The sequence below is a fragment of the Grampus griseus genome (assembly GCF_964374135.1).
Source record: "Grampus griseus genome assembly, chromosome: 5".
Classification (NCBI taxonomy): Eukaryota; Metazoa; Chordata; class Mammalia; order Artiodactyla; family Delphinidae; genus Grampus; species Grampus griseus.
The window spans coordinates 6,453,835-6,588,774 of NC_138998.1; the positions used below are offsets into that span (position 1 = coordinate 6,453,835).

The 134,940-nt window shown below is 43.2% G+C and overlaps 1 protein-coding gene and 1 pseudogene across 3 annotated transcripts; both read right to left on the reverse strand.

Annotated features, from left to right (window-relative positions):
- Window positions 1–17,882: 17,882 nt before the first annotated feature.
- On the reverse strand, window positions 17,883–120,506 carry KAT2B (lysine acetyltransferase 2B). Of its 2 annotated transcripts, XM_082654324.1 has the most exons (18): window positions 120,095–120,505; window positions 86,470–86,596; window positions 71,333–71,478; window positions 66,219–66,311; window positions 64,529–64,710; window positions 57,128–57,319; window positions 51,279–51,385; window positions 46,320–46,445; window positions 43,711–43,847; window positions 41,061–41,269; window positions 39,550–39,676; window positions 33,259–33,369; window positions 30,490–30,633; window positions 25,891–26,005; window positions 24,310–24,346; window positions 24,009–24,072; window positions 23,826–23,910; window positions 17,883–19,952 (listed from the first exon to the last, which is right to left on the reverse strand). In XM_082654324.1, exons 1-18 carry the CDS (start codon window positions 120,398–120,400, stop codon window positions 19,759–19,761), a joined length of 2,502 nt encoding a protein of 833 aa, XP_082510450.1. In that variant the 5' UTR covers window positions 120,401–120,505; the 3' UTR covers window positions 17,883–19,758. The 2 variants fall into 2 exon arrangements, with proteins under 2 accessions (XP_082510450.1, XP_082510451.1); XM_082654325.1 differs by lacking the exon at window positions 23,826–23,910 and having other exon boundaries at window positions 19,811–19,952; window positions 120,095–120,506.
- On the reverse strand, window positions 91,399–91,667 carry LOC309822480 (small nuclear ribonucleoprotein E-like; annotated as a pseudogene). Its single transcript has one exon. The product of its transcript is annotated as a small nuclear ribonucleoprotein E-like (transcript).
- Window positions 120,507–134,940: the final 14,434 nt, after the last annotated feature.

Below are 134,940 nucleotides of genomic sequence, written 5' to 3' on the forward strand. Positions count from 1 at the left end.
TTCCATCTGTTTGTGTCATCTTTGATTTCTTTCATCAGCATATTATAGTTTTCAGAATACCAGTTTTTGCCTCCTTAGGTAGGTTTATCCCTAGGTGTTTTGTTCTTTTTCATGCGATGGTAAATGAGATTGTTTCCTTAATTTCTCTTTCTGATAACTCATTGTTAGTTTACAGGAATGCAATACATTTCTGTATATTTTGTATCCTGTGACTCTACCGAGTTCACTGAAGAGCTCTAATAGTTTTCTGGTCACGTCTTTAGAATTTTCTATATACAGTATCTTGACATCTGCAAACAGTGACAGTTTTATTTCTTCCTTTCCAATTTGGATTCCTTTTATTTCCTTTTCTTCTTTGATTGATTTCTTCAGTAATCCATTGGTTGTTTAGTAAAATATCATTTAGCCTCCACACGTCTGTCCCAACTGGTCTCGCAGTAGGTTCTGATCTGTGTTGCGGACTCAGTTCTGCAGGCAACTGGAATGTAGTTTTCTTGCTTATGGTGTCTGGCCCATGGTGGGTGAGGCTGGTCTAGAGGCTTGTGCAAGGTTTACAGATGGAAGGGCTTGGTGCCTGTCCACTGGTGTAGCTGGTTCTTGGCCCTGTGGTGGCCAGGGCCATGCCTAGAATTGGCCGTGGGCTCAGGAAGTCTTTAGGCAGCCTGTCTACCGATGGATTGTGCTGTGTTCCCACCCTGTTCATTGTTTGGCCTGAGGCATGCCAGCACTTGAGCCTACAGGCTATTGGATGGGGCCAGGCCTTAGTGCCAAAATGGTGGCATCCAGGAGATCTGACACTGATGAATATTGCAAATTACCTCTGCCACTAACTGCACTGTCACCACAGGTCGTCACAGCTACCCCCACCTCCCCAGGAGACCCTCCAATACCAGCAGGTAAGTCTGGCCCAGGCTTCCATGAAATCACTGCTTTTGCCTTGGGTCCTGGTGCATACGAAACCTTCTGTGTGCCCTCCAAAAGTGGTGTTTCTGTTTCCCCCAGTCCTGTGGAGCTCCTGCACTCAATCCCCACTGGCCTTCAAAGCTAAATGCTCTAGGGCTCCTCCTCCTGTTGCTGGACCCCCAGGCTTGGGAGCCTGGCGTGTGGCTCAGAACTCTCACTCCTGTGCGAGACCTTCTGTGATATAATTGTTCTCCAGTTTGTGGGTTGCCCATCTGGGGGTGTATGGGATTTGATTATATCGTGAGTGTGCCCCTACTAGTCTCATAGGTTTCTTCTTTATGTCTTGGATGTAGAATATCTTTTTTGGTAGGTTCCAGTCTTTCTTTTGATGGTTGTTCAGAAGTCAGATGTAAGTTTGGTGTTTCTTGTGTGAGGAGGTGAGCTCAAGATCCTTCTACTCAACCATCTTGTCTGTGTAAGAGCAAGGGTTTTAAGTTATTCTTTGCTCTCTCGCAATCAGAAGTCTCTGATCCACTGTGAAGATTTTTTTTTTAATCACAAAATTTGATTTGTTAAAAATTTGATTTGTTAAAAAAAATTGATTTGTTAAAAACAGCCATTTCCTATTTCCTGTGAAATTAAATCCCATCTTCTTCCCATGGCCTATCATGGCCCTATACCATCCCACACCACTCCTCTTTGCTTCTCACATTCCTGTCCTGTTGGATTTTCTCAGTTGATTTTTGACTCCCTCGAGGATTTCTCACCCTGTATTGTTTCCACCTGCCTTCCTCCAGATTGTGCCTCATTCACTCCCCATTCACCTCACTAAACAACTTAAAAGACATATCCTCTGGGAAGCTCTCCCTTAATCCCCACTTAGCAGACTGTGCCTTCCTTTCCATAGCCTCATAGCACTATACTAGTGGAATCTCCAGAATTTCTCTGTATATGGGGCCCAGAGGAGATGGTTTTGTGAGGTTGGGGGTGAAGTCACATTTGCTTTACAGGTATCTTTTTAAATTGTATGTGTTTTTTTTTTTTTTTATTGTTGTGTTAGTTTTAGGTGTACAGCAAAGTGATTCCATTTTACGAATATGTATATATTCTCTTTCAGATTCTTTTCCATTAAGGTTTATCAAAAGATATTGAATATAGTTCCCTGTGCTATACAGTAGGTCCTTGTTGTTTATCTATTTTTTTGAATTATTTATTTTTTTTATACAGCAGGTTCTTATTAGTTATCCATTTAATACATATTAATGTATATATGAAAACCCCAATCTTCCAATTCATCCCACCACCAACCCCCACCACTTTCCCCCCTTGGTGTCCATACGTTTCTTCTCTACATCTGTGTCTCAATTTCTGCCCTGCAAACTGGTTCATCTGTATAATTTTTCTAACTTCCACATATATGCATTAATATACGATATTTGTTTTTCTCTTTCTGACTTACTTCACTATGTAATCTAGACAGTCTCTAGATCCATCCACGTCTCTACAAATGACCAATTTCGTCCCTTTTTATGGCTGAGTAATATTCCATTGTATATATGCACATCTTCTTTATCCATTCGTCTGTCAATGCGCATTTAGGTTGCTTCCATGTCCTGGATATTATAAATAGTGCTGCAGTGAACATTGGGGTGCATGTGTCTTTTTGAATTATGGTTTTCTCTGGGTATATGTCCAGTAGTGGGATTGCTGGGTCATATGGTAATTCTATTTTTACATTTTTAAGGAACCTCCATAATGTTCTCCATAGTGGCTGTATCAATTTACATTCCCACCAACAACAATGCAAGACAGTTCCCTTTTCTCCACATCCTTTCCAGCATTTGTTGTTTGTAGATTTTCTGATGATGCCCATTCTAACTGGTGTGAGGTGATACCTCATTGTAGTTTTGATTTGCATTTTTCTAATAATTAGCAATGTTCAGCAGTTTCTCACATGCTTCTTGGCCATCTGTATCTCTTCTTTGGAGAAATGTCTATTTAGGACTTCTGCCCATTTTTGGATTGGGTTGTTTGTTTTTTTAATATTGAGCTGCATGAGCTGTTTATATATTTTGGAGTTTAATCCTTTGTCCACTGATTCGTTTGCAAATATTTTCTCCCATTCTGAGGGTTGTCTTTTCATCTTCTTTACGGCTTCCTTTATTGTACAAAAGCTTTTAAGTTTCATTAGGTCCCATTTGTTTATTTTTGTTTTTACTTCCATTACTCTAGGAGGTGGATCAAAAAAGATATTGCTGTAATTTATGTCAAAGAGTGTTCTTCCTATGTTTTCCTCTAAAAGGTTTGTAGTGTCTGGTCTTACATTTAGGTCTCTAATCCATTTTGAGTTTGTTTTTGTGTATGATGTTAGGGAGTGTTCTAATTTCATTCTTTCACATGTAGCTGTCCAGTTTTCCCAGCATCACTGATTGAAGAGACTGTCTTTTCTCCATTGTATATCCTTGCCTCCTCTGTCATAGATTAGTTGACCATAGGTGCATGGGTTTATCTCTGGGCTTTCTATCCTGTTCCACTGATCTATATTTCTGTTTTGGGGCCAGTACCATATTGTCTTGATTACTGTAGCTTTGTAGTATAGCCTGAAGTCAGGGAGTCTGATTCCTCCAGCTCCGTTTTTTTTCCCTCAAGACCACTTTGGTGACTTCCCTGGTGGTGCAGTGGTTAAGAATCCGCCTGCCAATGCAGGGGACACAGGTTTGAGCCCTGCTCGGGGAAGATCCCACATGCCGCAGAGCAACTAAGCCCAAGCGCCACAACTTCTGAGCCTGCGGTCTACAGCCCGCAAGCCACAACTACTGAGCCCACATGCCACAACTACTGAAGCCCATGTGCCTAGGGCCCATGCTCTGCAACAAGAGAAGCCACCACAATGAGAAACCCGTGCACAACAAAGCAGCCCCCACTCGCCGCAACTAGAGAAAGCCTGCATGCAGCAAGGAAGACCCAATGCAGCCAAAAATAAATAAGATAAAATAAAATTTTAAAAAAAAAGACCACTTTGGCTATTTGGGGTCTTTTTTGTCTCCATACAAATTTTAAGATTTTTTGTTCTAGTTCTGTAAAAAATGCCAGTGGTAATTTGATAGGGATTGCATTGAATCTGTAGATTGCTTTGGGTAGTATAGTCATTTTCACAATGTTGATTCTTCCAATCCAAGAACATGGTATATATCGCTCCATCTGTTGGTATCATCTTTAATTTCTTTCATCAGTGTCTTATAGCTTTCTGCATACAGGTCTTTTGTCTCCCTAGGTAGGTTTATTCCTAGGTATTTTATTCTTTTTGTTGCAATGGTAATGGGAGTGTTTCCTTAATTTCCACATTAATCTCACCTCTGAATTCACAGATGGTATATCCTGTCACATGGCTAACATTTCTTGTGCAGTAATAGATTTTAGTCTTAAAAATCTGGCAACTCACCTTTGTATCCTTGTCATTTTATACACCGGAGATGTTTAATAAATGTGGAATATAGTAAGAATTCATAGTATAAAAGGAATTGGAACTACAGTTACTATCCATGCAACAAACTAGGATAATTACTCTTCAGCTGTAGATGTGGTTGGTGTTGCACAGAGTTTAAGAATACTGACTCGATCAAGAATCCCAGCATGCTACTTCTTAGCAAAATTGCTTCTCTGTATCTGTTTTTATTAAATTTTTGCCAGGATTTAGTGACTGAATATGCTTAAGTAAAATGCTAAGAAGAGTGCCTGACACCTAGTCAGTGCTTCATAAGTGGTACATGGTAAGGAAATTACTTGATTATATGAAGCCAAGTAGTAGTCACAGACTGACAATCTGCTAGTTCAAACCTACTTTGTACCAATGCAGATTTTTTTTTAAATTCGCATTATATTAACAATATTTTAAAACTGTTTTAGGTAAAAGGTCTTCCTAATTTGTAAATTTGTAGTATTAGTTTAAACATTATATGTTTGTGTCACATTTATTTCAAAACATCTTCACATACATTATTTAAACACATCCTCACTACAGCTTTGAACAAAAAGGTGTGTGTCTAGTAAGGCAATAGACACAGGAAGGTGAATTGGCTTCCCCAGAGCTATACATTGTGCTGCATATAGGAAGTGTGCTGAAAAGAAGTCCATTTATGTGACTCAAAGAACAGACAAAAGTGACCTATGGTAACTGGAGATGGGGTTGAGAATTGACTGGAAAGGGGCACAAGGAAACTTTCCTTCAGTGAATTGAAATGTTGTGTCTTCTTTAGAGTAGTGATTACAGTAGTGTATACAGCTGTTAAAAGTCATCAGACTGGGGCTTCCCTGGTGGCGCAGTGGTTGAGAGTCCGCCTGCCGATGCAGGGGACACGGGTTCGTGCCCCGGTCCGGGAAGATCCCACATGCCACGGAGCGGCTGGGTCCGTGAGCCATGGCCGCTGAGCCTGCGCGTCCGGAGCCTGTGCTCCGCAATGGGAAAGGCCACAACAGTGAGAGGCCCACGTATCGCAAAAAAAAAAAAAAAAAAAGTCATCAGACTGAACACCTAAAATCTATGTATAATATTGTATTGTTAATTATGCTTTGATTTTTTTTTAATGTTAAAAAGATATAGATGGGGGGATGATCAAGATGGCAGAGTAGAAGGATGTGGAGCTCACCTACTTCCACAAATACATCAGAAACACATCTACACATGGAACAATTCTCATAGAATACCTACTGAAAGCTGGCAGAGGACTTCAGAATTCTGAAAGGGCAAGAAAGATCTCCAGGGGCTTCCCTGGTGGTGCAGTGGTTGAGAGTCCGCCTGCTGATGCAGGGGACACAGGTTCCTGCTCTAGTCCGGGGGCATCCCACATGCCACGGAGTGGCTGGACCCGTGGGCCATGGCCGCTGAGCCTGCGCATCCGGAGCCTGTGCTCCGCAACGGGAGAGGCCACAACAGTGAGGGGCCCGCGTACCGCAAAAAAAAAAAAAAAGATCTCCACATAACTGGGTAGGAAAAAAGAAAACAACAAGAGAGAGAGAGGAATCAGGAGAGTACCTGCATCCCTGGGTGGGAGCTATGAAAGATTAAAAGTTCGTGTACCCTGGGAAGCCCCCTCACTGGCGGAGAGATCAGCCAGGACAGAGGGGGAGTTTCAAAGCCTCATAGGAGAGTGCAGCAACCAGTTTGTGGCAGGCAGAATGGAGAGAGACCTGCACAGAGGGTCTGTGCTGCTGCCTGGCACTCCCCAGCCTGAGACGTACATCTGCAAGGATGGGCAGGGTCTGGGTGCTGAAGCTCAGGCTTCAGAGGACAGACCTGGGGACAGGACTGGGGTTGGCTGTGTGGAGACAGCCTGAAGGGGCTGGAGTGTGATGCAACTGCAAACAGGAGGGTACACAGAGGGAGCTGGGACCCACCACAGAGGCAAGGCACCATCGTTGGGTGCACAAAGGGAGGGCCGGGGCCCACCACAGCAGCCTCTCTCTCCACACACACGCAGCCAACAGGGCACCACCCCCACGAGCTCAAGGAGGGCCCACCAGCTGTTGCCTCCTTGAACTCCAGGACCTGATGCCAGCCGCCACCACTGCCATGGGCTCCAAGAGCAGGCACCAACTGCTGCCACCACCACTGCTGTGGGCTCCAGGAGAGGGCACCAGCTCCCACCTCTGCACATCCCCATCAAGGGGATAACGGCCAGCACAGGCTGAGGAAACAGTGGCAGGTATCCACTGAACAGTCCTCACACCAAAAATATTAAACCCACACAAGCTACACAGGGACACTGCCACATAAAAATAGCCCTCCAAGACCACAGTAGGTAATTTTTTCTCCAACAGTCACAGAATAAGGGAAATAAAAGTAAAATTGAGAGGGACTTCCCTGGTGGTCCAGTGGTTAAGAATTCACCTTCCAATGAAGGGGACACAATTTCGATCCCTGGTTGGGGAACTAAGATCCCACATGCCATGGGGCAACTAAGCCTGTGTGCTCTATAGCCCGTGCACCACAACTAGAGAGCTCGTGTGCCACAACTACTGAGCCCATGCGCTCTGGAGCCCATGCACCACAACTAGAGAGCCCACACACTGCAACTACTGAGCCTGCACGCTCTAGAGCCCACACGCCACAACTAGAGAGAAGCCCGTGCACTGCAGCGAAAGATCCTGCATGCCGCAACAGAGATCCCACGTATCGCAACTAAGACCCAACACAGCAAAATAAATATTTAAAAAAAAAACAGCTTTTGCACAGCAAAGGAAACCATAAACAAAACGAAAAGACAACCCTCCCAATGGGAGAAAAATATAAAAACAAAATAAAATAAAACTGAGGAGCAGAGGAACACTCCCAGTTAAAAGACCAAGAGAATTCCCCTGAAAGAACAACAATGAAACAGACCTCTTCAGTCTAATAGACACAGATTTCAAAAGGAGATAATAAAAATAATGAAGGGATTAAGAAAGGCTATTGACAGAAATGCAGATTGTTGTAAAAAGGCGCTAGAAACTATAAAGAGGAGCCAAGAAAGATTAGAAAACTCATTCACCAAGACAAAAGCTGAGTTAAAGGCAATGAATAGCAAAAAAAAAAAAAAAAAAGCAAAATGAAAGCAATACAAGAGATCTATGGGATAATATAAAGCATGCCAACCTACAAATCATAGGGATTCCAGAAGGAGAAGAAAAAGAAAAGGTGATCAAAAATGTATTGAAAGAAATTATGGCTAAAAACTTCCCAAACCTAAAGAAGGAAACAGATATCCAGGTACAGGAATCACCAAAGTTCCAAAACAAGATGAACCCAAACAGACCTAAACTAAAACATATTCAAATGGCAAAAGTTAAAAAGAGGATTCTAAAGGCAGCAAGAGAAAAGCAAAGAATTAATTATAAGTGAACCCCCACAAGGCTATCAGCTGATTTCTCTACAGAAACTTTGCAGGCCAGAAGGAAGTGACAAGATATATTCAAAATCCTGAAAGGGGAAAAATCTGCAACCTTGGATTCTCCACCCAGCAAGACTATCATTTAGAATAAAAGCAGAGATAAATAATTTCTCAGACAAGAGAAAACTAAAAGAGTACAGCAATACTAAACCTATCCTAAAAGAAATATTGAAAGGTCTTCTCTAAATAGAAAAGAAATATTGAAAGGTCTTCTCTAAATAGAAAATAGAAAAGAAATATTGAAAGGTCTTCTCTAAATAGAAAATAGAAAAGAAATATTGAAAGGTCTTCTCTAAATAGAAAAGGTCTTCTTCTAAATAGATATAGGAAAGAGAAAAATCCCAACTGAAAAGCAAATCACTTAAATAAGCCAGTATACAGATTAAAAAGGAAAAAGAATTTTTTTTACTTTTTAAAAAGTGATAACCGTAATGAACAGCAAAAGGATGAACATGAAGATGTAAAAGAGGACATAAAAATCATAAAATGTAGAGGAGGAGAGTAAGAAAATGCTGATTTTTTTTTTTTTTAGAATGTGTTTGAGCCTATATGACCATCAGTCTAAAGCAAGTAGATATAGGAAGGGGTTAACATGCTTGAAAAACAGGGTAACCACAAATCAGAAACATACAGCAGATTCACAAAACCAAAAAGAAGAGAACAAAAGCATAAAATAAGAGGAAATCAAACCACAAAAGGCAAAAAAAAAAAAAAAAAAAAGAAACAAAATCAACTGGAAAACAAGGTTTAAAATGGCAATAAATACATATCTATCACTAATTACCTTAAATTTCAGTGGACTAGGGACTTCCCTGGTGGCGCAGTGGTTAAAAATCCACCTGTCAATGCAGGGGACACAGGTTCAATCCCTGGTCTGGGAAGATCCCACATGCCGCAGAGCAACTAAGCCCTTGCAACACAACTACTGAGCCTGCACTCTAGAGCCCGCAAGCCACAACTACTGAGCCTGTGTGCTACAACTACTGAATCCTGCGTGCCTAGAGCCCATGCTCCACAACAAGAGAAGCCACTGCAATAAGAAGCCCGCGCACCACAACGAAGAGTAGCCCCTACCCACCGCAACTAGAGAAAGCCCGTGCACAGCAACGAAGACCCAACGCAGCCAAAAAATAAAAAGTAAAATAAAAAGAATATTAAAAAAAAATGTCAATAGACTAAATGCTCCAATCAAAAGACACAGAGTGGCAGGTTGGATTAAAGAAATAAGAACCTACAATATGCTGCCTACAAGAGACCCACTTTAGGGCAAAGGACACACATAAATTGAAACTGAGGGGATGGAAAAAGATATTTCATGCAAAACAGAAATGACATGAAAGAGGGGGTCACAATACTCATATGAGACAAAATAGACTTAAAGGCCATAAAGACAAAGAAGAACACTATATAATGATAAAAGGATCAATACAAGAAGAGGATATTACACTCGTCAATGTATATGCACCTAATATAGGATCACCCAAATACATAAAACAAATACTACAGAAATAAAGGGAGAAACTGATGGGTATACAATAATGGTAGGAGATTTTAACACCCCACTCACATCAATGGACAGATCGTCGAGACAGAAAATCAATAAGGCAACAGAGATCCTAAAGGATGCAACAGAACGGTTAGACTAAATTGATATTTTCAGGACATTACACCCCAAAAAAACAGAATACACATTCTTTTCAAATGCACATGGAACACTCTCTAGGACTGATCACATACTAGGGCACAAAACAAGCCTCAACAAATCTAAGAGTATAGAAATTATTTCAAGCATCTTTTCTGACCACAACAGCATGAAACTAGAAATCAACCACAGAAAATGAAATGAGAAAGAAACAACATGCTAATAAAAAAACGAATGGGTCAGTGTTGAAATCAAGAGGAAATTATCAATTAAAAAATACCTTGAGACAAATGACAATGAAAAGACAACCATACAAAAGCTGTGGGATGCAGCAAAAGCAGTTTTTAGAGGGAAGTTCATAGTGACACAGGCCTTCTACACAAAACAAGAAAAATCTCAAATAAACAACCTAACCTACCATCTAAAAGAATTAGAAAAAGAAGAACAACAAAAACCTAAAGTCAGCAGAAGGAAGGAAATAATAAAGATTAGAGAGGAAATAAACAGAAATTAAAGTCAAGAGGTGATTTTTTTGAAAGGGTAAACAATATTGACAAATGTCTGGCCAGGCTCACCAAGAAGAAAAGAGAGAGAACCCAAATAAACAAAATAAGAAATGAAAAAGGTGAAATAACAAACAATACTCCAGAAATACAAAAAAACATAAAAGAATACTATGAACAGTTACATGCCAACGTATTTACCAACCTAGAAGAAATGGACAAGTTTCTAGAAACATACAGCCCACCAAAATTCAATCAAGAAAAAATAATTTGAACAGACCAGTCACTAGAAGTGAAATAGAATCTGTAATTTAAAAATGCTCCCTACAAACAAAAGTCCAGGACCAGATAGCCTCACAGGCGAATTCTTCCAAACATAAAAAGAAGAACTTATACCGATCCTTCTCAAACTCTTCCAAAAGACTGAAGAGGAGGGAACACTCCCAAAGACATTCTATGAAGCCACAACCACCCTGATACAAAACCAGACAAAGATACCACCAAAAAAGAAAATTACAGTCCAATATCTTTGATGAACATAGATGCAAAAATTCTAAACAAAATATTAGCAAACCGAATCCAACAAACACATAAAAAAGACCATACACTACAACCAAGTTGGATTCATCCCAAGTTCACAAGGATGGTTCAACATATGCAAAATCAATGTGATACACCACATTAACAAGAGAAAAAAACAAACAAACAAGTGATCATCTCAACAGATGCAGAAAAAGCATTTGATAAAATTCATCAACGATTCATGATAAAAACTATTACCAAAGGGGGTATAGAGGGAACATATCTCAACATAATAAAAGCTATTTATGACAAACCCACAGCCAATATAATACTCAACAGTGAAAAGCTGAAAGCCTTCCCACTAAAATCTGGAACAAGACAAGAATGCCCACTCTCACCACTTCTGTTCAACATAGGGTTGGAAGTCCTAGCCCCAGCAATCAGGCAAGAAAAAGACATAAAATTTATCCAGATTGGAAAGGAAGAGGTAAAACTGTCATTATATGCAGATAACATGATACTATATATAGACAACCCTATAAACTCCACACAAAAACTACTAGAACTGATAAATTAAGCAAGGTAGCAGGGTACACGATTAACATACAGAAATCAATTGCATTTCTTTACATTAACAATGAATTATCAGAAAGGGAATGTAAGAAAAAAATACCTTTTAAAATTGTACCCCAAAAAATAAAATACTAAGGAATAAACCTGACCGAGGAGGTGAAAGGCTTATATACTGAGAACTATAAGACATTAATAAAGAAAATTTAAAATGATTCAAAGAAATGGAAAGATATCTCATGCTCTTGGATTCGAAGAATTGTTATTGTTAAAACAGCCATACTACCCAAAGCAATCTGCAGATTTAACATGATCCCTATCAAATTACCCATGACATTTTTCACAGAACTGGAACAAAAAATCCTAAAATTTATATGGAACCATAAAAGATCCAGAATTGCCAAAGCAATCCTGAGGGAAAAGAACAAAGCAGGAGGCATAACCATCTCCGTCTTCAGACAATACTACAAATCTACAGTAATCAAACAGCATGGTATTGGCACAAAAACAGACATATGGATCAATGGAACAGAATACAGAGCCCAGAAATAAACCCACACACCTATGGTCAATTAATCTTTGACAAAGAAAGCAAGAATATATAATGGGAAAATGTCTCTTCAGCAAGTGGTGTTGGGAAAGTTGAAGAGCCACATATAATTCCATGAACTTAGAACACACCCTCACACCATACACAAAAATAAACTCAAAATGGCTTAAAGACTTAAAAGGAAGGCATGAAACCATAAAACTCCTAGAAGAGAACATAGACAAAACATTCTCTGACATAAATCGTACCAATGTTTTCTTAGGTCAGTCTCCCAAGTCGATAGAAATAATAGCAAAAATAAACAAATGGGACCTAATCAAACCTGCAAGCTTTTGCACAGCAAAGGAAACCATAAACAAAAGGAAAAGACAACCTATGGAACAGGAGAAAATATTTGCAAACAATTAGACCTACAAAGGCTTGATTTCCAAAACATACAAAGAGCTCATACAACACAACAAAAAAAACAACCCAATTGAAAAAATGGGCCAAAAACCTAAATAGACATTTCTCCAAAGAAGATGTACAGATGGCCAACAGGCACATGAAAAGATGCTCAACATTGCTAATTATTAGAGAAATGCAAATCAAAATAATAATGAAGTACCACTTCATACCAGTCAGAATGGCCATCATTAAAAAGTTGACAAATAACAAATGCTGGAGAGGGTGTGGAGAAAAGGGAACCCTCCTACACTGTTGGTGGGAATGCAAGTTGCTGCAGCCACTATGGAAAATGGCATGGAGGTCCCTCAAAAAACTAAAAATAGAGCTACCATATGATCCTGCAATCCCACTCCTGTGCATATATCCAGACAAAACTATTAATTCAAAAAGATACATGCATCCCTATGTTCATAGCAGCACTATTTCCAATAGCCAAGACATGGAAGCAACACAAAAGTCCATCGACAGATGAATGGATAAAGAAGATGTAGTTTATATATTGGGTTGGCCAAAATGTGCCTTCGGTTTTTAAGTAAAATAAAAGACACATTTTTCATTTTCGCCAAGAACTTTATTGAACAACATATTCACCCTTTTGTTCCACTACCTTCTGCCATTTCTCAGGCCACTTCATAATTCCATCTTTCCAAAACTTTTTACTTTTGAGCAAAGAACTGTTCAATGTGCCTTTTACAGTCTTCCAGAGAATTGAAATTTTTTTCATTAAGACAATTTTGTAAAGACCTAAATAAATGGAAATGCAAAGGTGCAATGTCCAGTGAATACGGCAGATGAATCAGAACTTCCCAGCCAGGCTGTAACAGTTTTTGCGTGGTCATCAAAGAAACATGCAGTCTTGTGTTATCCTGATGGAAGATTATACATTTTCTGTTGACTAATTCTGGATGCTTTTCATCAAGTGCTGCTTTCTGTTGGTCTAACTGGGAGCAGTAATTGGAATTAATCATTTGGTTTTCTGGAAGGAGCTAATCATAGAGGACTCCCTTCCAATATATACACATCACCTTCTTTGGATGAAGACTGGCCTTTGGTGTGGTTGGTGGTGGTTCATTTCACTTGCTCCACAATTTCTTCCATTCCACATTATTGTACAGTATCCACTTTTCATTGCCTGTCACAACTTGTTTTAAAAATGGAACATTTTCATTACGTTTACGTAGAGAATTGCATGTGGAAATAGTCAAAAAGGTTTTTTTCTCTTAACCTACGTGGAAACCAAACATCAAAGCGATGAATATAACCAAGCTGGTGCAAATGATTTTCAACACTTGATTTGGATATTTTGAGTATGTCGGCTATCTCCCGCATGGTATGACGTTGACTGTTCTCAATTAATGTCTTTATTTGATTGCTATCAACTTCAACTGATTTACCTGATGGTTGAGCATCGTCCAGCGAGAAATCTCCAGCACGAAACTTTGCAAACCACTTTTGACACATTCAGTCAGTCACAGCACCTTCTGCACAAATCTTTTTTTGTGTTTCGGTGTGTTTTTACCTTTCTTGAAATAATAAAGCATAATATGTGAAAAATGTTGTGTCTTTTCTTTGATCTTCAATATTAAAATGGCTACACAAAAATTCACCAATTTTGATTTTTTTTTTTAATTTTTTAATTTTTTTAAAAATTTATTTATTTATTTGGCTGTGTTGGGTCTTTTGTTGCTGTGTGTGGGTTTTTCTCTAGTTGCAGCAAGCAGGGCTTCTGTTGTTGCAGAGCATGGTCTCTAGGTGCGCAGGCTTCAGTAGTTGTGGCTCACAGGCTCTAGAGCACAGGCTCAGTAGTGGTGGCGCACGGGCTTAGTTGCTCTGTGGCATGTGGGATCTTCCTGGACCAGGGCTTGAACCCATGTCCCCTGCATTGGCAGGGGGATTCTTAACCACTATACCACCAGGGAAGTCCTGATGACTTTTTTTAATGCACACTGATATGATAGCTGTCACATACAATCTAACAAAACCATTTCAAATGAAGTTAAAGACAACTAAATGGGGCTTCCCTGGTGGCGCAGTGGTTAAGGATGCGCTTGCCAATGCAGGGGACACGGGTTCAAGCCCTGGTCCAGGAAGATCCCACATGCCACAGAGCAACTAAGCCCGTGCGCCACCACTACTGAGCCTGTGCTCTAGAGCCTGTGAGCCACAACTACTGAAGCCTGCGCACCTAGAGACCATGCTCTGCAACAAGAGAAGCCACCGCAATGAGAAGCCCATGCACCACAATGAAGAGTGGCCCCCGCTCGCCGCAACTAGAGAAAGTCCCTGCGCAGCAACAAAGATCCAACTCAGCCAAAAATTAATTAATTATTTTTTTAAAAAAGACAACTAAGTGCTACTACAGCCATCTTACAGAAAAAACTGAACGAACCTTTTGGCCAACCCAATACAATGAAATAATGCCATTTTTAGCAACATGGATGGAACCAGAGATTATCATACTAAGTGAAGTAAGTCAAAATGAGAGGACAAATGCCATATGATATCACTCATGTGGGGAATCTAAAATATGACACAAATGAACTTATCTGTGAAACAGAAAGACTCACAGATATAGAGAACAGACTTGTGGTTGCCAAGGGCAAGGGGGTGTGGGGGAGGGATGATGTGGGAGTTTGGAGTTAGCAGATGCAAACTATCATATACAGGATGGATAAACAACAAGGTCCTACTCTATAGCACAGGGAACTACATTCAATATCCTGTGATAACCATAATGGAAAAGAGTATGACAATGCAGGGGACATGAGTTCCATCCGTGGTCCAGGAAGATCCCACATGCCGCGGAGCAACTAAGCCCATGTGCCACAACTACTGAAGCCTGTGCACCCTAGAGCCCGTGCACTGCAACTATTGAGCCTGTGTGCTGCAACTACTGAAGCCCACGTGCCTAGAGCCTTGCTCCGCATCAAGAGAAGCCGCCGCAATGAGATGCCCACGCACTGCAACAATGAGTAGTCCCAGCTCGCTGCAATTAGAGAAAGCCCGTGCACAGCAACGAAGACCCAATGCAGCCAAAAAAAAAGCATCTATCTATATGTAGATATAACTGAATCACTTTGCTGTACAGCAGAAATTAACACAACATTGTAAATCAACTATACTTCAATTTAAAATATATATATATATATATATATATATATATATATATATATATATATGATGTTAAGTTGTGCACAGAGCTACAACCATACAAGTGTGTTTGGGTATGTTGAGAAGCAGTGCTGATGCACTGACTTACAGTATGAACCAAGAGTGTGTTCTACTCAACTCTAAAACAGCCAACATCAACCCAACCTAAGGACTTTATCACCTTTGCCTGTGTTTGTTGCTGGACTGCCCTATCGAACAAAAAGGCAGATTCTCTGTTCCTAGATATTTTTAGCATAAGTTAGATATCCACCCAATAACTGTCAAAAATGGGAAGTTAACAGAGCAAAGAACAGCGACCAGTGAATTTCAGGACAGGTCCAAGAACCAAGCGAGCCAGTATGCAGAAAGCTTATTTTGAGAAGGTCCTTTGGTGCAACAAATTTTCTAAGGGATTTCTTTAAAAGAACTTCAAACCTAGATAAACAAAAACTGATAAACCTTCGTTTCAGCTCAGAAAATTACACACACACAAATAACATTTTTTAAGCTCACTCTGCCAAGGTGGTGGTACTGGGCTTCCCAGTAACAAGAGGGAGGCAGGAAGATGGACTTGGGCTTTCCTGGCTTTTCTCTGCTTTGTTGAAATTATTGCTTTTAATAAACCCAAAGAAAATCTCCGCTTGTAATAAATCCAAAGAAAATCTCCAGCTTTGAAATTGTTAGCTTCCTTTTTCCCCCAAAATGCAAAGATGCCCACACACAGAAACCAAGGCATAAATATACATGAATTACATTTGAAAACTTTTCGTGATACCTACGGGTGTTGTCTCACCTCTGAAGTCCTCTGCTTACTTTGTCGAGAGTCTTCCTCCAAAATGCACCTGAAAACCTTCTTCCACTTGTTTTTGTTTTTCTAACTTCATGTTCATCTCTTTACCTAACGGGGACGTTACTGACACTACTTTCCCCTGTCAATCTCCATCCAATACTAATATTAATAGCACCGATGCACCCAAAGGAGAAAGTCCTACCAAGAGCCTGAAGACTCGAGTAAGAGCACCGATCTCCTTCCCTGCTGCCACCGTCCCCACCCACAGCCACCACCTCTACCTTCTTTTCTGCCAGGAAAAAAATGTTTGAATAGTCAATAAATCTAAACCTATGTTTCAAGACGATTTAAGAAAAAAAAATAAGTCATCTTAATTACTGCATCTTAAATAAGAACATGCAGCCGATATGACCTTTGATATTCCAGAGTAGTTGCCCTCTTCTCTTGGGGTTTTCTACTTTGCTAAGTAAAGGTAAGGGCCAGAGAAGAACTGCTCAGAACAATAGGGAAAAGGCCAAGGGCTGCCACCAATAACCCTTCCTTTGACATTGTTAGCTTCCTTTTTCCACAAAAAAAGCAAAGATGCCCCGCCCCCTGCTACAGAAACCAAGGCATAAATATACATGAATTACACTTGAAAATTTTTCGTGATACCTACGGGTGTTGTCTCACCTCTGAAGTCCTCTGCTTACTTTGTCGAGAGTCTTCCTCCAAAGCTCTTAGAAGCTTTTAAATAAACACCAAGGAGCTGGTCTGAAGAATGTCAGCTTAAAGGGGTGGTACATTATTAACCTGTCCACAGTACCTCAGTCTGATCCTGTTTCTACTCCTTAGGTTGCAAAATTATAAATTTTACTTCCAGGTAACATGAAAACCACAAAGTCGTCTTTTCCCTCTTTTCTTCTGATGAATACAACCAGAGTTGAGATTTTTGACCATGGATAGATGGGCTGGGATGGGAGGGCAACCTAGTCTTCGCTCTGGATGTTTACTTTTCCGTAGAAGGACATCCCTCAGCCCCGGCTTCCCTCTGCCCCTCATGCCTCCCTCCCCCGGGAGGAACCTGCCTCATTGATGAGTTAAGGGAAGGAAGTGGCCTAGCTCTGCTCCTTCCTCACCTGTACCTCTTTGGAGTTGACCTGCCTTCAGACAGCATCACTGTCCTGGGCCGTGCACTAAGCTTAAGGGTAAAAGGCCCTGCCTTGGTAGGGGGACGTCCGCAGTGGTGCAGAGCTGCTGGCAACTGGTGAGTCAACCACATCCTGGGGTTCCGTATCAGAAAGCCCATTTTCCATAGATACACAAGTCACAACCTCCAAAATGCATTTTATTATTTATAAAGATGTTTTGGCCATCATGTGCCTTAATCAGTTGACTGCTTAGCTGGTTCAAAATTCAGAAAGGAAGTGGTGTGCTCTTTGGTGGGTACTCATACCCCAACAGGATAAAGTTTACTTTCCTACACTCAGCACTTTGAGTAACAGTAGAAGCTCATATGGGAGATGTCTAAAAATCTGCTGTATTTTTTTCTGTCCCTCTCCTCATTCATCTATCTCACAGATGCAAAGTAGAAAAACTGGGGGCGAGTGCGGGACTGTTTCTAAAACCATAACACTCTTCTTTAGCTGGATGTTTTTCCTGAGTGTCAATGGGCAAGATGCAGTGGATCATTCCAGAGACACAGTAAGTGTCTCTCCTCTTGAAAATCTCTCACTGATGGGCTGTGAATTTTTTTGAAACTTCACACAAATGCAACAATTCTGAACACCTTCCTCGACATGCTTACGACCTAAGAACTAAGGATGTAATCAGTCATCAAACAGATCGTACATTCGCCCTGTAAACTCAATCTGCCAGAAGAAGAAAACACACCACCAGATTAAGAGCTTTTTAAAATATAATTTAAAACTATTTTGTACCAGTACAATATATTAATTTTACAAATGTAAAGTTTTATCCGCTGTTAAAGCATTTGCAAAAACCACACATCCTACTTCAGCTTTATTGCACAATATCTATAAGAAAATATTAATTTTTAAATTAGAAAACATAAAAATGCTTTCAATATAGAAGAGACAATCTGATTTTAAAGACAATACTCTATAAGAATGTCTACCCAGAAAATAACAAACCTTCACAGGATACCAAGCTGGCCAGATGCTTTGGCAGATCCAGTACAAAGCACTGTGGAAAACCAGTCCAAGTTACTTAATCCAAACTGTATCATCCTTCTTCATTAGAAATCCAGATGCCACACAAGGTGGTTTCTTATACTTTAAAAAGTTGAGGCATTTCTCAGTTGTGAGCATTCTGAATATATCTTACACATTAAAAACAATCCTTCCAACTTCACAGCCATCTGCAGGGTTTTTTCCTTCATGCAGATCATCTCTGGCAACTGTGTTTAATGTCTATCAAATAATCATTTCAATTCTTTTATGCTGATAGAAAACATCAAGTTAAATATACCTTTAAACCTAGTCCTTTACAAAAATCAGTTTATAAATTTGTATCATAAAAATTAGTGTCGAGACCATCAAGGTGGCCTTCGTTTGTTTTACATGAGTTGGTTCTCCCAGAGTTGGGAAGGCGGACGTCCCACTTTTCAATGTAGTGTTAATGAGGAAATAAATCCAAGCACTAAGCTGGAATCCCAAGACGGGTTAATAAGGTTGTATGATGGATTTTAGTGGGATAGTATTACCCTGGGTATATATATACCAACGTAGGTATTAAAATACTGACAGCAAATCTTGGTGGTAATTTAATTCATCTCCGACAATGAATATAATCTGGAGATGCAAAAGGAAAAATGTTCATAAATACAGTATCAGTGGGGTTGTGTGTATTGTAGAAAGGGCAAAAAATCCTTATTTAAGAGAACAAGGATTCACTAAATTTGATACATTAAATAGATTATACATCTTTTTTTGTTAAAGTATGTTGATTCCATCTCAAGTGTTTTCAAATGGATGCCTTTGTGGCCCATGAAATTGCCTTTTGGAACTTACGGCCTGCATAAGCAAAGTCAAATATAGTATTACACACTCGTGTAGAGAAAGAAATCATTAAAATAGTGGTTATGCACTCACAAGTTTGTTGTAGGTAGATAGAATTATCAAAAACCCAGATGCTTATAAAAGTTTGCACTATTTAGAATTTCTTCCTTAGGAATCAAAGCAGTCGCTTTCTGGAACTGCATTTTTTTCAGAACTGCTCAAAGCACCTCACCTAGATGAGTGTTTTTTAAAAATATATATAAAAAGTCTACCATGAGACTTCAAACCACATATTTCACCTTTTACGGGCTTTTTATCATGCATCCCTTCCTTTAAAGTCCTTCAGAATAAAATAAAAATAAACTCTCACATTCCATTAGAAAAAAAGGGAAACATTCATGGTCTGAAAATTTTCTGCATTCCCCCAAATCTTGGTACTATGTGCAATTTCCTCATATACAAATTTTGAGGAAACCCCTGATCATCTATTATTGAATAGTCAGCTAATGGACATGCCATAGAAAGTTGACATTAATTGTAGTGAATAGATTAAAATCTATTCCATAAAATAAAAATGTTCTATGACTTCAATTTAAATACATATCTGAAAAGCTAAGAGGAGGTTTTCTGTTTGTTTTTTAAAAGTGCTAATTATTATAAGTATCTTCAATACATTATGTCCAATTCTTTGTAAAACTAAACCATGCTTTAGGCACACTGCTTGATGAGTTTCTAAGAAGCAGAGGAAAAAAAATATCACTTGTCAATTAATCCAGCTTCCTTAATTTTACTGAAGAAGAATTTCTCCAGGATATTGGCACATTTGTAGTATTCACTCTCAGGGGGGTTGTACTCTTTGCAATTGGTAAAGACGCGCTGTAAGTCTGCCATGAATAATTTCTTAGACACGTAGTACCTATTCTTGAGGCGTTCGCTCATGGTTTTCAGATCTGCACAGGAAAAAAAAATATTAGCCATCTTTGACTCCTTTTAAACCAACCAGCTGACAAAAGTGAGACGGGGAAAGAAATCTATATCATCAGTTTGATCACATTTTCACCATCCCAATGTCTTTCTTTAAGAGAAATTCATATGATCAAGGAAAACAGTTCTTGAGTCTTATGTTCTTCCTTTTGTGAGAGTATCCTGTGCAAAATCACAGTGTTTTAACATTGAAGGGACCATTCTTAGTCATCTGGCCCAATCCCCTCTTCAGCACGAGGAAGCTAAGTAGATTAGCAGCAATAAGTACGATGAACTAAGTACTGTTAGCTCTTCATTCAGAATTATACAGAAGAGGCTTTGTCTATACATGGAGCACAGCAGGTGGAACATTTGTATCGAATCATTTCATTACTTAAATCAGAACAATCAGACTGAGTTTGTTTCTCTAAATTCACAGTTGTTCTTGTGCTGTAGAGATAGAACTAAAATGGAGAAACAGATCATAAATACATCTGCAAATATACCGGTGACCTTGCATGTAAAATGGTTCCAGTGAATTTAGTTTCATGCTCCATCAATGAAATAAGAATGACAAACTTTACTTAATAATCTATTTTCCAAAGCAAGTAAGCCTTGCGAGACAATTGTCAAAAAGAATATTTTCCCAATATATCTACTTGCTTTAAATTATTTTACAAAGGAAAATAATGCTTCATCTAAACTTGTAAGAATATAATGAGGCTTCTTTAATCTTCACTCTCAGAACCAATTTAAAGAATTCCACGAAGAATAGAAGATGCTAACATTTGTCTACTTATAGGTCCCTAGTTGTCTCTAAGTCTGGTTCTATCATTAAAAATTATATCAACTAGGGCCTCCCTGGTGGCGCAGTGGTTGAGAGTCCGCCTGCCGATGCAGGGGACACGGGTTCGTGCCCCGGTCTGGGAAGATCCCACGTGCCGCGGAGTGGCTGGGCCCATGAGCCATGGCCGCTGAGCCTGCGCGTCCTCCGCAATGCGAGAGGCCACAACAGTGAGAGGCCCTCATACCGCAAAAAAAAAATATATCAACTGTTAAATTGGATTAGCAGATACACACTACTATATATAAAATAAACAACAAGGTCCTATTGTATAGCACAGGGAACTGTAATAAACCAAAATGGAAAAGAATATGAAAAAAATTATATAAACTCTGCATGAAAAAATAAGTCAAAATCACTAAAGAAATACTTCTGACTACCAACAACCCAAATTCCCACTATATTATCAAATTTTCCAGAGGGAGAGAAACTGACAACCAAATACACTGGGATTATCATTTAATAAGATAAATAAACTTATGTGCAACATCCCAAAATGGGGAGAAATTCATTTGCAGCAAAATCCTAAATCTACCACAAAACTCCAAAGGAAAAATAGGAAATATCTGCTTTCACCTGTTTCCTTTGACTAAAGCCTTTTTTTAAAAAAAAAAAAAATAAAGCCTATCTTGGTTAGAAGTATGTCATCACATCTGTGAATTCAACTTTCCATTTTCTTTCTTCTCTAACTGAAATAGTTCGGAGGGAGAGAAAAACTGAAAAGTATTAAGCTACACAAAGGCTTGACAAATAGCCCAGTAAACGTGTCACCTGAGTGTAACTGAACAGCTGAAGAGGTGCTCTCGTTGAATAAAGAAAGAGCAGTGGAACCGGCCTCTCTGGGTAAAACTGGATGCTTACCCTCCTCCCACCTAAATGCCCACCACTTAGGATATGCTGCCTGATACCATGTTTACGATGTTTAGAAGGAAGAGACGTGTGACCAAAAGAGAAAAAAAAAAAAGTAAAGGGGGAAAAAATGAAACTTGACACAAAGAAGTTTATGCAAAAGCTCTCCCCACTAGTTTTTGGAAGGCGGGAGGAAAGGAGCGATGGGGAGAGCCTCAAATACAGCAGAAACAAATCATGAAAGTGTTTGGAGCTTTCTGAATAATTACAACCAACTCTGCATGTTTCCTTTCTCTATTTCCTTTCCATTCTAAAGTTATAGATAACAGCTTCCTTCCTCTGGCCTTCTTAGAAGCTTTTGGTTGACCAAATGACCTGGGTTACAAAAGAAGGTGACTGAACACTAGTGAAAACAAACATGGAGACACCACTAAATTACTCATTAAATCCCCAAAAGTTGGGAATTCTGGGTAAATAGGAAAGCCCTGCCTACCTGCCTAGCTACCCATGTGTGGGAAGCTTGGGCCACACCTCAGACGCTGTACTGAATGCCATTTCCTTAACGAAACAGGTTGGATCTCATCCATATGGAAGAAAAGAGGTTTTTTTAGGGCATGGGGGTGGGGGGGAAGAGAAGAAATGTTCTTTGAAAAAGCCATGAAGGCAATGGCAGAAAAAGTGAAATTACCGATTGTCAGTCTTGTCCTCAAAGACATGACCATCTTAGGGGCAAGGGCATCCCAAGAAAACAAAGCATGGCTCCAACCAAAGAGCACCATCTACTGTTTTCATTAACGCTGCTTACGCACACCTCAGCCCACCACTGGCCTTGCTCAGTGGGGTCAATTGTCCCCTCACGAGCGTTCAGCTGTGCGCACAAGTGGTGTCCGGCTGGCGAGGTTCCCACCCTCCTCTGGCTGGACCAAGCAGAAAGCTTCCAGAGGGCAGGCTGGGAGTCGGCTATGACAGACAGGACCCACTGGACCTGCCACTGCAGGGCTTCAGAGTGCACACGGACAGGGCCGAAAACTGTTCTCCCCAGGCTCACGCAACCTCCCGTGAGCATTTCACAAAAGAACTCGAGGCAGCCCAGGTGACGAGGATGCCAAGGTCAGGTAAGTTTGGAAATGGACTTAAAGGGTTTTAGCATATTTTTCACATCCTGGGAAATACTGATTCCCAAGTCAGCCTTCCATTCAGAATTCTACACTCCTTCAACCCTTACTCTGATTTTCATGTACTGAAATACACAGAGGCGAGGCAGATAGAAAAGGGAAAGAAGAGCGTACAGGTGTGCGTCCACTTTAAGGGCCAGAGACTACTGAAATCATTACCACCACTGTGTAGAACATTCGTGTGATGATGCCACAGAAAAATCTACAAATAACTCTGTTATCGGGGAGCTAATGGATCCCTTTCACTCTTCCTTTCACATCTTAATACCTTCTTAGCACCAGGTAGAAGAGGGACAGAAGATACAGGCCCTCTCCAGAAAAATGGCCACACAGCTGATTGGAAAAAAAAAAAAAAAAATTCAGCTCGTGGTCTGTCATCTGCACAAGGCCAAATTAGTTTAATTTGGGGATTCTCAATTGACTCAATTAATCATTCCTTTTAGCCGGGTGCAGACACAGCAGCAAATTCCACAATTCTACATTTCTAAAGGCATTTCTTTGGTTTGTTTGGGGATGTGGGACCAAGCTTAAAATAGGAGTATAATTAGTGACACTCAGTCTCCTTCAAGAGCGTGGAAAATCAAGAGCTGCATTAATGATTATTTCTCCATCTAAGAGTACAGCAGTCAAGCGGCTTGATCTAACTTCGTCTGTTTACCTTCAAAAATTCTCAGACTCTCCAAGCATATCAAGAGGACAAGCTGATGTTTTTCCATTTGCAACCAAACTGAATATAATCAAGGTTATGTCCACACAGCTGACTCTCATCTCCAGTGCTGTCTGCAGCTCGCATCGATGGTGTGGGCGCTACAGGGCAGCAGCGGGAGCCTAATGAACATGGCCATCCCCTCCCCTTTACCCCTCCTGCTCTGATTCCACCAGCCCTCCACCCTACAACAGAAGAGTGCACATCAACCTCGGCACCCCTTTGTCCCCCACACCGCCATCCAGAGAGTTTTAAATCTATACTTAGAAAATGTTAATGGCATTACCCATGGGGAACCTTATAACTTCATAATATCCCGGAGCTTCTGTTCTCTTCACGGGTTCCATGAAGGGCCAAGCGCTTTGATGGCTCTTGGGTAAAGAAAAAAGTAAGGTATCTAATATGGAAATGCCATGTGGGAAATCATTTCAAAATATTTGCATGAGGTGAAGGAAAACAAAACACCCACCTTCACCTGCTGGAGGATGCTCTTGAGGGTGCTATAAAGCTGGTCGGGGTCTTTGGGCTCTTTACTTGAAAGGAAAAGAATAAACAAGAAGGACCAATGATTAGTTTTCTCTTCTCTTGCCAAGTGATTCCAGCTCATTTTTACAGAAACTTAAAATTAGAACCATTCCAGAATTTTTTATCAAAACTGAAACCTAACAAGTGTTGTGATGGTGACTACAATCAGTTTGCCTGTTTTCTCTAAGTTTCTGGGAGGGGAAAAAGAACACTTGCATTAATATCCTCTGGCCCATCATACTTACCTCTTCTCTTTTCCGCTCGGTTTCCAGCCTGTCTCTCCTATATATCAACAAAATTAAACACTGAATGAGAACTGCTTTTGGTCAAGAGAATAACATTTAATAGTTATCAAAAATACAATAAATTATAGCCACGACTCAATAAATGTCTATATCTGAAGAGTCTGAACTTAACTACAGTTAATTCTTTACTTCCTCATACACCTAACAATACAAAACATTTCCAAGACTGACATTGCTCTGTCTGTTAGTACTTTTTAAAGCAGGAACTTCAACCTTTCAGAGGAAAGCATAAAAAACAAACATGTCTGGTATTGTGGGTGTGTATTTTTTTTAAAACCCTAAGTCACGGTTTTTGCTAATCACCCTGTGAAAGAGTTAAGCTGTTGTTTTAGGTTGGAACAAACTCTGTCCTGGTCTCTAGTTTATTTGGGGCAGACCCTGCTTGTAATGCAAGATGGTTTACTGTAGCAGAAAGAAGACACAGCCTGGAGTCCAATTGACCAGGACTGATTTCTTGTTCTCTCCTTAAAAGCTAGTGTACCCAAGATAAGTTAGTCAACCTTTGCCTCTGTTTATCAACCTATAAAACAGAACTCCAAAACTGAGCTGATGTGATTCCTTTTGAGATTAGTTGATATATGTAAAAACACACAAAACAAACAAATAAACAAACAGAAGAATGCCTGGCACATGTAGGCATCCAGTGACAGGGGAGCTATTAATAATACACGGAAGCAAAATTTCCAGGTCTGACAAGGAAAGTAAGATCTGCTGTAGGGTATACTCTGTAATGAAGAAATATATCTTGCCCATATAATGTCTTATTTTCTCTGGAGAATTTTAGTTTGTTTGCTTTGGTTTTGTTTATACTAAATCTTCAATATACTGGATGATCCTGGATTTGAACCGAATGAAAGTACCAATATTCATAGCTTTTGATCTACAAAAACAGCTGTTTTAACCCAATACAACTCACCTCTAATATACTCACAGAGAAGAACCCTTGGGAAAACTACTCTAAAATAGGGAACTTGAAACAAAGCATATGCTCTGCAATTATCTTGTTTAGAGGTTTGTGGAAACTAATTCATCCCAAGCACAGTTCTATGCAGGCTGCACCCAGGAGGGCAGTGAGGCAGGGTACCAACAGCAAGATGTCTCGGGGAGGCCAGGATGGGGCTGCTACTATTCCTGACATTCACTGGCCATGCGTTGTTTAAGGTTAAAGGGCTTAACCATCCTGAGACTCAACCTTCCCCTCTGAGTAGAATTCCCTGCCACCAAGGTCACATATGGGGAAGTGTCCAGCGCGGTGCCACAAATAACAGGCTCTCATAACCGATGGACATTAACAGCTACAACAAGAGGTCAACTAAGTTCTCTTCCAGTTTGTTTGCACTGGGAAACAGAGAAAAGATGTAAAAGGAAAGCATTTGCTCCCTTCTTAAAGACTACAATAACACAAATGGAGACAGACAGGGGAAGCAGCTTTCCAAATCACTGCATTCTGGTATAATTGTTTCCAACACTGTCATGGCATTACCAAAAGGTTTTGCTTTTTAGAAGAAGATCTATACATACGAATTCCAGGAATGCTTTCTATCGGGATCTGCCGGACTCCATCTTTAAAACAGGAAAGTCCCGGGTAGACTTTCCGAATCTGGGCTTGTTTTCTTTCTATCAGCTTTTTAATGATCTGCAAAGCACAAGAAGAAAATATGTTTAGTGAAAGAAGTCTGTGGCCACAGTTTAAGTCAGTCTATGGAGTCATTTTCCTAACAAAATTAAGTCTTCAGGAAACAAAAGGGTGAATGCTATTAAACAGTAAGACATGAAAGCATTCTATTATACCGTGCCTTTAATGTCATTCACCCAGCCGCCTTTGAATACTTGTTCCCTTCCATTGAAAAGAAGCCAATACTGAGAGAACACACTGCCCCAAGGGCCCACTGTCCTCTTTAGTATAAGCGCCAAATGTTTTGCCCCTTCCCCGGGAGCCTCAGCCGCAGCAGCCCAGGCAACGTCAGAACCTCTTCACATCCCATGACCAGGAACTGTTCCCTTCTACTCGAGGGGCAGACAAACTCACGAAGTCCCCAAAGCCTGGGAGGACGGCTTTCCTATTATTCACATTTTTCAAGCCTTGAGCCCCAACCTATGCTGTCTGCATCCAAACCGCAGCTCTAATGAGCAAAGGCAGCACAACCAGGATGGGGGCCACCAGAACTGATCAGGGAATTTTGAGAGGTGTCCGTTTGTTTTATAAAATAATTCCTAATGCCCTGAGGTAACTATTTCCAGAGCAGTTTCCCTTTTAAAAAGGAAAGGAAAAAATAAAATAAAATAGCCCTCAAAACTCACCATCTTGAGATTAACCATATCATAACTGAATTTTGGAAAACACAAAACAGTAGCAGTCATTAATCGAATTCACAAAGGAAAACAAAAAAATTCTAGTTCCTAACTGCTTGATCTCAGACATAAGGCTGGTAAATGCCATAGCATGAATGCATAACCTTAACAATTAAACATAGGACTTCATAAAATGAATGGGACTGGCAACATATATTCCTGGTAAATCTACTCAGGGCTGTCCAACAGAAATATCATGTAAACCACTCATGTAATTGAAAATCTTCCAGTAACTACTTAAAAAAAAAGAAAAAAAAAAAGTAACGTGTAATTTTAACAATATATTTTTATTTAATCCAATATATCTAAAATATTATCATTGCAGCATATGCTCAAGAGAAAAAAATTATGAGATATTTTACATGTTTTTATTCACACTAGGTCTTCAAAATCAGAGTGTATTTTACACTTACGGTACATCTCAGCTTTGACTGGCCATGCGGCAAGCACCCAATAGCCACGTGTGGCCAGTGGCTACCACCTGGGACAGAGCATATCTAAAACGATGCTCTGCATTTATTTGTAAGTCCAAGTCTTTTTTAAAAAGAATCCTTGGAAACAACCTAAATGTCTATTGACAGATGAATGGATAAAGAAAATGTGGTACATACATACAATGGAATATTACTCAGCCATAAAAAAGCATAAAATAATGCCATGTGCAGCAACATGGATGGCCCTAGAGATTATCATACTAAGTGAAGTAAATCAGACAAAGAAAGACAAATATCATATGATAGCACTTATATGTGGAATCTAAATAAAAAATGATACAAATGAACTTATTTGCAAAACAGAAACAGACTCAGAGGCACAGAAAACAAACTTATGGTTATCAAAGGGGATGGGGGGGAGGGATAAACTAGGAGTTTGGGGTTAACATATACACACTACTATATATAAAATAGATAAACACCAAGGTCCTACTGCATAGCACAGGGAACTATACTTAATATTCTGCAATAACCTATAATGGAAAAGAATCTAAAAAAGAATAGATATGTATAACTCACTTTGCTGTACACCTGAAACCAACACAACATTGTAAACCAACTACATTTCAGTAAAAAAGTTTTTTAAAGAAAAAATTCCAATGACAATTTCTTATATGAAGGCCTTCAGAAAATATAATTTTGAAAGTTTTTTCTCTTCACCAAGGATGCCCTCAAATGTGACAGCCTAGCAGGTGGCTTCCATACCCTCAGGTAGCACCTTGAGGTGACTGGTAATAGAGGTGGGGTGCGGGGGGCTTCGCAACCTCTCTGCACCTCTGAGGATCACTTTGGAGAAAAAGACATTTCACTTCCGTTCCAGTCTCTTATTTTCACCTCCCTAGAAAATATCTTCACTTCATCACCATGTTGTCATCTTTCTCTACTCAAATCCGTCTCTCATTCCACCGCTGTTAGTGTTAGTCTTCCCAAACAGAAAATTGGGGGCAACTCCCCCATCTTTAATATTTCACCAAGTTTTAGCATGTCTTCCTACAAAGATCCCATTGCTTTTCCTCACTCTTACTTTGGCCCCTCCAAGCCCAGTCTCACGTAGCCTCACATGTGAACGGAGATTTAAGAATTACCCCCACTTCCCAGCCCCCCAGACACACCCACACTCAGTCCTGCCTGCTCACGGCCTGTTCACACTTCCTCAAGTAGTGGCCTTCATCACCCACACGCCTATGGTCCCAGGTGTGCAGATACCCATGAATCCACTTATGTTGGGCTCTGAATCTCTGCTCATGCTTGATTCCCTTCCAGGCCACCCTGTCTAGACACGTGTCCCATGACGCCACCTCCGAAGATGTGAGATGATGCTAGGGCTGCTGCATCCCACCCTGCCTTGGAGTCCTCACTCCCCACAGCACTCGGCTCCCACCCACTGCTCCACCTGTGCAACTGCACTGGTTCTCTCTCCACCCCTGCTAACCGCAACCACAAGTGACTGCTCTGTACGCTTCCACGGCGGGGAAGACCCTCCATCTCCCTACAATTTGTTCCTTCCCACTATTCGTCCCTACCTTCCCCAAGGGGGTTTCCAGAGCTGGAATAAATGACACTTGTAAAAATCACTTGAATTCTGTGGAAGAAGATATTACGTGAATCCAAACACCTTCTTAGGGCGACCTCCGATCTCTCGTGCATTCAGTGGTGCGCCTATTAGGGAAGGCTGGAGGCTGAGAGGGAGGTGGCGGGGGAGGAATCCAAGGGGAGAGAAAGGGGAAGGGGATGGGGCGCTGTCTTCTCAAAAGCTGAGGCTTTGCTGCCATCTAAAATAGCTCTGCGCAACGGGCTGCGAATTCAGACCTGCTCATTAAGCCCAGCGGAGAACAGGGAGAGGAGCCTGCTGTGCTTGTATTAACTCTCCAAGCACCCTATGTGGAATTCTGTCTTAGGCTGACGTCTCTGACCAAGAAACAACAGAGGTTGTTTTTATTTTCTAATTTAATAAAAGCCTTTTGCTCACTTCCACGGGAAGCATAAGAACAACTCTGAGCTACTTCAAGTAAAAGGAAAATACTTACTGAGCACCTACTATACACCAGACACTGCGTAAGGAGCTTTACATCTGTTATGTCAGTGACATCTGACAAGTAACTAAGAACTGGGATCAGGGAAATGAGCAGAAACCAGAAAACAAAGACAGGTTTAAGGCAGAGGTCTTTTTTGTTACTCGCTAGAGAAAAGTACACTCGAATGAATAACTGAAGTATCAAGTGGGACTGATGTGGGGTGACCCAGGTGCAAATTCCCAGTTTTTGAACTCCAAGAACTAGGGGGACCAAGGGGATGATCCTGGGCTTAACACATAAAGTTCATTCATTTAATAAATGGCTTCTGTTACACTCCCCTAATTATGATCTCCGTATGTTTCTTTTCCCTGACTTAGAGAAATGTAAAAATTACTATGTAGTCAAATCTATCAACATTTCCCTTTACTGCTTCACTTTTAGTTCATATGCATAAAAGACTTCACCCCAGCATCAGATACCAAATCACTTGGTACTTCCCTTGGCAGTCCAGTAGTTAAGATTCTGCGCTTCTACTGCAGGGGGCGTGGGTTCGATCCCTAGTCGGGGAACTAAGATCGCGCATGTCATGCAGTGCAGCCAAAAAAAAAAAAAAGAGTCCTCTCCAGATAACAAATCACTTACTATTTGGAAGTATAAGCCTTCAGAACGTGCAATGCAGAAGGAGAGGTGAATACAAACTAAGATAAATATGGAAGGTAATGACTAACTGAAATTCAAATGAGTGGATCAAACTAGTGCTCAAGAAGTTCGAAGAGGAATGGAAAACAGGCGGAAGTGGTCCCATCTGTGTGTGTGTGTGTGTGTGTGTGTGTGTGTGTGTGTGTGTACATGCACTGGGAGAGGAAGTGGGTAAAAGATGAAGATACCAAGCAAGAGGGTTAAAGCATCAGTAACAGCCTTTGGAGATTAGTTTACAAAGGGAAATGAAGAGGTGGGTTTGAGAAAGATGCATGAGGTCAGCATGTAAGAGGCCTTGAAGGTGAAATTAAGATTTACTATCATATTTTACAAGTTTTGTATTTTACACCAATTTAACAGGTACTGACCCCCTTAGAAGTGGTGATTTAGAGAGAAGATAAAGGATACCTTCAAAGAAGAAACCTAGACAAAACAGAGCAAACCGAGGTTATGGTACCCAGCAGACCCACACCCACAGAGCCCAGTGATGCACACTTCACCCCAAAAGAGACTGGTCTGCGCAGACCAGTCGGGTTCCCCCGAGTCAGTCACGTACTTACCTCCTTCTGCTTCTTAATGATGACAGAAAATTCCGTGTATGGGATCTGTGGATTTAGCTCACATCCCATTAAAGTGGCTCCCTCATAATCCTTGATGTAGCCAACATATTTGGTTTTAGGGATTTTAATTTCTTTGGAGAAACCCTGCAAAGTCAATAATTTCATTTATACAGAGGCCTGTGCATCAAACATCCTCTCTGAGTGCAAACTATGTGCTAGGCCTGTCTTGGTGCCCAGCACAGGTCCAAGCTCTCATCCTATTATCCTGGGGAGAATTAGCATGAAACCCTTCCAAGAAGTTCAGAAACATCAAAAATCAACTGTGCAAATAGAAAGCAATTCAACATAAAAAATAAACCTAGTAAAACACAAATAATATTAAAAAGTCTTTAACAAAAATGGCTATTAAGTAAAAATAAGGTTTAATTTTGCATTAAACTGCACAATTTCTCCCAAAGTAGACAGGGGGCCTCTAGGATGCTCCACAAATCAATAACTAACATTGATCTAAATTCTGAAAGCAAAATTTGTCCAAAAATATAGCAATAAGAACCTTGATGTTGAGGAAATGAAACACCTACTTGACAGGCAAAAAAATTCCAGACGGGCTTCCCTGGTGGCGCAGTGGTTAAGAATCTGCCTGCCGATGCAAGGGACACGGGTTCGAGCCCTGGTCCAGGAAGATCCCACATGCCACGGAACAACTAAGCCCGTGCGCCACAACTACTGAGCCTGCGTTCTAGAGCTCGCGAGCCACAACTACTGAGCCCACGTGACTAGAGCCTGTGCTCTGCAACAAGAAAAGCCACCGCAATGAGAAGCCCGCGTACCGCAACGAAGAGTAGCCCCGCTCCCCCCAGCTAGAAAAAGCCCACGCGCAGCAACGAAGACCCAACGTAGCCAAAAATAAAATAAAATAAATAAATTTATTAAAAAACAGAAAAACTTCCAGACCATCACGACAGTGGTTGTTTCAGTGATATTAACGCTTTGCAGTATATTAATTTACATAGTTTAAGCTGTAATAATATAGTTAGACAGGGCATATAGTCATATATCTATAACGACTTTCTTTATGGTGCCTATTTCAAATTTTTGCAGAAAATTACTTGGACTTTAAATTTCCTGCCTCCTCTTTTAGCAAAAACTTATTTTCCAAGCAATTATTGACATCAGCCTCAAAGAGGACCACAGACAAGTCATTTAAGAAGCATGCCTGAGATTTCTTCTCTACAACGTTGTTACTGCCTAGGAAAGCTGACACTCAAGCCCCCAGTAAAACAAACCCATTGAGTTCTCTCTAGTGAGTTTTATTACAAAAGTCACAAAGGCATCCTAAAGAATGAGGAGAAAATAAATAGGAGGTTACTTATCTGCCATCAGAGGAGTGAAAGCTTTCTAATCATATTAGGACTTGTATTTTAAAAAGAGGTTAATAGATTGTATGTAATAAAATCTTTTAAATTCTGTACATTAAAAAAAATCCATAAGCAATGTGGAAAAACAAATGACAAACGGGAGAAAAATCATAAAATAAAAGGTTACTATCTTTATATATCTGAGTTCTCATAGATTAATATGAAAATAAATATTTTAATAGAAGAAGAGGCAAAATGCAATGAATTGGCAATTCAAAATAAGAAGAAATACAAAGGGTCAATGAACAAGGAAAAACAAGTCAAACTTCACAATAATCAAATAAATGCAAACATGCACAATTTGTCACCTAGGAAAGCGGTAAAAAAATATATATTTTTTTCAATTATGAACTTGTTTCCTGAGCTCCCTTATACATTGCTGACAAGATGAGAAATTATTTGGCAGTGCATAACAAAACCTTAAATACTTCTGGAAGCGCACATTCACACATGGACACTTACTTAAAAAAATACCTAAATGTCCCCCAAATGTGGTATTGGTTTAATAAATTATTCTCCATTTATACAACAAAATTTCAGAGAAGCATCAAAAATCATATTTGAAAAGTCAGACTATATTAAGTTAAACACGTAAGTGATTACATTACATGCAATAATGAGCCAATTTTTGTATTTATATACAGACAAACACACACAGAGAAAAAATACTAGAAGAGTATCTGTCAAAATGTTAACAGTAAATTTCTCTGGGTGGTAGAATTACAAGCAGTTTTTCTTCTTTTCTTTGTGCTTCATTTCATTTTCCAAAATTTCTACAGTAACTATACATTACTTTTGTCATCAGAAAAGTAAATGGAAAATGTTTAGGAATTTAGAATTACAGAGCACTATTAAAAAATATGTAGCGAAGTATAATCCTCAGAGTGCTGAGATGGAAACTTCTGACAGAAAGAACTAAGAAGCAGCCAAGCTCCCAGCTGCCTGTGTGCTGTTGGACCAGGATGGTCTGGAACCCCTTGTAAACATCATAATTTCCTCTCTGCTGTCATAAATGAAGGTCTGCCAGAGACTGAATCTGTTTCTCTCATTCATGGAGAACTCTAGTCCCCCAGCAATGGGAATTTCTCCTCAGCCTGGGGATAGCACATTATAGATGACGTTCATTCATTCACTCAACAAACATTTATTTAGTACTTACAATGTGTTGGTCATACCCTCTAGTCCAGACTGAAGCTCACCTCTGGTTTAAGGCTTGCAAAATAAATGGATGCTCCTCTTATAAGCAGAAAACAGTGCGGGGCGGAGGGTGGGTGCTTATTTGCATGAAAGCTACCTGAGTGCATATTAAGAAAAGGAACGACAGAACAGGGTTGCACGTGAAAAAACCCACCTGCTTCTTGAAATATCCAATTGCATATTCATCTGCATAGGTGAGAAAGTTCAGGATGTCATGTTTTATGTGATATTCCTTCAAATGGTTCATCAGGTGTGTTCCATAGCCCTGTGGGCAAGTCAGTATGCAGACAAATATATTAGGTTCTGGAGAAAAGAAAGTCCCATATTTTCACTGGGAAATGTTGGCAAATTTAGGAGTATGTATTGCCAGTATAACACCAACACCCTTCTTGCATTTCTGAACTTTGAAAATGAGCTGTAAAACCAAACAAATTCAAAATCCCTGAATGGAGATACAATCATCTTTTGAAAATACAAGTTTCTGGCTCTTCAAAAAGAACACACCAAGGCTACAAGCTTCTCATTCAGTCCTAGAGATTACACATTGAATATTAATAAAGAGGTTTTTGGAATAAATACTGATTATGAATTTCTGCTTATGTTTAAAGTATTTGAGAACCTGAGATGAAAAGAGCAATGCAAATGAGAAAGGCTAATCTCTACTAGAATATTAACTAATCCAGGTGTTTCCTGCATACAACAAATCAGCAGCCCTTCCAAAGAACTGTATCATCAGGTACATAGGGTTTTCAACTTGGTCTTATCAGACCTTTCCAAGCAGTCTGAGAAGCCCCGAACCTCTGAGTGAGTCAGAAGACATTAGGAAGTAACTAAATATGTGAACAATGTTAAATAAATTAATGATTGAAATATGAAAAAAAAAGTAAGTACCAGATTTCCTGGTGATGTACAATGCTTGAAGAAAAATCTATAAATTTAAAGGGATGGTTTTAGAATCTCATAAAAAGAAGATGAAGGTAAACCCAAGCATCCACATACAAATATCTTCACATCAATATTTTAGAATTTGGTGACACACTTTTCTAAAGAACTCAAACACGCTCATAGGTATGTTATCATGGACCTAACTACAGGCCCACAGGGGAGAAGGATCTTTGGAAGTCATCTGGTCTAATTCTATCCCATGTGACACCAGAAGTCTCCTGCCATCTACCTTGGAAACGTGAGCTGCTAGAACACCTCCAGTTTAGGGTGCTCGCTCAGTCCTTAGACCAATTAATTTTCAGCCACTGTTATGGTTGGGAAGTTCTTCCTATGTTCACCTGAGAATCTGACCCCTTGTTCCTTCTACCTATTGACCTTAGTTCTACTCCTAGAATAACAAAGACTGGTCCCTGCTTTTAACAACTCTCCAAACCCTTGAAAATTATCCTCCCTCACCCATGCCCATTCCTACCTCCCAGGTACGAAGCCAAGCTTCAGTTGTTCTTCATATGGCATGATAGGAAGACCCTTTCTCAATCTAGTCACACTTTTCAGGGCCGCACAGCAGGAGGTGAGCGGCGGGCAAGAAAGCTAAGCTTCATCTGCCGCGCCCCATCACTCCCCATCACTCGCATTACCGCCTGAACATTCCCCCCACCCCTCCCACGGTCCATGGAAAACTTGTGTTCCACGAAACTGGCCCCGGTGCCAAAAAGGTTGGGGACCGCAGCTGTATAACAATACCCTTCTAAAGCATGGATCCCAAGACCAAGCATAATAATATTCAGGGGACAGTCTGCCCAGTACATAGGAGAAGTGTATTACCATCTCCCTATTCTGGAAATTATTCTTCCATTGATATTACCCATGGACATGTTAGCTTTTCCCAAACATATCACAACACTGACACATTGTGAGTTTGAATAAAACTCGGATAAAAAGACGAATGAAATCTCTCTCTTCTTGAGAAGATAGTAAAATGGGGAAGATAGACATATAGAACTCATAATTACATATACAACTGGCTGTTTAATATGGTAGCCACTAGCCATGTGTAGCTTTTGAGTGATGAAAATGTGACAAGTCCAAATGAGACATACAAGCGTAAAATACACACCAGTCTCATTAATGACTTTTAAACTTATTACATGTTGAAATGGCAGTATTTTGGACACACTAGGTTAAATAGAAAATATCAAAATGAATTTCACCTGTTTCGTTTTACTTTTTTTTAATACGACTATTGGAGATTTTTAAATTACACATGTGGCTTGCAATTGAGGCTCACAGATGTATTTTTATTGCACAGCCCTGGTACAGAGTGATGTATTTGTACCTATAACAGAGAAAAAGGCTATAAGATATTTAAGAGGGAGAAGGAAAAGAAGATGTGTAAGCTAAGCCTTAAAGAAGTTTTGTCAAGTGGTAAGAAGACGGACTGGAAATCTAAATGTAAGGAAAAATAAGCCTATACAAAAGTATTATAAAAAGATACAGGAAAGTGGGTTTATAACCTAGGGATATAGAAAGGCTTCCTAAAGAAAATATAAAATGCGAAAGCACAAAAGACTGATTATTAAGTAGACTACTTCAAAGTTTACAACTTCTTTTACAGATTTCATAAGCAATTTAAGATACCATAAACAAAATGACAAAATGGGACGGTATAGATATACAAGATATTATAAAAAATTAACATCAAGAATGCATAAATAATACCTTCGATAGGATCAATACAAAAAAAGATAAATCATCAAAGGAACAAGCAATAAATATAACCAAGAAATTAAAAAAAAAAGATGTTTGATCCCAATAGTAATCAGAGCACTCCATCACGAGATGCAATATTTCACTCAGCAATGTGCAAATTTCTTTAAGGTTGACAATACCCAGGGAAATGGCACTCTCCAGCACCACTGGTGAAAGTGTAAATTGGTAAGCCCACTGAGAAGGGTGATCTGGAAGTAAGTTTTTAAATTGAGACTCTGGCCATAGCCATTCCTACAGCGATGCCGCTTTTCAGTGTCCAGAAATCATTTCCAAACAGAGCACTGTTAGTGATAGAAAATAACTGGAAATAAATATGAATGTCTTCTATAGGGAACAGTTACATAAATTATGGTCTGTCTACATTGGGCAAATCTATATAAAAAGAATAAAGTAGTTCCATATTAGCATTGTCCAGTAGGGATTTCTGCAACGATGGAGATATTCTTCATCTATGCTATCCAATATGGTAGCCATTAGTCACATGCAGCTACCGAGGACTTGAGTGACTAAGGAACTGAATTTTAAATTTTATTTAATTTTAATTGATCTAAATATACATTTAAATAACCACGTTTATGTACTAAAGTTGAAAGATCCCTAAGATATATTGGAAAGGTTTTTTTTCAATTATGTACAGTATGAATTCTAGTTACGTAAACAACACCACACCACACAGACAGGTACATGTCCATGTACATAATACAGAGAAGCAACTAGAAGGATGCACACCAGGCTGACAATGACTGGACAGCAGGGGGAAGGGGGCATGGGATTTTTGCTTTCTCTGAAAATGTATCTGTGCACGACCTAGGTAATTAAATATAATTTTTAAAGAAAAGTGGGGGGGAAAAAAACTGGAGAAAAGGGAAGGGTTGGCTACTGCATGTGCACAAGAATAGTAATATCTAGGATTCAGTAAGAAATGTGTCCTCTGATGAAACTCACTTTAACCTAGAAGTGAGGTTAACCTAGATGTGGTTGATGGAAGAGAGTTAGGCTTTCACTGTATACATCATCTTGTAAGCAGCTAATAGAACTATACATTTTCTCCCCTTCACCCACAATCCAAGGATTTTACTCAAGCAGAAAAATAATGGTTCTTTTGTAAATAGCTTCTCAAAACCTGCATAAGGTATTCTTCATCAACAGCCACTAATCTGTCATTTCTCCAAAGAAATTTTCCAGATTCCAACTGCTTGTGAGTAGGGACTGTGCCTTTTAACTTGAATCCTCTCTGTGTATTTCCTTGGTTAAAGAGGCACTAACAGTGTTAAGCTATTATATGCAAATGTTTAGATTTTTCACCCCAGAACTATTTCCCTCCTTTGTATGCCTTTATTTTCAACTATCACCAAAAGGATTCCTTTCCAAATCCACCTGGTAACTTCAGTGTTTATTTAAATACTTACTATGGTAAATTAAGTATTAGCCATGTAACTTTAAAGTTGCATATAATGTCAAACCCAAATAGTTCTTAGATAAGCTATTCCAAAACCAGGTGAGGAGCTTTAAGTAAATTCTCAAATGTTATCTTGCATGTGTTTTGAGCAAGATAAATTCACATACAAATCTTATTTAAAGCATTCACAGGAATTTGTATATAAGCTTAGTCTCCAAAATGAGTACGTGCGAATTTTAACGTATCATTTAGCCAAGATTTTTAATATCTCAAATCAAAATTGTAAACCTCCACTTACGAACTTTCTGTTTTCACAAATAAGTGCTACCAGAATTGACTTCCATCACATGCATCCATTCTATCCAGTTTTGAAAGATTAATCTTCATTTTCTAAAACCAGTTAAGTCACTTACAAAAGGTGGCTTTTCTTGTAGTTTTCCCTACTCAGTTTGTAATGTTTGGCCACCTTCCTTCAAGTCTTTAGAAAATTACATGGTTTGGGGGAAAAAATATACACTGCCCTTCTGGGAAGTAATAAGACAAAGCATCCAATTCATATTAAACAGCTTTAGTTTCCCTCTGGTATCCTAAAAGTGTCCAAGGCAACCTTAACCAACCTTTCCAAACAAGCTGCTTGGTGTAGCTTTCTTTGCAAACAAAAATTAGGCAATCTTCTGAAATTATAAACCAAGGACATATTTTCCAGCTCCTCTCCCTATGAAAAGCCAAACCAAATTTTTCTTTTAAGTAAGTTCCTAAATTCCGGACACTTACTGTTTCTCACTTTGGCTAGGGGGAAATAAACCTGTGATAAGCACAGCAACAGTACCATCTAAAGATATAGAGTCAGAGTTCCTTGAAAAAGAGCCAGAGATCGGTTTCAGGTAGATGTGGGCCCTCACCTTCTCTGGTCAGAATGATGAATTTGATACTGATGAATTTTGTCTGTCCTTGGATGCTGAGTGCTGTGAGTCAAAGACAAAAAGCCCCATTTGTGCTTTGTGAGAGGAAACCACAGCAGCTGTTAATTGGCACCGTGACCATTACACAGAGGAGAGCTGTTAATGAAGCCAAAAGCACCCATGGCCCTGGTTTCAGCCGGCAGGCAGCTCATGATTCCTTCCAGAGATCCATTTTTGGTTTCTGTAACTGGCATTGCTGCACTGTAGCTGAAGAAGGCAACAATGCCCTTAGGCCCACACTGTCCAAGCCCAGTGAGCACCTGAAACGTGGCTAGTCCAAACTGACACAGGCGTGAGTACGGAATACACTCTTGATTCTGAGACTTAGTACCAATCAAAGATGTAAAATGTCTCAATACTTCTTGGATGCTGAGTACCTGTCACAATGACAACACTTTGGATATACTGAGTAAAATGAAGTACAATTTTTTAGAATTATTTTTGCCTATTTTCTTTTTTTCTTTTAATGTAGCTACTAGAAAATTCAAAATCACATACATGGTTCACATTTGCCCATTGCATTATATATCGCTGGACAACGTTGCCTTAGACCTGCCGATAATTTTTCTCAGCAGCCATCGAATCCTGAGCTACTTATCTTTCCACCAATTGCCGTATTTCTGCGTGATTTTAGGGCTCCCAAAGTACCAAATGAATTATAGCCTGAAGACACATTTCTGGTTCCACTTTCACAAAAGCAGCAGAGGACGACACAACACAATCTAAATCTTTCTGACAATTGAGAATCTGATTTATTCCAGTCAGACTGCAATGCCAAGCACACTATCAATAAGACAGTCTGGCTCCTGGGGAGGAAGGGACCCATGCCAAGTACAATCGGGAAGGCAAATCAGCCACACACACATACACACACACACACACACACACACACACACTCCAGAAAGACCCACATTCCAAACCTGCATGAATATTTCTGAAACTCGGTAATAAATTTATTCAAATGTCATGACTTCCCCGACAGAATTTCTTTAGTCCTTGTCCCCCATTAGGCATAAGGTCATAGGAAATCTTTCTGAGGTGTGAGTCACCTAAATCATCTCCCTAATCCACATCGCACCACACCCCTTCTGGTGGTGCACTGTCCCCAGGTGTGTGTAGACATGTCTGCACGTGGAAATGATCAGTAACACTGAGACGTGTTTTCAAACATCTCTTCACTTGCTGTAAACTTTGCCTGAGTTGCACCAGGGGCTGTGTGGTGTCCCCAGACCCTGCGCCCAGGTCCAACAAAACCCGGTAGAGCCTGACTGTGGATACAAGGAAGCGTGTATGCTACACACACACACACACACACACACACACACACACACACACACGCAGTGAGAGGATGCTCCTGGGTCACGCTTACCTTGACTTGCTCATTGGAGGTTACAGCGCAGAAAACAATCTCTGTGAATCCTTGGGATGGGAACATTCGGAAACAGATACCACCAATAACGCGGCCATCTTTAATTAAAGCAAGGGTTTTGTGTTTCCTGAAAGAATAAGATTATGTCAAAGTTTTACTTCTCTTGGTTATACAAATATACTGTTTGGGGTGTTCCTCATGAACCAGCCAGGAAAAGCAGGGGGTTGTTTCTTCTTGATTTCCACGGAAACCTCCTCCATCTCGCCAGACCATTCTTTACTGTGGACTTTTAGAGCGAGCTTCCCTGCCGGAGATGGCACCAGAGCTTCCGTGGGGACAAAGGCCAGCCACCTAAGGAGGCTCTGAGGTTACAAATAAAGAACACAGCGGGGCTTCCCTGGTGGCGCAGTGGTTGGGAATCCACCTGCAGATGCAGGGGACGCGGGTTCGTGCCCCGGTCCGGGAAGATCCCACGTGCCGCGGAGCGGCTGGGCCCGTGAGCCACGGCCGCTGAGGCTGCGTGTCCGGAGCCTGTGCTCCGCAACGGGAGAGGCCACAGCAGTGAGAGGCCCGCGTACCGCAAAAAAAAAAAAGAACAGAGCGTGTGGGGAGGTGCTGACTGGTGCTGCAACAGGGCCACCCCTGATGCCCACGGACCCACAGTGGGAGTCCAGAGGGAGAACACAAAGGCAGGGACAAACATGGTATGTGTTTCTGAAGAGTTTAGTCTCACTCAAAAACAGCACGGAAACGTGGAAAAGAAAACCAAATCCACAGGTACAATTTGCTAAAACCTGCATTCCAGAATCCTATCAGGGCTTCTGTCTAAAACGTCACTCTGAATAGTCCCACGCATGGATCACAATGCACATAGGCTACTGGGTTCCATGTGTTAAAATACATTCAAGTAGGGAAGTTTACTTTTTTGTTTTTTGCTTTTTTTTTTTTTTTAATGTAATGGATTGTCAAAGTTAACCTAATACCCCAGTAATCTTCTCAGGGCTTACAGACCCTGGCAACAATGGTATCTAGTTAAGATACCAAAATCAAGAATATTTTGACTGTGAAAAAAATGGGACGCCTTCTTAGCATTTATATATTCCTTCATTGCTATAATGAATGACGCACAGGATGGTCACCAGCAACTTAAAATATAAAGCCTCATTAACAAAAAATTGACAAACTGTTGAAAAATTAATCTTAATGCCTTTAGCCATGGCAATTATCGTGATGCCACTCTGTATCCACAGTGTGACGAGAGGCAACAGGACTCAGTGGGTGACTACGGCTATCTGAGTAGTTCCTCTTTCATTTAAAAGGGAAAAAAGGGGACAGGTGATCCCTGGTGATCCAGTGGTTCAGACTCGGCGCTTCCACTGCAAGGGGCACAGGTTCAATCCCTGGTCGGGGAACGAAGATCGCATGTGCCATGTGGCGTGGCCAAAAAATTTAAAAAAAAAGAAAGAAAGAAGAGGGAAAAAAGGGAGAAGAAAGAGCAGAGCACAACTTACGGGTCAAAGACAAGCCGTGTGATGTACTCCTTTGGCATCCGGGGCAGCTGATGGGAAAACACATTCTGCAGCCCCACCAGCCAAATCAGTATCTTCTTGTTGGGCTTCTGGTTCAGGGAATTGCCCACTACGTGAAATTCAATCACGCCCCTGCGCTCCTCCAGCCTTGCCGCTTCGTCTCTGGCTGAGTGTGCTGACAGAAAATTGGTCTGGGATGCAGGAGACAGGAAAACATTACACAGACAGCTCTTCTCTTAAGACAGGAGGGATAGGACATAGCAATGCCTCTCTTCCGTGTTCTCATAAGACGCACATTTGTGGATTTTCAGGGTCCCAACCAACACACACACGTTATGAAAACAAAATAGGTAGGTAGAGCATCTGGAGGGACCAGAGTATTCTACGTGTACACGGAGGTTTGGTGCAGATCAGGAGTCCCCAAACTGTCTGTAAAGGGCCAGGGAGCTCGTATTTTAGATCTGCAAGTCATAAGGCCTCTGTGGCAACTGGCCGACACTGTTGTAGGGCGACAGCTGCCGCAGACAACACATAAACGACTGGGTGAAGCAGAATTCCAATAAAACTTTACTTAAAAGTGGGGAAGGCAGACTGGATCTGGCCTGAGGGCTATAGTTTACTGGCCCCTGGTTTTTAGGAACTCCATCTGGCTGAGCGTTATAGCACCCTCGGGATGACAGATCCCAGTACAGGCCCAATAGCGGCAGTCTTATTTATACTGTCAGCACCTCTTCTTGGAAGATGGTTTTCTTTGCACAGGAGTCTCCGTTGACCACGCTCAACCACAGCTCACAGCACAACCTTGTGCCAGCACTCAGTGGGGTGCAGGTCAGCGTTCAAACAACAGCTCCCCAAGGGAGAAAAGCCCATTGGCGGCACATGCTCATTTCACTGGTCTATGGCGTTGCCCAGGGGCCCAGATGCCACTGTGGTCAGTTTCAAGCTACCAACGTATTTAACAACCAGCACACAAAATTCCTGAAAATGTAACAGTTGCCTTGCGCACACCAGTACAAGTCAACTCCAGGACACTACTAAAGCCACCCAACACATCCTGAAATGTGTGACTACATCCACATTTTATAGTTGGAAAAACTGAGCTAAACTAATCCGTGAAGTTACTAAATCCCCAGGAGACAAGTACACAAAAGGTACTACAGTCATAAGTCCCCAGGTCTGGATATCTAGAAGGAAATGGAGAGAACAATTTTATAGGAAGATCTCTCTCTTAACAACATTCTGGTTCTCTGAATTATCTCACTACCATGAAATAAACCTCTAAGGAAACATGACACATTAAAAATGGATATTTTGATCTAGCAGAGCCATAGTAAAAAAATTTTTAAAGAGGTTTTGCAAAATAATCTCCGAGCCATTTCTTCATTTTCTGGAAGCTGTCAGAAACGTCTTAAACTGCTTTGCCCCTGGAGAGGACACAATGAGACTGACAGCAGTACTTTTACCAGAATTGCTTTACTTGAATCTAATCATGGGTAAACAGACAAATCCAGGTAGAGGGACATTATGCAAAACCAGTGACCAGGACTCTGCAACAACAGTGCTGCCACAAAAGACCAAAAGAGGGCTGGGGAACTGTTCTAGAATAAAGGAGACTAAAGAGGTGAAGAGGGGAAGTCCCTGGTGGTCCGGTGGTTAAGACTCCATGCTTCCACTGCCGGGGGCACAGGTTCAATCCCTGGTCAGGGAACTAAGATCCCGGAAGCCACACAGCGTGACCAAAAAAAAAAAAAAAAAGAGGTGAAGAGATAAGAACTAAATGTAGTGCGTGATCCCTGACTGATCTTCCAACAACAGCAGCAAGTGTTATAATGGACAGAATTTGGATATACGGGAAATTTGGATATGGGCTGTACATTAGGCCAACGGTCTAATATAACTTTGTCTAAGCAAACTTTTCTATAAAGGGCCAGGGGACAACTATCTTAGGCTTTGCAGTCAGTCTTCCCCTATCTTAATAATTCAGATCTGCTTTTGTAGTGCAAGGCAGACACAGACAATACACTTCAATTAAACTTTATTTACAAACCAGCAAGTGGGTTGGATTTGGCCCGCAGGCTGTAGACTGCCAACCCATACATTAGATAATACTGTAACCTGGCTAAATTTGCTGGAGGTGATAACTGCATTGAGGTAATGTGAATGAACAGTCTCAGTCTTAGGAGATACATGCAAATATAGTTAGGGGTGAAGTTTATGACATCTGTATTGAATTCTGAAATGGTTCCTAATGCTTCACAGGAGAGAGAGCGCGACAGAGGGAAAGTAAATGAGGCATGTTAACAATTGGTGAATCTAAATAAAGAGTCTCTGGATCTTTACCATGGAGTTTTTTGCAACATTTATGAGGGTTTAAATTTTTCAAGATAAAAAGTTGAAGGAGAAATGCCTTCAGCTGCGTGAGATTGTGTTTCCCCGTGATCTGACAGTCATCAAGGGGAATCAGCTCTCCATTAGCTTTTCTTGCCTTTCCAACCCGGACCACCAGGCAAAATGCAAACCAGGGTAGCGTGACATGGTCTCTCTTGGCAATACCATCCCCATTCCCAACAGCTGAGTGGCCCGGAGAGTAGAAGGGGTCCACCAGCTGGCTGCCTAGGTTCACCCTGCTGACCTCTGGCCCGAGCATCGCTGCAGGGTCCGTGATGGTGGACATGACCTCGTGGATTAATTCCAGTGGAATATCGCCCATCACTCGGGGTTTCTTGGCCTCCTCCAAAACATGAGAGTCGTTCATTTTCCTCTTTTCTCCTTGAAGATCAAAATAAAAGGGTAAACGATGGGTTATTTTGACCACAAAGCACATGCCAACCAATCCAACTAATTTTCTAATAACGCTGACAGGTGTGGACGTCAACCCTCCACGTACCAGGGGAGGGGCACAGTGGAAGGCAGGAGAGAGAAGGGAGGAGGTCTCACAGTAACTGCCAACCGTAGATCTATTCTAAATAGTTTCTATTTTCCATGGTCATTTTTTAACTTGATATATGAGTTACTAAAGCATGTGTCTCTTCATTTGCATATTAAGGGGTGAGTCTAGTTATCACTTTGTGGTCAGAGAACATGGTCCATATGATACCAAAGGTCAGAATTTTTCAAAACTTGCTTTATGGACTAAGACTTGACCAATTATTTGTAAATTAAGTGTCTCTTGGAAAGAATGTGCCTTTTTCCGATTTTGAGTGCTCTCTACACATATGTTAGATTAATCTTGTTGATCGTGTTTGCAGGGCTTCTGTCCTTACTGACAGTTTTGTCTGCTTGATCTATGAATGAATCAGAGATGTTTCTTCCAGACTTCAACTGCTGGTTGGTTTGAAGTGATTATTTCTCTTTGCAGTTCTGTTAATTCTCCCTCTTCATATATGTTTGCATGTATGTATGTATAGATATACGTGGTCATATGCATGTCATGTATATATGTCTATATATTTGAAATATACTCATGAACTGTTTTGTTTCTTTTTGTTGTTGTAGTTGTTGTTTTATTTTTGCGGTACGCGGGCATCTCACTGTTGTGGCCTCTCCCGTTGCGGAGCACAGGCTCCGGATGCGCAGGCTCAACGGCCATGGCTCACGGGCCCAGCCGCTCCGTGGCATGTGGGATCTTCCCGGACCGGGGCACGAACCCGTGTCCCCTGCATCGGCAGGCGGACTCTCAACCACTGTGCCACCAGGGAAGCCTATGAACTGTTTTATTTTCCCAGTGAATTTAATTTTTTTAATCACAAAATGACCCTCACTATCTCTCACAATGCTTTTTTGCCTTAAAATGATGCCTCACAAAGTGAGTAGGGCCACTGGCCTTTGAAGTAGGTATACTCTCAACATGTTACATGCTGGGAAAGGCCAGGCGAAGGCAAGGAGAACTCTCTCCCACCTTCCTCCTCAGATTACATGGTGGCTTTCTGTCCCTTCCACTATCATGTTTGGTTTTTCTTTCTTTCTTTTTTTTCCTTCTGTAACAATGCATTTATTTTTACAATTAAAATTTTTTCAATTTTTAGATGTTCAAATCTAATTTATTCCTCAGGTATGAATCCCACTAAGCATGTTCCATATAGCATTCCCATCAACTTTAGCTAAAAAGAAGCACAGCAATGTCAAGTATCTCGTCTATAAAAGATGCTTCTCCAAATATTATATGTTACTTACTAAACAGTTTTGGTTGAGTTCTTGTTTTCATAACTTTTTACTTGTTGTGATTGGAGGTGAGTGAGAATATTTTCAGTCATTTGACCAAGAAGCCTTCAAATTCCAAGATTCCCCAAGATTAACACTGTGAACTATTTATTTTGGGGTTGAGGCTTATACCCAATATGCCCCAAACTTGATAGACTGCTAATAGTGATGTGATAAGAAAGCATCTTAGGCTGCATCCAAGTTCACTGGCAAAGAGTTTCCAGATTAATTAGTGATGTCTCCCTTGGACGTGGGAGAGACAGTGGTGGCACCAATGCTAAATGCTTAGTACTTCATTCAAAATCCTCTTCTCTCCCCCTTTTATGTCATTTCTTGAATGTCAAACTTTGGTCATGCCCAAGATTTGTCTGAGGTCAAGCCTGTGGACAGAAATGCAACCTTCAAAACATCCTGTAACTGTGAAATGCCTTTAGGATTAAGAGATGTTTTTGCCCACACGGCAGATTACATTCAAGGCCAAATTCTTTCCCCTCCTGTATCCATGCTCTGCCATGTGATTTTGCAGTTCTTCCTATAAAAGGAGTAGGGTACATTTCCCCACCCCTTTACTCTTGAGTTTGACCATGTGATTAGCTTTAGAGGACAAAATGAGGCAGGTGTGATGGGGTACCAGTTCCGAGCTTAGGCTTCAAGAAAGTGTATTTCTTCTTGCTTTCTGCTGCTTCTGCCGCCATAATAGGGACATATTCTGCCCCAAGGGAAGGTGAAGAAACCCAATGGTCCTAGAAGGAGGATGAGAAATATGCAAGCCCAGCCTGAAGGAGACTAGCTGGGATTAGCCACCTCCCAGGCAACACACAAGATGAGTGAGCTATGATAATAAAAGATTACAGTTTTAAGACTCTGAATTTTGAGTGGGTTTGTTACACAGCAATAACTAACCAATACAGCTCAAATTGAGTTCCAACCACTGAGATCCTGGACATGTACAATCTGTTCGAAGTCTACCTTTGGCACTCCTCAGATAATAAAGCTTCTAGGGCAAATCACAGTCCTCTATGATGCCCTCAAAGAGCTTACCTGGGTTTGCCTCAAGCCCCGAAGCACCTTTACAGGAAGGACTGTTGCTCCCTCCATTCTGTTGCTCAAGGGAAGCTGAGTTTGAATTGAAGGTAACTGTCCCGGCCACAGGAGGTGGATTGATAACTGCCCCCAGGAAAAGGAAAAGAAGGTATTAAATGACTTCTTTCTTAGGCAATAAGGAACCAAGTGCACATGACACCATCCCATTCCTGCCCATCACCCCAAAGAAGTCATCTTTAAAATAAAAACTATGGGACCAATGTGAGCATGATAAGAAAGACAGGGTTGGATTATAACCCATTGGATAGAATAAAGATATCCGAGTCCAAATTGATAAAATCATAAATAAATAAGTGGGGAGAAGGTGAAACTCTTCGTACAGGAGAATGCCAACAAATAAGAAGGGAATGATGGAAGTTGGCAGGGGCTGGGGGAAGCAGCCAGTATATAATAATTGATTCAGGGAAGAATCATCTGTACAGTCTAAACCCTGTGAATATAATTTTTTTAATATTTATTTTTGGCTGCACTGGGTCTTCGTTGCTGCACTCGGACTTTCTCTAGTTGTCGCAAGTGGGCGCTACTCTTTGTTGCAGTGCATGGGCTTCTCATTGCGGTGGCTTCTCTTGTTGTGCAGCACGGGCTCTAGGTGCGCGGGCTTCAGTAGTTGTGGCACGTGGGCTCAGTAGTTGTGGCGCACGGGCTTAGTTGCTCCACGGCATGTGGGATCTTCCCCGACCAGGGCTCAAACCCGCGTCCCCTGCATTGGCAGGCGGATTCTTAACCACTGCACCAGCAGGGAAGTCCCAATGAATAGAATTTTGATAAAGACAGGATAGTCTCAAAGTATCTCCCCACAAAAGTACTTTTGTTCTTTTTATTACAAAAGGAGAAATGGTAACACTGCAGTGGAGAAACCTCCTAGAGCCCACCCTAAGCCAGTGATCAAACTGCACACCAGCAATAATGGGAGAGGCCAACGTTACGTGCCTCCCGATGTGACACAGAAATTGCCATACACCACATCACTGAGATGAGGGGCGAAATGGAAAATAGCACATAGATTAGATAATAATATTGCATCAAGGTTAAAATCCCTTACTCTGATAACTATACTGCGGTTAAATAAGAAAACGTCCTTGCTCTTAAGAGATACCCACTGAAGTCAGTAAAGGGGCATGACGTCTGTAACTTTCAAATAGTTTAGAAGACAAAAAACATACATATATGCACACATATTTATGGAGCGAGGCAGAGACAGAGAAATAGGAGAAATGATGAAGCAAGTATGGCAAATGTTAACAATTAAACAAAGAACATACAGCACACAGGACTGCTTTGTCCTAGTTTCGTAACTTTTCTGCAAGTTCGAGAGTATTTCCAAACAAAACCTTTTTGTTTTGCCTTTTTTCAAAAAGGCCTTCGTAGGAAGTAGGACGTTGTGTGCTAGTGTGATTGCTGATCCGTAGCTGATGAGGTGAGACTGATGAGGGACACGGACATTCTCAGTGCAGACAGATGCCCAGAGAGCACATTCATCTTGGTGTCAAGGCAGCCACAGTGTGGTCTACGGGGGACTTTCCCCGTAGCCAAGAGAGTGATGGAGTAAGTAAACCAAGCCACGGAGAGACATGGACCCATAGCGATCCTAACTGAACAGCAGTTGGTATGTAAAGAATCAGAATATACTGATTCCCAATGTTGTGTTGGTTTCAGGCGTACAGCAAAGTGAATCAGTTATACATCTACATATACCCACTCTTTTTTAGATCCTTTTCCCATATAGGTCATTACAATAAAAAAATTTTTTAAATAAAAATAAATAAAACATAGGTGAGGAAACCATCACCCCCAGAAGAAAAAGAAAAAAACGGGGGATCAGAATATACTAAAGCACCAGGCTGTACGGCTTTCCTCCCAGCACACAAGGCTTCTGAATTGCTAAGTACCCTGGAGCGATTCTACACAAAGGGGAAGCTCTGGTGATTCAGAAGACATCTGAGTACCTTGCAAAAGTTCAGAGCCATCATTATGAATGTCATTTATCACAGTTGCATAGATGTGCAGACATGCCAATTAAGTAGGTGATTACACTTTCCTCTTCCCCCAGAGAACACACTGCAATTACAGCTGAACAGGAGAAGACAGCCTGCTTCCGACGGCGGCAGGTAATACTGACAAACCAGCTGAACTGGGTGACAATCTGAGACACAGAGATGAATCTGAAATCCCCAGAGGGTCAGAGACGTCCCGCCTTCTCCATCTTGTGTGATGACAGACAACACAATGGAAGTGGGACAGACTGGGAGGCATCTTGAGCAGGTGAGGGTCAAGGGAAGTCTTCACCCAGAGAGGAATCCTCTCCAGAAGTCCCTCCAGAAAAGAACTAAGATGACCCTGACAAATAGCTCTGGTGTCCCCGGCCCAGGTTCTTCACTCATTCCTTCCACATGCGCTCGCCTGCACATTTGCAAAGCACACTGGGGCCGTGCAGAGCAGCAGTTAGAGCTCTGGCTCTTGACACAGGGCAAGAGACAGGAATTAGACTCAGTGTGAAGCCCAGTCCCGTCACTCACGAGCTCTGCCTTTGGGCAACTGGTTGCTCCTCTCTGAGCTCTCACTTCTCATCCACATAAAGGGGATAATCACACCAACTTCTCATGGTCTGTGCTAAGGCTCAAAGACAGGAAGCAAACCTCAGGGCGAGCACTTACTGGAAGTATCAGCTATTCTCGTGGCAAAACTGGGTCTCTGACCATGCAGCAGTCACACTCATAGGAGACAGAGAGGTACAGAGAAAAGGGGGCGAGGGTAGCATGAGGTGAGTGCTGTGTGACTCAGACTGCTGCACATCAGGTCACCTGAGGAGTTTTTAAAGTCTCGATGTCCAGGCCACGTCCTTGGCCACGTCCAGGCCATGCCCTTGGCCAGTTACATCACACCCTCTTGGGACGGGCCTCAGAGATCAGTAGTATTTTTTTTTTCCTTAAAATAAATCATTTTGTTTTATTTATAGCTATTCTCAGTATCTAAACCAGTGCCATAAATACTGTAGAAAATCAGGAGATAATTGTGGGAAAGAAGGAAATTATTTTCAAACATACAGAAGCATCCACTGGCAAAAACGGATAGAAGCAATTCTTAACTATTTATTGAAACAAGAACCTCTATATGGCATATTTTACTGAGTCACCAGGAGTCAGGCTATAAATTTAGGTGGTTTCTAAACTTTTTTTTTAATTCTTCTAAATTTTTAATATATTTTCTTCCCTTCCTTGACAGCATCCCAAATAAATAAAGTTCTATAATTAATCATACCACAAATAAATAACACTATTCGAAACCAGTAGTATTTTACATCACATGGGTGATGCCACGGTGCTGCCAAGTTAAACAACTGGCGATAGGATGTTATCAAGCTTCCACGAACATTCAGAAGAAAGGAGATCCAGCCCTTACTGGAAGGCATGGGGAGAATCAGGAAAGAGTTTGTGGGAGAGATGCCATTTGAAAGTTAGGTAAGATAAAGACAGAGACAAAGTGAACAACATGGGGACAGAGAGAGAAATACAGAACACATGCCCAGGTGCTACACAGAGCACGTCCAGGAAATGCTGACACTCAGGTCTGGAGTTCTGTCCATGCACAGAAAAGCCCCAGAGCGCTACAGGTTTTGAACCAGAGAAACATGAAATTATATTCTATGACCTAAGGTGAAAAAACAGCACAATAGATGTTTCTGGTAACAAGAAGCCAAGCAAAGATGGTTTGATCCAAACCAAAATACCTCATTCCCTAAGTACTCTGCTTGGAAGGATTTAATTATATGCATCCAAACTTGGGGTCTAGATGAAAAAAAAGTTTTAATCACCTTCTCAAATGCAGTATGCTGAGTGAAAGAAGCCAGTCAGAACGCTAGGATTCCACTCATACGGCATTCTAGAAAAGGCAAAACTACAGGGACAAAAAACAAATCAGTGGTTGCCGAAGCTGGGGGTTAGAGCACTGAATGGACTACAGAAGGGGTACAAGGGAATTTTCTGGGGTGACGCAGTTGTCCTATATATTTTTTTTTCTATATTCTGATGGTAGTGGTAGTTACACAACTAACTACGTGTGTTTGTCAACATTCACAGAACCACATACTAAAAAGGTTGCCTTTCACTGTATGTATTCAATTTAAAAAATTGGGGGGTGGGGGAAAGGCGAGAATAAAATTACCCTTTGCTGGAGGCAATACTTAAGAGCCCCCGTGTGACGCATTGAACTAGATCTACTAAAAACTCGACATCAAAATTCTGCATTCTATCTTTCCCCAAGGCCACATACAAATTACTGCTTTGGCATCTCTTGCCAAACTTCTCCAAATTTTCCGAGCATCCAAGGCAGGAATTCAGACCCTCTTTCTAGGGACAGTGTGACTCCAGAAGTTACACATCTTCCTTCCTCACAAAATGCTCGCTGAGGCCACTGGCTGACCCGAGGCAATGCCAGCTGACGCCCTGACCCCACTTCACGTCCTGAGACTCACTATCCTACCATTATCCATGAGAGCAACTTGATGCCCAAACCAGACCCCACAGATTCAGAAACCAGATGGAGACATGATTCCTGGGCATATGTGGCCATTGACCGAGACTGTAAGCGTCTTCAAAAAGATCCAGCATGACTGCAGACCTGAGCCGCCTGGGCTTAAACCTCCCGTACAGCTGTGGGGCGCGGGCTGAGCAAACTCCCACAGCAGGCGCAGCAGCTGTTGTTATTTTAACTGTTTGGTTTGCACCTGCTCTCCTCACCAACAGAGATGTAGATGCAAGGTTTGCCAGAGCTTTTACTTTTTTTTTGCTGGTGCTAGTCTTCAATTCTTGATGAAAAACACAAATAAATGCAGAGTGAACTGTAACGAACACTTCCTGGTTGTTTTTTGATTTATGCAAAAAAAAATTTTTTTTTTACCTGTTTGGATTCCTAGCTGGCTGGTTCTGGAAGAAGCTGAGAGAAAATCCTGATCCCAGATGGGAGAGTTTTGACTATAAACTTCTTCTTCTAACATGGACAGAAACCTAGGCACAAGAGTAAAGGCAAGCATGAGGTCAAAACTAATGCATTACTAGAGGGACAAAAGCCCTGACCACCCACGGCAATCACATGAACACCAGCATCCCATCTTCAATTTACAAATATGCTAGTCAAGGGGCTTCTCTGGTGGCGCAGTGGTTGAGAGTCCGCCTGCCAATGCAGGGGACACGGGTTCGTGCCCCGGTCCGGGAGGATCCCACATGCCGCGGAGCGGCTGGGCCCGTGAGCCATGGCCACTGAGCCTGCGCGTCCGGAGCCTGTGCTCCGCAACAGGAGAGGCCACAACAGTGAAAGGCCTGTGTACCGCAAAAAAAAAAAAAAAAAAAGAAATATGCTAGTCAATTATGACTCAAGTGATGATTTAGTTGGGCAGCCCTGGTATATTCTAATAACAGAATGCATTTCTACAGATGTATTCTCTTTGGGCTCTGCATAGATAGATACGAGCTAGACTACACAGAGTATTACATCAGTAGAAATGGATTCCACCCAGACCCCCTCAGGGAATCTCGGAACCAGATTCCAGTCCTCCACAGAGCGGTCACTGTCACCGTCATTTCCATCACAAAAGCCGCTATAGTATTTATGGAATCCTTGCCATGTGCCTGCACTGTCCTAAGAACTTCTTTTTTTTTTTTTAATTAATCTTTATCAGAGTATAGTTGCTTTACAATGTTATGTTAGTTTCTACTGTACAGCAAAATGAATCAGCTATACATATACATATATCCCCTCTTTTTTGGATTTCCTTCCCATTTAGGTCACCACAGTGCATTAAGTAGAGTTCCCTGTGCTACACAGTATGTTCTCATTAGTTACCTATTTTATACATAATATCAATAGTGTATATGTGTCAATCCCAATCTCCCAATTCCTCCCACCAGCCCCCTTTTTCCCCCTTGGTATCCATACATTTGTTCTCTACTTCTGTGTCTCTATTTCTACTTTGCAAATAAGATCATCTATACCATTTTTCTAGATTCCATATATATGCGTTAATATACAGTATTTTGTTTTTCTCTTTCTGACTTACTTCACTCAGTATGACACTCTGTAGGTCCATCCATGACTCTACAAATGACCCAATTTCATTCCTTTTTATGGCTGAGTAATATTCCATTGGATATATGTACCACATCTCCTTTATCCATTCCTCTGTTGATGGACATTTAGGTTGCTTCCATGTCCTGGCTATTGTAAACAGCACTGCTATGAACATTGGGGTGCATGTGTCTTTTTGAATTATGGTTTTCCCTGGGTAAGAACTTCTTATTGAATCTTCACATCAACCCAGTGAGCTACGTATTTTATTTTTATTTATCACACACATACATAGCTCTTACTATAGGATAGACACTGCTCTAAGTAGTTGGTGTATATTAACTCATTTGATCTTCCTAACAACCTATGAGATAGGATCCATTATTGTACCCATTTTACAGATGGAAAAACTTAGGGCACAGAGAGGCTCAATAACTGGTACAAAGTCCCACAACCAGTAAATTGCAGGGCCAAGATCAGAACGTGTGATTAATTACTACGTTATATTTCCTGTCGTGTTATAAACAAACAGATCTCAAGTTTTGGGGGCCCACAGAAATCACCCGAATACCTTGGTAAGAGTATAGATACCCAAACCCCACCTAAGCTTACTGAATCGGAGTCTGGGAGAATGGTCTGAGCAACTGATTTTTGATAAGTACCTTGGACAGTTCTTATGTGCCCCAAAATAGAAGAACTATGATTAAAATACCAACACAAATCTATACTTCTAGTCCTGGAATGTCTTCCTGAAAGCCTCTTTTTAAGGTACATTAATTCTCATGGAGGGGTACAGAATAATGGCTAAGAGCTTGGGTTCTAAAATCCAATTACCAAACTCACCACTTATTATTTGTGTGAGCTTGGAACAAGTTCTTAACTTTCCTCTTCCTTGGTTCCACTTTTATAAAATGGAAATATCAACAGTAACTCCTGCAGAAGATGGTAGTGAGGAGTACACTAATGTCATGCTTCAAATGGTGATGACCCCTTAGGAAGTGCTCATTCATTCACTCAACAAACACTGAATGCCCACCACATGCCAGGTGCTGTGCCAGGTGCTGGAGGGTAGAGGGAACACAACCTCGTCTTGCCCTCAAGAAGTTTACACTGCAATGATGTAATAAAGTTTAGCTAGTATATACGTCTACTATCCTGTCTCTGAAATTCTGAAATCCATTTTCCCTAATCCATTTGGCAACAAAACATACGTAAGACTACTTACAGTCTTTATAAATGGATTTGCTTTGGGGGACCTGCCCCCACCCCTAAAGCTATGATAATGTATAGCCCATGTGTTATGTTACCTTTATAAAGGTGTCAAGTTACCTTAAAACTTGAACTGAGAAACAGACCAAGTATGGACAACTGATCAAGGACCTACATTAACATCATCATCATCATCATCATCACAATTACTGAAAGTGCCACTAGTCTTCTCATTAATCAAATCCGGCAAGACTTCAGAAGGTCTCGGGGTGGGAGAGGTTGCGTTTTTGGAAGTGAAGACAGGTGGGGAAAGGTCCTGAGGGTCTTCTGACTTGCTGTTCATACTCAGAAGATTTAAGAATAAGGTACCATTTGCGTGAACATCTACCTGCACTCAGTTGTGTAATTCATGGTTTACAGAAACGACATGAGTCGCCTTTTGCCAAGCAAGCCACCATTAACTTATTCTTTAAAACACTTTAGTATGTTTCTTATCTAACACAGAAAGACTGACAGCAACAGGAGGTAAAATCCTTACTAAGGTCACGTTCTGATCTTGCTGACAAGACGGAAGGTTCTCGATGCATTTCCCCCTTGTGCTAAGCAGACCCTGCCTTCATCTCACACAGCCCTCAAGATTTCCCCAACTGCCCTTTATCACAGAAGTAAATTTCCTTTCCTTTTCCAGGCTCCTTCTTTATCAGTAATTATATAATGGGAACACTTCACAAAGCCCTAAAGAGACTCACCAAAGAAGAATGTCATTAATAATTTAGGAAAATAATCATGTGTGTGTTATATTCTATATATATATATATATATATATTACACACACACACACACACACACATATATTTAGTTATTTCAATAAAATAAAGAACAGGCTCATCTAATGCTATGAGAAAATGCTTGTTTTATATACAGAGGATACAAAATTATATGTAGAATAAAAGAACGCAGTACATGGAGGAAAAAACTGAAATATCTAAAAGCACAAAAAGCATATCACAGTGGTAGGGTTATAGTGGTCTTTTGCTTCTTTGTTCCCTGTGCACCAAATTTTCATCAACATGTCCATTTATCACTTTTAGAATGAAATGCAGATACTAAAGTTTTTAAAAACAACCGTGTAAATAGGTGGATGGGGGTGGCATCGGGGAAAGGCACACGTTAAAGCCAAGCAGAAGAAGCGGCAACATACGAAGAGCAGGAAGATAAGGATGTAAGCTCTGAAGATGCATCTGAGAAGCACGGCGATCTCACCAGGTGTGAGAAGCAGTCTGCAGCCCTCCCCTTGAGCTGGTGCCCAAGATGCAAATGGCACCTCCGGCTTCAGTATGAGATTCTGCCGCCAAATCTGCAGGTATAAATCCCTAACAGCCTCAAATGTTGTCAGATTCAATGAAAAGGGATTTAAAAGGAGAAGTGGGTGGTAGTTTTACCCTACCATTAGTAACAGAGATAAAAAGAAAGCAACACTGATTTTTCAGCTGAACAGCATAAGCATGCCAGAACTATGGGCTGAATGAACATAACACTATAATTAGCAAATACCTGCAAGAAGCAAACTGAGTTTGCTATGGGGGAAAAAAATTGCTACTATGCAAGGTAATTAAAATTTCTCTTTAAGCACCACAAAAGGTGTGAGGGGGGAGGGGAGAGGGGTCCTCTTTGTCCCTTGGCTTAGAGACAGAACGACTACTATAATCTGAACACATGAAATGCTACTTATGTGGCAAATGTAATAGAGCAATAAGAAAACTGCTTTAATCTCTATGGAAAGAAGCTTAGAACAGTTAAAAGGCAGCCACTGAAATACATGAGCTTGTCCAGAGTTCATTACCCATTGAGGGGCAACATTCAAACTGCAGTTTAAGTGCTTCTGAACCTTCCTCCCTGGAGGATACCAAAGGGTCCATGTCCTGCCTCAGTCTCGTGTGCTGGTTGCCTTCAGGAAATACTGAAAATCACGTGGCTAGGACTTATGTTCAAATATTGGACGTTCAGCTAAAGCTCATTAGAATTATCCTCAAAAAGATTGTTCAGTCCATTTTCATCAGAAAACCATTTTTGTTATTGTTTGTTTTGGGCCTCACTTATTTTTTTTTTTTTTGGCCGTACACAGGCCTCTCACTGTTGTGTCCTCTCCCGTTGCGGAGCACAGGCTCCGGACGCGCAGGCTCAGCGGCCATGGCTCACGGGCCCCACCGCTCCGCGACATGTGGGATCTTCCCGGACTGGGGCACGAACCCGTGGCCCCTGCATCGGCAGGCGGACTCTCAACCACTGCGCCACCAGGGAAGCCCTGGGCCTCACTTATTTTTAAAACTTAAAACTATCATCTTTCCTGAGATACAAATTGGGTAAACCAGAAATAGTAATAATAAAAAAAATCCAGTTTCTCAGATAAAACAGGATTTCATCAATCTTTGCTCAAAGACTATAATGGCTCCTCTCTGAAACTCTGCTGTCTCGCAGTTCTCCATGGCAGAACTCTATCAGACCTAGAATGCCTTTTCAAATGATACCTTCTACCCCTGCAGACCGGTGCTTCCAGGCAGAATGAACTGCCTCCTTCCTGTCTTGCTGTCACTGCTCCATGACAAGCCATCACCTGCACCCCCAGCCTCTCACCAGCACCCAGCCTCTTAGCTTAAATTCTGGGTTCTTCGCACTGAAAATTCATTTCCAAGGCCAATGGTGTGGCACTGCAACTTCCTATCCCTTTGACACGTTGCGTGTATTTGAAAAACATTTAAATGATTATTCACATGTTGGAGTTCTGGCAGGTGTAAGAAGCAAAGGTGCACAAGAGCATGCACATTCCACAAGAAACTGAGTACACAGGAACAAGGATCATTCTGAAGGAGGCCTCTCTATTCCCGGCCGGCCCCGCTCTGGGGGTCTAGTTCACTCTAGCTGAGATGGGACTGATCCGCCAATCTTAGCAAGGGCTGGATGGGACTTCCCTGGAGGTCTAGTGGTTAAGACTCCGTGCTTCCAACGCAAGGGGCGCGGGTTCAATCCCTGGTCGGGGAACTAAGATCCCACATGCCGCATGGTGGGCCAAAAAATTAAAAAAAGGAAATGGCTGGAGACGTGGGACGGAAGAAACAGCCACCTGACTTCTCCTGCACCACTTCTGGGAAGATGGAAATGGCTTCTGCACCACCTTTCCCACCCCCCACTAGCATCCTGGCAGCTGAATATACAAAACAAAGCATTCCCCCCCCAACCACCCCCACCCCCCAGCCCCATGAGACTCAGGTGGAATGAGGCGAGGCTAAGGGACCAGTCGTACAGAGTCAAGCTCATCTCAGATGGGCTGGAAAGTACCCATGGAGGCTCCCAGAGGGAGCTGAGAAAGATGGGGTCCCTCTTTCCTACCCCTCCTGATTTGTCACTGAGGCAGGCTTTGCTGTGTATCCATCAGTCTTAAGCCCTTGCATCAAAGACCCACAAGAGCACTCCCTTACTTTGGGAAATGCGTGAGGATTAGAGTCCGTTTCTCCAGTGGCAGTTTGTCTTTTTCCTGCCTCGCCTGTTCCAGGAGCTGTCGTCTCATCACGGTGAAGACAGAGCGGAGCAAGGTTCTCCCGAACACCTGGGCAGTCTCGTACCGAGGCAGACTGTCACAGAACTGGGGCACGTTGCAGTAACACAGCCACCTGCAACCAGAGGAGAGCACACCATCAGTATCCCTTAAGCCCCAGACCATGTGGAACACCCAAGGACGGCTACTCTGTATCATCAACCTCAGCAGGAGAAGCCAGGTCTGCAGTGACGAGCAGAAGTATCACCACCAGCTAGTAAAACGTGGGAATTCGGTGAGCTCACCCTGCCATAGCCACGTGGGTCCAATTCTACTAGAATCATTCCATTCTGCAGCGTCCTTTAAATAGGAGGAGGAATGAAAGGGGAAACCGAGGAAGTCCCTTTTGCAGAAGAATCAGAAGTCCCCCATCTAATCCTCTAAGTAAAATTTAAGGCTTCTTTAAAATGCCTACGCAGCATTCACATACCTCCACAGCTTTGGTGGGAAGATAAAGATCTTCAAGACTGTTCAAAACTCAGTCAAAACGCAGGAAGTAATGAGCTTCCACCATCTGTTGCTTAGGTACGTTTTCAATGACTCAGACTCAAAGTCAAAAATGCATTTCAGCGTTGCACAGGGCTGGAGGAGTTCCCAGAGGGAAACCAGGGCTTTCCTGACACCTGATCACAGTTCTGGGGCGCACGGGCTATGCAGAGCATATGATTTAGAAAGCTCGTTGAGCCAAGAGAAGCTAAAACATGAGCGTCCACCCACAATGGACCCACCTTCTCCAGGGTCACCCGGAGATGCAAGCCCTGAAATTCCCAGCAACATGGGGCGCAGAGGGCAGCAGAGACCAGGGTCAAGGGTCGAGGCTTCACTGCCCAGCTCCCGCTCCTTGGTAGCAGACCCAAACATCCTCTTCCAGGACAGGACTGCTTTCCCCAAATAAAACCCTCTCCTCCCTGTGTGCCTTCCTGATCTTGTTTAAGACGGGGGGCCGTGCTCCAATGCACCCAAACTGCTGAAGGACACCCCAGTGAACTGTCAGCCCCTCCATAAAGAGTGGAACAATATTCACTTACTCATGCTTCTTGACTTATTTTTTATCTTATTCTGTATTACTTCTTAGTTCTGTGTATGGGGTGGGACTGTTTCACATTTGGGGAAGAAACCTTTCATTAGTGTTAGTTCATCTACCTAGATTCAAAATTAACCTTAAAACCCTGCTGCTATTTCTGTCCTCCTCTCAACCTTTCTGTCCTAATAATTCACACCCAAATGTCATTTTATGACACAATACCCAGATGGGCATCTTAAGGGCTGCACTGGATCTTGTCAAGTCGGGAACAGCGACCTTGGGAGCAGAAGGAGCTAGGAGGTTAATTGATTTTTTAATCCATAAGGCACTTCACATAGAAATGCATCACCTTCGAAGCCAATCTTTGCTGGAAGTTAGCCTGTGGCCACTAAATGAAGTTAAAATATTTGGAGTTGAAGGGAGGCCAGCTCCCAGGGAACTAATTATGAAACTACAAATGTAATCACAAACCATAATCATCAGTTCAATTTCATGAGACTTAGGCTATCGTAAGATTGTTTGTAAATGTTAATAATATTAGAAGTATGTCCAATCTGCTGCAATGGAAGATATATAAGGATTTAAGGATTTAGACCAGTACTGTCCAGTAAAGCCTCTATGATGATGAGACTGTTGTATACCTGTGCTGATACAGTAGCCACCAGCCACGTGTAACTACTCAGCACTTGTACAAATGAAGAGCTTAATGTTTTTTCTTTCTTCTTCTTTTTTTATTGAAGTACAGTTAGGTTACAATATTATATTAGTTTCAGATGCACAGCAAAGTGATTCAGTTTTATATATACACATATGTGTATATACATACATGTGAATATATAATTCTTTTTCAGATTCTTTTCCCTTATAGGTTATTACAAAATACTGAATATAGTTCCCCGTGCTACAGAGTAGGACTTTGTTATTTATCTGTTTTATATATAGTAGTGTGTATATGTTAATCCCAAACTCCTAATTTATCCCTCCCACTCCTTTCGCCTTTGGTAACCATAAGTTTGTTTTCTTGAAGAGCTTAATTTTTTTTTCATAAATTTATTTATTTATTTAAGTTTTGGCTGTGTTGGGTCTTCGTTGCTGTGTGCGGGCTTTCTCTAGTTGTGGCGAGAGGGGGCTACTCTTTGTTGTGGTGCGCAGGCTTCTCATTGCAGTGGCTTCTCTTGTTGCGGAGCATGGGCTCTAGGCACGCAGGCTTTAATAGTTGTGGCACACAGGCTCAGTAGTTGTGGTTTGCGGGCTCTAGAGCGCAGGCTCAGTAGTTGTGGCGCATGGGCTTAGTTGCTCCACGGCATGTGGGATCTTCCCAGACCAGGGCTCAAACCCTGTGTTCCCTGAATTGGTAGGAGGATTATTAACCACTGCGCCACCAGGGAAGTCCCAAAGAGCTTCATTTTTAATGTTACTTAATTTTAATCAACTTAACATTTACTTTCAACCAACAAGGGCCTACTGTAGAGCACAGGGAACTAGCCTATGATAAACCATAATGGAAAAGAATCTGAAAAAGAATAAATTTATATATATCAATATATCTGAATCACTCTGCTGTACACCTGAAACTAACACACCATTGTAAATCAACTATACTGAAATTTAAAAATACATAAAGGAAAAAATAAAATAAATAAAATTTCCTTTCAAATGGAAATGCTGTGAAATATTTTTCCATTAAACAAAACTTTACTGTTTTGGTAGAACCCCATTTATCTTTAACCACTTAAAATTTAGTGAATGAATTAAAATGTGCTTTAAGTATAAAACACACACTGGATTTGGAAGACTCAGTACCAAAAATACAAAAGTAAAATACATCATTAATAATTGTTCATATTGATTCCATGGTGAAGTGATAATATTTTTATATACTGGGTGAATAAAACACTATTAAAATTAATGTCCTGTGTTTATTTTTTTAATGTAGCTACAAGGAAATGTTAAATCACATATGCGGCTCACTTTTGTGGATCATATTATATCCTATTTGGCAGTGCTGATTTTGTGTCTAAAGGAGCATATCCATCTATAGGGGTCACAGATGTCAGAGACCCTACTTAAAGACAGATGCTCTTTCTGCTATGGCAATGATAGGTTATAAATACTATCATAAATTCATAAATTCATGTCCCAAAGTGCTTAATAGGTCATTCACTCTCCCCAGAGTAGAGGAAGGCAGCATAGATTATTATCTAGTAAAAATTTTCAAATAATAGGTTGCCATTCATTTCCTCTGAGAATCATTTTTATAGACCTCAGTTTACACTTTGTAGTTTAGTTTTGTTTTTACTTGCAAGACTAATCTTATTTTATAAATCTGTAAGGGCACAGTATGAAAAGACAGAAGATGAGCCAGCGTGTGGTGTTTCGGGGACTGCTCTAGTAAATGACACAGTCCAGGCGTGTGGTGAGACAGAAAGAAGGAAACGGGAATGAATGTGTGCCTTGTCACTGCTCACACGCTCCCCCAAAGACTAACCTGGAGGAGAAGATTATACCTAAACGACTGGTTTCAGGTCTTCTCCAAAGAAGTGAAAGGACAGCTCAGGGATCTTTGTATGCCTAACGGTGACGGCATGGGCGTGCAATTGACTGATGGTTCAAACAACTGTCTCTGACTTCTTAACGGCATCGTGGTGATTTGCAACCACTTTGCTTTCTTTAAAACGTGAACAGAATTGGAGAACTTGACTGCAGAAGACCATGTCATCCTACCTACTTGCTGGACTGAAAATCCTAAGGTTTTCAGCAATTAAGTGACCTCTCCCAGTTCTCCCAAACTAAAGGCTAGTTACTTTTAGAAACCACACTAGAAGCTAGGCCTCCCGAGCGCCACTCCACTGTTCTTGCCACGCTCTGTGATAAATACTGCCCTAGATTTACACACCTAATTATGAATGCCCAGGGAGCATGGTGACAGGCTATAACCTCATACAGCAGTAGTTATATACAACTGTTTCACCAAAATCAATTTAGTTATATCTAACTTGCTCAGTATTCTTACAATGCATCTCCCCAGTATAGGCATGACCTCTAATTTTGAGGTCTGCACAACTGAAAATCTAAGGCTAATTATTTGCCACTTTCCTTTAGCATATTCTGTTGGTCAGATGTAAGAAGTCGTATTCCTTTGACACTTTATTTTCCAGTTATTTCCTCGTGAAATTATATTAGCACACCATCATGGAATTCAAGGAATTTCAAAATATGTGTCCAGATTTTTTTCCAACACCAGTGATTTCTGGGGGACATATAAAGGTATATTAAATATATACTTAGATAAATTATTATGGTTAAGTATATTAACATTAATATACCAGATATTTTTAACATATAAAATATTTACGTTTTTCCTTAAGTCAGAACAGAGAGGATAAGTAATTTAAGCAGTTCTACTGTTCAGTCTGCATTTAATTTTTTATTGGCTAGATCCTCACAGGTTAGCTTTGTGAGGAACATAATCGTTTTCTGAGTCTATTCTCTTCCACAGAGAATCCTGTTTCTCCCCATCTTCATGCTGATGTGCACTCCACGAGTTTTCCGCCCCTCGGTCCTAATGGCTACAACTGCTGTAAATTACATGCTGAACCAACAGTCCAGCTCCTGAGGTTCACTGACACGCCACGTGGTGCCTGCAGCTGTAACAGGACCTATTTTGGAGAAGATGGTATCAGTGAGACACCATGCCGCAGCGGCGTGTGGTTTTTTAAATTCCCACGTGGTCGAAACAAGTCTCGCTTGTGATAATGTTCACAGGTTGTTCCTCTCTGCTTCCCTTTCTTCCTCAACACGGCGGTGGTGGGGAAGCCCGGGGGTGGGGGGGGGGGAGGAGGGGTAGACGGGAGGTATATCTACCTTCATTCCCTTATTTATTATTTACAGAGGCTCCTGATCTCCGTCCAGCCTAGAAATCGGCAGGTTGCAGGACAGGCTCACTCAAGCCCCTCGCCGCTTCCCTTCCCCACATCGGACTCCACCCTTCCGCCCTCGGCTGGGGCGAGGAGGCGGGGCCAGCCAGGACCCTGCGGCTGTCTCTCGGAGCCCTTTCTAAAGTGACCCTCAAATCGCTACCCTCTCATCCCACTGCACACACTCCAGCTGAAGAGTCGCGCGCTGGCAGTGACTTGAGTTTTGGAGGGCGTGGGTTGGGGGGAAAGCATGAGTAGCATCTTCCCAGCGCCTGTGCTGTGCGCCAGACGCCAGGCACGGGCCACCTGAGGGGACACACAGCAGCCGTGGGACCGGGCAGAGGAAGAAACAGAAGGTCCAGGAGACGAGGTGAGAGCTCTAACACACACACAGAACTGGGGAGGGATGGAGCCATGGTTCAAGCCCATCGCTCATTCCAGAACTCGACTTCTATTTTTTACGACTCCTTGAGTCTTCATAAGTGCCGCCCATTTCTTGGTAATTCCCAAGTGCTACACAGTATTTTTATTCTGTTTTCTAAAATACAGCATTAACTCCCGTGCTGCTTCACAATTAATTCTCCTTCTTGATGAAACAATTTTTCCTCTCTTAAGGGCGGCAAATATTGGGAATTCCCTGGCGGTCCAGTGGTTAGAAATCCGTGCTGCCACTGCAGGGGTCACGGGTTCAATCCCTGTTCAGGGAACTAAGATCCCACAAGTTGGCACGACCAAAGGAAAAAAACACAAAGACAGACAAAAAATGACAAAAACAAACAAAAAGAGAGGCAAATATTTTCAGGGGTTTGGCTTTGACAGATATCCAGCTTTGTCAGTCGTTCACAGATGGAGTTAAAAGACACATATTTTTGAGAGTTCTATTATCTCAACTCATAAACAGGAGTAACGATGCTATAGGAACTACTGTTAATATAAAACTCTGAAATGAAGGTGTGAAAATGAAGACATAATTTAAAAAGTTGATTTTGAAGAAATCTGTAAATTTTACAATTATTAAGATAAAATACTTTATAACTCAAATTGTATATATTGTAAAAGGGGAGAAAAGAGGGAAAGGGGGTTTTACTCATGAAATCAGGTCAGTGATCAGAGAGAAAAGCTTATCTTCAACTACACCCATTCCTCTTTGTCATCCGCTGTTACAGAAAATAACCTGGGTACAAGTGGTCTTTACAAGCTGTCGAAAAACACTGCCTATTTTAAATCGGGGTTGGGGTGGGGGGGGACCCTGAAGCAAGCTTGATGTGCCTATAAAATATAAATGGGAAAAGTTATAAAAAGGGTGAACAGAATGGATAATACAAGTCACTGTCTTACTTAAATAAAAATAAATGTAAGTCATTCTGTTTTGTAGGGCCCATGTTTATGACTCTTAAGTCAATTCTATTATTCTGCAAGTCATAAGTAATAAAAATAAATTCCCACTTTAGAAAAATGTGTAATTCTTGGATGTGTAATCCAGGAATATGTTTGATGTCCACCAATAGGGACATGATTAGGTAAATTACAGTACATCGATTCAACAGACTATAATACAACCAGTAAAACGTCTGAATGGGGGACAAAAAGGATGCAAATTTTGTATTTTCTTTCATTCTGACAAACGTAAAATATCTATTTAAAGGGACAGTGACTGTAAGACAATATGTATAACGATACTATTTATACCATGCCGCTGGGACTACAGTGATCTTTCCTTCTTTAAAAAAAAATTTTAACACTATTATATTCACGGTCATTGCTTATTTTTTTTAATGATGTCTCTATATAATAATTACAGAGTCAGTATAATTATGTAGATCAACAGTGCTCGATAGAAATACCATGCAAGCCACACATGTAAATGTAAGCCACCCGTTTAAATTTCCCAGTAAGTCACATTAAAAAAGTAAAAAGAAACGGGTGAAATTAACTTTAATATATTCTATTTAATTCAATATTTCCAAAATATTACCATTTCAACCCGTAATCAATATAAAAATCTATTAAACTATTAATGAAATAGTTGACATTCTTTTTTTCTTTTTTTGTACCGTCTTAGAAATCTCCATTCATGCCAGCCACACTTCAAGGGCTCAGTGACCACATGTGGCTGGCAACTATCTTATTAAAGAGTTCAGGTCTAGATGATTTGGATCCCTCACCCTCCAAAACATCACGCTATGAATGAAGAGTAGGAATCTGGGGAGTTAAATTCGACGTTCTCTCTAACTGATGGAGTCCCGTGATAACTGGGCAACCCTCTGCTTGCAGAGGCAAGTAGCAATGTTACGTCTGCAACGTACTTTATGGGCCAAAGAAGAAGAACTGCCCGTCTGCTTACCTTGTATAGTTCTCCTTGTATCCAGAAATATCATCGTTGGGGGATCGCAGTCTTCGTTGAGATGGAGCCTCCAGATGCCAATAGTTGATGCGGTTCAGGAACATTTTTGCCAACTCAACTATTGTTTGCCTTTCTTTGGATGGCAGGTGACTAAATTTGTACTGTACAAAGTTATTCACACCCTTAAAAGGAGGAAAGGCAATTTATTCACGCAGCTGTGCAATCCTGAACACTCACATAGTCAGCCCCGTTGGTGGTCATTAGCAAAAGAAAAGACATTTCTCTATTCACAAAAACCTCTTCCTTTTCCCTCTTAGAAAACAGGAATGCCCAGAAGGAATCATGCCCCAGATCACAGTCTATGAAAAGTGACAAGACACAGAGGCTGTGAGTTGCAATTCTATGCCTGCTGCAATCGTGACGTGCTAAAGAAAAATTCAAAATCACGGACCGAAAAAGTCAAAACCCCATAAACAATAAAATATGGCTCTTTTGCAGCATAACTCTTGCTGTACTGTCAACACAGTAGCTCACATATAATGAGATTCTTGGATAAATATAATGTTTTTACATTCATAAAATTTTAATTTTTGAACTAAACCACTAGAATTTGAACTTTTACTATCCTCTTTCGGTTTTAGTAAACCTACCAAAAGAAAATTCTTATTCAAAATTATGACCTTTTAAAATAATAATCTGTGGATTTGTGGATTAAATTTAATCTTTCTTCAGAACACTCCCATCTAATTTAATTTCAAATAAAGGAACAATGAATTCTTATTTCGTAGGGATTGGAGACAACGTTTTTTCTATGAAAAACTAACTGATAAAATACATTTATTTGTTTCTGATATCATGTCTTCTGTAATTATTCTCATCAAGAAATTCAGTCCAGAGTATCTGAGATTTACTTAGGCGAACAATGATGGGCCAAAAAATTGATACTGATGAGAAATCCTGACAACACCTAATAGAAAAGGTCTATACATATCAACAGATTCCCCAAGTAAATCTCGGCTTCTTTACAGGAATCTTAATGTACCAGGAAGCCAATTTCTGCAAACAAAATCTCATTTCTTTTCTGTGCTTGCTTTTTAGTTGACTTACAATGTTTTTCACATTGCTCCTGAATTCCCTCGCCTCAATAGACTTTTCAACAGTGCAAACAGAGGGACAAAGACTTAATTTTAAAACATCAACACTGGGGCTTCCCTGGAGGCACAGTGGTTGAGAGTCCGCCTGCCGATGCAAGGGACACGGGTTCGTGCCCCGGTCCGGGAAGATCCCACATGCCGCGGAGCGGCTGGGCCCGTGAGCCATGGCCGCTGAGCCTGCGCGTCCGGAGCCTGTGCTCCGCAACGGGAGAGGCCACAACAGTGAGAGGCCCGTGAACCGCAAAAACAAACAAACAAAAATCAACACCAAGAAACAGCCCATTTCATGTGTTCTGACGAACTACATGCTCTATTAATTTTTTTCTTTCCCAAACACACAGTGAATTCTGAGCGTTCAGCAACCCTAAGAGACACAAGCTAGATCATTTATTACATTAAGTATTCACTTCCGATCCAAAGGGCCCAAGACAATTCCTACCGACTTGAACATCTCTAAGCCATCAATGAGGATGAAAATGAGAACGTTTGTTCAGCCTTAAAGCACTAAAAAAGGGGCTTCTCTTGTATCTCTTTACCTGTTCAATGCTAGGTTTCTCAAATGGGGGTTTCTTCTCCAAAGAGCCTTCAACCACAGGTTTTCCTCTTTGTAAAATAGACTTTCTCAAGAGCTGTAAGGAAATCATTTAAAAAAAATCAGTCAGTGTCACACACGCACACACACACACATACACACACACACACACACACACACACACACACACACACAGACACTATGGACTCTCCAAGCTTACAATCTTGCTGGGGAAAAAGGCCACATTAATCTAGAAAAATGGTACAGATAAACTGGTTTGCAAGGCAGAAATAGAGACACAGATGTAGAGAACAAACTTATGGACACCAAGGGGGGAAAAGGGGGATGGAATGAATTGGGAGATTGGGATTAACATATATACACTAATATGTATAAAACAGATTACTAATGAGAACTACTAATGAGAACTTGCTATATAGCCCAGGGAACTCTACTTCACTTCACTGTACGGTGGAAATTAACACAACATTGTAAAACAACTACACCTCAATTGAAAAAGAAAAAAGATTACAAATATTTTCTCCCATTCTGTTGTTTGCCTTTTAGCTTTATTTATGGTCTCTATAATTTTTTTTTATTTTAATTTACTTAATGTGTCAACTCTTCCTGTTTTTGTTTATCAGAATTTAGGTCTTAACGATACTTCTAAATAATATTAATAATGTTGTCTTGCTTAATACTAATAATATCATAAAAGTATTACAAAACCTTAAAAAAAAAAAGAGGCCACATAATGGAGCTGGGCCAGGCCATACCATGCTGTCTTCCCACATACAAAAGGAAAAAAAAAAAAAAAAAAGGTTGGCAGAAGAGAAATTCCAAATAAGTTGCAAAGGCAGTAAGTGCAGTATAAAGCCCAGAGGATGAGAGCTCAGAAGTCTGCCTTACCGAGGGAAGATGTCACACAAGAGGAAGGGTATAAACTGAGTCTGGAAGGGAGGACAAACATGAAACACAAGAGGACGGAAAAGCATTTGCAGGAAGGTGAGGTAGGAGGTCAGCCTTGGAGGGAATTTAAGGGCTCAGTACAGTTGAGGCTGCATCAGTTGGAGGTTAGAAGCCCCATTTAAACTTTGATGTTATTTTTTTCCTAAGATATTTAATCAGCCAAGATGTGGATTAAAGGTAATACGTACGAGTAACAAATTTAGCATTCTTTTTTGTTTGTTTGTTTTTGTCTTTTTGTTTTTGGCGGTGCCTTCGGCATGCACATGCAGGCTGCAATCGTGACGTGCTAAAGAAAAATCTTAGTTCCCTGACCAGGGATTAAATCCACGCCCCCTGCAGTGGAATGAATTCCACTGGACCACCAGGGAATTCATTTTAACATCTTATTTTGAGACATTTTAAGCTTAGGCTTTTCTCTGAAATACACAGTACCTCACACCCCACACACACACACACACACACACACACACACACACACACACACACACACACACACACACACACACACACACACACACACACACACACACACACACACAGCCTTCAAAGGGAAGCTACCATATTCTATTTATCTTAATTACATGTTAGTAAATCCTTAGATCAACAACATGGGTGACTACCAGGTAACGCAATTTGCCTTCACGCCCATGGCCAGAGCTGGGAGAAGCTAAACACTTCGTGTTCTGGGCAGCCGGGAGCACACAGCCGCGCCACACCTTTCCTGCTCACTCGCCCTTCCCCACTCTGTTCGTGCCTTCTGCTGACCCAGAGGCTGGTGGACACTGCACCCTCTGCACACGCCCACCCAGGCCGCTGCAGATGTGCTCATGCTCTGGATGGCCTGATTTAAACCCCTGAAAGGCCGAGGTCCACTGTGTGCGCAAGGGCTGTGTGTGACGGCTGTGTGTCGCACGCATAATCCAGGGCCCAGGCTCTTCCGGAAGGAATTCCGTAGGGCTCTCAATTGGCAACTTTCACTGTTGAGGTCTTTTTTCATTTCCTCTCCATCCACAGAATGCGGGCCAAGTGTTCTGGCATCTCAACGCCCATAAAACAAAAAACGTCGCTCTTAATCCCTGCCATTGGAATTTAAAGCCCTCAAAGAGCAAATATCAGAGAGTAAAAAGAACGCGGAACCACTCGTTAAGACCTAGTTTGAAAATAAATTTGATCTTGAAATTCTTTACCTTCAACCTTTGCTTGAACCTTCAGTAACCTTTACACATGGGCCAGTTATGATATACGACCATGCATTCATTCATTCACTCATTTATTTATTACATATTTATTTATTTATTACACATTTATTTACATCTTTCTCTCCTTTCTCCACTGATTGCCTTTTCAATAGAAACAAAACATGGCAAACTTTCTCCCAGGAGTTAGTGGAAATAGACGAACCCCCAAGGTTGAAGAACACCCTGTGTGCCCCCTGAGCCGGGTCTTACAAGGGCCTCACTTCCTTCTAGAGGTGCCAAATAAATTACTCACATGTAGTATTTGCTGATCTTATCAATGTATCATGCCCATCTTTACAAAAATAAAGGTGCCATGATGATAAGTTGTTGTATGTGTTTCTAAGGATATAAAAAGACTGATTATCAGATTTAGATACAAATAATTCTGGCTGCCTACATTTTTGTCCAGTTAAAGTAAGACCATTTGGGAACTTGACCCACTGAGGGTTTCAGTTTGGAGGTAGACGGATGAACTGGGGAGGTGTCGAATCTCCGCTTCTTCATCTACAAAAGGATGAAGCTGGGGTAAAATAGGCGTATGTACGAAGACTTCAATAATAGCAGCAAGGATTTGCTTCCGGACTTTTGCCAGGCACTCTCTGTGGCTCTGTATCTGTATTACCTCATTAATCCTCCTAACAACCTCTTGAAGTAGGTGCTATCATTGTCTATAGATAAGGAAACGCGACTTGCCTGAGGTCACATTCACTAAGTGATGAAGCCAGGATTGGGACCCAGCTATAGCTGAGCTCCAGAACCACGCTGACAAACACTGGGATAAAATGAGCTTCAGGAAGCAGCTTTTCACCGAGTTCATTTTCAACCTCTAAGGCAGAAGCTTCCAAAATGCTACTAAAATGCACAATAACATTTTAATTTAATTTAATTATGGAGACATAAGAGACACAGGAACTCCTCTTCCGAAACTAAGAAACGGATGATTTATAACTTATTTGCCCCAAGAATGACTTTGGGGGAGGAGAGGGGAGAATGCTGAATATTTTGGATTTTGTTCTCAAGAGCAAAGATATTTGCATGGCTAAAGATGAGAGAGGTAAGAAGGGGAGAGAGAAAACATACTTCAAAGCGGAGCAGTGTTTTCTGGCCTGTTGGTTGGTTATAAACAGAACCTAGAGGAGGCCGACAGGATGGAAACCTTCCCTTCCAGCAGGGCGGTGAGGAACCGCCCGCCAGGGAGCTGAGTTCCAAGACAAATAATAGCTGCAGTCATGCAGACGTTGTTTTCCTTCAACTAAGGCCTTTTTCCAAAGAAGCTCTAAACAGTATGAACCTGCCAGGGTTCAGTCCAGATGACTCAGGCCTCACGGTCATGTCAACAAGTTGTCACCTGGAGCAGCCTGGCGCCTGCTAATGGCTGTGGTCTCTCTCCCTTGCCTTCTCCTCCCTCCCCCTACACCCCGCCCCAACATTTACCGTTTTAGTGTTAACAGCCCCACGTGACTCCACAAGTTGAAAATAGAATTCCCTCTCCCACTCCTGTTCCCCATCGACCCCCCAAACCCCAGTAGTACAATAAAAAACAAAAGTTAATAAAAGGGGAAAAGGGAAAATCACATATTTCAAGTAAATTCAGACCCCTCTGCTCTCACCAACGTTCTAAGAATTGGGTATAAAATTTGCCCTGAGATTCCTAGCAGCCAAAGCAAAAGAGGAAACTCAAAGGAAAATGGATCTCTCCTTGTCATACAAAATGAAGCCCAGCCCTCATTAGGAGAGGCAAACTTTTCCTGGCTGTAAGCCCCGAGGGGAAGGGGAGTGTTTGGGGTTTTGTTTTTGTTTTTAGAGATCCTTATAAGGGTTACACAATACAACATAATCAACAGTGCCCTCAGTAGCAGGTTCTGGGTCTTTTTAAATTATTCCTTCTGTCGGCCTCCTTTGTGCATCTATTTTTGGCAACCTGAATTTCCCCTCTCCATTTTCCCACCCCCGGTTTCCCTCCCCCATCTGTCAGTCTTGATCGCCAGCACCAGCGTGGGGAGACCCATATCAGTGGGAAAGGAGAGGCTGGGACCCAATGGAGCTGAGGCAGAGCCATGAAGAGGCAGAGGCGGGGAGTGGCAGCAGTGCTAGGTGACTGGTGTCAACAGGCACAGAGAACAGCAGTAAGACGCCAAAACAAATCTGGAAATTCTTGATTCCTCCCCTTGAAGAGTCGAGGTCTTATCTTAGCAGCATCCCTCCAGCCACTTCTCCTGCCTCCCCCTGCCGCCTGGGCCCCACCATGCTGGGGGGTCACGTCCAGCTCACTCGGAACATGGTCTACACGCCCCTGCCTGGAAGGCGCTTCCCCGGCCCTTTTCAGGGGTGGCTCTCATGCCCCCGCTGTGGTTTCTGCTCAACTGTCATCGCAGACAGGCCTTTCCTAACTGCTCTTCCTTAGCACCAGGTCGCCACAGCCCCCCGGCATCCCTGCCATTCTGATGCCACTTCCCCTGCTTTGTCTCTCTTCACAGCACTTATCACCACCAGCAAACATACTGTTGACTTGTTGATTGTCTGCCTCTCTTACTGAAATGTAAACTCCATGAGGGCAAGGACTTTGTTTTGCCCACTGATCTATCCCTCATGCCTACACGAGTGCCATGCATAGAGCAGGTATGTGGTAAGTTCTTGTTGGATGGATGGATAGGCAATGGAAAGAAATCTATAAGCGCATAAAGATATTCAGCTCTGTGTACAAGTAGGAAGGCTCTCGAGGAGAGTGATGTGCTCAAAGTACAGTGGGTCATTTTAGAGAGTCCCTCACGGAGAAACACATGCTCCTGCAAACCCGAGGGCCAGACGTATCTAAGTTGAGAGCGTTCCCACGTGACCTGGCCCATTGATAATGAGCATATCTGAACAGTGAGAGAAAGAAGAAAAGCCCTTCAAAATGTGGAAGTCTCACCTTGAATAGGTAGAAATAAACTTGTTTGGTATCTGCATCTTCTTCCTTGTGGACACAGGTAAAGAGATATTCCACATCCAACACGATTCCCAGGAGTCTGTTCATTTCTTCCTCTGACACATTCTCCAGGTGAGAAACGTGAGCGGCTTAAGATAAAGATCAAAGGAACACAGGTGAGAAGTAGATGGAAACCACCAACAGTCTCCATGTTAAAATGGAACATTCGGGAATTCTCTGGCGGTCCAGTGGTTAGGACTCCGTGCTTTCACTGCAGAGGGCCCGAGTTTGATCCCTGGCTGGGGAACTAAGATCCCACAAGCTGAGTGGTGCAGCCAAAAAATAAGAATAAAATAAAAATTGGACTTCCCGGGTGGCAAAGTGGTTAAGAATCTTCCTGCCAATGCAGGGGACATGGGTTGGAGCCCTGGTCCGGGAAGGTCCCACATGCCATGGAGCAACTAAGCCCGTGTGCCACAACTACTGAGCCTGCACCTAGAGGCTGCGAGCCACAACTACTGAGCCTGCGTGCCACAACTACTGAAGCCTGCGCGCCTAGAGCCTGTGCTCCACAACAAGAGAAGCCACCGCGATGAGAAGCCCGCGCACCACAACGAAGAGTAGCCCCTGCTGGCCGCAACTAGAGAGAAAGCCCGCGCGCAGCAACGAAGAGCCAACACAGCCAAAAATAAATTTTAATAATAATAAAATAAAATAGAACATCCTCTCCCAGGAACCTTCTGGAATCAGACTGCACTGTCAATAGAGGAACTTTCTGAACGTTCCTGAACTTTCTGAACCCCTATAAGACTGATATCTTCACACAAAATCGACTTATAATTGTAAGAGACCACCACCTTGTTAAGCACGAGCCTCCCCCTCCAACACTGAAAATGACCAGCGGCTAATGTACGGTTTTAAGATCTGGAACTTGTTGGCACCAAGTCTGGGTACGACGGTGTTAAATTCTTATATGTTTCCATATAAGCCGATTTTCATCGTGCCAAGAGGGTCCTGTGGTCCTACAGGCTGGATCCAGGATTTGAGGACTGCGGGTTCAGAAGGACCCCAAAACCAGGCTCCCTAAAGGTTTAGCGCTAAGTCCTGTGAACAGTTCTGTGAACAGTTCTGGTGGCCAAGAATATCACATATCAGGAACGACCAAAAAAGAGTATCAGTAAAAACTGAATGAAGGCCCTTTTCCTCAGCCCTCCTGAGATGCAGTGAAACCTCACTATCTCTGCAGCAAAGCCCCAAGGCCTGTCTGAGTTTGAGATTCAACGCCCTGCACAGTCACGCTCCAAACCCACCTCTCCTACCTTTATTCTGTTGTCTCACTATCATTAAGTGGCATATCCATCACCCTCCTCCCCTCCCACACCCCTGTCCTCTCTTCTTCCCAAATCCAGCCCATTTTTCAAGATGAACATGTTTTATCCTCAAAATAATCCTATGAAGTAGGGATGAGTAGCCCCATTTTACGGTTGAGGGAACGGAGGCCCACAGAGACTGAATGCTGTTTCCTCCAATGTCAACTGGCCAACAAGGCAGAGCTGGGGTCTGAAAGCAAAGGATGTTTGACCCAAATTCTGAAGCACCCACGCACATAGTTTTTGGATGACTAGGTGATTCACTTCAAGCCCCTTTCTCTTGAAAGGGACTCTCTCTAGGTAAGCCATCCAACACCCAACCAGGAGCCCAGGAGCACCTTGGGCGGGACCGTGGCTCTCAGGTCTGTGTCCCCAGAACTAATCACTACGCTCACTGTGCTAACAGGCACTGCCCTTCAAGAGCGATCCATTTCAGGTATGTTGACTGAAAATGCTTGGACCTAGAAGCGCTTGAGATGACTTCTAAGGAAAGATTAAACTATGGAGAAGGGTAGGCTTTTCCTTGCCTTTTCAAAGGGAGTTGGAACTAAAGATTCTCGAGGAACAATCCAGGTGTCAAGCATGGGTCAGGCTACTCCACAGACCAAACCATGAAGCCCGGTCCGAAGTCTGGGATAGAGAACGCAGCTGGTACCCCACCCAGATCCCCTTCCCTTACCACCTCAGAGCACATCTCCTGACCTCCAGCTGCCAGCAGCTCTATTCCCTCCTGTCACCATAATCTGCTCTGCCACCTACACGCCCCTCAAGAGCAGCCTTCAAGTTGGCGTATAAAGACGCCAGTTGCCCCGCCCCTCGGGGGGAAGAACTCTGAGCTAAGTGTTCCAGACCAGCTCTCACATCTTCCCCACAGAATTATCCACCTGTTGCCCACAGCGGGAACTGGCTTAATAATGCACCCATATCGGCCACCGTCTCCTCCTGGTCTCACTTTCCCACTCCCCTACCTCCATCCCAAATAAACTAGGACTTGCACTCAGATCCTCGTCTTTGACTCTGCGTCTGTGGGACCTCCAACGAAGATATCCGATCAAAAGCATTTTCAGAGAGGTAAGAGGATTACATACCAAGAGGGTGGGCCTTCCACGCGTCCATGAGGAAGCCAGATTAAAGGGGTTCAAGTTAGAGGGGCAGAGGCCACCCACCTTTCATTCCTTTCTAATGCAGAAAAGCAATGGAAAGGCAGAGGGAAGGTCCCAAGTCACGGGCCATTGGTGATGCGCGTAGGTGTGTACACACCTACATGTGCACGGGTGTGCACCTCTAGACAGCGTTTCTAACAGGGAAGAGGGGAGGAAGGAAATTTGGTGAGGTCTGCCTTAGGTACCATAGATACATCCACAGATACATCTCAACTTGACAACGCCAACACTGTATTACTACATTATGTACACACGAACGTCAGTATTCAAATCTATTACTTTCTACTTGGCTCTACAATACGTGGCTTCATCACTTTCTAATAGATGCCCTTTTAGGTAGAACATGGGCTGGGTCATCTTGTTTTCTCAGGAATGCAAAATTTTCTTGAGGTTAGTCCGAAGCCTTTGGGAGACAGGCCTTATTCTGACAAGTAGGTCAAAATTTTTATGTCACTTATTTACAGAAACAATTTTATTTAAGACTGTTTTGGGCTTGTAATGTTTTCATCTCTTTCCAGTGATAAGTTATGAAAGCAATCAGTCTCCAATATAATATAAATGCCTTCAGATTCTCCAAAATATGAAACAGTCTAATTAAGGTGCTAACATATAGTGGCTTTAACTCGTAGAAGTATACGCCATGATTCACTTTTGAAACCAGTGGTTCACTTTCTTTAAGCCACAAATGCTTTGCCCAGATAAATCCTTAATCAGAATTTAGAAAGAGCTGCTCTTTCTAAACAGAGGTTGAAACAGAGGTTGGAAGCTCCAATTTTCAAAATGGGGTAGGAGTTGGGTGGGGCCCAGCATCCCCTCCCCTTGTTGGGGCTCTAAGCTGCATGGTTTGAAAACCACGATATTCTGAAGAGACTAGATAAAACTTAAAATGCTTAAGACATGAGACCTGAGGAGGTCCATTTCCTTCTGATTCTGTGCATAAGGAAATCCATAATCTCTCCTCCAAGCTCTGTGTGTGACCCCAAGTACAGAGGACTAGAGCTGGAGATATGGGGAAATGGAAAGGAAGCTGCAGGTTCCCAGAGGGAGGAAGGGCGAGGCTGTGCTGGACAAATGGGGGTGTTCCTCACAGCTGAGAGGGTAGGAATCTTCCTCCAAGAATAAAGGAAGGGTGGGTCGGGGGGTGAAGGGAGCTATACTGAGGCAGAAGGATGACAGTGCACGAAAAGGGTTAAGCTTCCTAGAATGAACGATGGGGTGGGGTGGGGGGAAGATTAGATGAAAACAGAGGGAGTGGACCATCTACTTGAGAAGGAAAAAAGCAGCTCTGGACAAGTTGCCATGAAAGAGAAGCTTCCGTAGAGTGAGAAAGCCGGCACGGGCAGATACAACCACGCTGCATCAGTGTGTAGTCGTCTGCACCTGCCCGTTCTCAGACTCTCCAAGCATGGGCCCCTTTCACCAACACTCCTTTTCAGTCTCTGAGCATCTAGCACTCAGCTTTTCCCTCTCATCAAATCCACATCACCAGCTAACGTCTCCTCCCACCCGAATCATCCATCCCCACACCCTACCTCACCACCTCGCCATCCCAACAACCAGTGCACCACCATCCCGGCAAACTTGACTCCAGGATTAAAATCCTCAAGGCCATCCTCAAAACAGCAACTCCCTCTTGCCAAGGAACCTGGCACTCACTCCTTCACTGTCCTTCATCCCCCAACCAGTGCCACCACCGGATGGACGCAGCTGAGCTTTCCCACCCCTACCTTTGTGATCACTGGGATCTCAAGCCCACGGCACAAAACAACCCCCAGACTGCTCTGCTGCCATGGGAGTCTCCCTAAAGCCCCACTGTCCTCATCAACCCCATCTCCACCAAATCCAGAGACGTCTCCTGACTCTTAGGGGCTGCTGAGCAGAATTAGATAGACCCCACAGTCAACACCACGTCATGCCAACACCCAGATACACTTCACTCTAACTGTAAAGCGAACTACTTACTGAACTCGTATTTAACTAAAAAGAGCCACTTATTATTGAAAAAAAAAAAAACCTCTTAATGTTTTCCAAAGAAACCTTTTTGATGCAAATAAGCTCCCTTTGATGAACCAAAAGCATATTTTTTTGAAGAGATATGCCTCTATTATTTACAAGCCTGGAGGCATAGATTAAAAAAATAAAAATCGGGCTTCCCTGGTGGCTCAGTGGTTGAGAGTCCGCCTGCCGATGCAGGGGACGCGGGTTCGAGCCCCGGTCCGGGAAGATCCCACATGCCGCGGAGCGGCTGGGTGCGTGAGCCATGGCCGCTGAGCCTGCGTGTCCGGAGCCTGTGCTCCGCAACGGGAGAGGCCACAACAGTGAGAGGCCCGCGTACCGCAAAAAAAAATAATAATAAAAATCTGTAGACTACAATGTACACATCTACAGCAGTTAATCGGCCACAGAACTCGTAACACTGAGTCAAGGCCATTTAAAGCTTTGATACATGTTCCCTCATGCATCTTCCCAATAAAGTTTTCATCCATGTGCATCCTACCAGCAGTGTGCTAGAACACCCCCTTCCCCGCGCTTGCCAACAGTGAAGAATCATGCTCAGTCATTTCATCAGTCTTTTGAAAATTAATCAGGGTCCCCCACTGTTTTGATTTGCATTCGCTGGAACGCCCTTGGAGTTGTTTGTTTTTCATGTTACTGGCCATTTGTATTTGTTCTTTTGTGCACTACCTATTCACGCCCTCTGCCTGCTTTTTTAGGATGTGGGTCTTTTTCTCATTGCTTGAAAGAGCTTTCTGTCTATCCTCCTGGATTTCATTGGGGGTTTTGTTTGTTAGGTTGTGGTTTGGTTATATAGGAATTTTACATTTTTCAGAAAGTCAAATGTATGTCTGGCATTTCTTTAAGGTCTTGCTTGCAAAGGTCTTTCCCATAAAACCAAAAGATGACAAAAATGTATTTTCTCCTAGCTCTTCAACAGGTTTGTTCTCAACATTTAAAACATTCCTCCACTGAAACATCAATATCATAAAAGACCAAAAAAAAGAAAAAAAAAAAAAAAGGCAGAGGAACCGTTCCATGTCGGAGAAGACTAAAGAGGCCAGCTGTGATGTTGTGATTTATATAAAGAAACATATATTTGGTCTTTGTCTCCTTTCCTAGCACAGTTTCCTAGTAAACTTTCCAAACCTCTTGGAATTTCATAAGTAAGGGTGAAAGGAGTGTCTGTTGTTATTCCTAACGTGTCCCTTTCGACCACACCTGAGCTTCTGTGAATGGGCTTTTGGAAAGCCCCTACTGATGGGGATTGGTTGCCAGGGGAACCAAACCCGTGATGAGAAGGTTGGAACTCAGCCAGCCCCCTCCACCTCCCCAGGAGAGAAGGGGGTCTGGAGGCTGAGCTAATCACTAATCAATCACTATGCCTATATAAACAAGACCTCCGTTAAAACCCCTAACTGAAGGGCATGTGAAGGTTCCAGTAGCTGAAGCCTGGAGGCGCTGGGAGGGCAGCTCGCTTGGACACGGCAGAGGAGCTTTGGGCTCCTTCCACCCCACCCTGCCCTGTGCATCTCTTCCATCTGGCTGTTCCTGACTTGCATCCTTTTTATAGAAAGCCAGAAATCTAGTAAGTGAACTGTTTTCCTGAGAACTCTGAGCCGCTCTAGAAAATTATCCAACTCGAGGAGGGGGCCGTAGGAACCTCTGATACACAGCCCATCAGTCAGAAGCACGGGTTAGGACCTGAGCTTGGGATCGGCATCTGAGCCCTTACCCTGTGGGGTCTGTACTAACTACAGGCAGATCGCAGCAGAATCCAGTTAAGTCGCAGGACACCCAGTCAGTGTCTGCTGGAGAGCTGGAGAACCGCTCGGTGTGGAAAAACCTGCACATCTGGTGTCAGAAGCCTTCCGCAAGTGCTGGGTGTGAGAAGACTCACTGTTTTCCGTTCACATGACAACTAAATACATATGTAATTCTAGACTGGGTGCTTAATGGAGAGGAAAATACGCTCGCAAAGACATTTTGGGGTCAACTATAAAACTGGAATACAAGCAGCAGATTAAGTATTACATTAATGTTAATATTTACTGAAGTTGGTAACTAAACAGAGGTTATGTAAAAGAATATCTGGGAATTCCCTGGCGGTCCTGTGGTTGGGACTCGGCGCTTTCACTGCTGTGGTCCAGGTTTGATCCCCGGCCGGGGAACTAAGATCTTGCATGCAGTGCGGTGTGGCCAAAAAAACTAAAAATTAAAAAAAAAAAAAAGAATATCCTTAAATTTAGAAAATACATACTTATGTATTTAAGAGGAAAAAACCAGGATGTAAATGCAACTTATTCTCATATGGTCCAGGAAAAAAGTATAATACATACAAATACACACACACACACAGACTTGTATATATCAGTCTGTGTGTGTATCTGTGTGTGTGTACACGCAGGCACACGCAAACATACATATGAGAGCAAATGACAAAGCAAATAGGGTAAAATGTTACCAATAGGTAAATCTGGGCAAAAGATACATGGGATGCTCCTTGTTACTATTCTCATCATGACTTTTCTGTAAGTTTGAAATTATTTTCAAATAAATAGTTTTTTAAAAAAATCATCCTTCCATCTAGAATTTGATAATCAGATGTAAAAGGACCCTACTTTCATTTCAAATTGTCTTCCAAGAGCCTGGTACAAAGCATCCACATAATTACCCAAGAATGGCCAACCCTTGACCTGTGGGAAAAGCTCCCTTCTGCTGAGCGCTGTTGCCCACAGTGTCCAGGGCATGGGGGCGCAGGGGGACGCGGGGGACGCGGTGCATCAAGGACTGGGTGGCCACCACCTTGCATCTCCCAGCAGGGTGTACCCTACCACCCCGCAGGGCTGAGTCAGACTTGCAAACACCCAGGGTGCCAGAGCGACCTGCCAAAACCTGCTGCCAGGAACCACAGTGCAGCTGTGGCCTCGCTGGGAACAGGAAACGCACTGTCACCGCAGGCTGTGACCTTCACTCACTCAGCTCTGGCCCCGTAGACTTGTCCCGCACTTCTGCGGACAGCCTGCCAGTCCTCACACACCCTGCGGCGGGAACAGGCGGCTGCTGGGCAGGCTGCTGCTACCACAGCTCCGCTCCTCTGGACCAGAAAGAAAGCAAAGGGCACAGCATCTGTAGGATCTGTGAGCTGTTCAAACATAGTTTTTGTTCATGGGAATTTGAGGTCAAGGCTAGAAGAGGTCAAATGAAGTCTTTCAATGAAAGCTTCTGAACTGACCATGTGCAAAAGGCTTATAATTTAACGGTAGTTTCCTAAAATGGAAAAGAATCTGAAAAAGAATAGATAGATAAACTGAATCACTTTGCTGTACACCTGAAACTAATTCGACATTGTAAATCATCTATACTTCAATAAAAAATAAATTCTTTAAAAGGAATTTTTTTTTAATTAAATAAATAAAAGTGGGGCTTCCCTGGTGGCGCAGTGGTTGAGAGTCCGCCTGCCGATGCAGAGGACACGGGTTCGTGCCCCGGTCCGGGAAGATCCCACATGCCGCGGAGCGGCTGGGCCCGTGAGCCATGGCCGCTGAGCCCGCGCGTCCGGAGCCTGTGCTCCGCAACGGGAGAGGCCACAACAGTGAGAGGCCCACGTACCACAAAAAAAATAATAAAAGTGGTTTCAGGGCTTCCCTGGTAGCGCAGTGGTTGAGAGTCTGCCTGCCGATGCAGGGGACGCGGGTTCGTGCCCCGGTCCGGGAAGATCCCACATGCCGCGGAGCGGCTGGGTGCGTGAGCCATGGCCGCTGAGCCTGCGCGTCCGGAGCCTGTGCTCCGCAACGGGAGAGGCCACAACAGTGAGAGGCCCACGTACCGCAAAAAAAAAAAAAAGAAAAGGTAAAAAGAAATAGGTGAAATCCGTTTTAATATATTTTATCTAACCTAATATATACTAAATTATTTCAACATGTACTCAATGTTAAGAATATTTTACATTCTTTTCTCATATAAGTCTTCAAAATTGGTGTGCATTTTCCAAGGGCAGCACATTTTAACTCGAGCAGCCACAGGTGGCTACGATGTTGCACAGGACAGGTACCCATCATAAACCATGAACCTCCTCTGCAAATAAATGCAACCAGCCGTCTCTTTAGTATTACTAAATGTAATGGATATCTACTAATGAAACAATCCAGTTACACCCAAGGAACTAAATGTATTAGGAACTAGAGAAAAAGTCAGTTCTCCATCTCAGTCCAGTACAGAAAATCAATAAAGGTAGAGAGGACTATAGTTATACAAGCAGGAACACTGCAGTGCAGCTCCAGGAAGTCCTTTATTGTCTGTACCAAGGGCTGGGGGAGTCAGACCTTGGAGGTGAGTAGGGTTCCCCCAGCAGAGAAAGAAGGAGCGGCATGGCAGGTGCTGTGCACCTCCACATCCAAGGCAGAGGTGGGAGAAAGTGTGCAGACCCTTCAGAGAAGGTGGAGCGGCCCGGGGACCAAAATGCAACCCAGGAGGAGGAAAGGCCTGACCCACCTCGCACGCTCAGCTGAAGTGGGCCTTCATCCTGAGAATGAGAGGCCGCCCAGTGGGCTGAAGCGGGAGAATGTGACCACATTAGGTCGCTAGTGCTTTCTTGGGAAGCCAGGTGGAGATGGGGCCTCCAGGTGCTGCTGCAGATGCGACCACAGAAGGCAGAGAAGCAGCCTGAATCCAGGCAGAGCTGGCGGGAGGTGCACTCAGACAACATCCACAGGACTTCGTGGCCGGAGGAGCACAGGGAAAAGTAATAACCTACGTCAGGTGAGCACGAAAAATGCTACCAGGTTCATCCCCTAATTGCGGCTGTACCAGACTCACAGGTCCTGACAACTCTGAAGCCCGTGTGGAAAAACAGAGGACCCCCAGCCAAGAGGAATATGTAGACCTGACCCAGGCGGCGGTGTCCACGTGCTGGCCGGGCCCCACACTTCTGTCACTTGGCATCTGCCGGGACATGTGTAAATGGGGACGACTAAGTGGTGAAGGGGTTTGCAAATGCGGCAAAGCCTGAGAAGAGATGTTGGATCAATAGTCCATGAGAAAAGTACTGGTAAGACACTTCCCACTGTTCAAGAAATAAGCTCTGGTGTAACTGTGAATGCTGGTCTTTACTTTCCTTGGAAAGTTTCTACCGTAAATAAGCAGGTACGCAGAGGTAACCATAGGAATATATACCAATTTCCACTTCTGTGATGTTTAAATATATGTGTGTGTATCAGAAAAAAACTGATGACATTAAAAAACAGTCATAAACTGGGACTTCCCTGGTGGCGCAGTGGTTAAGAATCTGCCTGCCAATGCAAGGGACACCGGTTTGATCCCTGGTCCGGGAAGATCCCACATGCCGCGGAGCAGCTAAGCCCATGCGCCACAACTACTGAGCCTGGGCTCTAGAGCCCGCGAGCCACAACTACTGAGCCCACGTGCTGCAACTACTGAAACCCGTGCACCTAGAGCCCGTGCTCTGCAACAAGAGAAGCCACTGCAAAGCGAAGCCTGTGTACCACAACGAAGAGTAGCCACTGCTTGCCGCAACTAGAGAAAGCCCGCGCACAGCAACGAAGATCCAATGCAGCCAAAAATATAAAAAAATTAAATTAAAAAAAAAGGGGAAAAAAATCAAAAACCTTCCTAAAACTGCAAAAAATGATCAATAGTCAAATTTAATAATCAGTATGTTCAGGCACAGTTCAGAACAATGGACTCCAAAATGACAACAAAAATTCCAATTGTGTTTTGATCACAATGGTGTTTCCTACTGTCCTGGTCATAAAAGGAGGTTGCCATTTAAACAAGCAGTCCCAAAATAAGAAATTTTGATTAATACTAAACTAAGGAGACGTGTTTGGGCCAACTGAAGTACTTTGTTAGTATCCTTCGCCAAGTTTTTATAAGCTGAATGTACTTGTACCAATCCCAAATATCAAATAATTTCAGAGAATGGAGTAGAATGTTCTAGGCCAGCACTATCCAATAGATATATAATGCAAACCACACATGTAATTTTAAGTTTTCCAGTAGCAATACTGAAAAAAGAAACAGGTGAAATTAATTTGAATAATACATTTTATTAACCCAAAATATTATTTCAACATGTAATCAAAATTAATGAGATATCTCACTTCTTTTTCATACTAAGCTTTCAAAATCTGGCCTGTGTTTCACACCCACAGCTCATCTCAATCTAGAGCAGCTACAATTCAAGGGCTCATTAGCCAAATGTAGCAAGTGGCTATAGTATTAGACAGCGTAGGTCTAGACTAACAATTGCATTCTGTGGATGAAGATACTGAACAGCAAGGCGGTTAGGGGACTGGTAAACTGCCAAGCCAGGCGCAGAATTGTTAGTTTCTAACTCCTGCCCGAATGTTCTTTCTATTTAATCAGCGCATCAGCCCTGCAGTAGCCCTGCGTTTGACACCCAGGAGACACAGAAGAGTATCAAATTAAGGCAGGCCAAGGACGCCTGGGATGCAAGTCGCTGTCAGGAGACCGTGTGAAACCAGAGCTCACTGTCAAAAGACCGTGTATGGCTGAGCCAAAGGACACCCAACAGCAAATCAACAGAACAGACACCATCTCAATCGATACGCCTGAGTGTTTTGTTTTGACAAGTCCAAGAACACTACATATATTGTAGGATCTAAATTCATCATACTCAGAATAGTCACTGTGAATAGCACAGTGCACACAAATCGAAATGTTTTTGAGAATTCAAGCTTGCATGACACTGGACAGAATTCCCTAGACTCCGACCTCTACTTTGTTGGTAATATTTAAGAAGTCATGTGCAGGAATAAGAAAAGATGTCTGGCAAAAAAAAAAAAAAACGTGGGGAGGGAAATTGTCAAATGTTAATCATTGTTAAAGCTGGCTGATGGATACAAGGCTGTTTATTAAATGATTCTTCCTACCTTGATGCATAGGTGGAAGTTTCCACAATAAAAAGTTTTTAAAGGGAATTCCCTGGCGGTCCAGTGGTTAGGACTCCAGGCTCCCACTGCTGGGGGCCCGGGTTGAATCTCTGGTCAGGGAACTAAGATCCCGCAAGCCTTGCGGCCCGGCCGAAAAAAAAGGGTCTTTAAGAAAAGGGGTGGGGGAGGAGGCATAATCCTCCTTCTAGAAGAGGAAAAATTTTTCTCGAGCCCTGGCACTAAGACCAGTAAATAATCTATGGCATTCGGGCAATAATTCCAAGAGCACTTGAAAATATGCAGACATCCCAATTCTAAGAAAGCAAACTGAATAGAGAAGAGAAAGGAACCGACAGGGGGAAAATATTTTTAAAACGCCTACAACCCCAATACCCTGAGAAAATCACTGTCAGCAGTGCAACACATGTCCTTCCAGATCATCTCCTGTTCGTATGTATTAAAATATTATCTAACCTAAAGAAATGAGATTATCCTCATGGTGCTGTTCTCAAGTCAGCAGCCCTGCATTTGGGACTGACCACCTTCCGGGTAGTTCTCAAGGGGTGAAACTCAGGGCTGGGTGAGTGACAGATACCACACTAATCAGCTCCTCCTCTGAGGATTTAAATCTTGAACCAATACTCCCAGGGACAGAGGTTAATGGACCTGAATCATACAGGGTCCTGGACAGAAGGCCCATGAATTCTTGCAGCTGGGATCCCAGGACCTGACTGATACCGGGTTTCCCTCTGTTTCCGGCTTGTGGAAGCGACCAGTACTCTTCTTATGAATACGGTTTTCTCATTCAAACTGGACAGAGTTCCCATGTGTTGTTTGAAGTAAAGAACCCTAATAAGAGTAATAAGAACACATTAATCTTCCAGGTATTGTGCTAAAATTCTGATAGGCATTCATTCATTTAATCCTCACGACGCTCCCATGAGGTAAATACTATTATTAACTCCATTTCAGAACTGAAAAACTGGAGGGCCAGGCTGATTACATAATATGCCGCAACTCACAGCTACTGGCTGTTGAGCAAGGATTTGAACTTGCGCTGGTGGATCTTGTCATTTAGTCCTCCGATTAAGCTGCTTTCTGACCTGCTTTTTTCATTAATACATTAAGAATATCTTTCCATGCTGGAAAACACGTCTTTTGTTAAGAGCCATATTGAATTTCATAATATATATTTTCATAATTCAACCAAGGATCTCTTCCATTGGAATATTTAGATTGTTTCTAGTTTTTTTAATAGCATGAATATGGCTATAATAGCTGTCCTTTTAATCTGAAGGCACATCTTAATTTATATTTAGGTTAACTTTCTGGCATGGATCTGTCAGGTCAAAGGATATGTACCCTTTTTTTCCATTCTCGATCATGTACTGTCAAATAAGGGGACTTGTTTTCAAAGCTTGTGAAGAAATATAAAAGGGAACAAAGTTGGCTTTTCTTTGAGAAAGGCTGTTTCTGCCTTTGGGCATTCCTGTGTGTTGACCTGCTCAGAAAGGAGACAATCTGTGCAGCTAACAAAGAAAAAGGACTCTGTTTTGAAATGTTAATTGGTGTAGGATAATAGGATTTCCCAATCAATACCAAATACAGTTCAAGTCCAGTGTTTAGGGAGTTCTCTACTGCATCATATTTCCTGAGGCAATTCTAAAGGGCATCACTCAGGGATCGATAGTAGAAAAGGTGAGTTAAAAGCAAAGATATTCCTCTGGGCTTCCCAGGTGGCGCAGTGGTTGAGAGTCCACCTGCCGATGCAGGGGACACGGGTTCGTGCCCCTGTCCGGGAAGATCCCACAGACTAGACCTAACTCCAGGCTAACGAAGGCTGATGCTCCACCATCTGATATCAGCAGGAAGCTTTAGAGAAAGATGATGGCTAAAAGGAGCCACCCATACCATATGACCCTGCAATCCCACTCCTGGGCATATATCTGGAGAAAAACATGATCCAAAAGGATGCACGCACCCCAGTGTTCACAGCAGCACTATTCACAATAGCCAAGACATGAAAACAACCTGAATGCCCATTGACAGATGAATAGATAAAGAAGATGTGGCACATGTATACAATGGAATATTACTCAGCCATAAAAAAAGAATGAAATAATGCCATTTGTAGCAACATGGATGGACCTAGACATTGTACTGAGTGAAGTAAATCAGACAAAGACAAATATCATATGATATTGCTTACAGGCAGAATCTTTAAAAAATGATACAAATGAACTTATTTACAAAACCGAAACAGACTCACAGACGTAGAGAATGAACTTATGGTTACCAGGGGGGAAGGGTAGTGGGGAGGGATAGTTAGGGAGTTTGGGATTGACATGTACCCACATTATATTTAAAATGGATAACCAACAAGGACCTACTGTAGAGCACAGGGAACTCTGCTCAATATTATGTAGCAACCTAAATGGGAAAAGAATTTGAAAAAGAATAGATACATGTATATGTATAACTGAATCACTTTGCTGTACACCTGAAACTAATATGACATTGTTAATCAACTATACTCCAATATAAAATAAAAAGTCTAAATAAATAGAGACTTCCCTGGTGGTCCAGCAGTTGAGAATCCACCTTCTAATGCAGGGGACGCAGGTTCAATTGCTGGTCGGGGAACTAAGATCCCACACGCCACAGGGCAACTAAGACAGAGCACTGCAACTACAGAGCCCAGGCACTCCGGAGCCCATGCGCCACACCTAGAGAGAAGCCCTCGTGCCACAATGAAAGATCCTGCATGCCGCAACTAAGACCCGACACAGCCAAAAATAAATAAATAAAGTTTAAATTAAAAAAATAAATAAACAAATGGAGCCACCCCCTTATAAAGGGTCAGAATGGAAAAGGCCAAAGTACATTAGTGAGAATGTCTGGCGCTGCGTCCTTGCAACACTGGACAGTAAACTGGACACAGAGACATTCTTTGGGAGACCAGATAGCTGAAGGCAGAAAAGTAAATAAAATAAGTACAGGAGTCCCAGATCCCCTGGGAACTGGAATTTTAATATGTCGGGAAAACGACTTTCTCAGTAACCTTACCCACTCAAACAAAATACAATTTAAAAAGAAAATCTGTATCCTAAAAGTAGGATCAGGACACAGAACATATTAGCACAGGCCTGTTGACTACTTCTGGCAGAGTCTATATGGCCAGGCTGACAATGATTATCTTGCAGGGACAGATAAGAAAGTTGAAAGGGAAAACACAAGTAAATATTTACCAAGCACAACCCCAAGGAAGAAAAGAGCTAGCAGACACAGGAAACTAAAGAATATGAAGATAAACATTCCCAGAAAGTTCAGGGAATCAGAAAATAATAAGAAAAATGAGAATCAGAATCAGGACATATTACGTGTTCATCTAAGTAGCTTGGCTGCCACGTTTCATCTTATTTGGCAATCCCCGTCTCCCTCACTCCCCCGCCAACTCCGTACCAGTCAACCAGCTCTTAGGGAAAACCCGGGAAGAGACAGATGAGGAATCCATGCAAACAGTACAGGATTTGTCTCCCACGTGAAGCCTCCCCAGCAGATTCATGAAGCTAAAGAGTCTCTTTTGTTGCCTCATAAGGAGGTGAGGTGTGCAAGTCTGGTTAACCCACGAATTCAGTAAGTTAGAACTTGCAGGCAACAATGACATTGTTGGTCTCCTTGAAGATTTAGGAACTCACCGAGGGCATGGCTACAACTCCGGCAGGATTCCGTCAGACTGACAATTATTTGCTGCAGGTCAGCTCTGGGGGGAGTGGGAGAAGGGTTGGGGTTTTTCCAGCCATTACATTTACAAGATTCCTCAGCCTAAAAAAAAATGAATAGAGAAACAACGTTATGTAACAGGCAGCCATGGACTGAATGTATTACACGCGAATAATACACTCTAGTCACGTGACAGCTACCCTCCCCCACTCCAGACTTAATAATATTCTCTATATTCACAAGAAACGAATACAGAAAGAAAGCAAAGAAGGTGTGTGACTTGGGCCTTTGGGTTTTTTATTGTGTTTTTGGTTTGGGTTTCTTTTCTGCTGGCTGGAATCCAAGTACTGCCTCAGAAAAAGGACCGTCCCATACACTTCGGTAACACCGCCCCAAGCGAGCCTCCATGGGGGGGTCAATTCCAAGGGAGTCCATCCATGAAGCTTCCCAAAGGGATGAGCCAGACTCCTGAGGTCCCTGCAACACAGCTGGGGCTCCAGCTGCAACTCTGCCCCGCAGAACTGAAGAAGTCAGCAATCTTGGGGACATGAGGAGGGACACAGCAGTTGAAGCCACATGTGCAGGGTCCTCCAAGTCCTTTGGGGGGGGTCCCAGCTGTAGAAGTGGACAGGGCTCGCCACGTCGTCTGGGATTTTTACCTCTGTGTATTTCCCAGGCCTCCTGTACTAGAATACTATTATTTTAGCAACGCTTGATAGAGATCTTCCTTAACTTCTTTCACTTACTTCACACTTCCCCACCTTCTTAGAGAACAGCAAATATGATTGAGCATTTCAGTGATGACTTCGGTTGTGAAGCAGAGGACAAGGATAGAAAGACATCGATTATTCCCAACTACGCTACCAAGCTACCATGCTGGGTATTCAGGGGTCGTAAGTTGTGGAAGGCAATGTGGAAGGCTTGCACCGAATGACTCAAGCCGCTTAGAATTCTACCCACTTCTGGTGTATCCTTCACCACTCCATCCCTCTCTTATTTACTGCTTCAAATCTGCTGTGGCTGGGAAACCAAAAAATTAATTGTTAGAACAACATGAGACACAGGCAGATTCATTCCGGGCCTTCTACGTGCTCTGTCCAATACGGGAGTCACAAGCCACGCGTGGCTATTGCGCACTTGAAATGTGGCTTGTGCACGTTGAAATGCATTGTGGGCTTAAAATACACAGAGTTAGAAGACGGGCGCGAGGGGAAAAAAGTCTCAGTAATTTTCATATTCATTACATGTTGAAATGTCAGTAGTTTAGATACATGGAGTTAAATAAGAGATATTAAAATTCATTTGACCTGTTTCTTTTTTACTTTTCTTAATGTGGGCACCAGAACATTTAAAATTACACATGTGGTTCACATTACACTTCCACTGGACAGCACTGGCCTTGAAACAAATCGCAGTAGATTTCTGTGCTTGGGCTTCGTGTTAGATCTTTTGTTCCCTCAGACGTCTCTCCTCCCTGCTTTGGATCCTGCCCCCCACCCAACCCTCCATCCCCTCGTGTACCAGATGGCTGAAGTTAACAGGAGTCTGATTTGTAGAAAATTCCAGAATGGCTGCTGCCTTGACCTCACACAGAAAACTCTCCAAGAGAGGAACAGTTTCTGAAGTATAGGCGTGTATAGGAGAGTAAGAAAGAAAGAATAAATAATTGGTAAGGCAGGAAGGGTCAAGGTGGAAGAAGAAAAATCTGCTTTGGATGGTAAGTCCTCTCCAGGGGGCCCCGTGAACCTGGCAAGCCCAACCCGATGGCGCCTCACATTTCATCACAGCGCGGATGGGGAAGGATGGGCCCGAGGAAGGACCTTACACCAGGTACCCCAACAGAGCAGCCCCCCGCGAGTAGCCCCCGTCACCCTCCTCTGTTTGGCCAGGCACCAGGCAGGACCTAGGCAGGACCTACCGTTACCCTCATTGCTCTGCTACTAAGCTGAGCCGGGCCCTGAAATTCTCTGCCGTGAACCATCCACCTCCTTAGAGACTTGGAAAGGTCTCCGAGGCCATGTTCTTGAGGGGGACACTCATAAGAACCTGCTCCCCGCAAAGCAGCCCGACAGGCTCCGGAGGGCTGGGGGAGACCACTCCCGCCCCGTGGACCTCTCCTCTTCTAATCGTGGGAGAGCTACTTGAAGGGACTCCCACAGCCCCCAGCTTCTCTGAGCGCTTGGTCTGATCCCGCTGCCCTCTCCGAAATGATCTTTGGTTGGAAAAAGAAAAGTGATGACAAAACAAGTGAATGAAGGAGAGCAGGACAAACCTAAGAAGAGAAAACAGTGATAGCCAGAAACCCTGAGTTCGGAGACCTACATTCTAAGCCAAAGACTACTATGCATACTGAGTCACTCACTACCACAGGGTGTGCTGAGGGCCTACCATGGGCCGGGTACTTTTGCTGGGTATGGAAGGGAACGAAGAAAGATCCTGCCTGTCCTCAAGGAGCTGACACTGGGGTGCTGCAGGAGAGGGCAAACGGGCAACACCAATAAGCACATCATACAGTATGTCAGAGAGTGACGGCGCTCGGAAAGAAAGATGGAGCGATGGATACAGGGGGGTTCGGGGAACAGTGAGATCGAACGTGCAAGTTCAACCAGGCCTTTTAGAGAGGGTGGCATTCAACCAAAGGCTTGACCGTTAGGGACCTGGCGGAAGAGCATCCCAGGCTCGAAAAGGCGAGCATGCCTGGTCTGCTCAACACAAAGGCCAGCACAGCTAGAGCACAGCAAGCAAAGGAAAGAGCCGCAGACAGCGAGGTAAGGTGGACGTGGCGGGGAATCCTACAAGGCCTCCCAGGCGATGATAAAGACTTTAGCCTGGTTACTTGATCTCTTCCCTTCCTCTCAAACAGGATCCTCCAGGCTTGAAGCAGGGACAGGAATGGAGCGCAAAGACATGAGGCAGGGTGTCTCCAAACTCATTTCTTTCTCTTTCACTTTTTCCTTTAGTCATTAGGGTCAACCATCCCCACTTGCTTTTTTCTTTTTCTTTAATGGCAATCATTAAGGCAAAAAAAAAAAAAAAAAGGTCCATCCGTTTTCCTGTCCCTAAATTACATGAGCAAATCATCCTATTTCCTTCTTCTGTTAACTTCCAGTCCAGGACCAATGATGCCTTCTATCACATGGAGAAACACCATAATTCCTAATACAATCCAGAACTTAATAAATCTGTGCTATCTGGATAGGAAGGAACGCCAACACCGTCACCGAGGCCCACCAAGGGAACACAGGATTGTCATCAATGTGCCGAGTTGCCTAGTCAAGGGTTTCCTCACTTAGTAAGGCCGAGGATTTATGTTAGGGTTTGGGGTCAACTGGATAAGGACTGAAGTTCAGAACGCTGAGGAATCATGTGACCTGGGAGTCTGTCCTCAATTTGCCTCAGCAACCCCTTTAGCTTTTGACAAACGTGATGGATTTTGCATCCTGGCAGGTTAGCAACCACAGCCTAAGTCTCCTTCTCTGGCAGGCTGGCTCGGGGCAGGAAGTAAAACTGGCAGGAACTCTGTATAGACCAGAATTAAACCCACCAGAGCCAGCATCTGTGACTCCAGATTCTCGGAGAGACGGTGACCTAGTTAAGCGTGAAGTTCCTCATTACGGGAAGCTGAGAAGCCAGCGTGCTCTGAATCCATCCCATACACTCCACATCTACGAGAAGAGCCATCAGCCTGGACAAAAGAGGCTGGACAAAAAAAGGTCTGAGTCCACAGGTAAGAAACCCCTCGGTATGTGCTTGGGTCTGATGGGACCTCCCCACTGCTTTTCACACAGTGTGCAGACTGGATTAGCTCAGAAGACACTGCTAATGGGGTGGGTTCTCTCTGCATTTGCAGGGTGGTGAGAAGAATGCACAGGGAGGAGAAGGCAAAGAGTAGATAAGGGACTTCCCTGGTGGCACAGTGGTTAAGAATCCGCCTGCCAGCGCAGGGGACGTGGCTTCGATCCCTGGTCCGAGAAGATCCCACAGGCCACGGAGCAACTAAGCCCATGCACCACAACTGCTGAGCCTGTGCTCTAGAGCCTGCAAGCCACAACTACTGAGCCCACGAGCCACAACTACTGAAGTCCGTGCACCTAGAGCCTGTGCTCTGCAAGAGAAGCCACCGCAATGAGAAGCCCGCGCACCACAACTAGAGAAAGCCCACGTGCAGCAACAAAGACCCAACACAGACAAAAATAAATTAATTATTTAATTAAATAAATAAAGGGTAGATAAAACACGAGCTTTTCCTGCTTTCTTTCCTGCGCCACCTATCCATTCTTCAAACCATGAGCGCCCACTGCACGACACTCACAGGCCTGGATACTGAGACACAAGAAATCTCTGTGGAACACAGGCTCTAGGCACACGGGCTTCAGCAGTTGTGGCACATGGGCTCAGTAGTTGTGGCTCACAGGCTTAGTTGCTCCACAGCATGTGGGATCTTCCCAGACCAGGGCTCGAACCCATGTCCCCTGCATTGGCAGGCGGATTCTTTTTTTTTTTTAGAAGGAAACAATGTACTTTTTTTTTTTTTTTTTTTTTTTTTTGCGGTACACGGGCCTCTCACTGTTGTGGCCTCTCCCGTTGCAGAGCACAGGCTCCGGACGCGCAGACTCAGCGGCCATGGCTCACGGGCCCAGCCGCTCCGTGGCATGTGGGATCTTCCCGGACCGGGGCACGAACCCGCATCCCCTGCATTGGCAGGCGGACTCTCAACCACTGCGCCACCAGGGAAGCCCTAAATATTTTAATAAAAACAATTCCACAGCATTTATTGTCATCTGGTAATAACATAAAGGTGAGCAAAACAATATAAATAAATGCTTTAGAACTACACTCCTAACAAAGGACACCTAAAAAAACTGTACTGCCTTCTCAACAACTTCTCACTTCACTGATCATTTCTAGTTGGAGACACTTTGGAGCAGAGTAATGTTAGCATGATCCGACCCAGTTGTTTTCGTGACTTTGTTTTAGAATGGATCTCTTCTGCATCACCTAATACGAGGTTCATATACTCATCAGTACCAATGATACAGCCCTCGATCCACATATTCACTTGCTCATAAAGCCACACCTGAATCCGAGATCCATTTGGCAAGTATCTGAAGATGAGATGGATGGGCTGCACCATCACCTTCTGCACCTCCTGGCCCTGGCCCCGGTACGCCATGGTGGAAACTCACAAAGACCACACTATCCCGCACGCTACCTCAAAAAAAATGGCAGGCGGATTCTTAACCACTGCACCACCAAGGAAGTCTGCCCTTGCTTTTTTTATGTCATACTATTTACCTTAAAAATTCAACCTAAATTACAAACAAAAGGTTGAACCATTGGCCTAAAATAGATAAGACTTTGGGATTGAATCAGATAGGTAATGCATACCTATTCCTCCTGAAGCTCTGCTTAGCAACTAGATTCCTGGAAATTTTCCCAGATAACCTGGGAGAATGAGACTGGATGTTCCTGCAGCAAAGCCCTAGGACTAGGATGTTCTTTCATGATATATTGCTTCCTCAGACTCTGGAGCAGCCGAGAGGGCAGGGATGGAGAAAAGGGGCAGAGGAAAAGGGAGCCGGGAAGGTTGAGGCAATCCTCCATCACAAGAGGCCGGCAGGAGACTGGGGAAGGGGCCTTTCTGAGCCCTCCCGCAAGAACTTGTCCCCTTCCTCCACAGCCCTTCAGCACCTGCCCTCGACCAACCCACAGCAACGATAGGGGAAGGAAGGGAGGCAAACTCATGGTCAGCAAAATGTTCCATCTTAGGTTGAAGCTGGTAGAAAGGCTGCAGGTACACAGTATCAAAGCTGTGGTCAGAAGGGTGGGCCTCACAGTGATATAACTGTGGTTTCAAATCTTAGCTCCAACATTTACTAACTGTATGAACCCGGGGTAAACCCCTTAACCTCCTAAGCTTCCCAAGCTATAAAATGAGTATAAAATACCTATCTCACAAGACTGGTGGGGGCATTAAGTAATGAATGTGGGTAGGCGCTAGAGTGAACACAAGTGGTTATAAAGATGATGGTAATATGCTAGGAGTGCCCTGTTAGGTGAAGGATGAGCTGGAACAAGAGCTCTGTAAGTCATGATGAACTACAACAGTTAATACTTCAAAGCAAGGACCTGAAGAGGATGCAGCCGATGAAAGTAGCTTCAGGATACTGGCCCCAATCACTAGAGAATCACAGCTCTTACTGAACAAAAGATTGGACAGCTTACAAATGAAAAGTTATGCCCCTCACACATATGATCCAGCAACCCCACTCCTGGGCATTATCCAGACAAAACTCTTAATTTGAAAAGATATATGCACCCCTATGTTCACAGCAGCACTATTCACAATAGCCAAGACATGGAAGCAACCTAAAGGTCCATCAACAGATGAATGGATAAAGAAAATATGGTATATACACATACACACACACACACACACACACACACACACACACACACACACACACACACAATGGAATATTACTCAGCCATAAAAAGGAATGAAATAATGCCATTTGCAGCAACATGAATGGACCTAGGGACTATCATACTAAGTGAAGTAAGTCAGACAGAGAAAGACAACTATCATATGATATCGCTTATATGTGGAATCTAAAAAAACAATGATACAAATGAACTTATTTACAAAACAGAGAGTCACAGATGTTGGAAACAAACTTACGGTTACCAAGGGGGAGGGGGGGAGGGATAAACTGGGAGATTGGGATTGACACATACACACTACTATATGTAAAATAGATAACTAATAAGGACCTACAAGGAACTCTACTCAATACTCTGTAATGACCTATATGGGTAAAGAAAATTTAAAAAGACTGGACAGACGTATACGTATAACTGACTCACTTTACTGTACAGCAGAAACTAACACAACATTGTAGATCAACTATACTCCAATAAAAATTAAAAAAAAAAAAAAGTGATGCTCCTTGCAGAATCAATCAGCTCCATTCCCACCACATGTGAGAACAATGGGAAGTCACTCAAAAGGCTCATGGGGTGACCTTGGTGGACATTTTTATAACAGAGTGGATGTGAAGAGAAAGAAATGGCAAGGTTACATATACACAATCACTCAGTAAGAACACAATGTATCAAAACCTATGGGATATGGTTAAGGCAACACATAAAGGAAAACAAAGACCCTTAAATGCATTTACGGGAAAAAACAGAAAGATTAAAAATAAATGAACTGGGCTTCCCTGGTGGCGCAGTGGTTGAGAGTCTGCCTGCCGATGCGGGGGACACGGGTTCGTGCCCCGGGCCGGGAGGATCCCACATGCCGCGGAGCGGCTGGGCCCGTGAGCCATGGCCGCTGGGCCTGCGAGTCCGGAGCCTGTGCTCCGCAACGGGAGAGGCCACAGCAGTGAGAGTTCCGCGTACCGCAAAAAAAAAAAAAAAAAAAAAAAAAAAAATAAATGAACTAATCATTCAACTCAATAATCTAGAAAAAAAGTAACAAACTCAAGGAAAATTTTTTAAAACTCAAGGAAAATAGACAAAAGAAATCAATGCAAAAAATATTTAAGGAACTCAATAATGAACAGAAGCATATACCTAGCCAGTATTATAAATGGTTGGTTTTTGAAAAGAACATTAAATTAGGGCTTCCCTGGCAGCACAGTGGTTGAGAGTACGCCTGCCGATGCAGGGGACACGGGTTCGTGCCCCGGTCCGGGAAGATCCCACATGCCGCGGAGCGGCTGGGCCCATGAGCCATGGCCGCTGAGCCTGCGCGTCTGGAGCCTGTGCTCCGCAATGGGAGAGGCCACGACAGTGAGAGGCCCGTGTACAGCAAAAAAAAAAAAAAAAAAAAGAACATTAAATTAAACAAACTCTTGGCAAGTCTAATCAAGGCGGAAATAAAGAAGTGAGAAAGGACATAAAACTACAGATTTATTTTATAGCCTAAATAAGTACTCTGTAGAACTTTATACCAATAAATTTGAAAAACTAGATGAAACAGGTGACTTCCTGACTTCCCTCAGAAAATATAAATTATCAAACCTGATTTACTAAGTACTAAAGTTTCTAACAATCCTAGAAGAAGTGAAAAGGGCGTCAAAAATCTACGCCTAAAAAAGGACCTAAAAAAGGACCCAAATAAAAAAAATGTTATAGGAACATTCTAGTTAATTCTCAAGGGTCATCCAACATAAATATTATGTGAACCACAGACAAAATTTTAAATTTTCTAGTAGCCAGATTTCAAAAAGTAAAAGTAGGCGAGATTAAGGTAAGTAATAAATTTATTTCATATAACATCTAAAATGTTACCATTTTAACATGGAATTGGTATAAAAATATTATAAATAAGATATTTTACATAGTTTTTTATGCTAAGTCTTCAAAACCCAAGGGATATCTGACATGGCACATCTCAACTCAAACAAGCCATGTTTCAGATAGTCAATTGTCATTTGTGGCTAGTGGCTACCATATTGGACAGCAGGAAACCAGGTCACTGGTATTGAAAACGGTGCCAAAGCATTATAAAAAGATTAAAAAACACATATCATTCTATGAATTCAGTATAACCCTAACAGTAAAACAAAATACAGAGAGCAAAAAAACATAGAAAAAGTCACCAGCCCAACCTCACAACAACAAAAATGAAATACTTGTAAATCAAATTCAACAATACAGGGGGACTTCCCTGGTGGTCCAGTGGGTTAAGACTCCACACTCCCAATGCAGGGGGCCGGGTTCGATCCCTGGTTGGAGAACTAGATCCTACATGCCACAACTAAGAAGCCCTCATGCCGGAACTAAGAAGTCCGCATGCTGCAACCAAGATCCTGCATGCCACAACTAAGACCTGGCACAGCCAAAATAAGTAAATATTTTTTTAAAATTTGACACTACACAATCCAACATCATGCATCTTGACTAGTACATAATAACTAAACTTTATTACAGGAATGCAAAGATAGATCATTTGAAACAAATTAATTCATACATTAACAAATTAAAGGAAGAGAAAATCATTACGACTGATGCCCGAAAAAGCTTTTCAAAGCATTCAAAATTAATTTCTGATTTTTAAAAAAATAGCAAATTTGGTATAGAAGAAAATTATATTAACTTGAAAGCAAACATTATACTAAATAGACATAAAATCACTCCTACTGGGACTTCCCTGGTGGTCCAGTGGTTAAGACTCTGCACTTCCAATGCAGGGGGCACAGGTTCGATCCCTGGTCAGTGAATTAAGATCCCTCATGCCACGCAGCACAGCCAAAAAAAAAAATCATTCCTATTAAAGTCACCAAAACAAGAAAGTCCTGAATATGCCCAGAGTTCAACACTGTACTAGTACTACACAAAAATTATGAATATTGGTAGGCAATTCTTAAAGCTTATCAAAACTAATAAAGAAATTAATAAACTGGCTGGATATAAGAGCAACATAAAACTCAGAAGCTTTTCCATCACCAATAGCCACTCAGAAAATGTAACAGGAAAAAAAAGATCCTAATAGCAAGAGCCATCAAATACTTAGGGTCAAAACTTCAAGATGAGTCAGACCTATATTCAAAAAACTACAACTGTCTACTAAAGATGAATAAATGAAGAAATATGCATTGTTCTTGATAGGAAGACTGAACAGTGTAAAGATATCAATTCTCCTTAATCTATAAATGTTGTAACTCAGGATCAGTTGAGAGGGCATACACTTACAACCCATAATCAAAGTATTAAGATCCAGAGCATATATAGATCATCTACAAAACAATCTGAAAAAGGCAGTCTGATAGAAACAAAATGGCAAATCCAAGTGATTCCAAGAAAAATGAATGCTAATTACAAACAAACCTGTACAAAGTGATCAAAGTAACTATTAATGGGGAAATAAAAAATTAAAAGCCCTGCGATGAAATTTTTAAAAAGCAAAAACAAGAAAAATAAAAGATAAAAACCCTGTGATATATTTCCTCACACTAATTAGTTTGCCAAAAAATAAAAATAAAAGGTTGACATCTTGCAGGGGAAACATGCACCTCATACACATGTGTGGGAGGAAACACTGGTGCAGCCTTTTGGAAGTCAAATTGGAATGTTCCTGCCCTTTGGCCCAACGGCACAATTAGGAAGGGCACCTACAGAAATATTCACATGTGCTCAATTATATTTGTATATACTGTTTATTAAAGCAAAATATATATATATGTCATCTTATATATATCATATATATGTCATCTAAAATTTGATCGAGAAGAATTTATTAAATTATGTAGCTTGTTACTACCGACTATTGTACCACCTTTATCACACGCTAGGGACTTCCCTGGAGGTCCAGTGGTTAAGACTGTGCTTCCAATGCAGAGGCCACATTCGGAAGCAGCAGGTTCGAACCCTGGTCAGGGAACTAAGATCCCACATGCCGCGTAGTGTGGCCAAATTAAAAAAAAAAAAAGGCTAACTCAAGACATGGAAGCAACCTAAGTGTCCATCGACAGATGAATGGATAAAGATGTGAGATACATATATATATTTATAAATATATATATAAAGTAATATTCCATTGTGTATGTATATATATTACATATACAATGCAATATTACTCAGGCATAAGAAAGAATGAAATAATGCCATTTGCAGCAACATGGATGGACCTAGAGATTATAATACTAAGTGAAGTAACTCAAAGACAAATATCATATGATATCACTTATATGTGCAATCTAAATAATGATACAAATGAACTTATTTACAAAACAAAAATAGACTCACAGATATAGAAAACAAAGTTACCAGTGGGGATAGCAGGGAGCAGGGGATAAATGAGGAGTTTGGGATTAACATATACACACTACTATATATAAAACAGATAAACAAGGACCTACTGTATAGCACAGGGAACTATATTCAATACCTTGTCATAACCTATAAGGGAAAAGAATCTGAAAAAGAATATAGGGACTTCCCTGGGGGCGCAGTGGTTAAGAATCCTCCTGCCAATGCAGGGGACACAGGTTTGATCCCTGGTCCAGGAAGATCCCACATGCTGTGCAGCAACTAAGCCCGTGAGCCACAACTACTGAGCCCATGAGCCACCACTACTGGAGCCCGCTCCTAGAGACTGTGACCTGAAATAAGAAGCCACCACAATGAGAAGCCCGCACACCACAACGAAGACCCAACGCAGGCAAAAATAAATAAGTTTATTTTAAAAAGTATATATGTATGTATGTACAATACAAACTGAATCACTTTGCTGTATACCTGAAACTAACACAACATTGTAAATTAACTATACTTCAATTTTTTAAAAAATGGTTTAAAAAAAAAAAGAAGGCGGCTAACTATTTGTGCTGATGTGGGACCTCTCTAGGTCCCGGTAAATGGCAGAAAAGGCAAACCACAGAACAATATATACCATAATCTGATATATGTTTTTTAAAAATAAATGAATAAGCAATTTAAATATATACGAATGTGGGGAATTCCATGGTGGTCCAGTGGTTAGGACTCTGCACTTCCACTGCCAAGGGCCTAGGTTCGATCCCTGGTGGGGAAACTAAGATCCTACAAGGCAGGCGACGCAGCCAAAAAAATGTGCGTGTGTGTGTGTGTGTGTGTATGAATGTGGGTGGGTATACAGAGGGCCTAGACAGATACATACTTATGGGGGATGGGGCAAAAGTTGGGGAGGGGAAGGGACATTCCCACTGTACTCTATATTCTTCTCTGTGGTATTCATATTCATGGGTTGCTTGCTAATTTTCTTTAACATTGATTCCTCTGAAGGGAAAACATAATTCCGGAGAGATTCCAACAACAATAACAGAGGCTCAGTATACATCAGTTGTGTGAAGGAGGGTGGAAACCACCTTCTTATCACAGACCACATTTAAGAATTCAAGGATCCAAAACTCTTCTCCCTGTGTGTCTGCTTATAAACCAACCCCTCCCCTCACTGAGGTTCAAGCCAAAAAGTAACAAGCTTGCAACTCTTGGAGAAGACAGTACAGATTTTTAGAGATATTAATCTTAACTTCATGACTGCAAAAGACTCAGAGCAATCGGCCCAGAAAGAAAAGTTTGTGCCTCTTCTTGTCTTAACAGGACAGAATAATGCCACGTCCATGCAGGGGCTGCTAAATGGGTGGGTCACAAATCTCATGGCAGGGAGATTCCTCCCAATAGCCTACTCAATAAAAAATGTTACATCCCAAATATTAACCACATTTATTTAAGCCACTTGTGATAGAAGTGCTTAATAAGCTGTACGACAATGAACCCTGATACTTAAAAATGAACTGAATAAAGGACTTTTCTTTCAAAACTGGCCAACTCGGCTTCCTCCACTGAGTCTTGGGGACCCAGTAGCTTTTACAAAGTAGGTTTTCATTTCTTAAGCTAAGAGGAGGGTAAAGGGAGGGCGAGAAGAGAGGAGAGAGGGCGAAAGTACAGGGCAAAACACTGAGAAGCATAAAAGCTTTGTCAGCGTGTTGGCCAGCACATGGCAGTCCGCCACAAGCCGCTATGCAGCCCTCAGAGAAAGTCCAAGTTGAGATGCGTTGTAACTGTAAGATATGCACTGAATTTCAAAGACTTAGTGTCCAAGGGGGAAAAAAGAATGTTAAAATATCTCGTTAAGAATTCTGTTATATTGATTACATGTTATAATGATATTTTGGAATATTACATAAAACATTAAAATTAACGAAATGGAATTGTTTTCTCTCATTTTTTTTAATGTGATGTGGTGGGTGGAATAGTGTCCCCCCAAAGTTTAGGACCACCTGGAACCTCACAAAGGGAACTTATTTGGAAATAGGATTACTTAAGTATCTTTTTTTTTTTTTTTTAAGCTTATTTTTGGCTGCGTTGGGTTTCTGTTGCTGTGCGCGGGCTTTCTCTAGTTGTGGTGAGCGGGGGCTACTCTTCGTTGCAGTGTGCAGGCTTCTCACTGCGGTGGCTTCTCTTGTTGCGGAGCACGGGCCCTAGGCACATGGGCTTCAGTAGTTGCAGCATGCAGGCTCAGTAGTTGTGATGCATGGACTTAGTTGCTCCGTGGCATGTGGGATCTTCCCAGACCAGGGCTTAAACCCAGGTCCCCTGCATTGACAGGTGAATTCTTAACCACTGCACCACCAGGGAAGTCCTACTTAAGGATCTTGAGATGAAATTATCCTGATTTAGACTGGGCCCTAAAACCAATAACTGGTTTGTTTGTTTTTTTGCAATACGCGGGCCTTTCACTGTTGTGGCCTCTCCCGTTGCGGAGCACAGGCTCCGGATGCGCAGGCTCAGCGGCCATGGCTCACGGGCCTAGCCGCTCCACGGCATGTGGGACCTTCCCAGACCGGGGCACGAACCCGCATCCCCCGCATCGGCAGGTGGACTCTCAACCACTGCACCACCAGGGAAGCCCAATAACTGGTATTTTTATAAGAGAAAGGAGAGAGGGAGATTTGGAAGCCGAGTCACTGACACTCAGGGAAGATGCCATGTGAGAACGGAGGCGGAGACTGGAGAGACACAACTATAAAACCAAGGAAGGGGAATTCCCTGGCGGTCCAGTGGTTAGGAGTCCGTGCTTTCACTACCATGGGTGTGGGTTCAATCCCTGGTCGGGGAACTAAGATCCCAAAAGTCACGGGGGAAAAAACAAAAACAAAAACAAGAAAGGCCAAGCGTTGCCAGGAATCACCAGATGCTAGAAAAGGCAAGGAAGGATTCTTTCCAGACCCTTCAAAGGGAGCGTGGCCCTGCTGACACCTTGATTTCAGACCTCTGGCCTCCAGAACTCAATTAAAGGAACTTTCTGACAATTTGTTTGTGATCATTTGTTATGGCAGCCCGAGGAAATAAATACAAGTGGCATAAAATAGATAACTAATAAGGACCTACTTTATAGCACAGGGAACTCTACTCAATACTCTGTAATGACCTATATGGGAAAAGAATCTAAAAAAGAGTGGATACATCTATATGTATAACTGATTCACTTTGCTGTACAGCAGAAATTAACAACATTGTAAATCAACTATACTCCAGTGAAAATTTAAAAGAAAATATACAAGTAGCTATAAGGAAATGTCAAGTTACAGATGTGGGCTCACATTCTACTTCTGGTGACACTGCTGCACTAGAGTTTAAAGGGAATTCACCCCCTCAAACCCAAGTCTTCACTATGGAACCTAACAGCTTAGGCAAAGAATAGTCCCCATATTTCTTAAGTGGTTCTAATTGATGAAAGTTATACCCCATTGAGATATCTGGAAGTCTCTCGATTTTGCTCACTTGCTTCTAAATTTTTCATGTTGGTAGGATAGGAAAAATACTTCCTAACATGTGTACAAGCATCATGGGACACTCAGAACCTAAGTGCACAACATTTTTAATATGTATGGGACTTATTGCCCAGTTTACTGAAGGGGACGTATTATGTCCTTGGAAAACATTCAACCATTATCCTCAACTGCCAGCGAAGCATTTTCTGCCAAGTGTCCCAAGCTGCTGCCACCCTGCCCTCTGCCTTGGCCTTCCTATCTCCCTTCCAGATGTTCAGGCCCAGCCACTGTGCTTTGAGATAAGACGTCTCCCTTCAAAACACCTTTCCCATGTCTCTCCTTAATAAGACAAGACAGCTGCTGTTGCAGGGAACTCCCAAGGGGGTTGGCCTCGCAGCTTCAACAAAGTATCAGCTGCAGGACAACCTTTTAGGGCGTGCACTGCCAAGCCAATTACCACCGCAGCTAGCAACCCAGGCACAGGCGGGGAGGCTGCCAGGGGGAGTGCATCTCCCCTCCCCCCCCTACCCCAGGGGCAAGTCTCTGCAGATGTGGCAGCACCATGGCAGCACCGAGAAAGGAAAAGCCACCTCATTGCTTTCGACAGGCCCAGGACAAACATGTTTTTTGCCCCAACAGGATCCAGAGTGAGAGGTCAGAAGAATGCACCAGATTTTGTCAGACTACACAGAAGCCAGGACGGATGATGAGAAGGAAGCAAAACTGGATAAACAAGTGATCATGACCCAGATGACAGGCAGGCAAGGGGGAAGGGTGCTTCCCAGTTCACTCAGCGTCGATGAGAGACGTGAGCGTGAAGATATTTGGGTGGCATCCAGAGGAACCGGAGAGAGATGGCCAAGCTGCTAGCAGGGCTCTGTGACGCTTAAAATGCTGGAAAGTCATATTTGCTGGAAAAGTTAAATCAGTGACAGGGACGTCCCACAGCAAAATCACACAGATGGGAAATGTAGGGAGTAAAACTGTGAATCCAACATTTATTAAGAACCAGAAAAAAAAGGCACTTGTATACTTGTTCTTATCTCACCTCGTGTGAGAAAGCGATTTTTTTTTTTTTTTTTTGGCCGTACCACATGACATGTGGGATCTTAGTTCCCCAGCCAGGGATCGAACCCATGCCCCCTGCAGTGGAAGCTCGGAGTCTTAATGGACTGTCAGGGAAGTCTCGAGAAAGGGATTTATTATTCCCGTTATTCAGAAGAGAAAGCTGAGGCTCTAAGATGTTGAGACACTTGCCCGAGCTTATTCAGTCTACCCTGCAGAAGGACTAAGTGCGTTCAGGCAGGTAACTGGTCCTGTGGTTGTGTGTATGTCGGGGGGAGGGAGGGAGGGTGTCCTCACTCTGTCTTACTACCTCTCTGTTCCAGGCTGGACAAAGGCAGAATGTTCAAAGGTCAAGAACCAAAATCACAATGAGATACAACTTCACACCTACGAGGATGGCTATAATCAAATGAGCAGGTAAGGGGACTTCCCTGGTGGCGCAGTGGTTAAGACTCTGTGCTCCCAATGCAGGGGACCCGGGTTCGATCCCTGGTCAGGGAACTAGATCCCACATGCATGCCGCAACTAAGGAGCCCGCCTGCTACAACTAAGGAGTCCTCGAGCCACAACTAAGGAGCCTGCCTGCTGCAACTAAGACCCAGCACAACAAAATTTAAAAAAAAAAAGAGCAGGTAATAAATTTTGTCAAGGATATGAGGAAATGGGAATCCTCACACGTTGTTGGAGGGGACTGTAACACGGCGCAGTTGCTTTGGAAACCGTTTGGCGGTTTCTTAAAAAGTTAAACCAATAGAAAACCCCAAAATAAACCCTCACATATATGGTCAAATGATTCTCGACAAGGGTGCCAAGACCATTCAATGGGAAAAGGACAGTCTTTTTGACAAACAATGCTGGAAAAACTGGACATTCACATGCAAAAGAATGAAATTGTTGGACCCTTACCTTACACCATATACAAAAACTAACTTCAAATGGATCAAAGACCTAAACATAAAACCTAAAACTATAAAACTCTTAGGAGAAAATACAGGGGGGGAAAGCTGCATGACATTCGATTTGGCAGTGACTTCTTGGATATGACACCAAAAGCAAAGGCAACAACAACAAAAAATAGGATTTAATTGGGAATTCTCTGGGGGTCCAGTGGTTAGAACTTGGCACTTCCACTGCAGGCGGCCCGGGTTCGATCCCTGGTTGGGGAAATAAGATCCCACAAACTGCACAATGCAGCAAAAAAAAAAAAAAGGACTTAATCAAAATTTTAAACTTCTGTGCATCAAAAGAACATAATCAACAGACTGAAAAGTAGTCAAATCATAGAGACAGAGAGAATAATGGAGGCTGGCAGGAGCTGAGTGGACAGAGCCCTGGGGAGTTACTGTTCAGTGGGCAGTTTCAGTTTTGCAGGATGAAATGAATTCTAAGCAGAGACGGTGGGGATGGCCGCACAGCATAGTGAATTTCTCTGTGCCGCTGAACTGTACACTTAAAAATGGTTAAGTTGATAAATTTTACGTGATGTGCATTCTGCCACAACTTTAAAAAACAATCCTTTTAAAGTTAAGCATAAATTTATCACATGACCCAGCAAACCCACCCATGGGTATCTACCCAACAGAAATGAAAATATCCACACGAAGAGCTGCATGCAGATGTCCACAGTAACGTGATTCATACTAGCCAAAGAGTGGAAAGAAAACAAAAGTCCATCAACTGGTGAACTGGTTCATAAACAAAATGTGGCATATCCATGCACTGGAATGTTACTTGGCAGTAAAGAAGAATGAAGTGTTGATACAAGCTACTGCATGGATGAACTTCAAAAACATTATGTTAAGTGTAAGAAGCCAGTCACAAAAGACCATGTATTGTACAATTCCATTTATATAAATGTCCAGAAAAGGCAAATGTATAGAGATAGAAAGTCAATTAGTAGTCTGGGGCTGGGGGGTGCAAACAGGGTTGACTGCAAATGGACACAAGGATCTTTTTTGGGGTAATGGAAACCTGGATTTTGGTGATGACTGTACAACTCAATTTCCTAAAAATCACTGAATTGCATGCCTAAAACCAGAGGAATTTATGGCATGCAAATGATACCTCAATAAAACTGTCTTTTAAAAGGGCAAGAACTTGCTATTAAATTATCACTTCAAATATGAGTCTTCTACGAAGTTTCCCCAAAGCGCGTCCCAAAATTGAGGCTTATTTTCTCAAACACAAATTAAAGAAGCTTAATACGCTACATTAAAAATCATCATCATAATAAAAGACCAGTACATGGGGGTCTCCATCTCTGTCCTTTCAGATAGAAAAAAGCAAAAGAAGTCAGAGCATCTAGGTGGCCACACCTCTGCTGGCAGAATCTGTCCCAGCAAAAGAGAAATAGCAAATGACAGAAATAAGTCATTAAGTAGGCTGCCCTGTTTTTAAAATTAGTGGACAGTGTGAAACAATTAAAACTTGCTAATAATAAAGCCATGTTGCTGGCGTCCCTTTCGGACTCCCTCACCCAACACCTCTGACCTGCTGCCATGCAGCTTTCTGGCCTGTTCACAAATTCATTCGAGCCTCGTCGGAATCGAAAATGGATTTCTGTACAGTGACTCTAGTTCCCCTCCTCGAATTCTAGTAGAAAATGTAAGATGCAGCCTCAGGAGGGTGGCGGAGGGGAGACCAACAATTTCTGGAAATAAGTCCAAGGGAATGAGGAGTGAGTCTGGGGTTGGGGAAGACTGGGGTGAGAGTGTCTAAATTTTCATTGGCCCCCACTGCGAGCAGTCTGAATTTTGCTCGTAACTGTGCGCATGTATTCCTTCGGGAAGAAAATTCTTTTAATCTTATTTTAAAACAGCAACAACACCCAGAGTCTGCTGTATGAGCTGTGATCCCAATAAATGTTCTCTTTAGAAGTGAACTGCTGTGGAAGTAGTCTGACTAATGCTCGTGGGACTTGCAGCAGTGCCTCTCAAACTCTACTCTGCTCCTGAATTACCTAGGCAATCTTGTTAAAAGGCAGATTCAGAATCAGTAGGGCCAGGGCGGGGCCCAAGATGCTGCATTTGGAAGAAGTTCCCAGGTGAGGACCCCACTCAGAGTAGCAAAGGTGCGAAGGAAAAAGATGGTCTCGGGGATGTGGGTGTTAATACCTCTCTCTTCTCCCTGGATTAACGTGAGCTTTCCATATACAGTTTAAATTTCACGGGCTAGGTAATCCTTTCTGGGACATGAACACTTTTTCTCTCTTCACTGTGTGATAATACTTCCAGTTGACACAGTTGCCCACAGACAGCCAGCAGACACCATAAAGTTATGACTGGAAACTGGGATTTTTACATTTTGGTGACTTTTAGTACAAGTGAAAAGAATAAAGTGGGAGTGGGGGAGGGAGTCTTCCCTCAGGAGATCAAATTTGCCTGGAATTGAGAGTGAAAACAGAATCGGAAGGGGAGACTAGATAACCGGTGAGATAATTCAGAGCAGAAGCGTCTCTGAAGACCTTAATTAAGGGTGCCATTTTGGTCTGGAAAGCCACAAGGAACCAAAAAAAACAAATATTGAAGAGAGGGGTCAAGGGTACAGAGGAGAAGAGAGTGGTCAAGCCTGAGGAAATGACCCAGGACAAGACAAGCAGGTACAGACACCCTAGTCAAACAACATCCTTGCAGGCCCTCCACGAGGCACCAACATCCAATCCACAGAAAACCTTCAGGAGGAGACCTCTGGGTCTGGAAGAAATCCCTGTGTCTGTGCTGGACTTCAATAAGGAACTGCACTCTCTATGCGAAATAATCAGATCTGACTGAACCCAAGGCCCAGGACCCTCAGGCATGGTCTCAGAAGGTGCTAGAATGACTCCAGTGCTACCAAACGGCCTAGGGGTGGGCCAGCCCCTTCGTTATGTCTGAGTCACCTCTCCAGGACCAAACCGAAACATGCATCACCCTTGGAAGGGCCTCAAGAGGTCCTGAGTGACACCAGGGCCAAGAAACTGGTGCCCCGGAACCCTGAAGCCCAGACAGTTCCTGGAGTCTTTTCATACACACACCGTCCATCTTGGACTTCACCGGTGAACCTGCCAAAGCAGTCGGCTCAGCCTCCAACGCAGTGGGAAGAGTCCTCAAATTGCTTGGCTGGCACTGAGCAGCCTGGGCAAGCAGCTGACTGACAGAATGTCTCACTCCTCAGCCTGCTGTCTTGGCACCAAATCAATCATGACGAGCAAAATAAACAGTGCCGCCGCATACGCTGCATCTTGGGCCGGCTCAGGCTCTTAGAGTATCAGCCAGTATCTGGGCTGATGCCTCGCAAGTCCCCTTAACCAGCACCACCTGCAGGGCAGAGTGTCCAGCCCACATTCCCAACTGCCCACACCTGGCATCTCGGCCCAGGTTTTACTTGAAGGCTTGCCCTCAACTCCAACACGCCCCCTTTTCAACTATGCTATTCCCTACACAGGCATTAGGCTTTTCTCCCAGCTCCTGATACATCTGCATTCAAGGCCCTCACCCAAGGCCACCCGATTCTCCTTTCAAAGTCTTTGCCAGATTTATACCTTCTCCTTTCTCACTGCCAAGGCCCTAGGTCAGGCCCTCATTAGCCAGTTAGAAGGGACAGCCTCCTCCCTACCTTCAATCTGTTCCCACTCCCACCCTCCATATAACACCTACTGCACACATGGCTCTACTCTAAAATGACATTGAATAATGTCAAACACTTCTGACACTTCCCAAGGCAATTTTCGCCTACATCATCCTATTTTCCCCACCCAATAGCCCCGTAGGAAGGGCCAGTGATTCAGTCCTTAGAGAAGGGTGTGGCTTTGCATTCACCCAGCTGGCAGATGAGCAAAGACCAAAACCTAGACCTCCTTGCTCTAAAATATCTCATGTCTCCTCTGTCTTAAAGTGCAAAGACTCACTATTAGTAAGTGGATTCAGTTTGACTTTCTCTACTTGAAATTCAAGACCTTCTATCAACTGTTTTCTTCTTTACCCAGTGGATCCTATTTCCCATGATTTCTATTTACTCGCTTTTCCTTTTTCTCCAGTTGGGCTAGTTGCTTTATTAAGATCAATCATTATCACTTTGCACCACTTTTTTGTTTTGTTTTGTTTTTTTAAGTACGGTTGACTTACAATATTGTGTTAGTTTCAGGTGTACAGAAAAGTAATTCAGTTATACATATATATGTATATATCTATAGTCTTTTTTTCTATTCTTTTCCACTATAGGTTATCACAAGATATTGGATATAGTTCCCTGTGCTATACAATAGGTCCTTGTTGTTCATCTATTTTATATATAGTAGTGTGTATATGTTAAAACCATACTCACAGTTTATCCTTCCCCCTGCCTTGGTAACCATAAGTTTGTTTTCTATGTCTGTGAGTTTGTTTTGTAAATAAGTTCACGTGTACTATTTTTCAGATTCCACGTATAAGTGATATCATACGATATTTGTCCTTGTCTGACTTACTTCACTTAGTATGACAATCTCCAGGTCCATCCATGTTGCTGCAAATGGCATTATTTCATTTTTTATGGCTGAGTAATATTCCATTGTATAATGTACCACATCTTCTTTATCCATTCCTCTGTTGATGGACACTTAGGTTTACTTAGCATTGCTTTTAACTATAATAGTAGATACCATTTGCTGAGCATTTAGAATGTTCCAGATATTGGGCTTCCCTCATGGCGCAGTGGTTAAGAATCCACCTGCCAATGCAGGGGACATGGGTTCAAGCCCTGATCCGGGAAGATCCCACATGCCACAGAGCAACTTAGCCCATGTGCCACAACTACTGAGCCTGCGCTCTAGAGCCCACAAGCCACAACTACTGAGGCCACGTGCTACAACTACTGAAGCCCGTGCGCCTAGAGCCTGTGCTCCACAACAAGAGAAGCCACCATGATGAGAAGCCCACGCACCACAATGAAGAGTAGCCCCCACTCACTGCAACTAGAGAAAGCCTGGGCACAGCAACGAAGACCCAATGCAGCCAAAAATAAATTAAATAAATTTATTTTAAAAAAGAATGTTCCAGATATTATACACAACTGCTAAATGGATTACCTCACTTTATCATCAAAACAACACTTGGGGGCTTCCCTGGTGGTGCAGTGGTAGAGAATCCGCCTGCCGATGCAGGGGACACGGGTTCGTGCCCTGGTCCGGGAAGATCCCACATACCGCAGAGCGGCTGGTCCCGTGAGCCATGGCCGCTGAGCCTGCGCGTCCGGAGCCTGTGCTCCGCAACGGGAGAGGCCACAACAGTGAGAGGCCCACGTACCGCAAAAAAACCCAAAAAACAAAAAACAACACTTGGCTAAGAGATATATGTTAACACATCCGTGAAAGAATTCTTGACTCTCACCCACCCGAATATGCTTCTCCCACGGTCTCACCCTTTTTTTTTTAAACATCTTTATTGGAGTATAATTGCTTTACAATGCTGTGTTAGTTGCTGCTGTATAGCAAAGTGAATCAGCTATACGTATACATATAACCCCATATTCCCTTCCTCTTGTGTCTCCCTCCCACCCTCCCTATCCCACCCCTCTAGGTGGTCACAAATGTTGATAAATGAAACTACCATCCTTTCAGCTGCTCAGGCCAGCAACCCAGACATTACATTCACTTCTGTCTTTTCTTCGCATGCCTCCCGCCCACCCTGCCAATAAATCAAATCCTGTTGCTTCTAAACTCATAGCCCCAAACTGTCTCCTTCTCACCCCTCCACTGCTACCACCCTCATCCAAGCCACCATCCACTTATACCTAGACTGCAAGAACTTCTCCAAGCCACCATCCACTTATATCTAGACTGCAAAAACTTCAAGCGGCCCTCTTTTTCCACTCTTTCTCTTAAACACTTTATTCTTCTCAGAGCAGCCAAAAGGAGATGCTTGAAAACGCAGGTTTTCTCTGAATCTACTGGAAACAGCCCAGATGCCCATCAGCAGGTAGACAGATAAACTGTGGTACATCCGTACAGTGGAGTATTTCTCAGCAATAAAAAGAAATTAACTACTGATGCATGCGACAACATGGAAGAATCCCCAAAATCCTAAGCGGAGTGAAAAAAGAATAGTGTGTGTACTATGTGGTATCATTTATAAGAAATGCTAGAATATCAAAACTAACCTGCGGTGACACAAAGTAGATCAGTGGTTGCTTCTGGGAGTAGAGGGATATGAAGGTCAAGGAGCAGTAGGGAACTTTCTAGGGTGACGTAACTGTTTGGGTCTTGATATGCATTTGTTGAAACTGCTCAGAGGTGGAGATCAGATCATTTCACCGGGTGAAAATTATACTCTGGCAATCTGGCCCCATCTACTCCTTCTTCACCTCATCTATGCTCATCCCACGCCCACCCCCATCCAGCCACACTGGTCGCCTGGCTGCCCTTGACCCTGCCAAGGCCTCTCAGGGCCCAGGGTCTTTGCACCTCCCTCTCCCCTCGCACCCCACGCAGAGCTGGCTTCCTGTCATCGTTCTGGCCCAGGATGTGTCCCCTCTTCAGAGAGAGCTTTCCAGGCACACATCTGAAGGAGCTCCCCAAGGGTTCTCATCTATGTCTCTGTTTTCATTCTCTGTGTGTGTGGCACTTGCCACTTTCTGTTATTTTCTTGTTTACCGTCTCCTTCTGCTACCAGAAAGCAAGCTCTCTAAGAGCAAGGACCCATCTGTCACTGTATCCCCAGCATCTAAACCAACGCCTGACACATTTCAAGAACAAGTTGTTGGATGAATGGGAAAAGTTGACAGTAACACCCTCTCCACTTTACAGCTCTGAAATGGAGGCTTGTGAAGGGTACGGAATCTCCCCACAGTCTCAGAGCGATAGCAGCACATCAGGATTCCAACTGGGCCAACCTGTTGCCCAGGTCCGCGTTCTATACCGCTCTGATGCCTTGCTCCCTTCCACTCTGCTTTCTACCGTTCACTCCACCTGGGCTGGGCCCCTCACCTCCGCTCCCACCCACCCCAGCTCGTGACGCTTTCTCTTTGCACGGACTTCGTGCCTGATTATTCGCTTCCATTTTTCTTTCCGTTCACATCTGTCTCCCCAGCAAGATGAGGACTCCCTGTGGCTTGCACGTCCTTTTGTCACTCACCACACACCTAGGACAGAGCCGGGCACAGGCAGCTAGCCAATACATGTTCCCCTGGAGGTGGGTGGGTCAGGTGCTCCTGTGGGTATGTGCAATGTGCAAGTCCTGGCTCCCATGACTCACTTCGCTGTTTCAAAGTACGCTGACCTTGGCTTCCCTGGCATTCTGCCAGCCAGTTTCAACACCAGCTTGTTAGAGCGAATGCAAACAATAGATAGGGCTGCCGCTGCCATCAATCACTAGGGTATTAGTCAGGTATCATCCCTGTACTTCTGGAATCTCCTGTGTACCACAGAAGCCTCGTAGACGACTGCACAGACCCAGGGCACGCGGGGGCTGGTTAGGATGGTGTAGAGTTCATGGAAATGTCTCCACACACCTGAGGTCACTGAAGAGATTACAGAAGGCCTCCTCCTAAGGTTAGGTGGTGTGTCAGGCCAAGGATCACTAGCGACATCGTTCCCACTTTGTTCCAAAATCAATACATTTGTCTCCTGATTAAAAAAAAAATAAGCCCAGGGCTTCCCTCGTGGCACAGTGGTTAAGAATGCGCCTGCCAATGCAGGGGACACGGGTTCGAGCCCTGGTCCAGGAAGATCCTACATGCCGCGGAGCAACTAAGCCCATGTACCACAACTACTGAGCCTGTGCTCTAGAGCCTGAGAGCCACAACTACTGAAGCCTGCATGCCTAGAGCCCATGCTCCAAAACAAGAGAAGCCATCACAGTGAGAAGTCCGTGCACTGCAACAAAGAGTAGCCCCCGCTCGCTGCAACTAGAGAAAACCCGTGCACAGCAACGAAGACCCAATGCAGGCAAAAAATAATTAATTAATTAAAATAATAATAATAATAAGCCCTGTGTCTAGGCCTCTGGGTACAAACAGAAGAACAAATTAAAGAAAGCCTGTTGTAGCCTTTAGTTTAAGTGGACAGCAAAGGAACAAAAAATATAAATAGTAGTTAGAAAACATACCTTTATAGGCAATCTTTTTTGTTCACTAGCGTAATTTAGACTTTTAGAATATATGGTAGGGCCTTTCCCCCCCACGCCCCATAGGTTTTAACCCGCTGGTCTTACAATATTCACAATCCCCTTGTGTAAATTTCATTTTAATTTGCAGAGGAGTAAATGCGAGTTTGCAGGTTAGAGAAATTCACATCATTCACTCAGAGGAGGATTAAAAGCGGGTTTGATTCCTTCTTGCTCTGTTTTGAGCAGAAGTCCAGGCCATCAGACAAGTACCGCGTGTCATCAGGTCCCCGTGAGCTGAGTACCTGGAGATGCTCTTCCAGCCCCAGCTCAGGGCTGCCCTGCTGCTGACCACACAGCTGTGGGCAAGTTACGAAACCTCCCTGGGTGCCAGTTTCCTTGTCTTTAAAACAAAACTTCCTCTCCTCCAACCTCACAAAGCCTGTGAATATGACCCACTTAGTCAACAAATATGGACTGAACACCCACTGTGTACATGGTCCGTGGACCTGGGATATGGAATGAACCAAAGTCCCTGCTTCAGGGAACTTCCACTGTCGTAAGGGAAACAGACAAGAAACTATATGTGATTTCCAAGTACTGACAAATGCAATAAAGGAAAGCAAACCAAGGTAAAATTATGGAGTGATGGGGTACTGCTACTTTGGCGGGGTGGGGGAGTGGTCAGGAGGCGTCTCTGAGAAGCTGGCATTTGAGAACAGACCAGAATGAGTTTTAACAACAAGCCACACCAATACCTGGAGAAGAAAAGTGTGTGATGCAGGGGGTACCGGCATGCCAATTAGAAGCCCGAGGTGAAAGCAATTCATCCTTATAAAGGATTTGATTCTAGTTCGATGATAACTAGGTGATGAGGTGTCATAAGGGGTTTGGGCAGGAGCAAATGTTACATGAATAACTACATGGTATAGGTATAACACCTCCATGTACAGGCACACACAAGTAAAAAAGATGAAACTCCCGTTGTGTTAACTATATCAGTTACAGAAAAGATTGCTTTATGGCCCATAGGATCCCATTAAATAGTAAGCTCATCTTAAATAGTTAATACAAGTTTTCAAGGATGAGCTGTTACGGAAAAACTGTAGGCTGTCTAGTAATCTGTGTCCCTCACTGCCACTCCTGGGGAGAAGGTGGCCCTTAGTGGCCTCAGCACACAGTTCTGGAGATGGTGTGGGGATAAACCGGAAGAAATATTCTCTGTCCTGCATCTCCATCCCCTAGGCCAATAACAGAGGTGGCAGCACCCACTGGAGCTTTCTGGACCTGTCTCCAGCCAGCCTTCTAGGAACCCCGCCACTGCACCCAACACGTATGACTCTGCGTGGTTGACAGGACACAGTGTATAACTCCAGTCAACTTGCAGCAGGACTTAGCGTGATGTTTACCAGTAAGGGCTCACCAACGCAGACTCACGGGGAGAAGAAAGGACTCAGGCTGGGCATTCCGCAGCTGTGACATCACAGCCCCCAACATTCTGCCTCTCCTTTCCAATCCTTCTCTATGTCTGCTCGGCCAGTACGCCTCCTGGATTTCCTGTCCACCTTCCTGCCCTCGTGGGTTCTTCCCAGTACACCCAGAGATCAAATTCCCATCTTTTCTTTCAAAAGCCTAATTAAAATTCATCTTAGGAAGCTGTCCACATCCAATGACTTCCATTCTGGACATGGTTAGCAATTTTTAACTTGTTTTTTAGCTTAAACACATGTGTCTTGACAAACCAGGGCTATAGGAAACAAGGCACACGCAGTGCACAGACGCCACGTGGAGTGACAGAAGCCGGAGGCAAAGGAGTCCAAACCGTGCGGTGCCACTGATGGGAAGTTTCAGAGAGGCAAAGCTGATCTCTGGCAATAACCATCAGAATAAGGGTTACCAGAGGTGGGGAGGGGGCACAAGGGGGCCCCTGAGGTGCTGGAAACACTCTACAGGTGCTGTATCTGGACGGCAGTTGCATAGACGCATGCATATGTAAAAATTCATCCCCCAGATCCTCATACATAGTGATGCTTTGAGCACTTTACTGTCTGCATAATCACAGTTTTTAAAAAAATGACTCCTCTGGATTGCGCTGAAATACTGCTGTGTGAGCAGTCTTATACAGAGCTACTTGGGGACTTCTAAATACCCAGGACGGGCAATTCCTTACCTCTCTGGCACATCTGGCACCTCCGACACCCCAAGTAGATGTCTGTTTCATCTTCTTTCAGCAGGGAACTCTCTCGGGCCAGCCCAGTGACCATTCTTGATTGTCAGCTTTAAAACCATCAAGGGCGTGCATCTGTCTGCCCTGGGCCAGTCATAAAGAACACATTTTGCCTGCCTTATGGCCTGCAGTTTCAATGAACTACAAAAGCCTTTGAACATACCTCTCAACAGGAGTACAATAAACATCAAATGAGAGCAGGAGAATGCCTGCCACAAGTGAAGTCCCCTCTGTAAACCATCTGGAAGGACAGCCTCCTCTCCGCCCCATGAGAATGCCTGGGAAGAGGACGCAGAGGACACGTGGGAAAGAGAGCCTCTGTGGGCAGCTTCCCCGTGAGCCACCCCTGCAGCTGGATGAAGCTGCTGAACTTCTTTGGGTCCCGGTTCCCTGCTAGTAAAATGACCTCGCCTGCCTTTCTCTTACCCCAGGTGGAGTGGCAAAACACCAACGACAAAACTGCTGATACCAACGGAAAGTTTTTAAAAATTAAAGAGACATCTGTGGAATGCCTGTGTTCCAAGAACCGTCACATAGGCTAGATGATTTCATCTTCACGGTAAATGGATGAGGTGGCACCTCGCCTCCCGCTTCCCCAATGAGGAAACTGAGAGATAGGCAGTTAAGACACTGCCCAGGGGCACCCGCCAGCCGGTGGGGTGGGAGGAGTGATCCTCCAGGTTTTCTCCAGGTCCTCAGGTGGTCGGCACGCCTGCAGTTCTACCACAGGTGCCGTGGCAGATTCGAACCCTCGAATCAAATCAGATTAGGAGTGTAGGAAACCATCCAGAGCCGGAAGCCATTGACAACCGTTCCTAAATAGCTATCTTCCTCTCATGGAGAAACAAACGAACTCCATCGGAAGCCGCTCAGCCTTGGAAATCCAAGTTTTATTGGCACTGTGCTGAGTATCCAGGTCTTTCATCTGAGAAGCAGATGTTCTGATTGTTCCAAGGTACCTGGCGTAAAACTGTATATTTCACCCTTTTACCCTCAACGTTCCCTATGACGGGTCAGACCTGTGGATTTACAGAATTAAATGGACACAGAACTAAATCCTGCCCATGTGGACGGGTAACTAGGTTGAGATCTACTGAATGGTAAAAACAAACAAACAAAACCCCACGAGCACTGCGTCACAAAATGCTATACGCAAGCACGAGCTTCCTAAAACAAAACAGTCCTCAGCAGATTTTGTACTGTTTTGCCCTATAAACTACTTTTTCCAGTTACAGAAAACTGCAAACTGCAATCCAAAGGCTTTGCAGGCTTGCATTTTTCCATCTTCCCTGAAAGTTTAGGAGGACACATAATTCAATTTGGTCATCTTTCTGGCTTTCCGCATGGTGCCTGCCAAGTGAAGCATTTTGCCTGTGTGCCTGGCTCCATGATACCACCTTTTAGAGAAGTTACCACACGTGAAATAATCGTCTGCATTAGATTTATGTGGCTAGAGACTGAGTTTTTAAAAACATTTAATCTACCCCCCGTCCTGTGTTGTGCTTTGCCGTAACAATACTGATGATCTAAGAGTCTCCAGAAAGATACTTTCAATTGGGTTTCTGTTTGCAAACCAACAATCAACTGCTATAAAATATCACCTTAAAAAGTTGCCCACGGTGGGGGGAACTGGTGGGGGGGAACCACCAGACCTTTGCGGAGGTAGGGGGGCGGGGGGAATGGTAGAGTTATAAAGCTGGACTGTGGTAATGCACGCACAATTGTACATATTTACTCAAGAACAACTAACTGCACACTTACAGTTGCTGAGTTTTATGATCTATAAATTATACCACAATAAAGCTGTTTAAAAATATGCCCAGGATTCACAAAGCGAGATTTTTCAGGTTCTGAGTGTTATTCAAATTAACATGAAAAGCATTCGTTTCTCCTCCACTGCAAATGTATTTATGGTATTTGGGGGCAATACGATTTTCTTCCAAGGCAGAGTTTCTCAACTTCGGCACTACTGTCACGGGGGCCAGATCATTCTTTGTGTCGGCGGGGCTGTCGTGGGCTGGCCTGTGCATCTGGCCTCTGTTCACTAGCCACCAGTAGCACTCCCTCACCCCAAAATGTCTCCAGACCTTGCCAAACATCCCCTGGGGGGCAAAACAGCTCCTGGGTAAGAGCCACTGCTCTAGACACTGAACACTGGAAACTTGCTCTCGGAAGGAGTGACTGACAAATACAAACACAGGCATTCAGGACCCCCCCCTAACGTGAAGGCTGGGTCTAGTGCCCCATTCGCAGCCCCCTGGCCAACGTAGGAAGCTTTTTCTCTTATGGTGGTGCCTCTGCCTGTGCTCGCTGCATATTCAACAGCCAGTGTCACTTCTAGATTATAAACCATTATTTTTTAAATGAAGACTAATTTTCTAGTCCTGTGCCTATGTCAGTCTCTAAGTAAGGCACTCAGCCCAGAATCAAAGTTCTCCATAACTGCTTTGCAGCCCCTGACTGGAACACTGAGTACGGAAGCAGACAATTTCTTTTCTTTTCTTTTCTTTTAATTTTTATTGGAGTGTAGTGAATTTACAACGTTGTGCTAGTTTCCTGCTGTACAGCAAAGTGAATCAGTTATACATAGACACATATCCACTCTTTTTTAGGTTCTTTTCCCATATGGGTCATTACAGAGGATAGAATAGAGTTCCCTGTGCTACACAGTAGGTCCTTATTAGTTATCTATTTTATATATAGTAGAGTGTGTATAGGTCAATCCCAATCTCCCAATTTATACCTCCCCCCCTTTCCCCCCTGGTAACTATAAGTTTGTTTTCTACATCGGTAACTCTAGTTCTGTTTTAGCACCAGGCAATTTCATTTTGCCAGCATGAACCCAACACGTTTAGGTTCCAGGAACTCTGGGGAAACTTCCACCTTTGAACTTCAAGGTTGAAGTCATGGTCTCCATCTTAGAGATGAAGCAATCCAGGCTCAGAGGAAAACTAAGTGACTTGTGCCCAAGACCATAAAGCGGCAGAGCTGGGATAGGAGACTAAGCCCCATGTGCTTTCTTGACTCCCAAGTTTACAGGGTATCCCCTACTCTGAGCTGCTGAGAAAACATGGGGTGGACTAGACACCTGCTGGATGCCTCATACACAGGAGCTCATTTGAAATCCTCACCGTTAGGCTGTGAGGTGAGGGTTATTATTCCTACTTTACAGACAAGGAAATGGAGGCTGAGGTAAAGTCCTTGTCCAAGGTCACACAGCTGGACCTGAAATGTGAACTCAGGTGGCTCTTGGCCACCACTCCCTCCGGCCTCCCCTCCTGTAAAAATGGCCTATTTCACTAGGAAGAGTCGGTCATTGGTTTTTGGTTTTTTACTACCTAAATTACATTTTCATTCAAATAGATGTGGATTTGGGCTACTCATAATTTACTCGGGGCTCCTTTTATAACACTAAAAATCCAGTCCTATGCACATCCGTGAGAAAAAACCCTCTCTGTCCAGTTGTCAAGAAGTGGTCAGGCTAAAATTTCACTACTGCTCTTCTAACAGTTAATCACTTCCTCCGTTTTCTCTTCTCTCATTCATTCATCCAGTCAATAACCACATCACTTAGGATCTATTCAGAGTGACAAACACATATCAAATAATCACACAATTAAAAATCATGATGAAAGCACCAGTTAGGAAAAGTAAGTACAGAGGGGGTTCCAAACATTTAGAATGGGAAGGCTGGCCAGGGTTGTAAAGGACACGCAAGGAATCTGAGATTTGCGGGAAGAGCTGGGAGTTCGTTTGAAAGTGAGGCAAGGGACTTTCCTGGCGGTCCAGTGGTTAAGACTCCGTGCTTCCACTGCAGGGGGTGCAGGTTCAATTCCTGGCTGGGGAACTAAGATCCCACATGCCGCGCAGTGCGGCCAAAAACAAAGAAAAAAGGAAAAAAGAAAGTGAGGCAAAAGGAGCTTTTGGTGCTAGTAAACAGTGTGTGCAAAGGCCCTGAGGTAGAAAGGAACCATGCACGCAAGGCCCTGAAAGGGGGCCAGAGATAGCACTGGCCAGGCCACACAGGGTCTTGTGGACCCCTCGTAAAGAGAAATTAAGGGTCCTAAGTAGGGGCAGAGCATGGTCAGATTTACAATTTTAATGAGCAGTCTGGCTGTGTCACATGAGCAACCTGTGCCAGGACACAGTTCAAAGAGCTCTACTCTGGATCCTGCAAAACAAGTTTGTTTGTTTCTTTTTTTTTTTTTTCCCTTCTCTCCAGGCTGTGGTGCACCTCCCTGGCTGTGAGCTAGCTCCCTTCTTTCTCTGTTTCATTTGTGAAGTTTAAAGGCCAGATGTTTTATCAGGTCTGGGACCTGTTTTCTTTCAGTAGCCCCCCCCAGTAAAGTACTTCATCTCTTCCCAGATTCCTCCCCAGTCCCTAACCTCTCTATTCTCTCCAACTTGCTAAGTGGCCAGTCAATGACAAAAGGTAGGAGAATCTGTCCTTTGGGGCATTCTTACATAGAGGGTAGAGACAAGCTGAGAAAGAAATACAGATTGTACTGGCTTGCACCTCCTCACACTCAATCAAGCACAGTTGGAAGGAAAAAAAAACAAAAGCAAATCTGAGATAATGTTAAGATTCCTGGATTCCCTCTTGGCCGCACACACCCGCCTCCACCAATCTAGTGGCCACCGCCAATGGACTTTAGCTCCCGCTGGCCCAACTCCAAGCTTTCATAACTACTTTCAGTTTCTCCACTACAAGAAGCTTCAGCTGACCGCACCCTGGCCCGCTAAGAGTCCTTAGCAGCCACTGACACTTCTTCCAGGAAGCCCGTCCTACCCCACCCACCCTTCGTGCCTCCTGCCCGTGAATGCCCTGCTCTGAGTTCCAACAGCGCTCTAAGAAAGCAGGTTCTTCGAACTTCATTGTAATTGGTTCACCCAACACATGCATGCAAGTGCATGCACACACACGGTCAGTAGCTCCAGAAGGACAGATTCTGGGTGTCACTGTCCCAGCATCTAGCACAATGCCTGGCATCCGGTTGGGATCCTTACTGAATGAATGAGCAAATAGAAGTGGACACATTCAGAGTCTCCCAGGGGCAGGAAGAGAGACCTTAAATGAGAGAGGTTTTCCCTTCCTATAGGTTTGGTTGTGAATGTGAACATGAAACACTGAAGTTACAAGTTTTAGAAAAGGCGCTACATTTCACTCACGGAAATTTGAAAGGATCAAAAATATCAAAGCAGGACACACATGCTCATGGTTTTAGACAGAACCAAAACTGCGGAAAGTTTTCAGATGTTAAGGTGGTAGCAGGGAAAGAAGATGCTCATGATGGGAACCCAATCAAAAGCCAGAACAGAAACACAGAGCTGACACGGCTCCCACGTGAGCCCACTCCGGCTGCAAAATGCCACGTCAACCGAGTAACTGACCCCGTTCTTATCTCCGTACAGTTCTCCCTTCGGCCCACTACTCTCCCGGTCTTGTTCTCATTTGTCAAATGCCCTTCATAGCCAATTCCTATCCCTTCACGTTTCTTAAAAGCACACTCCCCACTGGATCATTTTTGCATTCTGTCTTCAGAAACGCCAACCATGTGGCATTACTGTTTCACAGTTTCACTTTCTTGGCTGAATTCAAATGGGATAATCTTATATTGTCCAGGTCTGAACCAGGGTCTTGCTACTTGGAGTGTGGTCGGTGGACTAACATCGCATCATCTGAGAGTCTGTTAGAAATGCAGTCTCTCAGCCCCATCCCAGACCTCCTGATGCAGAATCAGCGTTCAACCAGCTCCCCAGAAGAGTCCTGTGCACACAAAAGTTTTAGAAGCACTGGGCTAGATCCTACCTTCACTCAACAAATATGTATTGAACCAGTGCAGGGTCTACAGTAGGTGCTCAACATACACAAGAGGATGTGAATGACGTGGAGAAAGGAAGTACAGATATTCCATTGAGGTTGAGAAGCTCCTGTAAATACTAAAAACAGCATCACCGGGGTGCGAGGTTCTAGCAGGATTAATAACCTTTACGCCCAAATTCAGACGTGGCCAACTGCATCTGGGCTGTGGGAAATTGGAATCTGGGAACTTGACCCTGTTTGCAGCAGGCGGGAGGAGCACAGGGGAGGTGTGTGAGTGTGTGTGTCTCTTCCCCGCTTCAGCCACAGGCCGCAGGAGCTGACAAGGCCAAGTCCCCGCCCCCCTCAGCTGTCACCCTGTCAAAACAAAGCCGCTGCTGACAGCGCAGGGCCAGCCTGCCCCGCGGCCTCGGGCAGTGCTCCCACCCCGGGAGCACGGCGCCCACATCTGGATCCGCATTTAAGGGGCGACGGGGTGCCCGGAGCTGGGGTGGAGAGGGGATGGCCAGAAACGCGCGTCCTCAAACTAAGCAGTAGCGCCCGCCGCGCTGGGCCGTCACCTTGCCAAATCCTGTTTACACCCCGAGAGGCTGGGGCAGCGTTTCAACCAAACAAGTAAAAATACAGTAATGACCGGGCTGTCACCGCGCGCCGCAGCGCCTCCGCCCCCGGCCGAGAGCGCCCGGAGCTCCAGGACCCTAGCTTGGGGCTGCGCCGCCCAGCCCGCGCAATCCGCCCCTTCGAGCTCCCGAAGCGCCGGGAGTCCAGAATCCTATTCCAGCCTCACTCCTTCCACCCAGTGGGGCTCGGTGGAGGAGAGGAGGGCGCTCAGGTCCCCCAAAAGATGCTGCCTTGGCCCCGCTCCACTCCCTGGGAGGCGCCTCCGGCGAGCTCCTACAGAGCAACAAAGCCCCAGGGCAGCCCAGGAGCTCGGAGGCGGAGGCAACTCCTTCCAAGGGGGAGGAAGGAAAGGCTCTCGGTCCCGGCGATCTCTCCTTCCCACCCGACAGCACTCTGGTTCGAGGAGCAGCTAATTGGGCGCGGGCGACAGCAGCACTTCCGCGGTGCCGCGGCCCCGGGCGGGAGGCGGGGGCGGGAGGGGGAGGGGGAGGGGGTCCCGCGGGCCCGGCCGCGGCCCCTCGGGCGGGCCGGGAGCCGAGCGCGTACCTTGCAGGCGGAGTAGACGCCGAGTTTCTCCAGTTTCTTGGCCCGCGGAGCGGAGCGCAGCTGCGCCTTCTTCACTGCGATCCGGGCCGAGCCGCCGCCTCCCGGCCCCTCGGCCGTGCCCGCCGCCGCCACCGCCGTCGCCGGTCCGCAGGCGCCCGAGCCCCCGGCGGCGGCGGCGGCGGCGGCGGCGGCGCCAGGGGAGCCCTGCGGCGGCGCGGGCGGGGGCGCGGGGGGCGGGGGGGGCAGCGCCCCGAGCCCGGCCCCCGCCCCGCCGCCGCCCGGTCCGGCCCCGCCAGCCTCGGACATGCCGCTCCGGAGCACGGCAGGAGACGCCGAGTGTCAGGCGCCGCCGCCGCTGCCACCGCCGCCGCCGCCAGGGTCTCCCTCTCGGGCTCTGGTAGCCAGGAGCGCGAGACCCTCCCCCCGCGCCCTCCCGCCCCAGCGCCCACCCCCCTCCCCGCCCCCGCCCTGCCCCGCGCGCCACCCGCCCGGCTCGCTCCGGCCGCGGCCCGCGCGCTGACGGCGGCGGCGGCGGCGGCGGCGGCAGCTGCTCCCCCAGGAGGGAGGGGACTAGCGGCTCCGCGGCCGCCGCCGCCACTGCACACGCCCTCCCCCGGCTCTCCTCCCCGGGGCCCCGCTCGGCGCCCGGGCCGCCGACATGGTCCTGGGGTGCGGGCGGCGGGTGCCGGCCTCTCGGTAGGATTGGGGGCCAACCCCCCGGCCCCCGGCTCTTTCCTGCTGCCTGCCGGACGCGCGCCCCCCACCCCGCGCCTGGCACCCTGCGCTCGCCCGCCAGGGGGCGAGGCCAACCCCGGGGGAAGGGGGAGGGGGAGAGGGGCAGGGGCCGGAGCCCAGGCACCTGCTGGCCGCCTCCGTCTCGGCAGCCCACCCCGCGCCCCCCCAAGATGACCCGGCGGAGGGAGGGGGCGCGGGAGGAGCGCGGGGGAGACTCCCATCATTTGTTCCTCCGCTCCCTTCCACCCTCATTCGGAACAGAGGCAACTTCCTCCACCCTAGCGGGAGCCAGAGAAAAAAAAAATATTTTTGAAAAGTACCCGACCATGCTAATCCTTTTCTTTGTTGCCAATTCACCAAAATAAAGGCGTGATGTTTTCCATTTCTCTTTTTAGATGCTTCTCCGTCCACCTTCTCTCTTTTAATTGAGAACGCTTTCATCCTGTAATCAATTTCTGGATTGCATCTGCCAGAAGAAGGAAAAGACTGTTAATCGATATTTTCTGTAATTTTTGTTTGAAAGTGCTGGTTGTTAAAAGAACTGTCGTCCCAAAAGCAGGGTCACAATGAAAACTAAGCGCAGTGGGAAAAGTTTGCTAATAGGTCTCATCTCTGCACAGTGGGAGTATAACCTCACTACTTTCTTTTCTATAATGTTCCATAGTTTTCAATTTTGATATCAACAGCATGCATATTAACCATGAAAAAAAAATTAAGCAGCATCCAAAAGAATGTGTTGATTTTGGCCTCAAACTTCAAAAAAAAAAAAAGGAAAAAACTCGACTCAGCGTTTTCAACTTTGTTGAAACTGTTGCTAACTGTCGTTTTCATTGTTGATGACAATGAAGGTGGTGTTTAGTAATTCGGAGACCACGTTTCAGTTTTTTTCATTTGAAACTGTACACCTTTGGTTGGCCTCTCTAAAGCAGTTTTTGAAAAGCCCAGCACTGTATCTCAGGACCCTTCCCAAGTGCCCTGCTTTTGTAATGTGAGTCACAATTTCTGTATAATATGGGTCATAATGTGTGTATTATCAAATTCTTTACATACCCTAAAGCTCTTGCCCCAGCTCCGGCCAGACTGCCTGCAGAAATGTGCTTTTCCCTGGAAATATTCCCCTTCCCATCCCGTTTTTTCCAGTTAATTTTCTCTATCCTTTTTCTAGATTCTCTGTGTTCTTTTGACTTTGAACTTTTTTTTTTTAAGTTTGTAGATCCAGACAGTGACATTAGACAGCACAAAAGGAAATAACCTCTCCCAACTTGAGTTCCGTCTCAAGGTCTGAAATTGTAGACTCTCTGGTTCCAGCAGGACAGTTACCTGGGGCTTCTTTTCTACTGAGGTGTTTTGCAGATTTTTATGATTCTTGCCTAAGCTGGATGGGAGTCTTAAAGACTGAGATCCCATGAACAAAGTCCAATATCATGATGTCAGCAGATATTGATAGGGGTTTAGGTTCCACAATGTAGGCATTTGTCAAACTGATGGCCCCCTTGGGATCTGTGCATTTCAGTGGATAAAAATATCCCTCATATATTAAAAAAATTTTAAATATTAAAGTCTAGTTGGTGGTGCTCCTGCTGAAAGTTTAGGGGTGCAGTGTCGTGATATATGCAGTATGCTTTAAGAAGCATTAAAAAAAAAAGATGGGATGGGATAGGGAGGCTGGGAGGGAGGGAGATGCAAGAGGGAAGAGATACGGGGACATATGTATATGTATATGTTTAACTGATTCACTTTGTTATAAAGCAGAAACTAAGACACCATTGTAAAGCAATTATACTCTAATAAAGATGTTTAAAAAAAAAGATGGATTGATGCATCTGTGAATGCGCTAATAGGCAGATGAACATGATAAAGCAAGTAGAGTGAAATGTGAAATGTTAAGAGTTGAATCTAGGTAGTAGGTATATGGGTGTTCACTGTGCGGTTTTTAAAATCTTCTATGTTTGAAATTTTCATCATAAAATTTTCAGGGGGGGGGAGCCCAGCTTCAATATTAACTCACCCATCACCCCTTCCTCCCAAGCTGTCCCCAGAATTCAGGAGGCAGGCTATTTCCAGGATGTTCTGAAGCAGAAGAAAACAGCCTCATTTCAACCGGCCCTGAAAACCATCACTGTCTGAATGGTGAATGGCTTGTGACATCGACTGAACATTATTTTTCATTATTTCCCTGCTCAGAGCACCCAGATGACATACTGCCTTAGGCTGAAGGCCCACAGTTTCAAGGCCCTATTCAAAGTGTTATGAGCAGCAGGCAAGGACAGTTCAAGGGCAAAGGATTCAGGAGGCTTGTTGCCTCTGCATAATCAGGCTGCTGTGAGCATTTAGTGAGCTCCTGTGTGCAGTCCTTTTATGAAGTGAGCACCAACAAAAGAAAAGGCAATGTGTTCATTTACAAAGTATTCACAACTGTGAAAGGATGTCCATCTAAAATGGAAATCTCATGCATGTGCCCTGAAAAGAACGGAACTTGGAACTTAAGAACTGAGAGACTGATTTGCCCTAAAGGCTGTTATACAGAAGACCCAGATTTACCTCCTGACCAATGAAAAAGCGCCAAGAGTCTCTTCCCGTCCTCAAGCCAATGAACTTACTGCTTGGACTGCAACCAGACTCCCCGTCTTTGCTCTCCCCCACCCCATAAATACAGCCCACCCACACACCAGCACAGTTGCCCTTAGCTTGCTGTGGTTTGCATTTCCTTAAATTGCAATTCCCATGCTATTTCTGAGTAACCTCAATTTCTCATAGTTCAAGCTTACCTCAATTTACCTCTTCATTTAGTTTAACACAACTTGCTGAGGTAAGCAAACCACAATTAGGAAAGAAAAGGCTTGGGGAGTAGGAATTGAGGGAGCAGGTTGACTCTTGGAGGTCAGTTCTGGCTTATTAATACTATAGAATAGTATGCAGCTGTCACAAAGAATGACCATTATACAAATGTAATAGCATAGGTGGATCTCCAGGAAATGCTGCTGAATGAACCCTGTACAGTACAATACCATCTATATTAAAAGCAAACTCACACTGGCATATAAGTACAATTCTCTATGTGTTCAGTCAATGCATATAAAAATGCAAAAGCCAGAGAAAGATTTAGAAAGATTTGCAGCCGATTCCTAAATGTCGTTGCCTTTACTGGGCTCCCTTGAGAGTAAAACTTCTTTTTCTCATTTTTATATTCCCAGTGCCTCACTCAAAGAAAGTTCTCAATAAATAGTAGTAGTTTTTCTACGTGCAAACTGGACTCTGCTTCCCTTGCTCTACCATGATACCCCTCTTCATGGTAGAGTTTTTAAATTGTAAGTGCAGGGGCTTCCCTGGTGGCGCAGTGGTTAAGAATCCACCTGCCAATGCAGGGGACACGGGTTCAAGCTCTGGTCCAGGAAGATCCCACATGCCGCGGAGCAACTAAGCCCATGCGCCACAACTATTGAGCCCGTGCTCTAGAGCCTGTGAGCCACAACTACTGAGCCCGTGTGCCACAACTACTGAAGCCCACACGCCTAGAGCCTGTGCTCTGCAACAAGAGAAGCCACCACAATGAGAAACCCGTGCACCACAACAAAGAGTAGCCCCCACTCGCTGTAACTAGAGAAAGCCCGCACGCAGCAACTAAGACCCCATGCAACCAAAAATAAAAAAAAAAATTGTAAGCGCAAACCTGATCCCACAACCCCCTGCTTGAAACCCTCCAAGGGCTTCTCATAACATTGAAAATACAATCACAACCCCATAACCTGATTGGCAAGGCCTACCTCTCCAGGCCCTTCTCCCAGGTGTGTGGTTTACTCCAGCCTAACTCAGGAAGCTTTTTCCTGCCTCAGGGCCTTTGCATTTGCTGTCTTGCCTGACACCTTCCCCCAGACAGCATGGCTGCCCCTATTCATCTAGTATCCTTTGTCTGGAGATGCCTTCCCATCTAAGAAAGGAAGGATGGGGACCATCTTCTGCTACTCCAACATCTAGTACCTCTTTGCCATATTCCTTCTTACCCACCTTCTATAATACACCAACATCCTGAAGCCCACAGATGGATTGAAATTGTCCCCACTGAGGATGCAGACTCTGAGGACTAGTCTGGACAAGGGGGTATCACAGCAGGTTTGGCCCAGTGTGTGGCCAATGACTGGCATCCTTCCCTCCCAGCACAGCCACCTGCTTATTTAGAGACAACAGCTCGATGAGAATATAAAATAAAGAAGGAGGAGACAGATGCCTTAGGCTTGGGCCAACTTCCCACTGGAGAAAGTGGCTGCGATCACTGGACATTTATTTTAATAACCTCTAAAATAAAATCTATCTGTCTAAGGAAAAATTACTGGAAAACAATTAGGAAATGAATCCTAGGATGGGGAAACAGAAAATCTCCGTCCCTGGTTTTCAAGCATCTTTGCAATTAAATCATGATTTCCAGTGTGAGTCTTAACTCTGCAGCAAATACCATTAGTGCTATTTTTTTCATTTTTATTTTTAGTTGTTCTTCATAGCAATTTTCATATCTAATGTGAATAGGCCTAAATGTGTTTGCCTGAGCACTGCCCTTGTAAAGAGAGAGGGTTTTTTCCCTTTTGTTTTCTGTTTATAATAACTAACACATAGGACTGTTTTACCAGCCTACCTACCATTTACAATGAAGGTACAAACTGAACAAACTGAACTCCGGCTAAATGGCTGACTGCTTTTCTAAAGCACTATGTGAATATCTATCTCTTTGAGCAACTTGAAAATTATATAAGAAAATCAAATTTCCAAGGAACCAAACTTTAGTATGACCTAGATTTTCTCTAACAATCTGAATATCATGAATTTTACTAATGTGAGTGCCAGATTATTGTTTAAAATAAAGGTAAGAGGGAGTCTAATTCCCTAACTCTATAAAAGTGTTCATACACATGATTTCACAAATTAAGAAAAAGATTTTTAGGACAGGTTTTCTAGTTTAGGGTCTCCTTATCAAGGGAAAATCTGTTTCCTCAAGTCCTTAATCTTAAGTCCTGGCTGGCTGACCCTCTGGGTCTAAAATCAAAGCTCAGAGTGGAGTGTTTCAAAATTTATAAAGTAGGTGCTATACATCAGCAACCACTTTGGGTGAAAGCAACAAACAAACAAACAAAAGTGTGTAGCATAGTAACATAACATCCTCCCAAAGCACAAAAATGTGTATGTTGTTATAAAGTATTTCAAACACATAGAAAAATAAAGGGAGTGATTTAATTTCTGTACATCCACCAGCCACATTTTCTTAATGTTTTCATTTGCCGGCGAGATATATATTATTAGTTTAAGAAATCCTCCTTCCTAAGTCCCTTTATCTCAGTTTCCCAGTGCCTGCCTCCACAGAAGTAAACACTCTAAGGCAGGCTGTATCCTTCTTGTTCATGTTTTTCAACATTTACAAAATAAAGCCTGTAGTAAACACACTAATTTAAAAAAATTTTTTTATTAAAATAGAGTTGATTTATAATGTTGTATTAGTTTCTGGTGTACAGCACTGTGATTCAGTTGTACATAAATATCTATTCTTTTTCAGATTCTTTTCCATTATAGGTTATTACAAGATACTGATTATAGTTCCCCGTGGTATACGGTAGATCCTTGTTGTTTATCTATTTTATACATAGTAGTGTAAGGTATGTATGTTAATCCCAAACTCCTTATTTATCTCTCCATCTCCCATCTCCTTTGGTAACCATAAGTTTGTTTTCTATGTCTGTAAGTCTGTTTCTGTTTTGTAAATAAGTTCATTTGTATCATTTTTTAAGATTCTACATATAAGTGATAGCATATGATATTTGTCTTTCTCTGTCTGCCTTACTTCACTTAGTATGATCATCTCTGGGTCCATCCATGTTGCTGCAATTGGCATTATTTCATTCCTTTTTACGGCTGAGTAATATTCCATTGTATATAAGTGCCACATCTTTATCCATTCCTCTGTCGATGGACATTTAGGTTGCTTCCATGCCTTGGCTATTGTGAACAGTGCTGCTAGGAACATTGGAGCAAGCATGTTCTTATTAATTGTCTAGCTCAATGAATGTTTATATATGCATATACTTGGTCATCCGCCATCCAGACTGATATAACAATATATTCCCAACACCCAAGAAGGCTGCTTTTGGCCCCTTTCTAGTCAGTGCCCTAAGGCAACCATTACTCTGGTTTCATCATCATAGATTAGTCTTGTCTGTTCTTGAACTTCATGTAAATATGCCCATAGAGCATGGACTCATGTTGTCAGGCTCTTCTTTGGAATACCGTTATGTTGATGATGTCTATCATGTTGCTCCATGTGCCATATGTCACTTATTTTTATGGTGGTGTAGTATTCTATTATATGACTATCACAGTTTGTTTATTCATTCTCTTGTTGATGAACATTTCCAGTTTTTTACTATTATGAATAAAGTTGCTATGAATATTCTTATAATGCCTTTTCGTTGTCGTATATGCTTATTTCTCCGAGGTATATACCTAGGGGGGACAGTTGCTAAATCATAGGGAAAGTGTATGTCAAGCTTTAATAGGTCCTGTCCCTCCCAAAATAATTGTACCAATTTATACTCCTGCCCACGGTGTGTGAGGATGACAGCATCGCCCTCCTCATAAAGCTTTGGTACCGTCGATCTCTTTAATTTTCACCATTTCGGTGGTTGTCGAGTAGTATATTTCTTTGTGGTTTTCATTAGCATTTACAACATGCATAATAACTTTGAGCACATTTTCATTTGCGTCTTGGCATCTAGGATGTCCATCTTTTGTGAAATAAATGTCTGTGCTAGTCTTTTACCCATTTTTTATTGTTTTGTGGTAGATTTTTACTGTACAGTCTGGATTTGAATCCTTCGATGGATATATATGTTGCAAATCTCTTAGTCTGTGACTTGCTTTTTCACTCTTTTGAGTGTCCTTTGATGATCAGAAGCTTTTACTTTTATGGGTTTGATCTGTCTGTATTTTATTTTATGTTTAGTGTTTCCATGTGTCCCGTTTAAAAACTCTTTGCCTAGCCCGTGTTTGTAAAGATACTTTCCTATGCGTTCTTTGAGTTTTATTGACCTTATCTCTCACACGTACGTCTCTTTTGCAACTCAGTCAATTACTGAGTATAATGTGAGATGGCAGTGGTCATGGTCACCATCTTATTAAACTTTCTCTTTGTATTTTATTTCTAAACTATCATGTGAAATGTTTGGAGCAGAAGGATTGCCTTATAACATGGCCTTCTAGCTCAATCTTTACTGAGAGTTCACTGTAATATTGCCTTTTAAGAATAGTCTTGATACTCCCATTAAAGACTGCGTGCTCTTTAATTCGTTTTTAAAGCAGGATCACCCTTGGCCTCAGGCCAAAGGAGCCCCTACACTGGGGTCCACAGTTTAAAGAATCCCTCGTGTCATAAACGCTCAAAGACAAAGTGGAGGCGGGGGCATCTCTGTCACTTGTCACTTGTCACCTGGTATGAGCTTCAGACAGGGCAACCCCGTAAACCTGGACTTCACCCTTCTACCCAGCAGGATCAAGCCCTTGCCTGAGACGCACTTCCTCGCATCTGTTGTCCTTGAGCCTGGAAGCAGAAGGCGCCTGCATAGTAATACTGAGAAGTTTTGCATGTGAAAGAGGCACAGTTTTGGAGTGCAGGAAGGATTTGAGTGGCAGGAATGCTTAGGTAAGAGAAAAGACAAATTAATTAACTTGTCAAATCCTCCTTCTAAGCGTGAATGCAAAAGATTCTTGCATAACAAAGTATTCTTTCCCAGAGTACCAAGCAGCCGTTTTCTTGCTTCTCTTTGTGTTCCAATTCATGGTTCTGAGGATCCTCGTCAACCAGCGCCACGTTCACTAACGCTGCCCAGTGTCTGAGGAACATTTTGTAATGTTAAGGAATTCATTTTACCCTTAAATGTATATGTATAGAGATCCAAACATTATCTCCAGGAAGCACGAAATAGACTTTTTCATCGGCAAATAGATGAACATTGAATGCAAAGAGTGTGAACAGTTTTATAAAATTATTTAGGAAGACGTCACTGAATTCTCTAAAAAGCTAATAAAACATTCAGCTTATTTTAATATCTTTGACTAAAAATTTGATAGTGATTAACTATAACTTCATTTTGCCTTTTAGTTTTGAAAGGGCACTTTGACTATGGTAGAAGAAAGAGCATTTTTTTAAATGTAAAAAATAATTTGAATTTTTAAATTTTTTTACATTCATATCATTCACCTTTTTTTGGATGAACATACATTTAAATTTTGTACACTTTAAATCCGATTACATTTTGACCGGGTAGTTATGTATAATTTTGAATTTAAAAAAATAAAGAAAAAGAAGAAAAAAAAAGTCCATGAGAAAAATGTGCTTAGAATATTGTCTGGCAAATAATGGGTATTCCATAAATATTAGGGATCCCTGTCTGCCATCCACCCTTTTCCTCTCTTGGTTTTAACTTGATATCAGATTAAACATCCTTTCCCTCCTTCTTTTTCCCACTCTCCACCCTCCAAATACAAACATACATATCCTGTTTGGAATGTGGTTGCCTTATGGAAACAAGTCTAAAATTTGGAAGAAAACAGAGCCAGCAGAATTGACAGGAGACATTAGGGGAATCTCGTTGAGGCCAAATTAAAAGCTCAGTTGTTAAAGATACCCAATTCTTTTTGAAGAATTCTGACATACCACATATGTCAGGCACTTCTCAGCCTAGTGAGGAGTTTTGGGCATCTCAGAAATGTGGGTCAGACCAAAGGGAATTTAATCGATTCTTGCTAATCATTTGACTTACAGGTTGGGCTGCCAGCCCTCAGCAAACCGAATGAATGAAAGCTTCAGGAAGTTAGCACTGCTGGCCACATCCTCACAGCTTTAGACACACACCTGGAACGTTTTAACAGCTGCAATCCAATTTCTGAGAATCTCTGAGAAAATCAAATTTGTTGTTGCACTCAACAATAATAAAAGAAGAATAACTAACAGTTTGGGGGTACCTACTACATGGTAGGCACTACACTAATCCCTTTCTGCAAAATGTTCCATCTAATCCTTACCAGGACGTGAGGGCTATTATCTCCATCATAGAGATGAGGAACTTGGGGCTCAGAGAAGTTAAGTAACTTACACCAGACCCTCTCCTGATTTTAACCACTTTAACTTACAGCTGATGACAATGGTGGCTACTGTTTTTTTGTTTGCTTGTTTTTGTTTTTTTAAATTTTTATTGGAGTAGAGTTGATTTACAATGTTGTGTTAGTTTCAGGTGTACAGTAAATTGAATCAGTTATACGTACATATGGGTATACACATATACATATGTGTGTGTATATATCTATATGTCTATATATCTATATCTATCTATCTATCTATCTATCTATCTATCTATATATATATATATATATCCACAATTTTTTTAGATTCTTTTCCCGTATAGGCCATTACAGAGTATTGAGTAGAGTTCCCTGTGCTATACAGTAGGTCCTTATTAGTTATCTATTTTATATATGGTAGTGTGTATATGTCAATCCAATCTCCCAATTTATCCCTCCTCCCCCTTACCCCCTGGTAACCGTAAGTCTGTTTTCTACATCTGTGACTGTATTTCTGTTTTGTAAATAAGTTCATTTGTACCCTTTTTTAAGATTCCACATATAAGCGATATCATATATTTGTCTCTGTCTGACTTACTTCACTCAGTATGGCAATCTCTAGGTCCATCCATGTTGCTGCATGTGGCATTATTTCGTTCTTTTTTATGGCTAATATTCCAGTGTATATATGGACCACATCTTGGTCCATTCCTCTGTCAATGGACATGTAGGTTGCTTCCATGTCTTGGCTATTGTAAATAGTGCTTCAGTGAACAGGGGGTGTGCGTATCTTTTCGAATTATGGCTTTCTCCAGGTATATGCCTAGGAGTGGGATTGCTGGGTCGTATGGTAGCTGTGTTTGTAGTTTTTTAAAGAACCTGCATACTGTTCTCCGTAGAGGTGGTACCAATTTACACTCCCACCAGCAGTGTGGGAGGGTTCCTTGATGGCGGCTACTGTTTACTGAGCGCTGACTAAGGGCCTGAACATGTGTTATAACAAATTTCATCTTTGTAAACACTCTAATGGGAAGCATTTAGGAGTCCCAGCTGCAGATAAAGAACATTCAGCTGCAGCACCTGGAATTATGTGGAATACAGACGATGATAATAATAGGTGCAGAGTCTCTTCCCCACCTCCTCTTTTCTGTGCAGAAGAGACTATTTTTCATTCTAGGGCCGTACTAGTCAATATAGCTTTCTGTGATAATGAAAATGTTTTACATCGGCACTGTCCAATATGGTAGCTACTGACCACATGTGGCCATTGAGCATGAAAAACGTGGCCGATGACACTGATGAACTAAAATTTTCATTTTCTTTTAACTAGTTAAATTTAAATAGCACACGTGGCTAGTGGCTACCATTTTGGGCAGCGCAGCTGTAGAGGGTAAAACCGCTTGGTGGCCAAGTTCCCAACAGAGTCTAAGAGTTTCTCACACTCCACTCTTCTTTCTCTTAGCTCTACTATTGGTCAGCTTCTGGGGCAGGATCCTCAGACTAAGGCACTGCTAAGAACTGAGGAAGAGGGAAATGGATCAGGATCTTTCTTACTCCCTTTATTCGAAACGAAATATTTATAGGGAATTCCCTGGCAGTCCAGTGGTTAGGACTCTGGGCTTTTCGCTGCTGAGGGCACGGGTTCAATCCCTGGTCGGGGAACTAAGATCCTGCAAACTGTGCGGGCACAGACCAAAAAAAAAAAAATCCTAAATATTTAAGTGTGCAAACACTTATTTCATGTGTTCATTTATTTATCTAACAAATATTTATGGAGCTCTCCCCACATGGCAGGTATATCTGCTTAATATAAGTCTATGCATTGGCCCCTGGGTTAAAACAGCAAGCAAGGCAGGACTGGAGAGACAGACATTAATTAAATCATCACACAAATGCATCATTAGAAACTCACTCAAATAAAGGGAAAGTATCAGGAGTTGTGAAGGCTTTTAAGGACAGAGGATTCACGTGAGGCATCGGGAAACACTTTAATTTTTTTTTTTTTTTTTTTTTTGGCTGCGTTGGGTCTTCGTTGCTGCGCACGGGCCTTTCTCTAGCTGCGGAGAACAGGGGCTACTCTTCATTGCGGTGCGTGGGCTTCTCATTGCGGTGGCTTGTCTTGTTGTGGAACACGGCCTCTAGGTGTGCGGGCTTCAGTAATTGTGGCTCGCAGGCTCAGTAGTTGTGGCGCAGGGGCTTAGTTGCTCCACGGCATGTGGGATCTTCCCTGACCCAGGCTCGAACCCCTGTCCCCTGCATTGGCAGGAAGATTCTTAACCACTGTGCCACAAGGGAAGCCCTGGGAAACACTTTTCTGATGGTGCTCAAATTCAGCTTGTGGAAGTGACGTTTTAGCTGAGAAACTAAGAATGAGTTAGAATTAACTGAGTGACAAGGAAGGAAAAGCATTCAGGGTGGAGGGAATAGCATGTACAGGCCTGAGGTGTGCAGAGTGTGGACATGATTGAGGAACTTTAAAGAAAGGGTCAGTGGGGGAATTCCCTGGCAATCCAGTGGTTAGGACTCTGCGCTTTCACTGCCGAGGTTCCAGGTTCAATTCCTGGTCGGGGAACTAAGATCTCACAAGCTGCATGCAGTGTGGCAAAAAAAAAAAGAAAAAGAAAAAGAAAAAAAAGAAAGGGACAGTGGGAAGAGACAGGCTGAGGCTTTCTACACAGCTTCATCTGCCATATCAGGGCTTCTGACCTTTATCCTAAAAGCAGTGGCTGGCTACTGAAAGGATTTAGGCAGAGGAGTGACCTGATTAGAAAATAAACTTAAAAAACAAAACCAAACACACAAAAACCTTGGCTTTTCACAAGGGCGTCATTGTTCCCTGTTCCTTCCTTCCCTCTCCAGCAGGCAGGCAGGTGACTTCCCCAGACACAGGGCTGCAGCTGGCTCAGGACAGACTAGAAGAGCTTGGTCCTGGGCCCAGTGGATGAATGGAGCTGAGCTGTGTTCTTTCCTCTCATGCTCTGTGTGTTCTGTGTGTTTCTGCCATTGAATAAATACTGGGTATTTATAAAAACTGTCAGCAAGCCACCCACTCCCTTTTCTCTGCCTCAGGCCCAGAAGCCCTCAAACAGTAACAGGCTGTACCAGAATCTCTGCGATATCCAGAGATCCAGCTCCTAAAGGACAGCTAAATATAACTCTCTTCCACACAGGCTGGTGTCTGTCGTCTCCACTTTTACGATCCTAGCTGTGGAACATCCAGGAAACTTGAACTTGACGGGCGGTTTACACCAAACCAGGGCAGAGGGGTGTCATTGGGGAGGTGGGGTGACTTTCAGTATTTTCTTTTCTGGCCACCTTTCCATTGAGCCACAGGTCATGGATTGGCCTTCAAAGGGGAGAATGACAAGTGAAAGAATTTATTCCAGCGAGAGAAGGGCAAGAAGAGTGAAAAGGAGAGGAAGGACTTGTGAGTGTATTTGAACTTCAAAGTAATGAGACTCCAACTTCCTTCACAAAATGCACCTGTTACGGTCCTCTTCTTCCAAAATGAATTGATTTTACCTCCTTGCCTGGCATCATAGAAAAGTCACCCATTTTGCTGTTTAACACACTTGACCTTGATTCCCAGCTCTGTCGCTTACTCGGCGCAAGGTAACTCACCACCCAGAGCTTCAGGGTCCTTGTCTGTAAAATGGGTTAATGGTGCTTGTTTGCAGGGTTGTGTGACTGTGAGACAATGTGGATGGAATGCTTAGAAATAAGCAGGGACTTCCCTGGTGGTCCAGGGACCCCGCACTTCCAATGTCGGGGACGTGGGTTCGATCCCTGGTCCAGGAACTGAGATCCTGCAAGCTGTGCAGCACAGCCAAAAAAAAAAAAAACAGAAAAAGAAACATAAATAAGCACCGGCTTTGTTATTATCCAGTAATGCGTCTGTGTGTCTCTCTTCCCCACGACACTGAACTCCTCAAGTGCAGAGAACTCTCACTGGCCTTTATATCTACTACCTACTCCTGCAAGTGCTCAAGATATAAAATGAATGGTTGATGTAGTTATCTAATAGTGAAGGAATTCCTCTCTTCCTGCCCAGGATGGTCAATCTTCTAATTTCCTACACCCTTGACTATTATTTAGACACAAATTGGGAAAATAAAATTAGTGGATACACTTCCAGAAAGATAGTTTCCTACAATGTTTCTACTTACACATACACATACATATTTTAAATGAAATAACTTTATTTTTAAAGCAGTTTTAGGGTTACAGAAAAATCGAGCAGAAAGTACAGAGATTTCTCACATGCCCCTTCACTCCCTTCCCTCTACTGTATTAACATCTGGCAATAGTGTGGTACATTTATTACCACTAATGAGCCAGCAATGATACGTTGTTATTGACAAAGTCCATAGTTTACGTTAAAGTTCACTCTTTGTGTTGTACATTCTGTGAGTTTTGACAAATGTATAATGGCATGTAGCCACCATTACAGTTTCATACAGAATAGTTTTGCTGCTCTAAAAAGCCCCTGTGCCCACCCATTTATCCCTCCCACCCCACCCACCCCCAACCCCTAGAAACCACTGATCCTTTTACTATCTCCGTAGTTTTGTCTTTTCCAGAAGTTGTGTAGCCGGAATCATACAATATGTTGCCCTTTCAGATTGGCATCTTTTACCTAGTAACATGCATTTAAGATTTATCCATGGATGCAATGTTGGGAGGCCCACACGGCTAGGAGGTTGAGGGCAGCCTCTGGAAACTGAGGGCTACCTCCAGTGAACAGTCAGCAAGAAGCCAGGGTCCTCCGACTTGGAAATGCAAGAAAATGAACTCTGCTATCGACATGAGTGAACTTGTGAGTGTATCCTTCCCTAGCTGAGCCTCCTGATGAGAACCTAGCCCTGACCAATATCTGATGGCAGCCTTACAGAAGACCCACCCAAGCTGTGCTGCACAGAAATCATGAGGTAATAAATACATGTTGATTTAAGTTACTAAGTCGTGGTAGTTTATATGCAGCAATAGATAACTAATATACTCTTGTTGAGAGATAT

Coding starts and splice junctions, on each gene's coding strand:
- KAT2B (XM_082654324.1), bottom strand. CDS start 120,400: ATGTCCGAGGCTGGCGGGGCCGGACCGGGCGGCGGCGGGGCGGGGGCC. Junction 46,446..51,278: donor CCAGCTAGGAATCCAAACAG/GTAAAAAAAAAA, acceptor TCCTGGGGGCAG/TTATCAATCCACCTCCTGTG. Junction 24,073..24,309: donor CCGAGCGGAAAAGAGAAGAG/GTAAGTATGATG, acceptor TTTCCTTTCAAG/TAAAGAGCCCAAAGACCCCG.